We start from the raw sequence: 144179 nt of genomic DNA on the forward strand, positions 1-144179 counted from the left end.
GTGTGTAAGATTATTAAAGTATCACAACCTCATTTGGTTGCTTTGTAATCTGCTCTTAACCTTCATGCTGATGAGGCTGTTATGTAACAGCCAGTGAAGGCCAGACCTTATGCTGCTTCAGTGTACGGGAGCCCATGCCCAGAGATCCCAGTGAGGCCAGGTGGCAAGCTGGCTGCATTTTCACTCTTGAGATTATGTGGAAAGCTTGCCTTTGGGCTGTGGGTAGCATCCCTGACCACAGAGGTGTACCCTCAGGTTTACTGTACGATGCTATGTCTTGTCACTGACACACTCCTGCTTTCAGGAAGCCCCATGCCAATTCTCTTGACAGGGATACTGGCAAACGCTCTCTCCTTCAGTACCTAAATTCTGGTTGCATACAGAAGCAGGAGTGACACCTGTAAAGAAGGTGTTTACTACTTTCATTAAATTAAAGGTTTTTTCTTCAACAGGAGCAATCTTTGGTTTGACTTTAATCAAAAGAGGTGATGGGGAGAGCCCCTGCTGAACTCTCATTTCAGCAGAATGAAACACTGCAGCATCCACGCACCTGTTTACTGGGAACATCTGATGAGTGCTATCTAAACTGAAGGTGGTCAGGGAATGCCTAGCTTAAAACCCCAACAAAAGTCTGGCTGTGAATGAGAGCTCTGAGCAACCCATCTCTAATGAAATCAGAGCCAAAAGTATTCTCCTTATTTAAATGGAGGGAGAAATGTTTCACCTGTCTAGATGCTTCAAAATTCTGCATGGCATCAACTTGCACCTCCAGCTATCTCAGTAGCGTCACCCTTCTCCACCCCACAAACCCAGACTCTGGCTAGAAGTGCTGTAGGACTCATTTGTCAGTGTTTAGATCTCAGTTCCCATCAACAACACCTAGCAGTTCACAGTGACTAAATTCCCAAGGTCATCCATGAAAACTGCAGTTCCTGCTAGTACATACCAAGTATTTCAGGCCCTTTCTCTGCTCTGTTCCTTTGCTTCATCAGGAACTGTACAATAACTTTCATTAGACAAAAACGAAGCATAATTTATTTTGCATTTGCGTCTTTATTCTACAACACAAGCAACATAAATAGTTTATACTTTTTGTTTTAAAATATTTCCATTTCAGAATTCAGTCAGAATAAAATATACACAAAATACAATTTGCAAGCCAGCTGACAGTGACTGCCCAACCACTGGACACCCAAGGACCATACAAAGCTAGCGGCACAACAGGACACGGTGGACATGGGGAAGTGTTCTTCTAAAGAAGAGCAGAAAGGTAGAGGGAAGAAATATGGATGAAACCAAGGAATTGCAGATAGGTATGAACTCAGCAGAAGGTAAACCCAATGTAAGCACTTGCTTGACAAGGTAATTTATAGACTCTCTTAAGAAGTATCACTGGCTCCTCCTGAATATACAGCTAGAGAGATTAAGTCCTGGGAATCATGTTTTGTGGTAAATTGCTTCCCCTGGCAGCCATCATCACAGAAATAAAATTTGATATTTTTTTCATTTTCAAACAGGAAAGACTTAGATCTTTGGCGAAACGGAGTGTCCACTCCCTTTGGCTTGCTTTCAGTTCTGGTTGAAGGGCCATAGAAATATGTACGCAGTCTCACAAAAAATGCCAAAAAGGGGGGAGGGGAAAAGAGAAGAGAAAGTGGGGGGAACTGAAAGAAGGTTCTTGCTGTTGTCATTGCACACCTTCAATCTCTTGCTCCCATCTGCTTTAGCAAACAGTGTGCACTACAGGGCTCTGTCACCACCATGCTCTGCCCTTCCTGGCTGTTCTCCCTTTGGCATAGAGTCCTGTCTTCCTCTGCAGAGTGGGGGGCTCAGGAGTCACAGCCTGATTGTGGAGGAGATATTTGTCCCTTGCTTGAACCTGTGTACCTATGCCTGTCTGCTAGCTCAGCTGTCTTGCTGCTTGTGGAAGTGTGGCACTTCACCACAGCTCAGATGGACCAAATGCATGGATAGGAAACAGGGCCCTGATGCTCCATGGGAGTCAGATGGAATTTACGGAAGTACATAAACTACCTTTTAAAAAGTAGGATGTTTGGGTAAAATGATTGAAATCGATCCTGTTGCCATGTTTCTTAACCAAAAATGCTTTCCATAAACTCAGCTCCCTGATTCAATGTGGCAGTGTAGACTATGCAAACCTCAACTTGTGATTTTGCCAAAATTGGAATTTGAGGGAATTTGGTTCCACAGGCGAGCTCATTATTGCATTAATCCAGGATCATACAGTGTAGCTCCACTAATATCTGCAGAATTAGGGCATTTCTTCCCTCTACTTTTAGTTTTCAGCTTGGAGACCTCTGAGCACTAAGTGAAAAGACTGATGTGTGTTAGGCCATGTACGTTTTTATTTTTTCTTTTTAAATAGCCAGCACTGCATGTTTGGCCAAAACTGTTTACTATCCTATTAGTGTCACACATAAAGTATATGTTCTGAGGGGAAGTAGTGGAAACAATGGAAAGAGGATCTACGACTTCTTCCTTGCAGTTGTACAACTTCCTGGAGTCCCAGGCGTGTTGCTGGTGAGGGCTGCTGAGAGACCCTTTGGTGATATCCCTATAGAAGCTCCACTCAAATTACGGAGGCTCAGTGAAGAGGGATCACTAGCTGCCACATGCTTTTATCTACATTGCATAAAATCCAACATTTGTGCTTCTGTGCCATGGTAAGTTGGTCCTTTACACTAAACGAAGAGAAACTTCTTTTGGTAGATTGGTATCATCTTAGTTCTTTAACAAATGTGGAATGATCAGCAACTGAAAAAACCTAAGTATTTCATGTCATACGATTAGCCCTGTACACAGGTCTTTCCATTAATTACTATGACTGGAGTAATGAGTAAATTGACTGCTTAGACATCTTAGACGTATCTTAGTGCAAAAGTGGGGGGAAAAAAAGGAAGAACGTCACTTTTTTTGTGAATTTAAGAGCAATTTAGCACTGAGAAATGGCATTTCTAGAATGGATTGCTGAAGGTGACAATAGCCAAGCCACATGCTCAATTTCTCAACAGGCTTCTATACAGATGAGCTAGGTAAAAAATAAACACTTTGGCTTGCTAGATCTGTGCAAAAGTGAGGGTTCTAGTTTTGCAGTACTGGGATGTGTGGGACTATGTGCTGGTTCCCGTGGATTTTTCAAGCAGGAGGTGTATGGAGGACAGCAGACGAGAGGGTAACACAAAGAACTGTACAGGACTCCCCCTTTCCTGAGAACTTGTGAACCCGTATGTAGGAATTGAAGGGTTCAAGGACTGAATCCTGAATATTAAAGATACCTAGCTACTTCCATTGATTTCAACATCTTCAGCACTTTGAGTGTGGGCCCAAGCTGTGAAGAAAGGTACAAAGTGCAGGCAGCACATGGAGCTGGACTCTACTTTCTACCTTGTTTGCCACATGGTTTCATGCCAGTGCTGTGCCGGGCTCTGCAGTGTTGACAACAACACTGAGATGCTGCTATGAAGTATATATGAAGTACAGGTGAAGACTGCACATGGTACTTAGAGGTGGGGGTTTTTATCTTTGGCAAGTGAGGATTTGTCAGTGAATTTTACAGTCAGGTTTAAGGTTTTAAACCCAACTTGAAGCTCAAACTGAAAGGGAAAGCACCTTACAAGTCACAGGTGTAAACTGTGCTTGGCCTTGACATGAGCAAGCCACAGTGCAGAGCACAGAAATTTTTCATCTGTGAGGAGGCAAAAGCTATGTTGCCTGTGCTGGGAGTTGTACAATGAAGATATTGCCCAGGTCAATGCAAATCTTTTTCTAGTAATTCTTTCTATATGCTAAATTAAGTCAGTTATTCTCAAATGAGAGTTTATCCCTAGGAAAGTATTAAATCTGTATCTTAACATCTTAAAGACGAGAAAGCATTTTAACCAAGAGACAGTAGTGGTAATTCAATGGCTGCTGAAAGCTCAGAAAAGGTACTAGAATAACTGTGTTAACCATTGCTGGTGTGATACAAATACTTAACACAGCAGATAAGCACATTAATAATGTGGATAGCTCTCTGAAAATATGCTGAATGCTCAGAATATGGCAGTGATTGGAGCTCCAGGTATCTGTACAAACACATGTCAATCATCTCATATGATTGCATATGTTCACCGTGCAGAAGGAAGTGCAAACACATGCAATGGCCTGAGACCAGGTTGGGGTCAAACCCTGCTCCTATTCTTCAGGAAAAGGATCACTTTCGTGATGAGTGCTCTGCTTTTCTCAGCTTTAAATATTTGCACAGTGATGAGCTGTTTCATGTGCTAAAAGGTAGTTGATGCTGGACAGCAGCAACTTTCTCTCTTAGGAACTGCCTACAAGATTTTAAAATGAGATGCCCTTGTCTCTGCTTGCTGCGGTGGCCCTGAGGAGGGCAGTGTGAGTTAGGCAAAGGCAGCAGAGGTGCAGCTCTGGTACCTGAGAAAGATGTCAAGCTACCACAATTTTTTTTTTAAAGCATTTCAGTTGAGTAAAATTTAATGGGCAATCATTTTTAAAAACAACTGGCCAGTTCAATAAAAAAAAAATCAAACCAAACTTGTATAGAAATTTATGTGACAAAAAAAGTAAGGGTAAGAAAAGGAAGAATGTGGTCATTAACCAAGGCAAAGAGAAAGAGCACGCTCAGGCTGTAATGCAGAGAGACTGGTTTTCTTAAGGTTCAAATGTTTGATTCAACAGTAAAGCTGCCAATGTGCTGCCATGCATGAGGTTATAGAGCTATCATTAAGGATTTGAATGGGATACACATGGGAATACACAGGTGGATACAAGGACTACTACTGCTACTGACTGAGGTGCTTCCCCACTCACAGGTAGAAAGCAGAAAAGCCACTGTAGCATGGACATGTACCTGGACGTGATTGGGGTGTGCAGGGTTGGGAATTCTCCTTCTGAAGCTTAGGACAGGCTGATGCTAGTTCCTTTTTCCTGGCACTGTTCTGCAGACTCCTTTGGACTTTCAGACCTCATAAAGCCTGCTTTATGAGGTCTGAAAGTATCATGCTGGCAGTCATGAGCCATGAAACAGGCCACACAGGACCTATGAAACGGTGACTTCACACATTTATTGTTCTACTTCTTTGGGGTTTGCCGATGTCTATAACTAAACCAGCAGAAAAATTGCTGAGAATCTGACAAATCAACTAATATTTTTTGTTTGTTTGTTTATGTTTTGAGGGTACATCAGAAAGCTTTAGCTTTTACATCTCATGGTAATGGTCACTGAAGTGGCCATGGGCTGCTCCCCTCACCTGACTAGCATTTTACACACAAGGAAAAGGAAGAGCAGCACATGCTGAACTTTGCTATGTAAAGCCTGCTGCTTCAAAGATTCCTTCTCCCCTCCTTCTAAATTACATTTCTGGAATTACACAAAGTTACTTATGACCTTTTAGGGAGGGGTGTTAATGAGCAGAGGCACTGAGGGTGACAATGGGCACTTTAGTGCATAATTTGAAGGACAAAGTTCAAAACGGCAACAGCAACACAGCAAATTTACTTGTCCTCATGTTCCAGTGTGGTTATTTGTAGTGTAAATAGTTGAAATGAAATTATATTTTAGGTCAAGATGGTGGCTAGTCAAGTAACACTAGGTTATACTGTGTTCATGAGCTTGAGGGAGGTGGTGGTAATGGTATTGTCACTCTTAAAGCTTTTTTTTCTGATTTACAGAAGAATTTTGTACTGCAACCACAACACAACCATGGTGTTTCCCAGATACAAGGGCCTCTTCTGTAGTCCTGAGTGATTTCACTAGTATTGATATCAATTTTAATTCCCCTACATAATTTAGGGATTTGCTTTAGTTCTAGATCAGTACAGCAAGGATCTGCACCCATTCAATGCATTTATAATGAAAACCATCAGAGTTGGCTGCTTTGAATATGATGTATTATTCTTATTTCTGTTGCTGCCTAATGAATGTACTGCTTTAAAAGCAGTTCTGTATAGATGCCAAATAAAAACTTTAACAAAAAATGTAACCACACTTCTACTCTACCTAAAAATGTGTAAGAAAGACATGGCAACAGAAATCAAACTGTGCTACTACTCTCCCAGATACCAAAGGCTAATCTAACCTGTCCCTGAGGAAGTATTAAAACTGTTGGGGGGAAATTGACAATTGAAAACATTTTTAAATTAGTTATTTATAAAGTCAGTTTAGGTGGTAGAAAATAATTGTTTTTACAGCATTTTTATGTCCTTTAAGCACTTTAGCAAAGGAAACTTTTGAAAGAAAGGGAAACAGCATGACTGGCACTACAGAAAGTTACGGGACAAATACTCCCTGCACAAGACTAGCAGGTGACAAATGCAAAGTAGGTAATGGAGGGAAAAGGCAGGAGAATAGTGTCAGACTCTTTGTAAACAAAGCAGCTCGGGAGATGGCTGTTCAGTGGAGCTTCTTGGCTCCCTCTTTTTTCCAGGTTTAAGATGCTAAAAGCAGATAGTTGTGCAAAATCCAGGCCTTATATAAAAAGATGACATTTTTAGGATGCTTTGGAGCAGGGACTGAAGCTGTATATTTAGTTGGCGTGCACATTTTAAAAGCCTTGGGAGAACAGCATTAAGGGGTCACCCAAAATTAAAATCAACTCATTTTCAACAAGTTATCAACAAATCAACAAATAGTATAGCATGGGAGTACGAAATGAAATATCCCAGGGGCTGTGACATAACTTGTGCAGCAAGGTAACCCTTTGCTCTCTCTAGTGTGAAAAGCATCACATATACACTTGACAACACAATAGTCAATCCTCCCCCTTCTCCTCCCTCTTACTAATAACAGCAAATTGTAGTAGTCCCTATAGGAGTGCTGCACGGAGCAGGGATGTACCTCCACGAGGATCTGTCCTTTTCTATTTACAGCAGCAGACAAGAAATGGGAGAGAAACAGGAAATATACCTCCCTTTCATACCATTTTCCATCTTGCTTCAGCTCAAAGTGGAGTGATAGGCTACATTTAACAAAGGTGATAAGGGTGTTCCTGGCTACAGCAGCTCTACATAAGCAAACAGAAATTTCCAGTAGAATAACAGCTGCAGTGGTGCTTAAACTGGAGCATTTTATCTCTGCTTAGTTGAATGCTGGATACTGGCACATGCTGGTATTTGATTTGCTGTGGTATGTCTTCCCCATAGCTTTACAGGAAACAGCAAAACAAACTTCCCTTTCACCCTTAGTGGGAATTAGACATGTGGCAAAATGCTCAGCTGTAGGCATAGGTGAAGAGGCAGCCAGGGTAGTGTTGCAGAGAGGGCAGTTTGACAGTGCCATTTCTCTTCGAGCAATACTCCATAAGAGCAATGAAAGCATCAATAGCCTGTGCTTGCTTCACCTGTTTTAGACCTGGGATTCTTTAGCTACTCCAAATGTGACTTCAAAGGCTCTTCTTGGAGCAAAATAAATTTCCACTTTCTCTAGTGAGTTACAGGTTTAGTTACTACAATAATCTTTAGTTGGCTATCCCCTCTCATGCCAATTTTTGAAGGGAAGATGTTACCCTAAAAAGTGTCACCTTCTTACTCGTCCTATAGCCCCACCTTTTCACTGACTTGTATTTATTTATTTATTTTCTAAGTTAAATAGGCTTACTGACCTGGTTTGACATCCTCACAACAGTTGCACTCACAGCTAATTGCAAGCGTGGAAGTTCTGCTGCAGTTTCTGGTGGCTCCCACTGCTGCAAATTTGAATTAAAATGAAGGCTACTGAAATGTATCACCTCTTCTGGTAGGAGCCTAATTTACAGACAGGGTTCTAGGTTCTGGGGCCATGCCAGATCCTCTGGAAGGACTCATGCTTTGCCTCCTTTGCTAGTGTGAGTGAGGGACACACAATCTCACATGGATAGACAATATTGACAAGCTCATTGTTTCTTAATTTATCACCAACAAATAGGCAATTAATGAACCCCAAATACTTCTTTGCTGTATACCTTGAATGTCTTCTGCCCTTTGCAACAGAGCACAGCTTGGTTTAAATGATGATATCGTAAACTCGGCCCACTCTTCCCAGCCATTCCCGTACTGCCTGGCGGACACGGATATCTGTCACGTGGCAAGTCAGCTGGCTGATACAGGGAAACACTGCTGGCTGCAGGGCTGTGAAAGTTTGGTCTGGCAAAGCCTGAATCTGGTTGAGAACTGTCAGCACCATGTTGGTCCATGCCTACGAAGAAATTGGATTAAAAAAAACCTCTTGAGAAGACCTTTCTAAACAGGTGAGCCCAGGGGCTGAGGCAGAAAATAAGGTATCTGGTGGTTGCAGCTTCATGAAGACTGAGTAATGCCAGCATATTCATTTAATGTTCACTGTGTCTTCCTAATTCACATTCAGTACTAAGTCATTGTTTGACTTTGTATTGCAAGTCTCATGCTCACCCTTCCTTTTTTTTTGTCCCACAGAGAATAAAGTCTGCCAATTTTGATGCTTTCACTGATTTGTTCACTTGGACATGCATGCAGCAAGCTTCTGTTTAGCAAAAGAACCCATTATTTTTCTCTGGAATTAACAAAAATCCCCATTCTTAAGTACTAAAGCAATGTGACAAGCAGCATGGCATTTTCAAAAGCCTTCAGTGGGCTATATAGCCCATAGCAGTAAGCAATGAGTTTGCTGTAGATTGTCAGTTCTCAGGATTAAGGGCAGCTTTGGCTCCAGTCATAGCAGCACTCTTGAAAGCTGAACTAGTATATGCCTGATGACACTTCCCTCAAGACTGACTTTCTTTTAATAGGACAGAATCAGGTTTTTATTAATTCCAGCTCCTGAAAGATTCAGTCCTCATTATGAGGACCTCATTATATATAATACAATACTTAACAAAAAGGTTATAATAACATAAATAAAAAAATGTATAGGTATCTTTTTATTTATTGCTATTATTATTAGCATTCTACAAGAATGTCCTACCTGTATCTGGGCCTCTGCATCCCTAATAGATATATTTAGGGAGCTGACTGTGGACCCTGAGCGGGGTCTCTTCTCTTGTCTCAGGATCTCTGGACCAGCACTGAATGAATGCCTCATTTGACCTTGATCTAGAAGATGTTGTGGCCGCTGGAGTACAGGTGAGTCTGGCCCTCTTGAACCCAGGAGTTCCCCTTTCTTTTCCACTTTGACCTCTTTGGTGAATGATGTCATGGCCTGTTGCTGCTTTCTCTTCTTGTATTCTGTCATAAACTTGGAGATGGTTTTGTCGGTGGCTATGGTGTAGATTTTGTTGCCAGCACTCTCCCACCATTCTTTTTTCTTGGTTTGCTCTTTTTTCTCTGGTTTAGGACTCAGGGGTGGGGGTAGCAGCAATATTTCTCCACTCCCTCCTCGAGGTGTCAAGCTGTCTCCCAGTTGGTCCCTGATTTGACTTCGGTCATCTTCTGATGGTGTGTCCTTTCCAGATAGCCCTCCAGTTGATGGGGTGGAGGTTTCTGAGTGAAAAGACGGTAAAATGAAGAAAGAGTCACCTTTGAACACTGGAGGCTCCTCTACATTATTCTCCAGGTCCAGATGCATCTGGATGTAGTTGTTGCACAGTTCCATGCAGAGCTTGTGAAGCCGCTTGATCAGCCATCCCCAGTCTGCATTGCTGACAGGCTGGACGCTCAGAGATGGGATTCGAGCCCTCCACTGCCTCTTCTCCTTCCCTCGCGGGGGACTGACCTGAGCAGTTTCTTCAAAAATGTCTTCATCTTCTGATGAACACTGCTGTGATGAGTCTGTGCTTCTCTCATCATCTTCAAAGAGGATCTTTTTCACTTGCTCTGCAGTGATGTTCTCCTGGTTTGTCAGGATTGCACAAACCAGGGCATGGAAGTAGATGTTGAAGCTCATGGCTGACTGGCGATACAAGTTGGCAGCTCCACTAATGCCAGACACTTTTTTCAACAAACACTTCAGCCCAGGTCTGGTGTCAAACTCTCTGGCTGTTCTGTAGGAGTCCAGAAGTAAGTCAAAGATGACAGCCAGGTTTTGCATGGAGATGTACCTGAGAAAACCAGCCAACTTGTTTTCTGGTACTAGTATTGCCATTTTCTCCTCCAAGTTAGAAGGGCCTTTCACAAATTCTTCCAGTAAGATGTCATATAAATTCTGGAGCAGTACTTGGTGGGACAGTAAGCTCACCACTATCGTCCTGAAAGGAATACTTGGTAAACCAAGCATGGGAAGGAAAAAAAATCATAGAATATTAAAATGGGGCATTGGGCTTGTACTAGGAATAAAAACACAATCAAATATTTCAGCTTGCTATAGCTGAGGAATTTTTAACACACAAGTTATTCCTCCTCCACCATGTCAGACAACCTTTACTTTGTCATGACAAATTGAGGCCAAAACTCAATAGTAGTTTACTACTCAGTTTCCATTTCCACTAATGCCCAGGAGCACTTCTTAAAAATAAACCATGAAGAGGTATCCAACCAATAAAGAAATATGTACAGAAACATCAGCAGTGCAATGCAGCATGCAAAGAAGCTGAAGTCTGGCTGAAGGCACATTTCACTGTTTGCTCTTAAGACTTCAACTGGAACACTGAGAGTCTAGCATGGAAATATCTGTTCTTAACCCTGCTCCTCACATACGATACTGGGTGATTCTTAGCTGTGCTCCTGTTAGATAAATGCTGGGAGTTGTTTCAGCCCTCACTAATTTTTGATTTGCTCAGGGGACACAGGAATGGCAAATTCCTGTGACCATAGTTTTCAGGTCTTTCATCAGTAAATAACACTGAGAGGCTTACAGGCAAGCAAGGCTTGGAAGAAAGACAGGATTGTTGTTTGGTATCTCACGGATTTCAAATTATAAACTGTGAAACCTATCTTAAGGCCTTTTTAAAAAGTCTTTATGTAAGATTACAGGACAATGTTTCAAATGGAGCTGATGCACATAATAATACTTGGTTTGATGTGATGGGTCAAGTTTTAATTAGCAGAGCTATCAATTAAGGAAGAGATTTTTCAGTTTGCTTGCAATACTGAAGTTTTAGGTCTAAGTCAAAGCAAATCTTCATGTCACACGAGAAATTCAGTTGTAGACCTTTAATTTTTTTTGTTGCAAAAATTATTCCACTTTCAGTAAACACCTTTCAAAACTTTCAGAATGCCAAAACAAAAAGCCAAATTTTTTTTTTTTTTTTTTTGAGAAATCCTATCAAAACCCAATTTTGAGAATGCAACATTTAAAAGAAAGTTCAGGCAAAACTGGTTAAATTCCCTGTGTCAGTTTGCCTACCATGACACAGCTGTCGGCGCTGATACATCAGTAAAATTTAGTAGTCTTATTATTTGACAGTGATAAAATGTTGATGATTAGCACATACAGTAGAGCTCTTTATGGGGAAGTAGTTTTCTGCTGTAAAAATCATTAGAGGCTCTGACTCAGAAAACCTCTTAAGAGCACGTATAAAGTTAAATGAGAGCTTGCAGTGATTTCAAGCAACTAATCCTGTTCCAAAAGCAGGGTCAGGAATGAAGGAGATCTGCTTTCCTTGTAATAGCCAAAAAAGCAATTTACAAGGACAGTATAAAGTACTGCTCCATCCCAAAAGAAACTGGTAGAGAACTACAGGTGAAAACACAATGCCAAAGCTGGTTAAGGATAGTATTTTCTTATTCTGCCCAAAGTTTCAAACTGAAATATATGATTACTTTTTAGGAAGAAGAAAAGCTCCCTTACCCCAGCTTCCTGTGAAACGATGCAGCATTAAGGAAACAAAACCAAAAGGGAAAAGAGAAACCCTGCTAAGGTTAAAGTAAAACTTTGGAAAGGCCACAGTTACTATCATGCATGATTGCCATATTACTGCACTGCCGTAGCAAATAATATGAGAACAGCGGCACAGTCAACTTGTGAGCTGTGTTTTGGTGAAAAAATGAGCACTGCTGGGAGAACACTTGCCTATGGGCATATACACCTTTTGCAGTTGTTTGGACAAAGCGCAGTGTGAGAGCATTCAGAGTTTGTATTTAATTGCAAGCTTTATTTATGTGTTTAAAGACAAGCAAGACCCTTTATAAACACAGCCTGTTAGACTGCATGGTCTTATGTGCTGTGAGAGAAGAATATTCCAGACTTTTGCTTTGCATTCATAGTAACAAGAAGAATGACCTGCTAACCCTTGGACAAAGCAGATATTTTCCCCTATAAAGGAAGGGCTTAGCCTGTGATCTCAAGCTTTCCTTGTCTCTGTGCATGGCCATGTTCTCTGATGGTGAGGCAACAGAGTGCCTGGTCTTGGGGGAAAACTGTACAGCAGTGTAAGAATAGAGACATCTTGCATGATCTTTCTTCCTGTCCATCCAAAGAAGGACCATCACATTTTGGCTCCTTGCTGCAAGCAATAGTTTAAATTTGCATGGTATAAAAGCATGTTTGGTATCTCATAAAACACAATTTCATGCCATTACATACCTTGCAATACAAACACAAACCCTGAATGCAGAATTCTGATTCTTGGCCCAAATGATGGTATAGCAGTTGTTTAAACAACCAAGTGCAAGCAAAAAGAAATATTCTTTCACAGGATCAGACTGTCGTGCAAATAGATGAGTTTCTCAGGTGGTAACACAACAGAAAGACTTCCACACAAATAATGTGCCAAGCAAAACCAACATTCCCTAGCTCAATGTTGACAGCTTTGCAGTTTTGGATGTGGTCTCCTCAGTTTATAATGCCCAAGTTTACCCGTTAACTTTTTCTACCTTCTTAACCAAGTAATACCAAATTTAAAAGACCCTTAGTGAAACAGACACTGCATTTTCTAGGTGTCATTAAAAACACAACAGTGTCACAAAACCTAATTTGATCAGTGTATTCATTTTTTTTTTATGAGCCCTATGGAGACGTATGGTTTGCCAGGCTCAGTTCACAGCTCCTCCTGTCCAGCAATATTTTCATCTTGCTTTTATTGACACAGTGTCTTCCTTGGAAGATATTTTACCTTCTCTGGTTATGCCCATTTGGTTTCTTATCTGGTGGCAGGTCAATGATGAGCACACATGACTGGGCATGTTCAAACCCTTCCTTGTTGCTAGGGGTTTTTGGGGAGCACTGAGTCTCCAGCATGAAGACCTAGAAAACAAGAAGTTACATAAAACAACCAGTTTAGCACTTGCAGTGGGTCCGGGGCAGGGCGGGGGAGGGCTAGGAATAGGATTCCCTGCAGTGTGAAAGATCAGTTGCACCTAGAAAGGCTGGTTGTTGGAAGGATTATTTTCAGCCATGAAGATACAACAGACACCTCATATGCCATCCTTTGGGGGTGTGTTGTGGTTTAACCACAGCCAGCAACTAAATACCAAAGCAGCACTCACTCACCACACCCCACACCCCACCCCATCCCTCTCAAGGATGGGGAAGGGAATCAGGGGAAAAAAGGTAAACCCCATGGGTTGATATAAGAATGGTTTAATAATAAAATATAATAATACCAACCACCACAAAAAGGGAGGCAACAAAAAAAAGAGAGAAAAATAAAACTTGCACAATACAGTTGCTCATCACTCAATGATCAATGCCCAGCCTGGTCCTGAGCAGCCCCTGCCAGACATCTCCCCTCATTTATATATTAAGCATGATGCTCTGTGGTATGGGATATTCCTCTGTCCAGTCTCCATCAGCTGTCCTGGCCATGGTCCCCCCACCAAGCTTCTCGTGCACCTCCTCACTGGCAGATCATGGAAAACTGAATGGTCCTTGACTTAGTGTAAGCACAACTAGAACATCAGTGTGTTATCAACATTATTCTCATACTCAATTCAAACCACAGCACCGTACCAGCTACTAGGAAGAAAATTAACTCCATCCCAACCAAAATCAGGACAGTGGGAAACAGGGAAACAACTCTCAGTTGCTGTAGCTTTGTTTTGTAGCTTCATAGTTGTGGCAAATCCTCACTGAGGAGGCCTCAGGGAGTGTCACTGATAGTGTCTACAAGAAAAGTATTAATGTTACATTCCCTGCTTTCTTGAGCTCTGCATCTTTAAAACTTAATTTAAAACATGTTTTCTATTCAAACAATGTGTGCCACTACCACATTATTTGTGATCACCAATCTTGGTCTGTGCATCTAAGATTTTCAAGCAGCATCAGAGTATGATTTATCAAGTCAGAAATTGACACCAAACATCTGCTGGCTGTTTTAATCTAGCTGCTTTCCCATGCTGAAACTGTCATATGGTATTTACACTGTTATGGTACCCTGCAGGTCATTAAGTTCAGTCTGCTGTGTTTCAAAGAAGTTATTTCATATAACCACTTTCACAGAATGAATAACCTTTGCTGTAGTCAAAACGACCCTAAGAAGGTTTTCTCCAAGTTTGATCTGCTGATTCTGATTAGGAGTTAGTGAATTATTTGTTAAATGTCAGCATTATCCTCTAGTTCCAAGTAACCCTTTTTCTTCTCTGCAATCCATACCTAGGTATTTATAGAGAAAAATGCTTTGACAGGTTAATCAAATCTTGTTTTCCTATTTTCATATCACCATCTCTATTCTAGTGCACTTTTTGTCCTTTGAATTTATCGTTCTTTAACAGAGTATTCAGAAATCTATGTGACATTCTAGATGAGGATTCACAGTGATAAGACTATTTCCCTTTCTCTATCAGAAACATGATGTATGCTCACCTTGCATTCCAAATTCCTATTTACAGGGGGACAGTTTTGAGTTTTGTTGGGTTTTTTTGGGTTTGTTTGTTTGGTTGGTTTTTTGTTGTTTGTTTGTTTTGGTTTTTTTTTGTTTTTTGTTTGTGGTTTTTTTGTTGCTGTTTTAGTTTTTTGTTTGGGCTTTTGTCGGGGGTTGTGGGTTTTGGGGTGTTTTTTTTGTTAAATTTTCTGAATACTACTGTTAGACAATTGATGTTAGCCAGGTGATGAGAAAGTCTTTGCCTGTAGGCCTTGTGAGGAAGATGGTGGAAAAAATACACCTTCATAAAGAAAAGCTCCAAGTTTAAAAGGTTTTCTGACTTCCCCTGAAACATCTGTCAGTACCTGTTGGGCCATGGCTCTGATTCTCCAGTACTCAGCTTCAGCACTTGGCGAGAGGGAGGGGGCTGCCACCTTCACTTCACAGGCATCTCCACTAAAGCTTTCAGAACCACTGTGGAAATAGCCCAACAGGTTCTATAGAGAGAAACAACATCAGACTTTCACTGTGCGTTAAACAAGTGACTGTAGCCATGTCCAGCCTGTTTGTGTGAAATACAAGATTCCGTGACCTGTGCCATTCCCACCAGCTAGTCACCTGCCATCTAGCAATTAATAGATCCAATGTAAAGGCAGTACAGCTTCTTACGGATGCGGGTCTGCCAAGACTTCACAAGATCTTTTGTTTACAAATCAGTGAGTTGAAAACTAATCTGTACAGAGCATGCAGCTACAACAAAGCAATGTTGTCTTCTACCTAGCTTTTGTCAATACAGAGGAAGAAATGGATCAAAAGGGAAGTTTTTGCCTATTGAACTCTTCCAATTTCGTACTGGCAAGGCAATTTAAAATAAGTCTGAACTGTAAGCTACTAGTGTTGTCTGCATACGTTCAGAAAAACCGACTTCAATCTCCATTGTTGATCCAACATGTTTAACTGTGAATTGATAAATTAATGACCTGCCAAAAGTTAGTGTATCCACTGTGTGATTACACTTTGACTGACAGCAAAATGGCAGTTTTACCTTTACTGGCTCCAGAGTGGCAGAGAATGCATCCTGCAAGGCACAACATGCAAGCCTCCACATTTCTTCAGTAAAAACAGGCCCTGCTGTCACCAACACATACCTGCAAGGACACAGGAAAATGTTACCATGTTCAAGAAGGAACTAGACAATTCTTACTTATAAAGGGAGAAGGGTGAAAATCCCAATCTTTGGAAGTGTTCAAGGCCAAGCTGGATGGCGATTTGAGCAACTTGGTCTAGTGGAAGGTATCTCTGCCCATGACAGGGGAGTTGAAACTATGTCTTTAAGGTCCCTTCCAACCCAAACCATTCTATGATTCTATGAAAACAGAACAAAAGGCTTACTCAGTAGCTAGCTAATGTTATCCAATCTCCTCAGTTGTTGCCCTGACCTATTTTTGTAATTACACAATAGTTTCGACTTTTTTTTCTCCTTTGTTTTTCCTCTTTAAGGAGTCATCTTGCCACAAGAACCACACACTATGTAACTATATAAATGCAGTGCTTATTTTGATTATGACTGCAATAACCTGAAGACTGTGAAAAGTGCTAATTATCTCTAAAGACCTGTGAATGCCAGAAGAAAGACCCTTTTCCTTAAGGATCAATTATTGACTAACTATATATAAATAATATACAAGTGTTTTTTTTGAGAATCATACACATAGCAATGCCTAAAATCACAGGTTCTGAAGCACACTGAAAACAGCAAGAAAAGGTTAATAAGTCTAGAATTCATTATTCCAATAACAAGAGCTAAGACATATTGTAGAATTCTTTTGAGATGTTAACTAACTTAGTCCACAAGTTCTTCAAAGACAAAGACATAGACATCTTTTTTGAACATGCTAAGAGTGAACAGATTGGATTACCTGATACAGGAGCAACCAACTCTGGATATAATTTCTGTTGGTTCTGCTACACAGGCTACCAGCAACTTGAAAAGATCTTTCAACATGTTATTGATCATATTTTCATAACCAATATCTGTAAGGAAAAGACACAGACTGATTTTAACATAATTGCCTTTTCATTATAATTAGAGATAAACAGTCTTGCTACACTTACTGCTATTCAGAGAATTTGCAAAACCAAATTCTTTTTATACAGCTATTTTTATGCATCACATCAAGCTGAAATAAGAACAATCCTTTTTAAGTTAACAATATAAAATGTCTGGCTCGAAGTGGCACAGGAAAAAGTATCTTAGATCCTGCTTCTGATATTCTAGTTCCTTATGATCAAAGTCTTTACATCTTCTTTTGGGAAGTATACTAAAGACTGTGATCTTTTAATTTTGAAGATAGCCCTGCTCTGAGAAGGAGGCTGGTCTAAGTAACTTCCATAAGTGCCTTACAATTTTTTCCCCATAATTCTAAACCCTATAAAGAAAAAAAAATCCCAATTAGAATTTTTAAACTCTCCTCTTATTTTATGCTTGAGCAACCAAAAAAGCAATGAAACCACCTCCCCAAGTAGCTGTTCAGTAACATGTCACTGATTACAGTAGATGTGACACTACAATGACATACCTGAGTGTATGAAATTCTGAATGTGCTCCACTACAAGTTCACTGGAAAGGCCAATGGCATGCTTGAAATTAGAAGATGCCACGTCCCAGTAAGAATGGTCACCATGGCTGCGATGGAGCCAAAGAGACATCGTGGGAAGAAGAAGATGTACAACTGCATAAATGCCAAATCCTGGTCCTTAAAATAAACACAATAATGGTTGTATATATTTGCTTACAAAGCCTACATGCTCAGTAAACTTGCTAGCTTGTTCCAAGCTGAAGCCTGGGGTAATGTTGAAGGAAAGAGGTTCTGAAACTTTTTTGTGGCTGAGAGTGGTAAAGTATTTTGGATGTAGTTATGAGGTACATTTATCCAACAGTTTACTTGCAGTCTTTCTCAACATATCTGCAGGATCATGTAATTTTCTCTTTCCATTTCCTAGACACAAAGCAAACATTTTCTGTGGCTAGGACATTGATAGAGTACCACACCTCTTTACTGTGCAACAAATTTAAGCATATGTTCATATACTCTTATAAGATGCCTTTTGTCAACAGAATGATGCCCTAACTGGAACAACTTACCAACTCTGAGATTTCTCTTTCTAGCAGAGAATGTCTCTGTGTAGCTTTAACACAAGTAACATACTTTACAGAACTAGTTTTGGAGTCTAAAAGGTTTAGTTAGGACTCCACTAGCTCACATTTTATCAAGCCCTTTCATTACCAGGTGTCTTGGCAACGTCCCTCAGCAACTCAAAGAGCAGATCCAAAGTAGGAGGCTGGTGCTGACGGGGACAGTTGGATATAGCAGTTGTTAATTCTTCCAGCAGAATAATCCAGACATTGATAAGGCCTACAAGTAAAGAAAGAAATATTAAAAACCTTGGGTAAGATACTGCATTGACCACAGGTGAAACTTGCCCTCAAAAAGTGATGGAAATTAATTAACTAAGTAACTTAAAGATCATGGTTCTTGTGTGTTTACTGTTGCTGTGTAATTGTTGTGGGCAACAGCCATTTTTGAAATGATGGTTTCATTTTACCCCCCTTTTTATCAGGTTTGTGTTTTGTGCCGTCCTTCCTTGTCCATGTACACTTTGTTCTTGTCATATTTCACTATTCCTACTAGTCCAGTCTCTTTAACCTTGTGTAAAACATCCCACAAAAAATATGAGTAAAACCTCATCTCAAATGCTTCCCAGAATAGCTCCTTTAGGTTATGCTTTTAAGTAAGGCTCCTGAGGAGACTAGACATAATTTAACTGGCTCTATTTGGTACTCAGAACTGACCAGTAAAAATGTCTCATGAGGTATCATCAGGCTGCCTCACATGTCATCTTTAACATCTAAAGAGGTCACAGAGCTGGATAACTGCCAGAACAGCAGATAGGATACAGGTGAGCTCTCATCTATATTGGCAAACAGATAACCCCTAAAAGATTATGGGATACAACTAGTTTTCAATACAATTTTGAAGATGGTTAGGAATTGCTGACCTTCAATTTTTCACAGATCCCTTAAGTACTTGCTAGTCTGCCATGATATGATGAACAGCTAGAAGGATCTTGCACATTACACTCTTAAGTTGCCTTAGAAGGCTATGGGTTCATTAGGCTTAAAATGGATTTTACTTTGGTTCACTAGTAAGTCCATGTTCTCTGCCAGTGCTAGCTATGCTGACGTAGTCTGTATCTGAATGATGTTTGTTGGCTACTTATGTTCTGAAAGCAATACAAGAGGGAACTTAGTTTAAGATTCACTGAGCTTGCTGACTGCAAGAATCTTCCCGAGAAACAAGGAAAAAACAGTGAAATCATTACTTTGTAACTAGGTTGATCATTTATTTAGTCACACCACTTTCAAAGGGCAGTATGTATGGTGACATTGTTTTCAGGCAGTTAGACTTTAATGATACTTCTGGATAAGGAAACAGCACAAATGACTCAGAATGAAATACGGGCGTTTTCTAATCTGGGAGAACTGAGTATCTCTAAAACAGCCTCTTGAAGAGTCCAGCATAAAATCAAAGACACCATGAAAATATACTGCAGATATGGCAAAGCAGGCTAAAACACTTTGCCTCATCCTGGTACTGACTTTGAGCACCAGAGTGCCAGGTGAAGACTGCCTCGTGTCTTTGTGAAGTCAGTTCACCTAGCAATGTTCTAACACCACTGCCATGTAAATAACAAATTAGGTGACAGTAGCAGTGCTTAGCTCTGACAAGAACCAGAAGAAGGTTTATTTGCTGCAGGGTGATATTTCTATTTATAGCAAGACATTGACAGGCAGAGTCACTTCAGAACAGCAGGCAACTGAGGTGGGAAGACCCTAGGTCAAGTTCCAAGTCTGATTCAAAGCAGAGGCTTCAATGACTTGGGTCTCCTGCATCCCAGGTGAATATCCTAAAATACTCTGATAGGGAAAAACCAAACCAAACCCAGCACAGAAAGAAGAAAGTAAAAGGTTGTTTTGTGAAAAACTAGGACTTGTGACCTTCTGGTTTCAGAGAACAGCTTTTCTCTCCTTCATCCAGAGTAGCAGTGGAACAGGACAATCCATATGGTGGAAGAGTCTAGATAAAAGTAGGTACCAAGGGCCAGTCTGGTGAGGCATATGAATGAAATGCATTGGAGTTAGCCTGCTTTCTGCTAGGTTGCAGCTGACTCCTCACTGAGGCAGCCTGGTGGAACAGGTCAGTAGTTCACATATTCAAAAGTGACTGTACTGCTGTGAAGGTCTCCTGAGCCCAGAAGCCGTAAGGCTGCATTCCTCTATTGCTTGGCTCTGCACACATCTAGTTCATCCAACACCTGATTAATCCACAACCCATATAAACCACACAAATAATCAGGAGGCAAATGCTGCTTGTTTTTTCTGAAGGTCATAGTGTTTTTTATGGACTTCAGAAATTCACTGTTTATTTCAACAGACCACAGAACATAAGTTTGGAAACACTTAAACAATTATTCTTTATCTTTCCAGACAGTAACTCAATACTGGTATTTTTTTCTGTTAAAGGCAGGCTTGCCAATACCAACTTTAAAAGGTTTTCACTCCTTTACTTGAGCTGTGGTCTAGAAAGTATTTTTGTGTTAGCTCTCAGAAATGCACAACAGTTGTATTATGAGTATCAGAATAATCAAATTAATTGGTAATCAAAATATTTTTATCTTGCCCTAAGAGAGGAGTTGTATTTTTCTTATATATGAACTGTACCTTTTACATAAAGAAGGTGACAGGACCTGAACTTCCAACTTCTGTGTGTGCACGTGGGCGTGTGTAGACAACAAGGAGACAATAAACTATGAAGTTTTCCCTCCTTTTTGCTTTCAGCTGTTGGCAAAATATGCAGCAACACATAGAAGAAGCAATTGATTAGTTCTGCATTTACTGCTTTCAATGCACTTACCAGTGTCATCATCAAAGTCAGAAAGGATGCACTCAATCCCATCCTCACTGCTGGCTGACTGTTCCTGTGCTCTCCGGGGCAAGTTAACCAGCCGGCCACTGAGGAAGATGGGCTTCAAGGGCATTTTATAGATTTTGGCTAACAACTTGGGAGGGTGGAGAAGAGGAGAGAGAGAGAAAAAAAAGAGAGGATAAATATCCATGGGAAAGTTTGTAAAAGCAATCACATACAATACAGGTACATAAAATAAAATAAAAAAAATAAAAAATAAAAAAAAAAAAATAAAATGCATGCAAACACAATTAGAGGCCAGAAGTCTTCAGTTCACTGACAAGTAAAGGGTTGTGGGTAAAGAGAGGGAGAGTAGCAATTTAAATAACACATTTCTGAGGTGGGAGTGTACTCTCTTCTTATTTGTGAAGGGCAAATGTTACAACTCACTGATTGCATCTATGACCTAATGAAGCTCTGTTAGCTATACACAGAATATTTTGAAGCTCTGAAGGACTACATAAATACTGGTAAAAGGGTTTGTAAAGGTTTACTTCAGAGCTTCATTGCCTGGGTTGTCCATTACACAACAGATACAAAACGCAGAACTGTGCTATTGCAGAGATGCTACCAGCATTTTATCAGGTCTTTCTAAGTAAATAATGTACTTGCAATATACAGACAGGATTTTTTTTTAGTCATTCCTGTTCTTCTTTTACTGGCAAGTTAAAAAGTACAAGATATAAATGGCTGCTTCTTTTAAAGAGGAGAAAATATTTCCCCCTCACTGTGAACCAGGGTTTGTAAGGATGAGGAATAGCAATGTGGTGCAAATACTTTATAGACAGAACATATATTAGATATACACATAGATATTTACTAATTTTTTTAGATGAACAAGATAGCAAGCTGAGTTTGGTATGTCTGCTGTTTATTATTCTGAGTTGCCTTATTCTTCCCTTCCTTTCTCAGTCTGCACACTGAATCCACCCATTATCTCTGAATTTAGATATTAAGTCCTTTCAGCAATGATAGTATCTTTTGTTGTGCATTTGTATTGTACCCAGAAAAAACATGGCCTGAGTCCAACAAAAAGACCCGCAGGTGCTACAAAAATACAAACAACATTATAAAATCAGACAAAAATTGTCCAGATAACCCTGGATAATAATATATGCTGTGAGCAAGGAGATTACAGGAAACATGCCAGCATTCTAATTATTAGAGATTTGTCCTGAACTTCACATATGCTTGCATGGTACAAATAAGTTGCTTCTGCATTTCAGAGGGTGTGACCTGTTTTTCTTAAAATATGAGAATTCACAACTTCTTGTTTTAGTTTTTTTTTTTTTGTGTTTCATTCCCAACACCGTTTATGGTAACTGTTCAAATAAGAATGAGATTAGCTTTGAGTAATGTTACTACTAGGTTTTGAGCATTCTAATTCTCTCATATGCTCCCTGGGTCTGAGTGTTTTTATCTCCTCGGTTTTCCCACTGCTAACTGGCCTAGAAGGCATGATATTCCCTCAGATCACCACTGTCCATTTGGCAGTGTAGGGTATTACCATCAGGGTCACCACAGACTCTGTTGGGTTCATGCAAATCATCCAATGACTGACGCAAAGCCTGCAGGTTAGAATTGTTTCCTAGGCCAGGTTTGTGCCTGTATAAGGTTGTTCATCATACCTGAGAACATCTCCTGAGGTAATCAAGAGCAGGAAGGCACAAGTCTGTAGATGCAGATCCTGATCCTGGCACACAGTCACCCATCTCCTTACAATCTACTTCCCCTGGGGACAGGAAAGGCAGCATTGGGAAGGACAGAAGAAAAGAAACAAACAGAGCATTAGCTTTTTCTCATTCAGTTATGCCCTAATGTCCAAACAGAATCCAGGAAACGTCCTTTGTTTGATCTTCTTAGATGACAACCAGGCGACCCCCACTGAAACAATACAGTAATACTGGTCACAGTTTGTACATGAATTTTTATATGAATAAACGTTTTAGTAAGCATATGCCTATTTAACACCTCTTTAGCAGAGCCTTTGAGAGTTCTAATAATCATGCAATTATATTATCTGTCACATTGACTCCATTTTCTTCCATGGGTGTAGGAATTACTTGCTCATATTCATCCTTTGCTCAATTACTATACTAATTTTTTTCTATTCATTTCCACCCCAGTGACCCGGAAAATTCTTCTACCACAAGTTCTTTCCTATTAGTTTATTTACTGCTTAAAGATATCATTTTCTATTTTGTACTATTACACTTCCTTCTGCTGTCTAATGCAGGTGTCAAGGTCTCACAGTTCCAGCTTATGACACATATCCTCAGGCTCTAGTGCCTCACTATGGCTGGTATTCCCAACTTAAATCAGCAGACTGCTCCTTCCAGACCAGTTTCACTAACTGAATTCAATAAGCAGAGCAATTCCAAGGCATCCTGCTACAGAGCTCCTCTCTGGATAACTCCTCTCCACCATTTTCCCATCTGCCAGTCTGCCTGGCTCCCCTCTCAGCCAATGTTCTGCCCACCTTAGAATACTTGGCTCACAACCATTTTTCCAGTTTAGCCAAATACTTCCCATTCAGTGACAACTCTGAAGCTTTACTAAATGCCTATAGACATTTACATTTTCTTGCCTTAAAAGCTATTCCTCTCATAAAAAGCACAAGATGAATATTAAATCCTTTTATGAGATCCTACTTTGTTCTCCTTTCACTATATTTATTTGCTTTTTCTATGCTCTTAGATATTTCCTCCATAATGTATTTTATAGTTTTGTCTACTACTGAGATCAGCCAAGTCAGCCAGTGAAGTTTGAATCCTTTAGTTTTATCATAAAATGCACATAGTATGGCTTTGTATTTGCTGATGTATCCCATAGTTCTGTTACCTTTAATACAAAAAAAGACCTTGCTTTTTGATATGTGACCACAACGGGGTCAAAATTATCTCATGAAAGTAAGAAACATAAAGAAATATAAGACAGGCTTTTAAGCTCTCCATAAGAAACATGAGTTCTCTCTACTGGTACTGGACATGCAAGTTTATTTCTCTTTTGTAGTAATAACTACAATTACAATTACATCACAAACTGAATTCTGCCCCTGTTGAAATCAATGGTGAAATAGCTCAGTGGGACAAAGAGTAACATTAAAGAGTAGATCTGCTGCAGCTAGGTGCTTCATTTAAATCAAAAGGAGTTGCTTACAGAGCTAGAAACCTCTGTGAATTAATATTCATATAGAAAGAAAAGGCCCCATTTTATCACTACTTAGAAGTTCTATAATTTACATACACAAAAAACCCCCAACATTGTCAGAGTTCAATAAAAAGTATCAAATTCTAATGATCAAGGCAAGCCATGGATCACCAGCATGGGAGCAGAATGACCCAGCAGTGTTTGCCTTTGTTCTGCAGGCTGGTGAAGCATGACAATTACTCTGCAGGGTCAGCCTGACACGCTATGCCTGGTCTCTGCTGCCTGCAGTGTAAAACATGCCCTGCCCTGTTGCAAACAATCCATGCTGTCTCTGCACAATGCCAGGCCATTTCTGCAAAATGCTAGGTTTGGAGGTTTTTTTTGTTTTATTGTTTACACGAATATAAGCGAGTCCTGATGTAAACAAAGATCAAATTAAGAAGCAGACAGTTAATAGGGAGATGCATTTTTGCTGCTATAAAATCTTGAACTGATAGTATTAAAAATGTTATGGAAATAATCCCTCGGTCTTGATTCTGTTTCATTCTTTTGAAGCATTCTGGACTCAAGTTCTTCACTGCCCCTCTCTTTGCTACCATGCTATGTCTTACACAACTGAATTATCCTCTTCTGCAGGATCAAGCTTGACATATCATGACTTAATAGGAATGGAAAATATTTACCCAATCCTTTGACAAACTTCATAAGGCACATAATATAACTGGTGGCAGCATTGGCAAAGACCTGGATGTTGTCTGTGTTTAGAAATGCTTCAAAGACATCAAACACTGGAGCCTGGCGTTTCCCTGTGGAAATAACAAGATGAGAACTCTTCCTCACCCCCCTTTAAAAATCATTTTCCAACTGTTTTTCACCAATTTAACTGAATCTGTAGAATCTTTTCTTTTCTGGGCAGAGACAGAAATTATCTTAAAAGTAAAACCTGCTCTTGCTGCTGAGGCAACTCATGTAGCCTTTCATAGGGAGTGATAGAGATTCCCTCCTTTGCCCAGTCTATGACAAATACCAATTTATGTCTGTTCAAATGGTCAGAGCAGGTTTGAGCTCTTGAATTCAGTAGCTAATACTTCTGTTTGGTGGAGGTTTCTGTTTAGTTTCTGCTTTAGTTTTTGATAACTGCCAAGATGACATTAATCATGCAGAAAACTACTCACACGATACAGTAACAAAATAGCCTTGCTTTTCCTAAGTAGATTATCAGTCTTCAAAAGCTGTGTACACCCACAATCAGCCATCAGCCATAACAGATCTCAATCACAAAATTTAGGAGGAAAACCACATCCCTTACACATGACTTGTCACATTCAAAAATACTTTCTAATGGGGCAAAAGAACAGAAAAAATAATAACACATTTCCATACAAGCAAACATCTCTGGGAGGGATGCACATTCTTACAGAAATGTGGTCTGTAATAGCACCAGGAATCTGAAAGCCTTGTGATCACATGCCTGGACAAGCACTTGCCTAGATTATCACACTAACTTACCCTGATGAATAAGAGCAATAGGTTTCATACAGTAAGGAAGACAGTCCACAAGAGACATGCTGGTTGTATACAGTCCTTTCTCCAGCAGGACAGCGACAAATACTCAGCCAAGCTCAGTACCCTTGCCCTACTGTCTTGCTCAGAATTATTCAAGTAGATTTGAAGCATTTCTTTCTCATTCTACTCATTTGTTAGAATGTAGAGGATAAAAGGTCAGAACAATGTGTCTGCTTTCCCTCCTACCCCAACTAATACTTCAGACACTTCGGTACAGCTGTGGAGTGTTGTAGTGCTACTGTTCAGTTTGGGTATTAAAATATATTAAGTTAGTTACTGTGTCCCCCAGGGAATCAAAAGCACATATGAAACAGCACAGTCAGTCCTTACCCATAGAGTATTCTCCTACAAGGTACTCTTTAACCTCTGACTTGCTGCTGCTGTGCACCGTTTCCAGGGCACTGAACAGGGGTCTCCATCCCGACTGGATCTGGGTAGAACACATTTCTACCAACTCTCCTATAGAGGTGATCACCTGCAGGCAGTGTAGGAGGGGTTAAAAGAAAAAAAAAACCAAAAACCCGACCTGATATACACATGGATCTTCAGAATGAATGAGGATGGCTTTAAGCATATTTCCAGATCTCACTATGACAGTCTAGACTAATTCATTATTTAAAATTTTTTAGATAATAGAAAATCTTTATTTAATTGCTTTAAAGCCTAAAGGTCTACTGTCTCTGTGCTCTGCCACAATGCTGATTAGGTAGGCAGAGCACTCCCAATTCCTTGAAGATGATCAAGGAGCAGCATTCGAAGGGAATTTGGGAAACACTCTCACGTGGACCAAGTGCACTCTGGAAGCCATTCTTACAGGCATGAAGGCCAGATACAGACACATTGATCAGAGCTGACTTGCCTGATCTTGGACATCCTCATCACACAGCTCCAGCTGCATGATGTGCTCAAAGGGGCGGAAAAGCGCCTCGTTGAAGTGAAAATGAGAAGGCTCATTCCAGTCCACCAGCACTTCGGTGAGGATGTCGTGGATGAAGGAGACAGCCTTCTGAGACACGTGTCTCTCCTTGTGACAGGCAGCCTGCAGAGAAAGGAGAAGTATTAGAGTGTGCCCAAACAAAAAATTTGCTTTTAGTCAGACACTTTCAAGAGAGGTAAGCACTACATGTTATTGAACCCTCCAAACAGCTTCCCCACTATGTGACTAGGGACCCCACTGCGGTGAAAACGGGAGAGTACTGCCATGGAAACAGATCACTGAGACTCTGAGCTGCCTGGAGGTCCACAGATATATGAAAGTCTGCTGACAATTAAAAAAGCATAGAGCTAAAAATAAATAAATAAAATACTAAAACCCACAGAACAGAACTTGTGGGAAATGTTTTGTTTTGACTGTGTGACCGTTCTTCCCTTCAAAAGGTAGCAGCTGAGCTGGCTTTATGTGGGAAAAGAAAACCTGCATCCTTTTCTGGGAAGAATTGCAAGGATGCAGACCTTGACTGGGAATACAGATAGATGGAGGAGACACTTAGAGCCCCTTGGGGTGGTTTCAGGTTTTTCACCAGAAACAATTTGCATCACATAACAAAAGCCCAACACCCTGTCCCTAAGCCTGCCCATTTCAATCACTTGCAAGCACACTCCTTGGTGGCAGTATCACAATATACGACACAGTCTATACAAGACAGAGCAGACTTGACAATGTTGAAGGTTGTTATACATTTTAAGAGCTATCAAGCTTTCTCCACCTTTTTTAGCTTTGCTGTTTTGTGCACACATTCCCATTTTTGTCCCCCATTCCTACCTCTACAAGGTGAGGTGCCACCAGGCTCCAGCAGCGCATGAGGTGGAGCAGTGGGCGGGATTTACTCCTTACGATTCTGAGCATGGCATCACCAAGTCGGAATAAGTGAAGTGCACTTCTCCTGTCCTGTGTAGATTTTACTTCACCTACAAGAAAGTAGAAGAATAAATGGAAGCTAAGCATCAGCTTAGCTTAGCTTCTCCTCTACTCCTAAATGTCTGAACTGGAATTAGAAATTATTTATCAATATTAAGTTGGTGAGGAGCTTCAGTGGGGTGACAAAAAGAAAAAAAAAAACCCCAAAACTGATGTAAAGCACACCCTACGCCTGTGTAGGTAAAAGAACAGGAGATGGACCCAAGTTCAAAGAAAAACTTACCAAACATACTTTAAGTGATCACTTTTTTTGCCAACATTAGAGACAAAGCTTGGAAAAGTAGTGTAAAAAAGTTATTAAGACCCAAAATGGTAGTTACAAAAGCTTTTGGTGACATCTACAGGAAAGATTATAAACTGCAAATTATTTAGCTTGGGTATTTAATTTTGTACTTCTTATTAAGCAAATGATACAAAGAACAGAATGTGAGAAAATGCTTTTCTGTTCCTCAGTCACTAGCACTTGTTATTTCCTGCTGAAAGGGATTAATCTTCCATTGCTCTTACAACATTTTGAAAGACATTTCATCCTCTCATTTCAAACACAGTGGTGCTTCTATCTCTACCAAAAGATGTAATCAGGGGACATACCACTTTTAAAATAAAAAATAGCACTTAATTCCACTATCCTAACTTTAATTTCAGTTTACAACTACTGTTGATTGAACACTACATACATGATAAGAGGAAATATATTTATTAAAATTAGAGTTATGAATGATGAGGTCTGTAGACAAGCAAGAGCAAAAAACCCAAAAACTTGAAGTGTCATATTGAGAAAATGACAAGTAGCACTTCAGGGAGATAGGAAACCAATTAAATTGGAAACACAGATAAAAACTGTGTCTGCCACAGGAGAGAACAACACCTGTATGACTAATGTAGCTTCTACAGGCATAGTATAAATTTAAGTGAAGTATCTTCCTTTGTGTCCAGTTCTTCTGCCTCATTTGAGATAGTGATGGAAACAACAATTTACAGGCTTTGTACTGTGGGGTACATGCTCTACTCTGTTGGGGAAAATCAAGCAGGACAAATCCCACTGCTTTAACATTCTTCGTTTGTGGGCTTTGTTCTCTATTGCCCGTTTTCTGAACACTTTTGAGATTATCCTACTGTCAAATGTCTAACCTAAATCCACTGTCTTAAGTCTAGATTGACCCAAGTTTCCATACTGAACTGGGTTCAAAAATAGAGCTGTGATTATATATGGGTGGGCAATTAACACCCCCAAAGTCCAAGAACCAAATGAATGTCCTGTGATGTGTTGCAAAGCAGGTGTGGATGTGGTCCCTGTCCAAAAAAAGTGCTCAATCTTTTCTAAAGGTTTTGAATTAGTCCTACAATTCTAATAAGAAAGATCTTATTAGACTACATACTGTGTTTTATTTATACCTCGAAATTTCAATTGAAAAAAATTGTAAGAATACAAGGTAAGTCCTGCAAACAGTACAATTGTATATAAAACACTCTGTACAGGATCTTCAGGTGATTTACCTGGCATTGCTAGTGAGTAATCAACTGTATCTGTGACTGAATGGAAAAGCTGGGCCTGAGAAGCCTTCTTGAGCTGGTAAAGGAAGCCTGCCAGTGCCGTCAAGTTTAACTTGTCAGCAGCGTCTTCAAAGAGCCTGTAGGTAAAGAACAGAATCTAACTGAAAAATTAATGAGATGCAGACTTAAATGTGTATGTAAGAGGACAACTCTTATCTGTTTGTGGCTTCTGTATGTTGCTTTTGGTGACACATTAGGTTATTGAGAGCTTTTTAATTTATACAGTGCTGCAGCAAGACTTTGATCCAGAAGCTTTATTAATTGGAGGGTGGAAGGTAGGTTGCTATGGGATCAATCAGAACCCTTTCAAGATTCAACTATGGCGCTGAAACAAAAAGTCACTTTTTCCAGTTATCTTAATGCTATAAGCCATTCATGAACCAGTAATTAAAAAACCAGTCAAAACATGCCCATTCCTCACAACACAGATCATCATAGCTTCACTGACTTTAGAGCTACACCAGTTTGCTCCATCTGAAGTTACCAACCCTAACTTGAAAAATAAATTAATTCAAGTCTTAAACCTAAGGTTACTGTACCTGAATTGCTATTTTGGAATATTGCGCTGGTTTTGGCTGGGGTGGAGTTAATTTTCTTAACAGTGGCTAGTATGGGGCTATGTTTTAGTTAAACAATGAGAAATACAAGTAAGAGTAGTTATTTTCAGCTGCAACGGGCTCTTAGGATTTAACAGTTAAAATCTGTACACATACAACAGTAAGTGTGGTTACACTGGAGAGGGCTCCACAGAGATTACGTGAAATTTCACACGGTGCAGCCAGAAATTGACAAAAATATGGTTGTCTGTGTTGCTTTTCAGGCAAAACTTTCTATAGTCCTAAGAAACAAGAGATTGAGTCCTAATAAGCATCTGCACTTAAGTAAAAGGGTAGAAATGAAACCAGCATCATTTAAATTATTCTTAAATTATTCTTTATTAAAAGTATTGTTATTCTCTAATCCTCAGAACCAAGTTGTATTATAAGCTTCCTAACTAAAAGGTATTTTAATGCCCAGAGTCAAATTTCTACAAGCAGTTTATGCATTACTTTTGGCTCTGAATTTACACATGACACCTTCCTATGGGCAGAGATCAAGATGAAAAGTGTTAGCTGAATAAAAAGGTAATTGCAAGCATGCAAACCCAAGAAATTTTCAGCTGTAGCCTGGGCTGCTTGAAAAAATAGCAGAAATAATATCAGCTGGCAGACCATGAAAAAGGACATTTAACATAGCCATTGTGTGACCATACTTGGTTCCCTTCCTCCTCTGGACGCACTGGGGAAGCCTGACAAACTGTCCATGCAGCCCTGACAGAAGCAGCTGCTTTCTGACTGACACTGCTCTTATCAATCAGTCCCTTCTGGTCAGGACAAGACACACATTTATTTTGTCTGCTTTACTGAATACAACCTGTCAATTTACATGCAAGGAATAAATCCACCACTCTCAGGATGCATTTGATTTGCTTGGCATATTTACTGTTGTGCACAGACAGCTCAGTACTTGCAGGTACTGCAGAGATGAAAAAAGCCAGGTCTTTTAGAAGCTGCTGGTTGTGACAAACATGCAGCTCTCCTGTGAAATTCAACTGAAGCAAGTGGCTGCAACAAACAACAATTAGACCCACTGCAGCACAAAAAGGGCCATTTTGGTACTGTTTTGGGAACAAGGATTCTGGTTCCTGACAGCAGTGCTTTTACCTGTCAGCCTGTGTGGAGAGCGTGAGAACAGCCTTGGCAGCACTGGTCCCACACAGCAGACTGCCTCCACGGAAGTCAAAAGCTCTGCCCTTACTGCTGTCCTTGATGAGATCCTGGATAGAAACTGGCTGAATGACCGGATGGCTGCTGAGCGTGGTCTCCTGCTCGGGGGTCAGTGCCTGAGGAGCCTCCCCGGGCTCAGAGTCTGGGTGCAGCCCTCCAGGTGCTTGCTGTGACTGGGTGATGGTAAGGGAGGGCTGGGCAGCACCATCACTGAAGTGGGTGTGCTCCAGTGTGCTGATGTACTCACACACCCTGAGAACACACAGGGGAAGCAAAAAATTAACAAACACCTTGAAACAACCACTCCTCACTGCACTAATCGCACAACATTTTCCTCAAGCCATAAACAGACAATTTCTAACTCTCAGGTTACTCATAGATAACATCTCTTCTTACATCCTTTGGCCCCTCATGTGCCTAGACAGCAAATAGTTTGGTGGAGGTGCCTGAAAAGTCCATTTAGGTTCCTGGGTCTGCTACAGTCTTCTGGTAACTTTGAAGCTTCTAAGCATTGATTTTGTCCCTGAGCAGTGGTAGAAAACAGCACCATCTTTTGTTTTAGAGATACTGGCAGTTAATTCACTCTGACACTATACAGAACATTCACAGAGTCTGCAAAGCCCTTTTTCTCAGTCCGTTACTTTCAGGCAACATGGTATGAATTCTGGCTATTTTGGGAAAGCTGGTGAGTACCTGAATACATGAGGCCAACAGTCCTGATTATGGCTTCCCATCTCCAAACCCACATTGAGGACTGCATCCATACACAAAACATGAGCAGTGTGCAGGCAGACTCCCTGCACTTTCCCCATCTGCTCCAGTTTCTGCTCCACTTTCTGTTTCACTGCAGCATGAAAAAAGAATAAAATAAAATTAGGTTCTCCAGCTTTTAAACAAACACTGTTTTGTATACACGGTGATGGGCAAAGGATTACAGTCTGAAATCTATGAAAGAACATGAATTCTAGACAAAAAAACCCCAAAAAATCAGAGAAACCAATTTCTTCCTAATAAACCTAAGGCAGCTTTAAAACTAAAATCCTTTTTGACTGATCCTATATACATGAAAAAAATCAATGCTAGATTGACACCCTCCACCCCCAAATTCACATCCTGTTGCCTACAGAACAGTTGCAGATTGCCAGTGATATTTCTCTTCAGAGATGGCTGACTGGATATTTATTTATTTTTACCAAAATCTCCTTTGCTATGGAAAAAAAAAAAAAAGCATTTGTGGATTGCACATGTATTTCCACACAAAAAGTTTTACCAAAGAGCTCTTGTCAAAGCAAAACTAATCTTGATCTGAACTACAACCATTTGGATCTATTTATTTTTTCCAAGAATCCCCGAAAAGCTTTGTTTTTATGCTGCATTGGAATGGAAACAAGTTTTGAAGCTTTGCAAGCTTTCACAGAACAGATCTGTTGGCCGCTGGCCACTGCTGCTGCCTCCTCTTTGCTTCAGCATGGCCTTGTCAACTCCCTTCAGTCATGTCCAGAAGAGCAGTCAAAAGCTTCCTTAAGCTCAGGCTTTTTCAGTTTTGTTTTCTCTACCGAGACACCAAGTTTAAGTACCAAGCAGGGTCATTTGTGCAACACTGTGTTTTTTTACGGGTTTCTTGCCATTAGAAATCAGACATAACCAGAGAAATTTTATGTACTTCTCCAAACAGTCACTTCTCCAAACTGGAGACAACAATTGACTTTGGCTTACACTGAGTTTGAAATGGTGGTATAGAGATGCAAAACTTTTTATATGTTAAAATGACATCATTTTTTATTCCATTTTAATTTAACATGATTCAGAAAGTTTTAAATACCTGATGATGACAGAAAAGTCAGATTTCCAGAAAAGATAATCAAGGATATATAAACCAGACAGGGAGAGGGATGCAAACTCAGCTATTACCACTCAACACACAAAAATCCCCAAATAAGCTGTTTCTCTGATGCCCTCTGGTTGTACTAGTATCACAAGGTTTAAAGAGCACACATTGAAAAATGCCACAAGCTTATGCATTATTCCACTGATTTCAGTTCCATATAGAATATAACTAGTAGGACATAATGTTAAGAGCCTAGGACAGCAGGACATGTACTGAAGACACACATTCCATGTGCCGACAAGTGAGTAGTGCACAGCAGCAGAACAAGAGGGAAATGCCACTATGTGCAGCAAAGTACTTTCCAGTTGAGCTTTGCAGGCAATGTAAGACAAGGTAGGTAATTTAATAATGTAGTTACCTTGAGCTATAGCATCACTGGGTTCTTGGATTTCTTTTTCCTCTTTCTCTTCTTGGACACAGGAGGCCGCAGACATTTGGGCAAGAGCAGATGCACAATTAGCAGCAACTCCTGTAAGGCAACGACACAGTTACTGTATGACCAACTCCTCCTCCCCAGTCCCATACAACCCCAACACGAGGTAAGGTCAAGGAAAGTTGGCTGGATATGTTTATGCCGTAGGGCACTCTATGCATATTCCCACAATCCACATTCCTACGTGAAACTGGAGCAGGATGCTGCATTTCTTTGTCCCAAATTCCTTCAAGGAAAGTTACCATCCTAATTTATGAGTCTGCCATGCCATCCCCTATGCAGCAGTACCTAGAGCACAGCTCAGCCGGGCTGCCCTCCTTAGTCCATCCAGGCTCACACAGATGGAGTCCTTCTCCTTCTGGTTCTGCTCTTTGGCTCCTTCTGCTCCCAAGATGAAGGCCAGCCCCTTGGAGCTGCCTGCCATGCGGCCGGTCAGAGGGGTGGACAAAGTGTCAATCAAGTTCTTCCAACAGCCAATTAAAAGGTATCGGGCAAAAGCAATTCCTAGAGTGGAAAAACCATTACTACTATTACTACTAGAAAATGACACAACAGCAGCTTTACCATCAGTGGTAAAAAGCGAAGTCCCATTTGTCCTCTGCATGCTGAACTACCAATTCACATGTACAATGTACTGACATACTTTCTTTTTAAACTGTTATTCTACACAGTTTATCTGAACATGCTTTTGGTACATAACAACCCACTGCTGGTAGACACACTTGTACTTACTATACAGTCTTAGTACCTGCAACAACAGAATCATCTGTCTTCCGGTTCTGGGAAAGAGGAGATTGAGCTGAAGCAGATGCCATCAATTGGCCACCAATTGCACTGCTGCCCAAGCCATCAATGTCTGCCAGAACATTAAAATACGTCAGATTACGATTTGACACACAGATGGTACAAAGAAAGCATCTCTTACTGGCTCTGTGTTCAACTAAGTACTAGCACTCCTGACTTCTCAGGTGTGCTTTTTTGTTACTCTTTCTGCCAGCCTTCTAAAGCCTTGGTATAAACATGAGCTGTGGCATCTTAGGCTTTGCCCAGTATAACCAATGTTTTGTTGAAAAGGAGAGATATCCCACTCTCAAAAGCTGCCCTCCCCCTCTTCAAGTTACACCGCGAACAGAACTTCCAGCAAAGATTTCAATGTATTTCTTACAGTTCAGAACTTCCCACACACTTAAATCTCTGCATTTCTTAGTATAACTTCAAATCTTCCTAAATCCTGTATTTACATGTTCCCAGACCTCGGTCTGAGTTCTCAAGATGCATTGGGATCCTATGTCCTAAATGTAATTTTTAGTAGACCTATGTATGTTCAATCTCAACAAAAGAAATACAACCCTTTCTCCATTCACAACAAAAGACCAGTTTCTTGCAGAGAGTTGCACGTTAGGAACACCAGGCTGTTCTCCTTTCTAACAGCCCCTTCTCCACATACTTCTGAGTATTGTTTTTTCCAAGTGTTTCTTTCATCTTCCCAGCTCAATACCTAAAAGTAACACTGAACTCAATATCATCAGCAAAAAACTTTCAGAGCAGTGCCCTTTGATCACTACTTAATGGCTCAGCTGAAGCCAGTGTTCCCCCTGCATACACTATTTTAATTACATACACATTAAAGCAGACAGTGCATTTTTATATCAATACAGTATCATGGCCATCCTGCTGTCTTTCAGCTGATACAATTTGGTTTTTTTCCCCTCAAATGAAGTTAAGGATTGTTTTTAAGCATTTGTGCTCCAAGTTTTCAGCTTCTCCCTAGTGCCATTTGGCATATCCCTGGCACAGCTCAAGTCTGAACCAAGGGGAGTCCAGTCTATGGAAGGCATCCAGGATCAGATGCCGATATTTATATTTGTACTGCACCGCAGGCACACTGAAATGGCTTTGCTATGACATCAAGAAAACAGCAGCCTTACTGCTTATCATTAACAACTATCAAGTCTACCAGAACTGAAGCTGACGGAGTTAAGAGATGTTTTGGTCCAGTGAACAAAACTACTCTCCCTGTCTCCCAGGGACAGTTTCGATTTTTTTTAAACCCATGCTTCAAAACCACTCAGTTGATCTAAAACAAACACTTAAGTACCTGCCACAGCTCGGTCTGGCTCCTTCTCTACTGGTAATTCCATGAGACACCACATATTGCATGATGACACGCTGCTCTGTATGTAATGCAATAAAGCAGCGTGTCATGGTAGCTTGTTTTAGACACATTTGGAAGTTAGCCTTGCCACCATAATACTGTACTGACCTGTCAGCATGCTGATAAGAGGAAGGCTGTGTTCCTCAGGGCTTCCCCAGTATCCAGCTTCTCTGAGCATGTTCCTTTCTAGTACCTGGTGGTACAGTTCTTCAACCCAGGCCTGGGAAAACACCATCAACACTCCACTGGACTGGACCTGCTTCATAAACTCCTTCTGCAGAGAATCATAAAAGCCAAATGTAAGACAACAGAGTAAGCCCTACAGCATCAGCCTCAGTCCCCAGATCTACTTCTGAGTAAGGGATTGCAGAAGTAGAAATTAAGTTATGCAAAGAATTAACTGAGAATTACAATCTTAGAATTAAGGTTAAGGTTGGAAAATATCTTCAAGATCATCAAGTCCAACTGTCAACACAGCACCACTCCCATGTTCACCATTAAATCATGTCCTGAGTGCCATACCCACATGTTTTGTGAATGCTTCCATGGGAAGTCTGTTCTACTTCCTTACAACCCTTTCCATGAAAAGAAATTCCCTAATATCTAGTCTAAACCTCCTCTGGCACAACTTGGGATCATTTCCTCTGGTTCTGTCACTTGTTACCTGTGAGAAGAGGCCTACCCTCACCTCACTATAGCCTCCTTTCAGGCAGTTGTAGACAGCGATCAGGTCCCCCTGAGCCTCCTTTTCTGCAGGCTAAACACCCCCAGCTCCCTCAGCCACTCCTCATAGCACTTGGCCTCTAGACCCTTCATCAGCTTTGTTGTCCATCTCTGGACTCACTCCAGCACCTCAATGTCTTCATTGTAGTGGGAGTCCAAAACTGTACACAGGATTTGAGGTGCAGCCTCACTAGTACAGAGGGACATTCACTGCCCTGATCCTGCTGGCCACACTATTCCTGATACAGGCCAGGATGCCACTGGCCTTCTTGGCCACCTGAGCACACACAGGCTCATGCTCAGTCGGCTGATCAGCACTCCCAGGTCCTTTTCCCCCAGGCAGCTTTCCAGCCACTCTGCCCCAGCCTGCAGCGCCGCACTGGGTCGTTGTGACCCCAGGGCAGGATCTGACAATTTACCTTACTGAGCCTCATACAATTGGCCATGGCCCATCAACCAAGCCTGTCCAGATCTTTCTGTATCTGCTTCTGCAGTGGAGAATTACATGAACAAGGACCTCTCCCTTCTTCTACTGCAGTTAATGCAAGATGCAAATCAGAATGGCAGTTCTTGCACAGTGACAATGGGACATGCTGATCTCTCACTACTATTTCCATGAGATAGCAGTAGGATCTCAAATCCAATTAAAATAAGTTGTGGCACCTAATGTGGCCTGCCCAACAACTGGGCCCTTTTGCACTGAACAGACATCACAGATGAACTTGTCTCCAATTATTTATCAGAATGATCTCTACGAATACTTTGGTCATGCTCAGGCCTGTTGTGCACACTGACTCCTCTAGAGAATGTTCTGAGTCACATAGCTGCACTTGATCTGCTGCAGAACACACCAGAACTATGGATGATGTTAAACTCCACTTGCTTTTTAGATGATCTCGATTATAAATTCTCTTACACTGGAAGCTCAGCAATAATTATACATTTTGACACCTTTTTTATTTGTTCCATATATCACAATTTTTTTGGTTTTTCAGAAAATTCTGAAACAATGTATTGTGGGTAACTAAGTTGATAAACATGGATCCATGCTTTATAACTCACAGTCTTCAAAATGATTTTTAAAAAGCCCAAGAAGCTGAGGAATTCCAGGTGCGACAAAAATCATAATTTCACATTGATACTAAGACCTACTTATTTTTCACTTTAACTTTTCACATCTTCATCTACAGAAATTCAAATTGAGTATTAAGCAAAAAAATTGTCATTAGGCTCAAAAGCAATTGCAAGATGAAGGTACGTTCGTGCACATTATCAAGAGACAATACTTGCTATCTCACATGATGTTAATCTATTCTGAAAATAGTTTAACCATCAAAATGACTGTGACTTTAATGACAATCAGTAAGCAGCATTCCTTCCCACCAAACCACAGTGTAACTCAGATGCATGACACTTATCATGCAAGATTCATAAGCAGCTTGGAGAACGCTTCATTTGCAATTACTATTTCTCCACTTAGCAAGCAGCCTGAAGGCTTTATGTGTGGGCTGGTTTATGTGAAAGGAAGCAAAATAATTTTTCACTTTTTAAAAACAATTATCCCATATTCCCCAACTCACCAGCAACACAGGGGCTTGGGCAGGCTTCTTCCTGTAGTAATCAGAGTTTGCCAATTTTAGGTTCAGCAACAGAGTGTAATGTGATACCACGTAGAGACTGTCTGCATTCATCAGAGTCTGGAAGTTGAAATTTAGGTTTCCCTCAAATCCTGGTGAGTGCATCATACCTAACAAAAACACCATGTGAGCTCTCATATTTTACACAGATTTTTCCTGGAAAAAAATATCAGAAACTATCCCTAGCATTTTGGGAGCAACAGACTGCTAGAACAGTTAATGAATCATCAGTAGAAATTACTCTACTAAACATACTAGAACAGGGAACAGAAAAATAAGTAGTTCATCTAGAATGCAAGACAAACTGGACACTCCAGTCACAGTCCAGCAAAGCAACATGCTAAATTTGAAATAACCAAGGAGCACCAGCATTCATTGGGATGACTATCAGGTACATAGGGGGCAGGATACATCTGCAACACTAACTGGAAAAAAGTGAGGTGGGAAGGAGCAGACCCAAAGTCTGTGTAGTTAACTGAGAATACAGTGCACCAAATGGTGTAATGAGGTTAACAGCCCTTTAACTCCCCCAGTAAAGCTGTTCTGCCTAAGTCAGTTGCTGGATGGGGACTGGAGTGCTCCACACCTTGCAAGATCAGTCTATAACCATCATTCTCTCCATGGCCTAGAGGTATGTGGACAAATATCTGGGGCCAAGCTGGCTGGAACTTGTTACAACTCCAAGCCCTGTTTAGTTCATACAAGGCCTAGTTTCTAAATAGCTGAGCAGTAACACTTCTGTCAGACCCAGAAGACACCTGTAAGTACTCAGTAGTCCTGAAAACACTTTTCGTATGAAACAACAGCCTACAACCATGTTCAATGGCACAATCCCTCCTTCCCATGGATGGCAAATAGCTGACCTACTGGTAGAAAAATATAAACCAAGTATGAGCAACACCTAATTGAATCCCCATGATCTGTAGTTTGAGCCATGAAAAAAACAGAAATACCAGATCCACCCACATGACTCACAGTACTTCATGGTTTTCACATCAACAGTGAAATCCATTCATATAATGTCAATTAGGGAAGATTAAGAAGTCAGCTTTATCCTAGAGGAATGTTTGAAATGGAACAAAAACCAGCTTCCAAGGTTAGTTACATGATGAAGCAAAGCTGTGTCATTTGTTAACTGCTGCAGTGGTTTACTGTGAATATTCCTCCCACCATAAAGCTCATACCTCTTCTTAGACAAAATACAACAAATCATTAACATAAAAAAAAAAGCCCACACACAGAAAATAAGCAAATATTTTTCTTGCCTCGTGAGGGTTTGAAAGCTCTGTGCTGCTGCCTTCTCGGACTTTCCACTGTCGTCACTTTGGGGGCGTGGATAAGGTGAGTAACTGTTTGAGGGCGGATTTAGAAAGAGAGTAACTGTTCCAGGGTGGGTCTAAAAAATGAATATCTGTTCAAGGGAGCAACCTTTCTGGAAGAAGGGTGATAGGGTTGGCCACAAACCATACCCACACAGGCTGGCATTGCTTGGGGTAGATTTCTCACAGTGAATGCTAACAGAGAACCTTTACCTAGTACCAAAACTGCAATTATGTGCTTGCAAGTAGCCTGTGAGTAGCTCTAGTGACTTCTTCATCACTTAAAACAAAGATGCATCTTAACATTTTGTTGGATGGAGGATCATGATATTGATGTAGCTATCTCATCTCTCACTGATTTTATGTCTTATCTCTCTTAAACATGTACCTCAGGGACTAGAACCTGCTAGAGTAATAAAAACCTCAAGGCAGAGATGTATGTAAAAGTAAAAAAAAAAAAAAAAACAACCAAAAAGTCCACTTTATTTTGCATTTAAAAGTTTTTTAAAAAGTGTAACCTCCTACACAAGATTACAATTGAAAGGGAAGGTGTAGAGCTGCACAGAAAAGTGGATACTCCATCATGGGCATGTACTTGAGCACCAAAAAGTGTTGGGGGGAAAAAATATGTTCCTTCATTTTCTCTAAAATATGGGAAAATAAACAACTGCATTTGGGAGATGCTGAGATCACAAGCACAGAGGATAAGATGATACTTACCAAGATAAACACCTTCCCTCTAAAAAGTATGGAATCAAAACTGAAAAGATGGGATAACTTACTCCTAACTTTAGAGTTAACCAACTTACTTGCAAATTTTAATTTCACTATAAGTCTGCTTAGCCGACTTCACTTCACTTTTATCTCAGCAGTGCCTCAAATTCCTACCTCCATTCATTGCCTTTCAATCCTATGAAAACATCCTAATTTTGCAATGCTATCTATATAAGGACCTAGCCTGTAGGAAAGACTACTAAACTGTATTTTTCTTCCAAATTGTAAGAAAAATTGCAAAATGAAACAAAGCAGTTAAACAAGGTCTCCCAGAAACACAAAAATACTGCTTCTGTACTGGCTGGTCTCAGAACTGCATCTGTGTCTTTTCTCAACTTGAATCTTAACCAACACTCAAATTTCCCAATATATTCTTCAAGAATTATACACGAATAAATGTTATATATACAATGAATGGGACCAATCCCTCTAACTTCATCACCCAATTTGTACCTTGAGTAGCTGGTGCTAATGAAGTAGGACCTAAAGTAAGGACCTACACATTGCTTATATAGGCAGATCAAACTGGTGTCTCGAAAGCTCTCCAGGGGGAGTTCCTACCCCCTGACATTTGTTTCAACTTTAGTAAGTCTGTACAGGTCTTCAAATTCATGGCTCTCTCACCTACACAGGAACACAAGTTCTCACCTTGGGAGGACTGATGGACATTTGCTTAAGACCTGAGGTACAAGTTACGGGACTGTTCCAGCTGGACTGAGTCTCATTCCAGGTGTCCAGCTGAAACAGGAACCACCCAGATCTTATGAAAGCATAAAAGTACAACCCTGCAACAGCCATATCTCCATGAAAACTCCAGGATACCTCTTCCAGGCTGTTGTAATACAGTAAATTGCTACTCCACTTTTCCACAGTTCCTTACTGAATGGTGTCTTCTACGAGTACTTCACCAAATCCATCTGGAAACGTGGTGTACATTTTTTAAGTACAGATACAGCCGCAGAGGTGGCTTTCTTAGAAAAGTGAAAGGTCTCTCTCAACAATGTAAGTCCAAGACTAGGTATCTTTTTAAGATATGTAAACCACAAATAATGGATTTAATGCAGAATTTGAGTTATATTCTTCCATTTTTCTCACTGTATTACTCATACTGAATGCCAAGAAAAGCTATGTTTAGCCTTAAAATCTAGAATTCTCCTAGGTCCACATCTTCCAAAGTTTTAAAGAGTCTATAAAGACTTTACAGACAAAAGGGAAAAGAAGTGGCATACTTATTCATGCATGAGGGAACAGGTGCACAAAAGTTTGAGCTAGAGGTCTAGCACTGGTCTTTCAGCATAACCTCAAGATTACCCTTTCTCAGGAAAAAAATAAACACCTGTGACAGAAAGGATGCTCTTAAGCCCCTCAATTAGGAAAGTGGTTAACATCAAATGCCTCTTTTAAGGTATTTCCTTTCTGTGATATAAAATGGCCAATGTTTCTTAAGAATACCATTAAACCATCTTCCTGAGTTAGGGTTTATTTGGGTAGCATTTAAACAGGATATCAGGAATATAATCTTATTCACCCAACTTCGTATCTAGATTATGCTGTATGATGATGGGAAGCACCCCTTCCGACTCTGTATGAGTTTAATGTATGTGAGAGAGCACAAATGAATGCAGCAATGATTAGGAGATGAGCAATAAGAAAGGCAATTGCAGCAAAGTAAGTTAAAGAAACAGAGACATATATTTTAGCAAACATTTTCATTTTGGCCACTGTCAGAAAAGCAAAATCTTTCTAAAAATATATATTTACACACATTTTAAATATGCTATCAACAGGACAAACTAGCCTTTGCATGACTTTTTTTCTTTGTTTGACAGGTCAAGACCCCAAATGTTCTAACCACAAAAGAACTGAAGATATTTAATCTCTTAGAAGGCAAGATCTTAATTTTTCACTTGGTCTGAGCTTTGAGCTTTGCATTTCCTGTCAGATAGCAGCATTAAGAAAAACAAGAGTGAAGACCTCTCTTCTTTCCCTATCCTTTCTAGAGCTTGCTGCTGTGGAATTATTATCACCCTCTTTGTGAGGCTGGCATTACTAATAATAACAGTGCGGTGATGTACTAAGCTACTTATTCAAAACGGGTGATGGTACTTCCCACAGCCCTCTCATGCTAAGGGGAAACCCCAACCTCTGTTTAATGTGCAAAGCTTCTCAACAGATCTTCACAAACCTGTAAAGAGGTATCTAATTCCATTTCTTTATTGATTCAGGATATAATCCAGAGCCTGTTAAGAGTCAATGGATTTACCTCCCTTTGAATCAGCACCTGCATATTCAATTTGCTTTGCCCTAAATGAAGTGTGTTGCTGTGGAGGCATGTATGGTGTAAAGCCCAAACCTCCTTATTCTGGATATGTTCTCTGAAGATGAAATCCCACAAGGGAATCTGTGTACAGTGCTGTCAGAGTGTGCATGCTGGTTAGACAGTAAATATTTGCTTGCAAACCTGAGCAGAATGTTGAAGAGAAGCTCTGTAGTGCTCCATCCACTTCTTCGATGCTGGGAAGAGCTATAAGCCGAGGAAGAAGCGCTTCAAGTGACTGGATAAAGAGCCGTGCACTGTGTTGGTCTGCTTCTTGGCTCTTCAGCAATTTGAGAGAGAGAGCAGCAGTGCGTAAGGACCTGTGACCTGGGCAATCCCGTGGTGTCTGCTCCTCATCAGCCAGGGAGCAATTGTCAGAGCCTATGTCTGAGACATCAGACCTGCCCGAATCCTTTTCTGCTGCCATGGAATACTGATCGCATGAATCAAACTCAGTCCTAGAAAAGTCCTGGTCATCTACACTGAAGTTACTTTCACTGTATCGGGATCCATAGGAACGGGTCTTGCAGTCAACTGATAAAAAGTTAGTTATATCTGGATAGACGATGGTGTGGCTTCTTTGAACAACATCTGGCTGGTCAATGGTTTCTGACTCTGGTTCTCTGTAATGAATCTCTTTGCTTTCATGTCCAGTTGGAGATGGCAAGGAGTTTTTTTGACTTTCTGGATTATCCTCTGGAGTTGTTTGTCCCATATCCCCTTCCAAAGTAGTCTGACCAGTGTCTGTGGTAACACTAATGCTAATATCAGGACTCTTCTCATTTCCTGACTCCCAGGCAGGGTTTTCTGAGGACAGGATGCGTCTCTGCCACCTGAAGTCAGCATCATTGATCTCCATGGAGTCCCTGCTTGTCTCGGTCCCATCCTTCAATTCTTCTAAGCGCTGGAGCAGCAGCTGGATCTGCTCTTCACTAAGACCCCTCCCTTGGCTCAGCTCATCTAATGCTCCAAGCAGGGCAAAGACGCAGGACACCGAAGCATAACACGCCTCAATACCACCTTTGATGCACGCTTCCGTCATCCCATCCATGACACTACAATCAATACAGAGTTTATTTAAGTGATGCAACATGTATGGCGAGCACACCACCATCATTCAACACCATTTCTCCATAACCAGGAAAAAAAGAAGTGAACTTATCCTTTAAGATTATTCCTGAGAAAGACAATTAGTATTACAACAAATTATTAAGTCTTCCATGCAAACATGGTCATTCTGTAAAGGGAGTGCCAACAAGGGAAACAGTTACCATGCATTTATACCGGCATGCACAGCATATTCTCTCTTATAGACAAGCACTTAAACTGAAAAAAAAAAATCTCAGCACCCAGCTGAACTAAATTTAAACCCATCTGTATCCTGAAAATGATCTTATCTACAAGATATGATCTTTATAGGAACTGAGAACCCTTCTTGCTTGATCTGACAATGTTTAAATTTTCTATGACCTCCTCTGACTTCATTTTAGAAATGTACCTCTAAAGAAACACACATTTATTTCACTGCAAGTTTATGGACCCATACCCAAAAATTTTCAGCTGTATACCAACATATGTGGGAATTTTGGCAAACTCCACAAGGTAGTTATCCACATCTTTACAAACAGGCCCAGACTGATGACAAACCAAGCAACCTTTTCCATTTTCAGAGGTTATTTAACCAGGCAGATACCCTGGCTCATATTGGGTATGCTCCTGAACTGCTTAAGTGTTCGGTGTGCACAGGTTTAAGACAGAAGAGGCTAAAGGAGGAAACAAAGCGTACAGCTTGAGAAGATCCAGATGGGACTTTCTTTTAGAAATAGACCTCTTCTTGGATTCTGACTCAGAAGAGCAGGGCCCTGCCAAATCACAAAGCTGCCGAGGACTGCCAAGTATCTGAAAGGAAAGGAAATGGAATTAGGTAGATTATCTAAGCACTATTTAAATACAATAAATAAGTCATAATTCTATCAAGCCCTGGAACCCAAGGTAGCACTACTGTAATTTCTCACAGCAAAGGAAAACAGCACACTGATGTTCTACTTATTAAAGCTACCTTTCCTCTTTTTAAAGGCAGAAGAGCAAGTAAAGGAGAATATTCAGGAAGGATCACATTTAGAAAGTTCTCCAGTGCTTTACATTTTTGACTGAATTTTTTTCATCTGATACTATCCACAAGACAATTTTTATGCCTACATAAGTTATTTTTTATTATAGTTTATACCAAAGGAAGCCTTTCTCCTCAGTCACCTAGTTACAAAATGATGGAATCATGCAAAGATACGCAAAGTGATTCCTTCAGACTCAGCCTGCTGGGTGGCATCTTGTTAATGCCCACCAGGAAATACAAACAAGCATGTACTAATGAGCCCAAAGAGGCAACAGGTACATCCTACACAAAACAACATTACACTAAGCTTTCCCTAAAACTTCAATTACCACCTTGCTACTGTTTAAAATTAGAGAAAGACAATGATAGGATGACTGCTAGTTTAGACAGCAACGAAGTGGGTGGCTGTGTGGTGTTAAGAAAGATTTTTCAGAAACAGAACAGCCTCGGTATGCACAAGCTAGATGAAAAATTCTCTAGGAGATACCACTGTTCCTACAAATTACATGAATTGCCTTGTGTTCCACAACATGAGAAGAAAGGTGCCCATGTGGAATGGAAGAGTCCAAGGTTTCAGATAGTGTTCAAGTAAGACTCTCAGTGCTCCAGTTTTAGTGCTCTCAGAGGCACTGGGCAAAAAGCCAGAATGGACTGGTCTTGAAATGGGTTCTTAAGACATTGGCAGCTTTCTTGTGTCTATTCAAAAAAAGCTCCAAGAAACTGGATTTCAAAAACCTGGCATGTTATCAAAGCATATATGGACCTTAATGCCTGGAAACCACACTGTGAGGATGTGTCTGGGGAAAGATGCCAAAGGAGTTGTGAACTGGATCATAATGCTCTATCTCACCCAAAAGAGCAGTCATGACTCAGTGACAGGATCTGCTCCACGCGCACCACAGCATGAGAGCACTGATGGAGCTGCCAGAGTAGCTTGCATTATGGAGACAAATACAGCTATTACAACTGCATAAAGCTATTTGTCAGAGTGGTACTGACATACCAGTTGTGCTCAGAAAGGACAATTTCAACATCCCTATGTGAGAAGGTTTGAAATGGATTGGTATGCACATATCAGGAACACTTACTGTTAAACAAACATTTTGTTTTACATGTCTGGATTTGCACATGTGATTACCCTACCTCTTTCATAATTTTGATGGCTTCTACTCGATGTTGAGGTGGTGGGTAAAGCAATATTCGGTGATACAGAGACTGTAGCACAGGCTTCATGGATTCCACTGACCCCACCAGTCGAACCAGTTCTGCTGCAATATAATATATGGTCCGTGCAACGGGCCCACTAAGGGCAGGTGCCGTGGAAGAACAACCTGAACCCCGGCCATGATCAGAGATCCCTGAGGAAGGTGAATCAGCCTCAAGGCAGATGCTACTGTGGGCAGAGGTGATAGTTTTGTCATGGATTGGATTTCCCAGGATTACTATTAGGGCTGGACACAGTTGCTTCCTGAGAAAGAGAAAAGCAGCAGATGGTAACTGGAAAAAAATACTCTCACAAGAACAGATTGAAAATAGCCCATGGCTAAATGAGATACACACTCTTGTTTTAATGATCAGTCAAACAGCAGTGGTTAGATAGAAAAACAAATTATGCCAGACTTTTTTCATCTCCCAAGCATCAGCATGCTAGTCCATATGGAAATACCTCTGTGTGCTGTAGAAACATGGTACTGATTTTGCAAGTTCATGTTGCTGCACACTGCTGTCCCTTTGCAGGATAGTATGCCTGCCTCTTTCACTGGCTGCAGCCTATCACAAGGCAGAAATTCTAGGCTTCTGCTGCTAAGTGTCTCTTTTTCAGTCCAACTTGGGAGCTTTAAAAAAACCTGACTAAATAAGAACTTATCTATGTTAACTAGAAGGCTGAATGTTCCATCATTGAGCTGCACATGCATTTATTTTAGCACCCTTACTTGTGAGCTTGTTTGGCTGTCTTTTGAGAACATAATTAAAGCTGTCTACAATAACTCAAAGTGCGCATTATACCACTCATATGCCACTACACAGTAAATACCCATCCTTCCTTCAACTGTCTTTCTGCATGAGCACTCATGTTAAGTGATTCAACATGAGCAGATCACTCTTCTGTGGAACAAAAGCCAGCTCAGCACTTTGCTCCATTAGACGTTATTTCAGCTTTGCACTCACATACTCGACATTTTACTTCAGTCTGCAAGACCTTAAATTAAGAAGCCAAGGGCTGCCTGAGAATGAGTCCCAAATCTGGTTTTCACCCACGTCTCAGAGGTTCAAACGAGTGCCTAGAGCAAGCACCCAATTACAAGTAACAATTCATAAAATACATCCTCATAGGTAAGTACATTTTATTTTCTCAAGATTTTTTGCAGTCCTGAATTTTCATTGCTTCTCTTAACAAGATTGTTGAAACAGCTCAGCTTTCTCAAGTCACAGAAGGAAAAACAGCTTTTAACAGGACATCAGATAATGACTTTGAATCTGCTTATTCCATTTATTTCTCCAATCAAGTACATTTCAAAACATATCAATTCACTGCTTAAGAAACATGCCTGTCTCAAAGCAGGCATAATCACAGGTTGCAACAGCAATATATTCCCCACACATCTTAGTCTTATCAAAGTGTTTCTGTATCAAACTATGGAGAATGCTGTCAGAACACAGAGCTAAATCTTCTCTATCTGCTCCCTTCTTTATCTTCTGTTGAGAACTGACTAAAAAGTGCCAGTCAGAGTGAAACCTGTGTGCATGTAGGCAACAGCTCTTTAAAGAACAATGACAGCTACCAGTTTGGATCACAACTTCACTAGACAGGTAATGTATTAGTGTGTACAAAATGTTCAAAATCATGTTTGCAGTTTAAACTGTTTCACATCTTCCTAGTGTTTTGGGTTTTTTTTCCCCCCACTTAAGCAGGTAGCTGAAGCATGCATATTCATTCTTTGGCAGCAGTGCAGGTTAAAAAGTCCCACCCCTGATGGCTTGCCCTCATGGTACACAGTTACAGACACAAACACCTGTACATTTGCAGCATAAACAGGATCATCAAAATGATGTAAATTAAAAATAAAATAGCAAGTGCTTTCTTTTAACTGAGATCATTTCAGTGACCTTGCTTATAGGATAGCCTCACAATCTGTCACAAAAGGGTTGGGTGAAATTCAAAGGCAGAAACCTCTGAAATGAATCTGCCATGAGAGAGGGAGTTCTGCTCTTATGTTAGAGCTCCAAGAGGCCTCAGCACTGAGTCCTTGTGCAACACTGCCAAGTGTTACCAGTCTAAAGACCTCCCAGTCTTGCAGCCACTGATGTTCCTGGGACAGCAGGGGGAGTTATGGGTGCCTCTACATGTTGTATCCTTAGAATTGGGACCAAGGCACACACTTGAGTTTCAAAAATCACAGGGTAAAAGCACAAGAAACACATTAACAGTCACATATATCTCTCCTTAATACAATCACCTGACTAGGTCACAAGATGGGCACAGACTGCAAGGAACTGCATATTACTTACATTCTTGCTTTATTACTGTAACTCAATTATCCACAGGCAATAAAAATCCCACTATTTCAATCACAAGGAAAGAAGGATTACTTCAGGTGCTTTGAGGTGATGGTATCAAACAATTTAGAGGTAGATATGAAAACCAAAGGTATCAAGCTTTTCTGGTGAAGTGTATTAAAAAGGAGAACTTCTTGATAAAATAGAAGCACCATTAAGACTATTTAGCCTCAACACTTATACAACGATGCAGGTCATAATAAGGATTTTTGGTCACCAGCACATATTTGACATTAATTTTGCTTACCTTCCTATATTATTGTATCAGAACATGAAGAATCTCAACAGTACCCTCCTATGAAAAGCAGAGCATCTCTATGTTTAATGCCACACACAAATCCAAACTATTGCAGAAAGCATAAGAGATTTTCTGCTCTGGCTAAATCCATTAGACTTCATTACAGTGATAATTCACCACCGGGATTTAATGTGGTAGCTGAGCAGGCGGTCCTAACCAATTTTATATGAGGCACAGAAAGAACTGATAGTAGGTTAATGTTGGAACCCTGGGTTTAGAGAATTTAGGTTTCTGGGATATAACAATATATATATGTATAACAATATGGAGGATTTTGGGTGGGGATTTGTTCTCCTTCTTTTCTCTTTCTTCTTCACAAATCTGGGTGTTCTGGTATTGGGTCAAAAAACCCGCAATGCGGATCATGAATAGTTAGTTATTGGATTATAAGTAAAAACAAATTAGTTGGCATTTCATAATTGTGTGATTGGGACCTTAAAAGACCTTGGAAGTTAGAGCCATTTTCCACCTTGTTAACTAAGAGGCACATCCCGTGCAGCTGTGCTACAGATAAGAAGATAATAAACATCTAAGTCCGAAGAACAACGTAGCATCTCTGCCTTTTAATCCAAACTCTTAGTAAAAGAACTTGCAAAACAAAGGCAAAGAAGAAACGAAACGAAAACGGAGAAAATTAATAGGTTAACAGCAAGGTCTGCTCACACCTGGAGACTTTTTACTGGTTTGTTTGCATGGCTGGTGGGAGCAGGTCCTTTTACATTTACAAACTGAGTATTTGCGTTAGTCTTCAGATGTACTCACCATATTAGATCAGTGAATCCTTTGTGCTGGTGCATGCTGGGGGAGGAGCTGTTTAGCATGGAGAGGATGCACTCCAAGTAAAGAAGCTGAAGTTGACGATTGTCACTGGCAAAGAAAAGATGCCATTCACATCATATTAAAACAAAGACTATTTAATTTTCTAAAACAACCACTTTAGTTCACTTGAAAATTATACTGTAATTTACAGCAGTGATTTATTTTGCTTCTCTCTATCAATTTACAATGGTGTGATCACCTGCATCATCCCATTTACCTTGTACTGACCACATGCCAATGATCTACTACTACCAAAAAAAAAAGTGAAAAAAGAGGAAGAATAAAACCCAAATAATTACTCAAATTCAATCTAAAACCTTGGGAAGGAAGCCTCAAACAGAGGAAGAGGAGACAACTGAAGATTTTGGACTATTGGGTAGTTTCTTCAGGCAATCTGAAGCATGTTTAGGCTACTCTCTTCTGGTTATTTTATTTTTTTTTTCATGGTGGTGGCCACAATGGTCAAAAGTCAGTGCCTACAGGCATGATAACACGATAACATGGCTTTCAGGGCCTTGCCAGTTACTCTGTCAGAACCATAAACTCAAAGAAAGCCTCATGAGAAATAATATTAAAGAACCTGTGGACACCTGGAACTGATATACTTGTAACATGCACTTTGCCTGTGCCTACTCTTAACATTAACTGCAGGATCCAGAAGACAAGCAAGGCTGAGGTCTGCCTTATGAAAGGAGCATTCCATGGCAACTGCACCCACAGTCTGGTTTGCACTTCTGAGAAAACTAGGATTTAATAACTCTCTTCTCGTCAGAGATGAGAGCTGGAGGAATGCATTTTCTGATACATGATTGTAGGTCAAGGAAGCTGTAAAGAATGGATTTATCTTAACTGAAATTAAGGAGTAAGAAATACCTGGTTTTCTATCACAGCCTGAGTTCCTTTTGTTCACATATATGAATTTTCTTCCAAGTAGAGCAGTATCTGTTTCACAAGCCATGCAGAAAACACTAAATCCTGAGGCTCAAAGCTAGATTTATAACTCTGTGCTATGGAAGGTTGAAAACTGCTGGCTTCTCATATATTTTAAAGGTGATAAATTTTTCCTCACAACAGTCCATGCCTATCTGGAAAGGCACAGGCACTCCAGGTACAGATGCCTTTTTTGCCAACAGCTTTTCTTACAATGTGTCTTCATGCAGATGATCATCATCTTGCAGTTGACACTTGCATGGGCATGCACAGGGCATCCCTGCACTCTTGATTTTATTCTCCCAGATGCTGACACTGATTAAATAATGCTAAGAAAGGCACTCCTCTGTAATTTTGCTGTTATTAGGGACACTCATGGGAAGAAAGTCTGTAGAACTGCACACAGATGCCTGTGCTATCTTCGCCTCTGGTAGCTTCTGAAAATTGTAGAGCATATAACACACTGTCCATAACAACCACATTTTAAAAGTTAAGATCGTGCATTTTCAAGTAGGTAGAGTGTATGATATTCCTAAATTGGAAGAATTATTTGATAATACAAATTACTTCAATTGGATAAATGCTTGCCTAAGAAGGACAGATTTATTAATTCTAAATATAGTTTCTGTTAGGTCTTTCCATGGCTCTTGTACTTGTTATTCTCTCTATGATGGCTATTCCAGCCAGAAAAGAAAACTTCTCCTTGGATTAGTATTTTGCTGCTGTATGGAAGTTAGCCACAGATTAGATTTGCTGGAAGCTCTTTAAAGCTGAACAGTGCACAAAGAAGGCAAATTAGCTCCTCAATTCAAGCGAGGATTAAATTAATGCATCATGAACAATACTTTCTGTAGTAAACACTTCATTGAAGCACAGCTTTGATCCATAATTCCAGAACTACAACAGTACAATCACATGCATCAGTGAAACTCTCAATCTCCAGGTAATAAATTGAAACTATAAATTTAAATAACTCACTTTATGACAGCCTGGAGCTTCTCACAGAGCACACTGAGGACAGATACAACATCATCACAAAGAGACTCAGCTGAAGTACCTCCAAAAAGGACAAAGATCAGAAGCATTACATATGAGCAGCTGGATTACAACCTTAATGGCATCAGAGCTGGTCAGAGCTTCTAAACAAGGGCCAGGGCTACCAAAATTCATAGAGAAGATGCAGTAGGAAAGTCCTAGATTGGAAAGTGATCGCCACAAAATGCAAAAGCAGCAGTATTAACTCCGGAGAGAGCATTAATTGCTTACATGCATTTACAGAAGGTTAGCTGAAATCAAATTCAGATAATAAAATAAGTATACAATTAAATAATAAAAAAGATAGGCCCCAGTATTTCTACACAGCAGCCAATTTCTGTATCTCTCCCTGCAGCTTCTCTCTCTTACACAACTTCTAATGTCTGACCATGTTCTGATCTTATAAAAGAATGCTTGTGCTCTTCAAAGATTTTAGTCTTCATTCACACAAGTTCTCCTACAGAAATCCTCTGTGAAGGTCAAAAGCAGGGACTATCTTTTCTTACTAGAAGATGTTGAAAGTAAAGCTACAATGGGAATAGAAGAACATTCTCTTGTAAAAGAATCACCTGGCAAGTGTAAACACACCTTCAATAGTGATGCGCTTTCAAAAGTAGTCATTATATAATCATATAATATAATATATGACTGAAATAAAATAATCATTTCCAGATTCCACATCCTACTCTGTGAATCTATTTCATTTCAGGAAGTAAAGGCACTTACTAAAATTTTTTCCAGACCACTGGAACTCCTTAATTACAGAAGTTAGCACCTTGAAACAAAAATTTATTACTATGTTGAGTACAATGCTGTTACCATGGTCCAAATGAAGACACAACTGAAAATATCAGGAGCTAACAGGACTGTCTCAGCTCCTACCACAGGGAACAGAGAGAACACCAAACTATGGAGAAGTTATGAAACCCTAAGGCTGCAACTCCCATGACATCAAACAGCACTGTGTTGATAAAAGGAAAGTTAAGAATAAAAAAGTTGGATTGGAAGGAGTCACTAAAAAAGTATTACCTTGACTCTTGAATTTCTGCAAGGTGTCAGGGTTTTCAGCTGTCTGTTGAGGAAAGACAAAGGTGGTGTAATTGGTGCAAGGAGCAGAAGAACACTATAGAAGCAATAACTTAACAGCAGAACTTTCTTAAATTCATGTCCTCTATCTATTTCGGGTTTTTTGTTTGCTAGGGTTTTTAAGTGAAGCTTTTGCAAAACATTTTAAAAAATTCCTTAAGATCTGATTTAACAGTCATTTAGATTTAAGGAAATTGCATCTCAATGATGTTGAAAGCTTTGTAAGTCCTTAAGGGATTTCCTACACCTAAAACAACTCAGTAATAATTAGGCATGTAAATTGCATTGAAAATAACTGAGAGGAAAGCATAGTTTAGACTTCACAACTACTTAGAAACCAAAATCAATGGAGTATTAGAGAGTTTAGAACACTGACAATGCTAATGTTACAGTATCAACAGAATTAATGGCAGTCAGGAAATGGAAATGAGCTCTTATATCGTTTGGTTCAGCTGTGGTATGGGATTCTTCCTACCAGTGCACAACAGGGTCAAGCCAAGTTCTTCTCTCAAGCATCAGTAACAAACTGCCAGGAACTACATGCAGCTCTCATACCCTTTTACCTACTCCTCAGCTAAGAAAAGAACTAACAAAATTGAATTTGCAGACCCAAACTGGTTTTGTTTGTTTGAGGGTTTTTTTGGGTAAATGCTTTGGCTGGTAAAATGAACCTACTTAGCACAAACAGAAGACAAGTTTACTTAAACTGATTAATTCTTTTTGCCATTGCTCAGCAGGATAAAAGCAATCTAGTCTACTAATCCAAAATAGACGTGATCATCTTAACCCAAAGCAGATGTAAGGAAAAGAAATCTGTGCAACTACAGTCCTTAAAATTTCCTAATAAATAGAAACTGCCTTTTACAAATAGTACTTCTTTGACAATATGATATTATACAAAGCAGTACAAACAAATGTAAGAAGCCAATGTAATTCCACATTTACCCAGAACATTTACAGTTTTGCTGAAAATGTGCTTGGATGTCATTCAAACAGCTCTTATGGATTTTAATAATGAAATAAATAAATTTTTTTTTGCTAACAAAGAAAAAAAGAATTTTATTAACTTAAAATTATCTTCTATTAAAAAAGTGGAAGAAAAACTTCAATTACACTTTCCTTAATTGAGAATCTGCTCTTGTTACATAAATATTTGTCATGCAAAAACTTTTGGCAGAAGGATTTCAATAAACGTTAGAAAAACAAGCAAACAAAATAAAAGAATGGAAAAGGCTGAGGCAGCCTGACATCAGAACAAAGTCTGTTTTGGATAATGGAAGGAAAAAAAAACCAAACCAGCCAGCTAGAGCTGACAATGTGAGAGCTCTGAGGCAGGCATAATCAGAGCTCAAAAAAGCTTTTAAACAGGATTAATTGAGGAAGTGTCAAATAAAAGCCATAAGGCATTCAGAGAAACAAAACGGTACGCAGCCATGGACATGGAACCATTTGTTGATGCCAGAAGGCTCACCATGTTTTCCTGCTTTTGTCGTAACTGTAAAGTCAAGTCACTCAACATTTGGCTGAGGGTTGCCCGCACAGCGGTGTTAATGCTCCGCTGGTGACAGCTAGATACATATGTCTCAATGCAAACCTGATGAGGAAACAAGACAGCAGTACAAAGAGATGAACTGTCACTTGCCAGGAACACATTTTAGGAGGATACCAAGGTCTCTTGCATGCAGAGAGTCAGCCTTCCTTACTATTTCTCATTGCTTTATTAGCGCATTAGAAGTTTTCAGCAGTATGGAAACCAAGTAAGCAGCATCTAGAAGCAGCCTGCAATTCATCAGTCTCACAGCTGCAGAAATGGTGGGGCAAAACCAGCAAAGTCTCCTGTCAAACCCAAGTGATTTTGGTACTTGCCTTGCTCTGTACAGAATTCATTAAATGCTGCTTTGATTGTTCATTTCTTGATACTTACTGTAACTACCCCTCTGCAAGTCTATGTCTGCAATGTTAAATACCTTCCAATTCTTCAAGCATGTGGCTTCTGATGTACAGGTATTTGCCACCTTTTCTGTGATAATTATTACATACTGTAACACATCTGAAAGCCTTTGAAGGCCTTTCTTAACACAGAAAATACAATAGCACTTTACCATAAATAACACAAACAATTGCCTTTTAATAACTGGCAATCCAGCAGAGGGCTCCTCTGCTCAGAGATCCCATGGGAGCCAAGGTAGCAGTAGAAGAACACTGATGGATCATCCCAACTCCATGCCCAGCTGGTGGCAGTTTTCTGTCAATGTGCTGTGCCCGGAGAGGTGCTTGACCTTTGCCCCAGCACAAATGGCTGCCAAAATGTTACACAGCTAGGATCCTGTGGACAGCACACTGAAAAGCGCAGGTTCTATCCTTCATCAGATACTTCATGGGAGGTGTTGGGTCTCTGTAACTGGAGCAAACAGTTTAAGCACACTGCACAGTAACTACTAAGTAGATAAATGTCTTGATGGAGCTGAGTGGGTTTGTGACAGAACTGTACAATACAGTCTTTTTGAGGAAGCAGTTTTGGTCCTTTGTCGTACACTAAGCTTTATCGTTCACTATGACCACAAGAAGAATTCCCAAAATCCAAACCAAGCAACCAACCAAAAAAGAAAAAAAAAAACTAAACAATTGCTCACATACTTTTATATTTTTCAGTTTTAGTGGTTTCATTCTGCCACTGTTTAGATATATAGCTAGCAAGAACTGTAAATATAAATTGAAGTAGCTTTGAAAAAATTATTTAAAATATAAATTATTAAAAATATAAATATACAGTATAAATTATATGCATCAGAAGTACACATAAATGCACCTGGTGTACATTTTTGAATGAGAAGGGTATTATATGATGTAAAGTAATTTTTATAGTTCCCTAATGAGGATGAGTTTTTAAGAGGGAAAAATTAAAGTGATCTGATTACACAGTCTAATCAATATGGCCATGGGCACACAAACAAGACTCTTGATTCTTTCTAACTGCCACTGAAATGAAACCAAGCTATCAATCAGTCAGTCATGCAGATGTTCTTGTAAGCTGGTCTGGACCAACTCTGCCTGTCATTCACCTATCACTTGAACTCCAGCGGACAAATAACCCTAAAAGCCTGCTAACCACATACAGCCCTTCACAGAGGCCAAACCATTCCAGTGGAGATCATTCTTTTTGAGCGGTAAGGCTTTTTCTAGAGTACCTGAATTAATTAATGGAATACCATTCTTAGAGGTAGGCTGACTTTCTGGAAAGAGCATGGTTGGTACCTCCTTATTCTCTCCCCTCCGCATGCGAGCTAATAAGCAACAGTACTGTCCACTTGAGTTCCAATCTTACAGAAGGCCTGTGTTCTAAATGGCTGGGCAAGGTACCTTTTGAAAAGCCACTGATGAAGAAGCAGCAGTAAAAATGCGAGAGCTCAGGGCTCCAAAGAGGTGTGCAATGGACATTTTGATCATTTCATGCATTCGGGGACTTCCAGCTCTATGGCATGCAAAACACAACTAAGAGCAAAACACAGAAGGGTTAGCTAATGAAACATAACAGAGTCAATCAAAATAAACCTCCAAAAGACACACTGGAGCAACAAACACACACATAAAAACAAGCAACAGCATCAACTAAATTTTCTTGCAAGTGTCTAGGCAAGCATGGGAAGGTGCACAGGGGAAGATTTAGTCTATTTTTAATACTGTTAATCTATTTTCAATACTATTATTAATTAATTTTCAATACTATTAATAAATACTTAGGCCACAAATTATAGTACTCTTCATGTTGGATGCTTCCTTAATTTGAAGCTGATAAGGTTCAGAAAGATTTGGAGTGCCACTGTTTTGTACACATGAATTGCAAATGCTCAGGCAGTGCAAAATAGCCAGACTGTAGCTTTGTTTGTCAGAGATAGTCCTCAGAGAGTTCTACCAGTAACAAAGGCAGCACCTTTCCAATCCTGGAAAGTGGAGTGGCTCTACTTGCTACAGAGTGCAGGGTAGGAAAAGTAAGGGACCAACATGGAAAGAAATGTTAAATAGCATGGCCACTTGAACAGAAAGTTCCTCTCTGCCACCTGTCCCTTAAAGCAAGTCAGAAGGTTAACCAAATGCTGAACTGAGAAATGATTTTCTGTTTCCTACTGCTTATACATTGGAAGATTCAGATACAAAGGCATAGTGATTCCAGCTGTTAAAGTCTTTGCCTTACCTAAAGCCGGGGCAGGAGGAACCTGGGGAAGCATGTACATGCCTGGTAGGATTTGCTATTAAGGAAGACCTAGGAATTCTCTAAGGCCTAGTATTTTCTCAAGAAGTGTGGAGAAAATAACTGTACCCCCAAACACTCCAAACAGAAGCAAGCACACTCAATATTACTGCTTGTAATACTGGGTGTGTACCAAAATACCAAAAAATGAGAAGGAACATGTCCTCTAAATGTCTACAGACACTTGGGAGTGTAGGACATGTAAATAATATTTACATTCCTTCACGGACACTGCTTTCACTGACGGAAATGAGTTTTGTTTGCCTTGCCGGCACATCTCATCATGCGTTAGAGTCTTGCTCACCATAAAAGACAAGAACTCTCATTGTCCTAATTTGTATCAGTACACTAGCAAAGTTTTTTAAAACCAGGTTAGTCTTCTGAGAATGAAGTGCAACTACCAAGAACAGCAGTTTCACATCAATCTGTGAAAGACAACTACCATTTTTCAGAATGCTTTTGATGAATAACAACCCTGCTGTTTAGAGAGAGAATAGAAAATATTATTTCTGATTATTTCTACAGTTTATAGCATACAGACCATGACTGATTGACCATTTCCCCCAGTCTTAGGTAATGCTCTTAAAGATTGAAAGCTGAAGGGTTTAGAGTCATCAAATGCTTTTGCCAGCAAGTACTTTGTTTAATCTAGAGGTCTTTACCTACAGCAAAGAGATGCACTAAGCTGAATTCATCAGCTTTTGCCTCGCATGTTAGGAAGTCTGTGAGAATATGTGAGAAAAACTGCAGTAGGGGAAATTATCTGTATTTTTTTCAGTGTGGAACACTGACATAAAGAGGGTTTAGTAGAAATCTAAAAATTGTGGCTTGCTTTAAGTAGCAATTCAGTTCATCCTTGCTGCAGCATCTACAGATGGGGCTTACGAAGACCTCCAAAAATAGCCCACACCTTATGGTCTCACCTAGCACAAGAGAAACCAAAATCTAAGCTGTGCTAATCTAGAATGATTACTATATTTTTTTTATCCTGTATATGTTATATACATGAACTATTTATGTTGTATCCTTGCCTGTTAAAACTCATTTTTTACAAAATGGAGGTAGTTTTCTTTGGTTCCCTGTTATCCCTACAACTCCTTTCTCAGCTTCCAATAAGATAACACAAGGTCAGTTTTATTCTTAAACTCAGAAAATACTGTAACTTCCAGCTAAAGTAAGCTATTTTCACATGGGATGTTGTTTTTTTTTACAAAAACCCCCATGCCAAATACCAAAAAAATGAGAAGGCACACATCTCTAAATGTCTACAGACACTTGAGAGTGTAGGACATGTAAATAATATTTACATTCCTTCACAGACACTAGCTCTGCCCATACCATAATAACAATGTAATTTTATAATAGATTCTGCACACAGCAGTGTGTGTTGCACAGGAGGATTAAGTGTTCCTGTGCATCTTCTCTAACCTGAACAAACAGTCCCATGGCTGGCAACAGAGTGTATTAAAAATATCACCCACCTAAAAAAGGCTCACTTAATATGCCTGCAGGTATGTTTTTCTACAACCAAAGCTCCCTTACAATTTAATTCATACTAAAATCTAATGGACTAGAGGGAATAGAGTGACTAATAGCCTAATGGATGTAGAAGCATAATAAATGTTTTACTTGGATGTGTCAGGAAAGAGATACACACAAGGAACATTGAGGAACTTGTGCTAACATGGCACACTATGGCTTACACGCTTCTCTTGAGGACACTTCATTAGTGTTAGACTTGCAACCAGTAAGAAATCAGCACAGTGCTGTTTTATAAAGAACTCAAGAGAACCTTTCTACTGCAAAAAAGCAAAATAAAGTAAATATGAGGAGTAGTAAATGTGCAATGCTGTAATATACAATTATCAGTCAGCTTCCAAGAGTGCCTTCCCATGCAAGCCCAAACCTGCCCAACTTGCAACTATTTCGTAACAACAGACATTAGGTAATATCAGTCCTAAAGACAGTAGATGTTTTTCAGACTAGCTCAGTTTCAGGTTACATATGGAAGACACACTCTAGGTAGCGGGGAAAGGTTTAAGTGACACAAGCTGTGGTATAACAGAAGCACTTACCTCAGCAATCTTCAACACTGAACTCCCATTCAGCTCAAAGGTGGAGGTATATGTTATACAGAGCAAGACCTTGCATCAAAAGAGAGGAAATGAAAAAAATTAAGTTTCAATCATTATTGAGTCTTTTTCCCACCCATGTGCTTCTAGCCACATCTCCTTCCAATTCTTAGAACAGCATCAGAAGCTTCTTAGCACCGTGTGTTACTGGGATAGAGGAGATCCTCCTGAGAAGCCACATCTGTTGGCCCTTGAGGCACCACCCAATGGATTACTTATTGCTGTCTCCTACATATGACCACCAAAAGCAAGACCATCCAGTGATCAACTCTGGCCTTGGACCCCTATTCATATTTTAGCCACAAGCTTTGCATGATTTATAATCAGTCCTTGCATTCATTTCTATCAATATAACAAAAGAGGAAGGAAAAATGCATACAATGCAAGTTATTACTTAAGTGGCACAGATAGATAAGTATTATGTGAAACAAGCCATTAATTACTGCATGACACGAGGATTTCCGAGCATAGGATATTTCCAGTAAGTGTATTACAGTCACTTGATAATGAGTAAAAACCAATCCATAAACCCCAGTCCATGAAGGGAGGCTTGTCCTGTCCTGAATTCAGCAGGAGAAATAAGGAACTAAAAGCCCAATTCAACCCAATTGAGTTGATAAAAGTCCAGTTGAAGAGAAGGGGAGTGACAATGTGATGTGAACCACCAGGGCAAATGGATGAGTGGGGCAATGCGGTGGGAGGAACTGTGGTGCGATGCCTTTCATGTCTGGAGATGTCCTCCCTCCCTCCTGTCTTCCTTTCCAATCTCTCCTGCCTCACAGAAGACAGAGTCTCAGCTACTGCTTTCTGTCCTTCAAAGCATAAAATTCCTCCAGTACCAGAATTTATGTTTTGCTTGGTCTGAAATAGTATGAGTTTCTTGGGATAAGTGTACCAGCAATCACAATTGCAAATATCAATCACATTAACACTTATGTATTGGTCCCCACAACTTCTCAGCCCTACTCAGAACTACCGTTCTCTGCTTCACAAGGAAATCCGGGCCATCAGATAAGTCAACATTACTGGGTGTTAACTAGAAGCAAAGTACAGAAGAGTCTGTCCACAGGTGAGTGTGACATCTTCCTGAAGGAGGACATAAATAAACTGTTTTGCATTTTGAGATTCACACTGAAAAGTTTCTATACACTGAAATGCACTGCACCTTTACCAATGTTTTTCTCAGCAGAAAAACTGTATTTCACTACAGGATGTCACACCTTACTCCAAGGCTGTAGGGTTTTCTGTTTGTTTGCTTTTTTTTTAATAAATAAAATACCAATCAGAAGCCTGATCTGTTCTTACAGAAGATGATATTACTACAAAACGTGTTCCAAGTAAACCATTGTGTAATGGCAATTTTACAGTTTTCTGTACATATTATCTTGCCTTGACTCTCAGTCCTTCATAAATAGAGGTTGAACAATGTGGATAAATACTAGAGGAAGTGACAACAAAAAAGGGCACGCTACTCTTATGAATTAAATAGTCCTGCACTAGAAACTCTTTTTTAGACATTTAGCATTTATCTTTAGAGCAAAGCAACGTTTCTGAGCCAAGTTCCTTCTTCATGGTTTCTCTTTTCTTCGAAATGGACAAAATGGATTTTCTTATCCTAAAAGTGTTACACAGCCCAGCTCAGTATTACAAGGAGATATACGAGCTACAGAGCACTTGAACTTGCCAGAGAAAGCAATCTAATTCTAACCGCAAATGATTAAGAACGCTGTACTTTGTATTTCTTGATAGGAACTCCACAAATTTCTCTGCAATCCATAACATTTACTGGTACATGCACAAGTGCCAGTGAAAGTGAACTGTGGTACCTCTCTTCCTGTCCACAGAGCAAATTCTACAGAACAACAGGAAAGTAAACAGTCAATTATAAAAACTCTCAATAATCTCATTTGGCTAATAAGTACGTAAGCTTTAAGGGCTGATATTTCCATCTGCTGCTCAGTCCATATGTGCAAAATTTAAAACTTTGAAGTTAAACAATTTTATTGAGCACTAACTGGATTCTAAACTGGCCAGCCTCACAGTCAGCTGTTGGGCCTCACTTTCTCAACTATTAATTACCCTGAAATTTTATTGACATTTCTAATAGCTGTGAGAGCTCAGCAACCAGCTAAAAATATATATTCAGTACTTAAGGAAAAACTGATTTGTACTGTCCAGACACTGCTGGATTAAACACAGGTGTAGAACACAGTTCCTAAACACAGAGACAGACAACTGTTACCTCCTACTGACAAATCTCTTCTTACCACGCTAAGAGCTGCAATGGACATCCATGACTAATCCTATTCAGTAGTTTGTGTGTCCTGATTTTCCCTTCTTGTAAAACCTTATTTACTTCATGTGATTTTCTGCTCTCTTGTCCCATCTTGGCTTTGTAGGATGTGTTACTATCTAATGCTTTCTACATATCAAAACCCAGATGCCAATACACTACAATGCATGGAAGGACACACCAGTTCAGGCATTCTTTTAAGTCTTTGCTCTTCAAAATATCTTTCTTCCCCTCTTTTTTTTTTTTTTTAATTTCCCTCTTTTATAGAGCTGAACTGTGAAAACTTAGTGCATATATATACATGTGCATATATATACTCCTTTCTGCCACAAATGCCAAAACACCTGCATGTAACGTGAATGACAGAAACATCAGAGATCAAGTTCAGTAAGGAAGTGATGATCAAAACCTTGCTATGAAGCAATAGAGAATTTCAGCAGAAGACTGCTAAGTTTTGACTGCTACTGTTTGTAAAAAAAAAGATCTGGGAACCCACTAGCTAGAGAAAGGGCATACGATCTGATGCAGTCAAATGACAGAAGCACAAGTTATCAGCCAGTATATTCTTGCCTTACTCCACTGCTCCACCTTCCCTCACAAATCATTTGTATGTTCTGAAACACCATCTCTGACCAATACACAAGACTACTCTCAGCTGTGATTTCCATCAGCGCTGCTATAGGGCTCATTTACAGTCTTGGCAATGATCCAAACACTTAACTTGCATGTTTTCCCATTTATGTGGAACAAACAGGAAGACAGCAGGCTCCTCTTTTAAATTACTGGATGAAAAATGGGATCAAAACCAACCAAACAAAACCAAACTTAATCATTCAGATCCACTGAAAACACTGAGTCTCCAGACAGGATATCCCCATAGGCTGCTTAACTACTCATGACACTAACTCAAACAATCTGTATTTAAAAAAATAAAGAAAAGAAAGGTAGAGGCTTTCTTGGGCAATGACATTTTCTTTTTGCAACCACTGCTAGGGAAAGCAAAAACAAAACTACAAAGCAGTTCCTAATAACTAGAAAGCAATTCCAGTAAAAAACAAAATTGAAAATCAGCTTTTACTGATTGGCATGGACTCTAAACCACTTTTTTTTTTTTTAAAGAAGGAACTTATATAACTGTAGAGATAGTTTCAAAGTCACAAAAGTTACAGGATTTTTTAATTGGCTAGCATTATCTTGCAAATGCCTGATGAGATCACATTTCCATAAATGGTTTATTTGGTAAGTGGTAATGAAATGGTAATGAAAGTATTTATTTTAATTACTGTTGAAGTTCTGTCATGGAACAACAAGTGTAATTCCTACTCCCTGGAGTCCCAGGATACAGTCCCAAATGTAGTATAAGAGCACACACCTGGGTAGTTTTCACAGTAAGTAGAAACAAACCAAAAAAAATCTGCTTCTGATGCCACAATGTAGGTCAATTAAAACAAAATGTATGGGATTTGAAGTGCAATGTAATTAAACTGACATCATGACATCTATCCATCCTGTGCCATGTGCTCTAGGATAACCCTGCTTGAGCAGGGAGATTGGACCAGATGACCACTGTGGTCCCTTTCAACCTTACCCATTCTGTGATTCTGTGTGATTCCATACTTTAAGAGAGAGAATTCCAGGCCAGATTGGATGGGGCTTTGAACAACCTGGTCTGAGGAAGGTGTCCCTGTCCATGGTAGGGGCACTGGAAGTAGATGAACTTTAAGGTCCCTTTCAACCCAAACCATTCTATGACCTCTTGAAGAGGAAAAAAGAGGGAATGTTTTTAGATTGTAAGGCTGCCTAGCATTGCTGGCCAAGTTCTGCAAGAGCTTAGTACATGTCTGTAGTAGAAAGCAACTCTCACATTGAAAAACTTATGGTGGAGGCACATCAAATAAACACAGCGTGTAAGAAAGCAAGCAGTACCCCCAAGAAAGAGAAAAAAGGTTCAAAATTTTACAATTTACAAACAAAACAATTTTGCAGCCACCTCTAATCCCTTTGTGGGATTTGTAAAAGAAGCCTTTCCTGACTTCCTTTATTTGCAGGCTTGTAAACCTGGATGCAATGTGCGCTCAGATGATTCTCAAATCCTGCCCCTTGGAGGAAAACACTGACAGAAGACAAGGAAGGACAGCCCTCTACCTCATTCAGTAGTTTGACATTTAAAGTCATCCAATATTTCTGCAAAATAGTTTGGACAGGAGGTGTCCTCCTATTTGTCAGAATAACTGGTAACCTGCTCATGTCGCACTCTTTGGCCTTGAAGGGAAACAAGGCCAAGAGAAACAAAAAGCACTAATGAAGTCATGTACACTGTACCATGGGTCACTGTACCAAACAGCAGATTTTAATTATGGAGAGAGAGGAGAGTGTGTCTGCTATGAATTAGTAAACCCATAAATGCTGCTCAGCATTATGAATGCACCAGGGCTTCAGACTTAAGGACTATATCTGGTACAGGAGAACCTTACACATCATCAGTAATGACAGGCTGAGAAGTAATGTCTCTGAGAAGACAATGCCCATTTAGTTCACTGGATTAAAACAGAACTGCTGCTGAACACTATTTATGGTGGTATGAAACCAAGTGAAATGTCTGCTTATGCAGTACAGTTGTAGAAGGGAAAGAAATTATTCAAAGCTTAATAGATGCTTAACAGTTTTTCTCAACACTCTGACAGGGGCTTTTGTCTTTAGAATTTTAACAATCAAAGGCAGGGAAAAATAAAGAAAAAGGCTGAATAGCAATACTAGGATGACAATTTCCCCTTCAAAGGTTACATCCTATTTAGGTATACTGCATTACTTCACAAATTATAATACACAAATCTGAGTAAAATGAAAGTGAAAAAGCACAAATACCAAACTGAAAAATACCAACAAAAATTTAAAGAGTTCTCAAATAAAAATGAAGTTTCATGCATCAATTACCAAAATGATTCAACAGGATGTCAACACATGGATGTAAGTAGAACCAGAGCTGTCAAGCAAAAAAAGAACTGGTATCTCCCCTGGGTGGAAAATTTTGACATTTATTCTTGACAACAAGAGAATTTTTTTGGCAGGGGAGAGGAAAGATAACTCCCTTGCTCTCAGATAATGCAAAACTATAACAGGGAAGTGTTCTGCATGGCAATGTACTTTACAACAGCTGATTTAAAATTACTGTTTCAAATCTCTAGATTAATTGGCAAGAAGTTAGCCTGAAGGCAACCTAAGAAGTGGTATCCCACAGGCTGTCTGACCTGCCAGAGGATTTTGCACTATCCCAGACCATATCCTGACGTGCATCCAGAAAAGTGATATTAAAAAGCCAGATAAGCTGGTTTTGCGGTTGCATCACCAACCACTATGTTACATACAGTTTCTGTATCTTTTTCCTCTCTTACAAGAGATGTGAGGAGCTCCAGGGCAGATGACCCACAGAGATGGCTGGCAGTGTCAGAACAGCTTATTGGGACACAAGTTCTCTCCTCAGCTGCCCCCAGGACCAGATGGTGTTAACAGCTATGGTAGCAGTGGCCCTGATCATGGAATGCTCATAAGCAGAGAAGGTCTACAGAGATGCACCCAGAGAAGGGTGCATCTGTGCACAGCTGTGCCACACCTGCAGTACGGGTACTATTGCATGCAAAAGCTATGGCAAGTGACCCTTTCATGCCACTGCTGTGTGGCCAGTTTGGCTGGCAGAACTTGGCACTGTCACCACCAGTAAGCACTCACATCTGGCAGCAGACAAAAGACTAAAAGGCAATATATGAAAGTTAAAGGGTTTCTATATTTGGGGTTGTGACGATACAATGTCTTTGCAATTCGTTTTCTTAATGGTTAAACAAACTCCAGGTTCTTGGTATGTGTCTAAGAATAAAAAAAGTCTGTAAGAACTTGTACTTCCACACTGGACAGGTGTGAAATTACACTTTCCAGAGCTAGGGACTTGCTACTTTTTGGCTGATGCCAACGGTTTTGATTATGCCACACCAAATGTGACAGTTCCAGTGTGACAGAATGAGCATGTTCTCCATCTGAAAACACCTTCATAGCATCACAGCTCTGAGACAGCTAAAATTTTTGCATTAGAATTTCTTCAGGCAAGAAACTAAGCCTACTTTTCTATCCTGCAAATCTTTTAAGCTGACCAACTCCTCTGCTTAGATTTTTGAAATTACACGTCTGACCAAACCCACAGAGGTTATTCAGGGATAGCATTCAAGCACAGAAAGTTAGTGAGGAAAAGCCATGGATCCTGGAAAGAGGTTTGATTTTTGAGATACTGCATTCACTACTGACTGGTTTAGGCAGCTCTCATCCAGCATCCATCTGGCCACATTCAGGCCATTACCATTGTCATTCTTTTGTATCCCTTAAGGAGAAAGCTCAGCTATTTAACTCCAGACTGGTTTTGGCTACAATGACCAAGCACCTAAGAACCAGGGGAGTTCTTTAATCACAATACTAGGCATTTACCATAGTTCTAATTAACTCAGGAAAGGATGATCTTATCTTGAAGCACACAAGGTAGGTCACTCAATCCATTGGAATTAACCTGGTTACCTATAACTAAGCACATGAATAAAGTGACTTTTAAAAATAACCAAAAAGAAGTAAAATGAGACAAGCAAACCCAAGAGAGTCTGGATTTGTAGTTGGCCTACATTACAAAAAGTTATCTTATGAAAAGGCTAAGCACTAAGAACTCTATCTAGCATTTCTCAGCAGGACCGATCTTAGAAAAGAATATTATTTGCTTGATATTGTGCAAGTCTTTATAGAACCCCCTCTTTAACAGAGCAGATGCTAACACACCTCTGAATTATGGACTGAACAAAAATCAGTTACTGCTTATGACAGCTCGTACCAGGAACCACTATTACAAGAACTAATACACATTCAGGCAAAACTTTTCTTCTACAAATTTTCAGCATTTAAATTTTTTTTTCTTATTAATATAAATTTTTAACCAGTTCTGAATTGAAGCATGCAATTGAAGTTGAATCATTGCTATTATTTTTAGTTTATTCGAAGCATAGTCTGTCTCTGCTCAGAAGATGACTGGACTGCAATTTATATTGCAAGGGATATTGAAAAATGTTTGCAACAATGCAGTGCATAAAATATGCTGAGAGGGAAAAATGGTCACTTGTTCTCAAATTCTATATTAATTAAAATGCATAAACAGCAAGTATCACCAATTGGGTTGCTGTTTCCCATCCTGATAATGAAGTCTCTCCTCTCCATCACCATTGACCAGTTATATTTTTACTGTTGCATCAATGAATTCTTCTTTTTAATGGGCACTTAAATCACTGTCTTTATTTCTATATGTAACTATTATATATGCTGTGCCTCAAAGAGGCAGGGAATAACAGAGTCTACATATACTTTTAAATCCACGTTGTTTTAGTCCTCCATTTGATTTTACAGTTCAAGACAAAGCAGAACAGTTGAAAATTATGTTCTATTAAGCATAACCACATTGTATGTGGAAAAATAGATTTCATAAATATTAGTCTTAAAACAATGAGAAGATATGTATCTGTGAGAGTTTATGAGTGATTATCTCATTTATTAATATTCAAGAAAATGGTCTACAATACAGTCTTTCACTGAGACTGGGATTGTACAGTTGTGTTATGTCAACATTTTGGATCAAACACTTTGGAGCCACTTCTCAAACAGGTAAGTTGTTCTCTGTCTTGGAGGGCCAAAGACCTGCTCAGCAGCAACAAAGTTCCTGATAAGTTTTCTGGAATAGTTAACCATAAGTTTTGCTTGGTTGGTCAAGCACAGTCCGGCTTCATTCAATATTTGCACCAGATCAGGACCACCTCCCTGAACCTGTAACAACATGGTTGTACAGAACCTAAAAGAGGTCAACTATAATTGTTATAGAAACTGAGGCAAAAAAAAAAAAAAATTGTTGCTGAACTTTCTCCTACTTCTTGTGGACTTTCAATAGTGACCTTCTCAAGTGACTAATTTGACACCGTAACTGGAACCCTATCAATTTATACAGAATATAAATATTTATACAGAATATAAATTAATAAAAACTAAGAGATGACTCTTAGCACTCAAAGAATCACTTTGCAACTTTAAAGCATTATGGTAGCAATCTTGGAAAGAACAGTTGGTAAGTTGCTAAAGACAGTCTGTCCAACCTAAAGACAGTCTGTCCTTACACAAACTTTTACCACAGAACTCTAAGTCAGATTTCAGTTCTGAATATATCCAGAATGAAAAGTGAAATCACAAAAAGAGCTGTCTACTATTATTACTGGAGAGTTCCCAAATGCTGTATTAATGGATCAGTGAGAAGACAAAAAGAAAAGATTGCCTTGACACAGCAGATTTAGCAAGGGTTCATTAAACCTCGTTCACAGATTAAAAAGACTTCTGGCTGGCTCCTCACTGAAAGCCTACAGAAAAAAAATAATAAAAAATTTGCCCATCAGCAAGAAATACACCTAATCCACTAACAAATGCAAGTTGGAGTCACTGAGAATAAACTAATCTGTCCTAAATGAAACCAGTGTTTGCCATGGATAATAGGTAAATAATGGGAACTAGAAGAGTCTTCCCACTAAAGCCACTTTGGAAGATTATTTTTTGGTTTCAAAGCAATCCTCAAATCTATTCAAAAACCACCACAAGTAAAGTAGCTGCAACTCAACTGTGCGAAGTCTTCTCAGAGGTAATAAGAAACAAAGCTTAGGATCTTCACTGACAGAAACACAGTATATATCATATCACAGCATATCATAACACCATTAATTAGAACAGTGAAATAAAGAACAAGTATTTGAAAAAACATCAAATCCAAAAATTGAGTTTCTTTCATGAGAGGTCATTATTCTCTTTCTTGCTTGAAAATTTCTGTCCTGCAAGCTCTAAATTTTTCGGGACATCTGGGCACAGATTGAACTGATATGCACTGAATTATATGACAAGGCTGTCTCTGTGACTGACGAAAACAAAAGGATGCAGCAGAAAGGGAAATTTCACCTGATCAATCATACCTTTGTCCTAAGAGCAACTTTCTTACTTCAGTATACATTATATTACAGTGTATCTAGTTCATCTGGAGGACTTGTTTCTGTGTATCTGGTTTATCTGGAGAATTTGTTTCTGTGTGAGAACTCTTGTAATTTGCAATTCTTCATTAAACATTTTTTTATTGTTATCTGAGAATAATGTTATCACAGGTAGATAGAAGTATTGCATTATTAAGAAGGTGGTCAACTCATAAATGAAAGTGACTATAATATGTGTGAGAAAAAAAGAAAAAGAAAAAAAAAGGAAAAAAAAGAAAACAGGTGTCTCTGCTGTTTAGGATTCCTTCCACACTTTCCGCTTCCTTAATGTTTGGTTTCAGCTGCTTCGGTGGCACAGCTACACTCAAAGCCTAATTCTAGTTCTTTCAGAAGCCCTTCCTGGAGGGATAGCACTTCAAGGTCAGGGCTAGTGATGAAAAGTTACCAAAAACTCAAAAAGAGAAAGTAAAAATCACAGAACTGTTGAAGTTTGAAGGGACTGCAATCCAGAGGTTCAGCTATAGATTAGTTTCCTAGTTTCCTTTTCCACTGCTGATCTGACAACATTTGACAGTGCTTTTGTCAGTACTTTATGTGCTCCTCCAAGCAAAGGTTTAACTGCACAAAGCAGAAGTATTTCAGCTGTTTTAAAAACATCTGAAGCCAGAATTTAAAAGCATCACGACAAGGCGAAGAAAAAAACCAGGATCCCCTGACTCCACAACTGAACTCAAAAGTGTGTATTAATCGTCAACCCAGAACATGTCCCCTGTCTGTAGATACAGATACATACAGATAGGGGACTATCTGTAGCTTGTTTGTCTAGTGTTTAACATCAACAAAATGTCCCCACTCCTCAATGTGAGATATACCCTTGCATTTCACCATTGCTTTTCACCATTGCCCTCAATTATAACATGTCCCCATGTCACCACGTCACACAGAAAAATTTTTCCCACTTCTGAGCCAGCCCCACTGCATGACCACGTTCTTCCAAGGAAAGTGCTAAATTACTGTCCCTCTGATTTTTTCTATACATCTGCAACTGTAGAAATAGAGTAGTGAGTCACTTTGGTATCTCACTGATAAAATACTGAATTTGATTAGCAATCAATATATCTCTTCCTTCCTATATGAATATTCTAAAGAAAATATAAAAGTATAAATATTTAATTATTCCGTTTGAAACTGCAGTTGAATTATTGATGTATTACAAAATCATCAGCAAGGTACTGTAGGATTGTGTGGTTCTTCCCTTCTACTGATACAGCCAGCTGAGCATAGTAAAAACACAAACTGGTAACACACATATTAGAAGGCTTTTCAGTCTTAGCAAAGTATGACAACAGCAAATGTGAATACTAAAGTGGCCTTGTGTCAGATACACTGTTCCCTCTAGTCACATTTTCTGAATTAGCTGGTTTCTCAGTATCTTTTTATAAATTAAAGCACCTAAATAACTTCACTTTAGTCGCAAGCATGAAAATACTAATAAATCTCTGCCATAAAACACATCAGAGATACAGAGAATACACAGAGTGGGTAGTAATTGAGATATTGCAAGAAATATTTGGCTCAGCAGTTAAAAACCATGCAAGACTGAAAGCAAAATTTATATACCCCAGACAGCTTGCTTTGATATGTGGGAAATCAAATCCAGTTAGTACATCTGTGTTTGTTATTCCTGCCCATTCATGTCAAAGAGAAACCACAGCCTTTCCCCTCTCCTCACTGAAAAGACCACCGCCTTTTTTGGGCACAAATGTGTTGTTGGCATAAGAATTATCTAGTGCTTAGCAATTATAAGGGTGTCCTACAAGAAAAATAAACAAAGACTTCAGAGTATCACTTCTATTCTGGAAATTCAAGGGAGCAATTTCCCCACGTAATAACTCTACATGAAACACCGAAGAGAAAGACGCAATAGCCAACTGGTATTCAGAAGAAGCAGAGAGTCAAGCTAAGTTTATGCAAAGATAAGAGGTACCTCACCTAGCACAGAAGAGAGAGATAATGTGAGAGGGAAGGCTTTGAGTTCATTTGACAGTTGCATTTAGGCAGTATAAATCTTCTCTGGCTGCCCAGGATGCACTCCAGCACGGTCCCCCAGCCCTGGCCTTTAAGTCTGAATGCTGTCAGAGTGCTGGTTTTGTGATCCTCCAATATGGCAATCTGCAGAGCATTCCATGACACACTTAAAAATCAGGAGGATTTGGTACCTAGACATAAATTAGTCAATGCCCTTCCATTCTTACAACAGTGGCCCCAACTGTTTGTTTTTTTCAGTTCCAGAAGAGATCCAGCTAGCTCTCCTCTCCATTCATTTACAGTAACCATTACAACTACTCATTCCATTCCTGTCTAAGGATGGCCCTTTACAATAATATTTTACAGGCTCCAAAAGTGTGCAAAGCAAGGCAACTACCTGCCCTTACACCTCTTTCTTGTGTTCTTCTTTTCACTGCCAATTCCAATATGCAGTCATCTGAATGTAAAAATCTTTACAGAATGCTCTCCTCAGCTAATCAAATCCCTTCACACTTCCATCTGTAATACAGGTGGGTCACAAAAGTCCATTAACATAAATACTCAAAATATTTTTTTGGATAGTAGGTGGAGTGTGAATTTCTGGTATACTCTTACTGGGAACAACAGGAGATATTTTGGATAGGATTAAAAAAAGAAAAAACAAACACATTTAAGTGATTTAGGAGCTTACACGCCAGCAATTTACAGTGAATTCTGTATTCCTGCATGTCTACTTTCACACTGATTTTGCATGACTAAAAGCTTTTGTGTAATCTTTGGTGGTTGCATTCTTAATACCTGTGAGACTGGTGCAACTGTGCAGCGAGTCACAAAGAACCAGGCTGGCACCACAGCTGACACAGTTTCACACAAACCTGCTCACACTCAGGAGTGTTTAATATCTATCTGCACTAGATAAAGACATATTTTATCTCCTCCAGATGGAGTAACACAGTCTAATGTACAGTAATTTGCTGCTTTGAGGACACATTTTAGCAGATCCAGGAATACAAACACATTGCTGAGACCAGCTGCTAGAAACCTCCCTCCTTCCCCCCAGAGGATTTAGCCATTCATCAGGCCTGGGTTAGCTAACAACATTTTCAAGTGTTGCAATGGCATCTGTAACCTTCAGGTTACAATCTGAAGAGATGTCTACTTGATTTGATTGTCAGGCAAGGCTCAGATCTGATGTGTCTGAGTTTTAACTGTCCTGATTACAATATGTTTTGGCCCTCTGGTCTCTTGAAATGTTTAAATCAAAATATAATTTTGCTTTGTTCTCAGAACGTAAAGTTGGAAGTTATAGCCTGATTTTTACCATACACACATTTCACTCAGAAAATGATTTGCACATCAAAATTTCACTCAGTGAAATTAAGACTATGTTCTCCTTTCTCTTTTGCGCTTAAACTGGAACTGAACATGTTGCTCTACTTTAAAAAAAAAGCATACATATATACAAGGTTTTGGCTTGGGTTTTCTGTGGTTTGATGTTTTGAAATTATTGAGGGTTTTTTTTGCTTCTCACATGTCAAGACAACTTGAAAAGATATTTACTCAGAACTGTAGCAAAATACAGTGTTCACATTCTTAGTGTGGGGGCTTCGCCTCGCAGATGTACATTAAGGCTTTCAAAGAAACTGTGCATGCAGATTCTGAATCTGTAACACTCAAGAATGTAAAAAAAGCAACTTGCAAAAAAATTACTGCATTCCAAGAGGGACCTGTTGGTTCAGTACTGCAACTACTTAACTCTTCCCCTTTCCTACTGTAAAGACAAAGGCAAGGAGGAGGCATGCAGGGTTAGGAATGCAGATCAGAGTGTCATCAGTTAAGCCTGGGGCAGAAGCCTGCTCCCATAAAACAGGTAACAAATACTAAAAATACAAAATTTGTGTGTAACAAATACACACAAATACTACTCCCTTTTTTTGTTGCTAGGTTCACCCCTCTGCACATTCTGACACTGCATATTCTACCCAGGTGGTCACCTCCAGTGGCAAAGAGGACAGCTGGTACAGAGCAGTTTCAGAGTGGATAACATGGATTCATTAGACCAAAGACGTCACATGAAAGAAACAAAATAACTAATCTATGCACTTAGAAGAAAAGGATGGTCAAGGAGTAGATCCAAATATATCAATCAGTACCAGGTATAATGAATGTGCAAAAAGGTTTGTTCCAGAATGGTTTTGACCAATGATCAGCCATAGGACAACAAGCCCTGCAGCACAAAGTTTACCCAAACATCTGAAAACTGTCCACCGCCATCTTGCTTTGTACAAATAACACAGGTATTGCCAAAACTGATATAAAAAGGTGACTTCTAAGTCATACAACAAACATGATCACAGGGCAAGGAATTTTGGTATCACCTCCCCTCCGAAACAGTACCTCCTGGCAGCTGAGCTTCCCAGCATGCACACAGGAGAATACTAGAGTATTTCTAGAACTGGAAGTTCTGACAGAGTATACAAAACAATAATTTCCCTTATGCACTGGTCCAGGGCCATTTTGGTGCCTAAACAAGTCATGCCCCACCATTAGCATTTTACAAAGAGAAAATATGGCTAACAAACTACAAAGCACCTATGCACACACAATACAAAATTACAAGTGTGCACAGCCCACCTCATGACCACTAAAGCTCAATAACAAACTTCCAAATCTACAAGTCATTTATCTGTGCCCTCCCATGGAGGAAATTCATTGTCCTGCTTAAGTTTGCCAAAACTGGAACCACCAGTATTCTGACTCTTAATGTAAACTGCCTCCTATTTAATCCAAGATAACACAAAATAGAAATGGAAACAAGTGACATCTGCCAGCAGGAAAAGGGAATCAAATACTGTTCTAAAATGAAGATTTTCAAGGGAACAGCTATTTTATTTGCTAACCCCAGCATTCAATCATGCAGCCTCTGTTGCAAGCACTGATGTGTGTGAAACACTAACCTTCATCACTTCAACTTGCAGGTCTTCATTGAGCGAAGGAGTCACTTTGACAGCATTCAGCATCTGATTAAGCAACTGTTTCTCATCGGAGTCTGTTTCCACGGATACAAACCTCTCATCAGACAGCAGCTTCTGCAGAGAGAAAATGGCAATGTACATGTTGAGACAAAAACTGCCTCCGCAAAGTACTGCAACTAAACCTATTAGCACTGGGTACTAGGGTGGTTAGACTTTCTGGGTAAAAATTTCAAATGAATCCAGTAATATAAAATATAAGAAAAATAGCAAAACTGGGAGATCTGTGTCATGTCGGCTGCCATTCTGGTATCATCTTTCCCCATCCCACTTCTCCAGTGTCCAGAAGAAAGCACACATCAGTAACTGATACTTCAAATAATGTCCTCAGCAAAACCTCTCAGTATTTCAGAAGCTGGGAGAGACTGGAACCTTTGCAGCTCCCCAGACCCTCAAAACAACAACAACAAATTAAAAAACCCCACTCAGGCTAGTATCCTGGGATTACACTAGTGCTATCAGATGCCCTGCCCAACAGGAGACAGTCACCTATCAACCCAATTACTCCAATAGCATACAGAGCACAAGTGCTGTGGAGGTGGCACTTCTGATCACTGACAAGATGTGTTTTGCGTCATTCAGAAGTTCACTGTTAATGGATACAATCAAGTCCTCGGACAAAGAGTACAGGTAACAAGTGACTAACACAAACACACATAGAAACCAACCTGAGCTGAGGTGATACCAAAATTCCTTGCCCTGCCATTGGGTTGGTTGAACTGAATTCAATACAGACTGGCTGAACTTCAGACTGAATATTTTAGACTGATCAGATTTACTTTGCCCAGTACCTCAGAAACTATCTCCTGACATTGTCAATGGCACTATTTCCTTGGAGTTCTACCAGAAATGTCTCTTCCATTTAGTTTGTAACCACCTTCATGGGTGTCTCTGATTAGTGGCAGGCATCCTGCAATGGATGTACCCACACAAGTCTTTTCCCAGCTCCTATCTTCTCAGAAGATCCCACAACAGAGCAAAACTGCTTGTCTTAGATCCCAGGAACACAACCTTGCTCTGTCCTAGTAGAGACTTTGCACAGCCCACTTCCCCCTGTACATTTTTCATCACTTTTGTACTGATGTTCCTCCTCAGCTTCAACTCTGTAGCACATTTCGCTGGTTCATTCCTACTTCTTATTTTCTATGCTTGTACTGGTTTTGGCTGGGATAGTGTTAATTTTCTTCACAGGAGCCCAAAGAGTGCCGTGTTTTGGACATGTGACCAAAACAGCACTGATAACACACCCATGTTTTGCTATTGCTGAGCAGAGCTTACACAGCATCAAGGCTGCCTGTTTCTCAGACTGGTTCCCCAGCAAGTAGGCTGAGGGTGCAGAAGAGTTTGGCAGGGACACAGCTGGGACAGCTGACCCCAACGTGACCAAAGAGATATCCCAAACCATATGACACTGCTCAGAAACAACAGCCAGGCAAAGAAGGAGGAAGTGGAGGGGACAGAGACTTTCAGAGTTAAGGCATTTGTCTTCCAACGTAACTGTTACACATGATGGAGCCCTGCTTTCCCGGAGATGGCTGAACACTTGCTGCTCCATGGAAAGTGGTGAATGAATTCCACATATTCTTTTACTTGCATATGCAGCTTTGCTTTTGCTATTAAACTTTGTCTTAGTCCACAATTTTTCTCACTTTTACCCTTTTTGACTCTCTCTCCCACACCTCTGAGAGGGAAGGAGTGAGTGGGTAAAGCTGAACTGCCAGCCAGGGTTTAACGCACAATGTTTTAAAGCATTTCCCACATACCAGAATATCAATTATTTTAGCACTGTACAGCCCGATGAGATCTAACTCAATCTGAATTGAAAATAATGGGGTTTGCTATATAAAGAAGAATGTTTAGTTCAGTATGGGAGATATGGAGCTGTTGGAGAGAGTTCAGGGAAGGTCTACTAAGATGACAAAGGGACTGGTACATCTCTCTTATGAGGAAAGGCTGAGAGCTGTGACTGTTTAGACTGGAGAAGAGAAGGCTCAGGGAGGATCTCATCACCATACCTAAGTATCTGAAAAGTGTTTGCAAAGAGAACAGACAGGAACTTTTCAGTGGTGCCCACTGACAGGACATGAAGCTATGGGCACAAACTGGAACACAGGTTTCCTCTGAACATTAGGAAAAACTTTACTATAAGGGTAATCAAGCACAGGTTGTCCAGGGAAGTTGTGCTGTCTCCACCCCTGGAGCACCTCTTTTCCAGTCTGAACAGTCCCAGCTCTCAGCCCTTCCTCATAAGACAGATGCTCCAATCCCTTTGCTATCTTAGCAGTCCTTCCCTTCTACAACCACACTGTGCCCCAATACGGGGCACTCTCTAACCAAGCGTCTGACACCTCCTATGCTGGATTAAGTGAATTTGAATGATCCACTTACACCCTTATATTCCCAGAACAACTTCATTCTTGCCCTCCAAGGAAAAAAATTATTTTAGGAAAATGGATTTTATGCCCCAGCAGTTTGCCAGCCTTTTCCACAACTAGCATCCCCCTAGTGAAAGTATTTACTGACTCATACTCATTTGTCCAATCAAAAGAACAGTAAACTGCTTTAGTTTTTATACTGTCAAACCCAGGAGAGTCTTTTTGTTGCTTGTGCTGCACTGCTGTTTTCTTTTGTAATTTCATAGACTTTCAAATCAGATGTTGTTTCTAGTGTTTTCAGTGTACAAAAAACCCAGGAAAGTGCCCACACATAAAGAACACAGCACGCAGATCCTTTATTCACCTCTCTATCTTCCAAGCACTGCTGTCCTCTCTTCTAATCAAAGAAAACAGCAAGTCTAAGCTTAGTTTCTAAGATGCTTAGCAGTGGCAAACTTTCTGGGAGTAGCACAGGGCCCACAAGGAAGAGTACATCTGCATTTCACTGTTGAAATCCAGGACCTCCCACCTATCTGCAAAACATTTTCAGCTTCTACAAAATCACCAGCCTTTACTTGTATCCTAACTTCTGAACACTGTTACAGAAACATGAACATTATTGTTAGGTTCACCCGAGGACAGACACTTTTTCTGTACTGTTTTTCAAAAGAAAAGCCTAGATTTTCTTGACACCCACCGCCTGCCAACACACACTCCAAAGCCATACCTGCATCCCTGCTAGAGCCTGTTGGGCCAGCTTCATGCTCTTCGATTCCAGAGCCAGTTGAAGAGGAAGGAGACACTTCTCCCTGGGGAAAATTAAAAAGTGAGAGGGAACAATGCAACTAAAATTGGTATTCAAGTAACATTCCAGAAGGGCTGTATCAGTTTCAGAAAGATCACGCTTGCATACAGTAGTCAAAGGTAATTTCACAATTCTGCGAAGCACTTTTACCCTCTAAAGAAAGATGGCATATTTCTTCACACATTGCTAAGAATGGCCTTTTAATTGAAATTTCACAAAATACTTCACAACTGTTAGCCCTCTGTGTGTATGCATGAACATGCAAAGCATAAAGAAGGGATTGATTCACAACTCACTAGTGGTCTTTCAACTCAGCATGTTGAGCATTACACTTCACTTACTTGCTGTTTAATATTCAAGTTTCCAGAAAAGTAGTTTCATAATCCACTTTCTATTAGTTGATTTTCAGTCTATGGCCTCCTCTACAGTACAGTGTGCAATGGCATGTTAGCTCCCTCCAACTAAAAATAGTGTAGACTAAAGCATATGAACACTGATTTTGGTTTACACCTGAATTAGCATGTGCTACAATTATAACTTAGCTGTACTCTGATTACATAATAACACAATTTTAATATTAATATAAATTATTAAATAGGATATTATTTTAGATACTTCTGATTCAGTGCTCAGATACCAAATTTATTTAATTAGGTGACCAAATCAAACAGTGCCCTAAGCTGCGACTTCTCTCTTTACTCCTTGCTCCACATCAGAGAAGGGCTGCAGCATCTGATGAACACCTAATAATAACAAGCCCTTTAAATCCTGCTAGTCAGCAGGAAACTCATTCCTGATCAGAGATACTCAGCCCATGTCCAACTGCAGCTCCCTGAAGGTTTGCACTTCATTAGGTTACATACCATAATAGGCACTTAGACGTTCATAGAGTGTATTTTTTGCATTTGTGTAGACATATTTGCTTATGGCAAACCATTTGTACCAGCCCTTAAGAGTCTCAGCACTCCAACTGTCTGCATTCCACCCCAAGGAGCCCTTTAGGAATCACATTAATTTCCTCCCCATGGAGACAAATGTGTGCAAGCTAAGAAGAAAACAACTACATGAGTCTCTTCTTACCCAGCTGGAAATCAATAATCCTTCCTTCACAGCTAGCTAAGGAGAAGCCCTAGACTAGAGCAATAGTGATTACTGACATTTCAGAGGCATTGTCAAAGCTACCCAAAGTCATCCACAGTCTGCTCATAACCTACCAGCCTCTCACTAAACTGGCAGTCTACAACCTGAACTTTCTTTTTATAAAAACATAAATGAAGATTACTGAACACTGGCTATTTACCTTTGGAGAACCTAGCTTGTAACTCATCCAGTGGATCCTGCTTGCAGAGGGCACTGATTTTTCACTCTGAAAATCAACTCTTTTGGGTTTGTTCAGTTATTATTCCTGTCTCTCCACCTTTCCCCTCAAAACCCACAAATCACAAGCTACCCCAAGGGGCAAAGATCTTCTATTTGCTCTTTGAAACGCAACCCCTTCATTTAATGATAAATTAAAGACTTGAGAGTCACAGTTAAGCAAGTTCACGTCACCCAGTTAAGCAGTATAGCAAGCTTCTGTACTTGGCAAATATTCTTAAGAATCTGCAGGTCTTTTAATTTTTACCTTCTTCACAGGTTATGGGAACTTGTAAAAGGCCACTTGGCATAACACTACAGTAGTTTTTTAAAAGAAACATGAATTCTAAAGAACTTGAAGCAGACTACACGCATATCTTAAAATAGGTTTCTAACTAAAAGCTAACCATTTGCTCCATTTAGGATATTCTGAGAAACAGGCAGGCACAAAGCCCAAATTTCTCAGAAGCTCCTTTCTTGAATGTTTCTGGAATCAATTTAGCTCGAAGGACTCTTGAAACCTGTGAGCGTAGCATCCAAAACTACAGAGCTTCTAGAAAATATTTCCTCATAAGAGTGGCATACAATCCAGATCTACAGAAGCTGCCAAAACATCTGCTCCATGGTTTAGACAGCAATCTTCTAGCCAGTACAGAGCTGGCTATCACCTACATATCCAACACCAGTTTTTCCTGGATCCAAGAACATATACAGCATGCAGGCAGAGTGCAAAAGCGAGGTGCCACAGCAATACATCTCTAATCCAGAAAGCACCTTTAGGTGCTAACTTTTACATTGTGATTTTGTTACATGCCCTCTGTTAAAGAAGTTTTCATCATCACCCTCTGGGGGAGAACTCACATATGAAATCAGCAGATCAACAGGTGCCAAAACAAGGTACCTGTGCATTAGCTGGTACTCAATCAGCCAGAAACAGACAGGAAAAAAGAAGGAAAAGAAATTACTACAGTGTATAGTACTAACTGAAGGATGCTAAAAACTGATGGTTGTTTAGACCTGCATCTCTTCTGGGCAGAACACCACATTTTTTTCAGACTTTCTACAGATTTTTGCAACAGCATATAAACATTTTGGGCATTATTAATACAGAACAAACTTATTCTCACATTAAAGTGGAGGAAGACTGGGAGGAGAGGGGAAAATGAAGAATGTCATAAGTCAGTGCAGTGGATCCAGTTCAATTTCATGATAATGAAGACAGGTGGGAGCTCCTATGGCTTATGTGTAGCTACCCTGCACATCAGCATGTTGCCTGCCATCTGTCATCACATACTGCAATGAGCAGAGAACAATGAGAGCTTTGAGATATGTCCCAAAAAGAAGAGCAAAAAATGACAAACAGGAGGATGGAAATTAGAACAGATTCAATTAGCTGAACTTCCCATCCTTGCTAAAAATGTTTAACTGAAAATCTAATTAAGGTTGCTGCAGACTGTGCTCCCACTGTATTCTTGGAGAAAATTAATTGCCATTGTGTCATTTCCTGTTCTCATTACACACTCAGTCAATTAAACCTTTAGCATTTCCATGCTACAGCTATAAAACACCTGCAGAGATATCTTATAATGTTTGATTAGCTTGAGCACCTTCCACACTTCAGTTCAACCTGCCATTTAAATGCATCATCTGATAGCAGGAGAACACGAAGGACACGGCAGATAATCCTCAAGCAGAATGGGAGAGAATGATGCAAATTAACACAGTCAGTCCCTCCCAAGGTCTGAAGAACTGGGCTTGATAAGGCTGCACAAGAGGGAATGCAGACCAGAATTAGCTCAATGGATTTGAATGCAATGAAGTAAGAGAATGAAGTTTCCTCTTATACCTTGCAGTCCTTTTATAATTCCACCCTGTTTTGAGCGGTCCCCCACCACAGGATCTCACTGCTTACTGCACCATCTGCAGTTCTGTACTGTTAAGTGACAATTCATCCAGGTTTTGCAGGGCTACACATGTAAAGCATTTTACATAAGTGAAGTTCTCAGAATAAGCTGGTGCACAACAATAGACTTCAAAACATGTTTAAGAACATTCTCCATTTACAGAATGTACAGAAAGTAGTTTCACACTCTAACTCTTAAGTATCCATACTGTTGCATGCCAGTGTGGACATACATACTACATACAGTTTGAGGCACAAATACCAACTTAACCCTGACTGAAACACATCAAGTACAACACAGAGGGAGAGTGAAAGGAAGGGAACACCTTTGACTTGGATGAGGAGAAGCTGCCTGCCAGGGCAAGCAAAAAGCTCAGCAACAAAACCAAGTGTGTAATCCAGGACCAGCACCTCCCAGAGCACAGGCTGCCCCTTCTGAGCTACCCCACTCCGAGACTGTCAGCTTTGCCAACTGCAGAATGAGTCATGAGAACAAACACAGCCTTTATATTCAGCATGCTATGTTATAATAACCTTTCCAGTTGTCTGAGCTTGCTGTGGCTCGTCAACCAACCTCTTTCCCTGCAGGTCTGGAATAAGGGATGCTATAAGAGGTCAGTCAAAACAGACTGCCAGAAAGGTCAGAGCAAGACAAATTACTATTGTAAGTAGAGAGATCATAAAAATCTTTCTATTCTCATTGTAATGACAAAAAAGCCTTTAGTGAGAAAAGAATAACGGCACATTAATTCACTCTCGTGATCAAAACTGTAATGAAATAATCTTAACTCCTTGTTGTTAATGCCTGGAACAGTCTCACAGCACACCTTCCCCTCCCTGACTTAGGGAAAAGGGCATAATAAATAAAGCATTCTTCCCTTCATGCTAATGGTGATAATCATATTATTTTTATCCCATTTCTGAAAATTAAAGATTAAAAATAAGACAGCTCTCTGCATTATCTTCTCTTGCTTTCACGGGGCCAGGGGTGGACAACTTGGTGTGCCGCGACCTTCCTAGAGAGAGTGTCCTGCAAGTAACAGCTCTTCGGGGGTGGTCGCAGGCCTCCCTGGGCAGTAGGTGACTCCAACAAGTGTAGCAACTTCTCTGCTACGAGTGATTCCAGCTCTTGTGATTCAGCTCTTTGTGAAATCACCCACGGCAAACTCGGGGACAGAGAGACAGGAGGCTCGTTTGGCTATTCCAAAGAGGTAGCCTTTATTGTCCAGCAGTCCCTGTGAAGGGGAGGCCAGGGACAAAGGCTCCCTAGTCAGGGGCAGAAACAGGGGATTTTTATGGGAAAGGCAGGGGGTGGGCAGAAACCAACTAGCCAACGGGGTACAGGCTATTACCATACAGAAACAAGGCATGCTGGGGGTGGTTCACTTTGTCACCATGACCCAGAGGAAGGTTGCTTATCTCTGGGGAGAGTCTTTTTGGCCTCAGGCCTCTCTCCTCCAAGGGAGTGCAGAAGGCTCTTGTTCCAAGGGCTCACAGCCCTCCACAATCTTCCTGCTGAAAATTACATAGGAAAAGCAAAATTCAGAACCTCAAGGCCTTATCAGCATGCAGTTTGCATTTCATAGAATAATTCACAACCCAGTCAAAGAACAGATAAGAATTTCATTCACCACTGTTGCCATTTTCTGATACACTGTTTATTAGGCAGGATAACAGTCATAGCAAAAGTCTGACATTTTTTAGTCAGAGTAACCAACAGCTGAAAAGATCTTCTCCGTCTTGGCAGCTTAAAATGAACAGAGCAGCACAGTGTAATATTATTAGCACCACTTACTCAAGCAGAAGAGTTGGCCCATGATGAGAAAATAAACAGTAAAGACGAATTCTTAGAATTCTGCAAGTACCCACAGCTGCTACCCTTAAGTGCACCAAACAGAAGCAAACACTGTCCTCACACAAAAAGGGATGATTTAATTTACATAAAACAAATTCTAGTATTGTATATATGAACACATGTACGTATAAAAGTGGAAACGTAAATCTTTTTTCCTGTGCTAGTTTGGAGAACATTGATAAAAGATTCCACCAACAATTTCAGGGTTCATAATGGAAGTATTTAAAATCCAGACGAGGAACAGGAAATAAATGCATTCTTTTCCAAGTAACAGCTCTTCAAGAAGAAGGAAGATTTTGAGTCCTTGCTTGCATTCTAGAGAAATGATTCCTGCAGAAATATGATCATCCCACTTAAAAAGAGAATTACAGTCAAGCTCAGAGAGAAGTTTGGACTCCACAGTATATAAATATAGGGCAAGTTCTCCCACCTCCACAATGCAAGAAGTCAAACCAGAGGATTACAACAGACCCCTCCAGCACTAAAATTTGTACCTCTATGCAAGTACAAGTTTGTCAATAGTATTAGAGACATAGTAGAGCAATAGGATAAAAGACAAAATCTGAAGCATTCCAGTTAGAACCCTCCTTTTCAAGAAAAAAGAAAATAAGTTATCTTTATGCCACTGCCACTACAAGACGGTCATGCACCATTAAGCAACTTTGGCGCTACAGTGCTACACGAGAATGAACAAACACTCAGTGTTGCAGTTTACAGGTTCTGCAAAAAAATAAGTTAGGACACAGTTGCCATACCATGTAGATATAAATGCTGACTTGCATCAACAGGACCAGGATTTTACACCAGTTAGTCAGAAGCATAGAGACACCTGTGGGCATGTTTCCCATGTCACGAGATTTGCCTCATATATTTGCACATATCAGGTGAGCTTCCACCTTTGCTAATAACTAAAGAAATTGTAATTCCTGGCTGAAGGCATTTGCATTTTTCTTTCTTATCACTTGCATCTTATTTTTTAAAAAAATCTTATTCTTTTCCTTCCTACAGAGCACAAAACTCTTCGCTTTTATCCAGTTACAGTGGAAAGGCTTCTTCTCCTCTGACTTAAGGTTAACACTCCTTTTCTTTCACTGTCCGATTTTCTCACCTCAGCTGCTGACATCAGCTGTCTCTCAGAGTTCCGTCCAATGCAGTATTTAATTTTTCCTTCCTCTTTTTTTCATGTATTCCCTCTTCCCTTCAATCCTTTTGCTTTTCAAACCAAGACACAAAGTCTTCATCCAACAGTTAAATAAGCCTGCCTTTGCAGGGAAATATGAGTTGCTTATCAGAGGATGCTTAATGACACAGGGAAGAGAAAATGAAGAATAATGCCTAAATGTAATTTCACACAGTTTCTTAGCTAGAACTTTAATAATTTTTTTTTTTCAACCTGGAATCTTGAATGAGATTGCAATTTAAAACTGCTTGGTATTAAAGAAGTGACATAATGGTATTTCTAATCTTTTTTATTTATATCCTTTCCAAGATAAATGAATTTGCCACTGCAGAAGCAGCATAGCTTTACTCATGGGAAAGGCAAACGTGAACAATTTAATCTTTCAGCCAACCCAATGCAGCCAAGACCACAAAATTCATACAATCATAATTAAGTACCTCAACACAGTCACTCAGCTGGAGAGCACTTCTGAGGTCATTTGCCTCCTTGTATACTAGCTAATAACATCTTGATTTCGACAGAAACAGAAAGTTCCTAGATCAGAGCCTGACACTGTTGTCAAGACGAAAACAAAAGAGAACAAAAATACCCCATAAGCACAAGGCGTACCTTTACTTGAGAGGAAGAGAGAAAGCAAAAGATTCTACACAATATTAAAGTAAGGTGGACAAGGCCAAAATAATTATCAGATGCTTCCAGTCTCCAAAGCTCTAGTGTTAACCTCTCTCTGATATGTTATCATTGCTTTCCCTAGAACATCCACCCCCAAAGATATTTGACCTTTGTGCACAAGGAATCATAGCCACTTACAAACTCTGCTCTTAAGGAATTTGATGACACATGTAAACCTCACCAGGTCTTAATTATAAAGCAATCTATATCCTTTAGGTGATTTTGTTGATTATCATTTGAATTGGAGTATGAAGATGAGGTGACAAGCTGGACTTGCTCAGCCCACAACTTTGAAAGCTTATCAAACTGTTCCACGAAGCCTCTCTTCCCTGTATTTGGTAAGCCTGGAAGGAAAGCTAAGGATTTGTCTAGTGAAAGCACTTTTGTTTCAAAATTTAAGTACACTGAAAATAACAAATAAAATGTCTTATGAGAATTGAGCTTCCATCAGGAGAAGTTTTACAATGCTGGGAGAAAGTAGGGCTAAGGGAATGGAAAAAGAGACACAGAGGTACTATCGCATGGACATCCTGCGAATTGCCTTATTTTCTCCACTGCAGCTGTGAGTTACAGAAGGCAGATGAAGAAATGGGAGAATGAGGTATATTTCTGGTCATTACTAGTTACATTTTAAAGGTCAATGCTGTAATCTGCAATGCCATTCAACTTTCACAGCAGTTCAGTGCTAAATCTTGACAGACCTAATGGTTGCTAAAAATATCCCCATGTTTGCAGTGCATTACGTAATTTTATACTCACTGGACTTAAGCATATTCAATTTCTTAAGCAAACAAACATTCAAGGAAATGAAAGGCAGTGAAATTCCTGAAGCTTTGTTACTTTGCATGGAATGTAAACAAAGGAAATGTGAGAAAAGACTTTCATTATTCCCACTGACCCCTTCATTTTCAAAACAAAGAAAAGTCATGACTTGCACAGCATCACACAAAGACCAGAGCAGAGTAAAGCATGATTTAGCAGGAAAACAGTCCTCTCAGTTTCAGTGCCACCGCCCCCAACCGTATTTCATTCTCTAAGGCAATTATCAAAAGCCTCATGATGTTCTCCTTCTCTTCTGCAAGCACCGAAAATGATCAAATGTTTAAAACAAACACACACACTGCTATCCCATTAACATCCTTAGACCTTTAGGGCAATATTTCAGTTACATTTGCTGTTAGAAGTCAAACAGTTAAAACCATGGCTGCTCTCATCCTCAGCCCCAGCCAGCTGCTCCCCACTCCCACTCTACCAGCTGCCATGAAGGAAATCAACTTTAGCCCCGCCAAGACTAATTCACTGTGGGTTTTTGTCACAAAAGTAGAATGAATTTTTAGAAAAGTCTATAAAAGGAACAAAGACCCAAGGCAGTGGTGAATATTACCGGTCACTAATACGAAGAACAGCTGGAAGGGCAGAAAGTTAGTTTCAGGAAGAGCAAGCACTGCCCTTTAAAAAAACCACCACTAAAGCCAAACAAAAAAAACCTCAAACACACGAGTAACAGAAACCGTGCACCTTTTCTCATAACAATGGCAAACCTTGCTCAATACATTCAAGAGTCATAACCCCAGCTAATAGGTTTTCAGGGACTCCTGAGGCCTTCCAACACTTTCAGAACCTTGTCTTGATACCAAGAATTCAGACACACTTCATGGAAACTGACCCTACATATCTCTTTCCTCTCCAACACTACCGTCTTTTGGGGTCCCAGAACAGACGCAAAGTTTTGCTGAGATAAAAATACCTGCCCATTAGACAAGAAATAGGGCCACTTACATATCCCAGATTAAACATGCAGACTGATCCAAATACTGTATTAGTGCCACATTGCCTTTCTAAACACTGATTTCTTTCCCTCACCTACTTCTCAACATTAGAACCGGGAGTGCAACATTTTAATCAAGACCAGTGCATATACACCATCCGAAACACCAAATGGACTACATAAGTGGCCCCAAAAGCCTGGATCCAGGCTGTAAACTGCCAACGTGGGAGATGCAGGTCATTAATCCACACTGTCACTAGAATCTCTTCTTGGCCAGCTGCCTGCCAGGGAACTCATAATCCACCTGCTGAATGCCAGATAGTGACCATGTAATGGTGGAGCAGCATGAGTCACATCCAGCAGTCACATCCAGGAAGAAAGCACAGAAGCACCTAATGTCAGGTGGTTGTGGCAGCAAGACCAGGAAACAAATTGTTTTAAAAAAAGAGAGAGTAAAATAGAGAGAGAGAGATATGCGAGAGACAACCATTCCTCCCTCCCCACTCCTTACTTCTGTTCAGGGAATCTGCTATGTATGTATCAGCTTCCCTATCCACTCTCCCCCAGCAGAAAGAAACTAACAGAAAATATGAACAAAATTAAGAGATGGGAGAAGACAGAAACAATGAAATCACAAACGTTTCTTCACAATAGAGAAGGCAAAATGCATCCCAAGACTCAAGTGGATGAATTACCTGCAAAGGTAAGTGGATTGAAAGTCTCCATAGCACTGTCTGTTTGGTGATAATCACACCACAATTACTTCTTTTATTATTTGTTGAGCACATGTAAGGTAAAATGAGTGAGCATGTTGTTTTATTTAAGAGATTATAAACTGCATACTTCTCAAGAAGTATGTCAGATGCAAATCTAGAGATATCAAAAAAAAAAAAAAAAAAAGTAGAACTATCACTTTCATCCCCAAATGTCCATGACTATAGAAAAAGTTCACAAACTGCCCTCAAAAGCTAGCACCAACATGATTAGTACTGGGACACAAACAGGAAGAGACGAACTGGACATGAGCTGGTTAGTACACAGGACCCTGGCTCACCACTGACTTCTGACCTCCCAGCTGTAATCTCCAGAATTACTGATCATTTCTGAAAGGCCAATGCAAAATATAAGAGTGATTTTAGTGGGTTGACCCTGCCTGGATGCCAGGATCCCACCAAATCCATTCTGTCACTCCCCTCCACAACTGGACAGGGGAGAGAAAATATAATGAAGGGTTCATGGTTTGAGATATGGACAGAGAGAGATCACTCACCAGATACTGGTACAGGCAAAACTGACTCAAATTAGAGATACTAACTGAATTTATTATTAACAAAACCAGAGCAGGATAACGAGAAGTAAAATAAGACCTAAACAGTTTCCCCCACTCCTCCCTCCTCCCACCCAGCAACACAGGGCGACAGGGAATGTGGGTTATGGTCAGTTCATCACATGTTGCTCCTGCCACTGTTTAGGGAAAGGAGTCACAGCCTGCTTCAACATGGCTCCTCCACAAGGATCCAAGTCCTAACAAGAAACCTGCTCCAGCATGGGCTCCTCTCTTCATGGGTCCACAGGTACCTGCCAGGAGCCTGCTCCATCACAGGCCTCCCACAGGCTCACAGCCTCCTCTCAGGCATCCACCTGCTCCACTGTGAGTCTCCTCCATGGGCTGCAGACGCATTTCTGCACCCCCATGGACCTCCATGGGCTGCAGGGGCACAGCTCAGACTCCCCTACAGCCCATGGTCTGCACCTGGAGCACCTCCTCCTTCTTCACTGATCTTGGTGTCTGTTGAGTTGTTCCTCTCACCCCACTCTTCTCTGGAAGCAATTACATCTGCCAAACAACTTTTTTTCTTCTTAAATTTGTTATCACAGAGGTGTTGCCACCATTCTGACTGGCCCAGATTTGGCCAGTGGTATGTCTGTCTTGGAGCCAGCTGGCACTGGCTCTGCTGGACATGGGGGAAGCTTCTGGCAGCTTCTCACAGAAGCCCCCCTGCTACCAAAACCTGGCTATGCAAACCCAATTCGCATTCCTTCCAAAAGAAGCTCCCTCAGAAGTCCCAACCAACCTCCTCTCTGCAGTAGCAAGTCTGTCTGATAGCAAGTCACTAAGTTTTACACAGCCTATAAGGCATGACTTAATTACATAATGCATTCCAAGAAACTCTGGCAATCCCAAGTTTTTTCAAAGCAGTATGTGACGGGCAACTGCTGTCTATCCTCTTATTTTATTCTCTGATATGTGGATAATCCTCATGAGTATTAAACTGCTCTGATCAAACATTCTTTCTCAAAGCTCATTTTCTTGTGTCTGTTCAGTTACCTTTTATAGCTCATATTTCAGCCTCTAAAATCACAACAAGCCAAGAAGAGAGCCTTGTTCAGTGTATAGTGCTGGCCTTAGGGGAGAATTTGCCATCTTGAAAATACCGAAGTGAATGTAGTCCAGCTGAGTAGCAAACAACTGTTTGCTGGCAGACAACATTAAGGTCTCTTAAGCTATTCTCCATGTGATCAATTCACCAATTAAAACACCAGCACATCAATTCCTCTTACCCAATTCATTATTTATAAATCAGCCACCCAGCCTCCTTAAGCCCTTAGTATATATCCAATCTTCACAACTCATGTTCAGAGACAAATATCATCATACTAGGCAGGTAACAAGAAACCAGTTCCCAATGGGTTATGTGACTCTCCCTTCTCAAGAATTCATGGAATATCTATAGCAAAGCCTTGAACAGACTTAAGTCCATTTCCATCTTGATCCACTTTCATCTCTGTTACTATCTCACACCCTCACCCAATACTCTGATCATAAGTTAAAAGTACTGAAAAATCACACACATATTTCTATCTCAAGGCAGAGCTGACAAGACTCTGCAGGAAACTCCGTATATGTTGGAGATTTGTATTTCTTTAGGAAGTGAGACATTTAAATAATGCCCCTCACTAGAATCAATATGCAAGGTCATTAACTGGGATTTGGATTAATAAGTCAAATTAACATCAAAGGAAGTTGAACAGCAAAATAGTTTCATCTAGCTCCCTGAAGATATACCCAACAAATCTCTATCAAACTAATTAAGGAATTACATTCCAGCCTGGATGTCCAGTCACTGGGACTCCCTTGGGGCAAAAGTACCTCAGGTGCTCCCAAACATAGCAGACATATGCTATCTAAACTGCTACCAGACAAGTGCTGGAAACAGCTCCCATGCAAATGCTACAGCTGAAGCCCCCAATTAATTGCACAGACATCAGGGAACTGTAATGTGGTCTGCCTCATGTTCAGTAACTGAAGTCCAACACAATGCAAAACTATGGATAGGTCAGGAGCAAGCCAGAACACAGAAGTCATCTATCCCAATACTACAGTGGAGATAAGTATGTAGCTGATATAATACATGTAAGAACCCCCTTGAACTCAAATGGTCATAGACCGAGGAAAAGCAGAGATACCTTGTCCTCCCCATTCTCACACTATGACCATGATTTTACAAAAGAAAATATTATGAAGAACCTCTACTCATCTAGAACTGGGGTGTCAGAAGCAGAAAATGGCTTTCTATTTTATAAGTAAAAACAGTGAGTATACAGTTTACACATTCTCATTCTTGTGAGCAGCCTTCATTCTTCAGTTCTAGAAAGAAAAGAACTTAAGTATGAAGTGGAGATTCAGATTCCAAGTGGACGAGCAGCCAGAGGCTGATCTGTGTTACAACAGCTGATACAATCTGCACCTGATGTAAGATGCAAGCAGAAAAGAAGCACGGCCAGGACATCTCCATCCTGTATCTTGTCTGTATTTCTGGTCGCAGCTGTTGTTCTACTTTCAAGGCTATTCTTTTCCAGTGTTAGGAACCATGCTTTTTAACAAATACCAAGTGAAGAACTTTTATCTAATTTGTACGTCATGCAGGTGAACTCCAACCCAAGATGTGGCCCAGTGTGCTGATCCAGAGCCTGGCAGTAGCTTGTTATCAGAGAGTGAAGGCTAAGTTTAGCAACATCTCCCACACTACCTAAGGTTGTGTGGCAGAGCCTTACCAAGGACCCCACAATAAAAGTTTTTGTCCAAATGCTCTTCTGTACCTTTCATTTTCCAAAACATCCAGTAATAATGAGTGCATTGCTACTGACAAGTCTAACATTAAGAGTTTACCTCATCATAGCTACACCTGCAAAGGTATTAGCTTTATTTTAAAAGATTGGGATTTACAGTGGGAAAAACACCCCAACTAAACAAATACATCATTAAGAACAGTGGAGGAAGAAGAGAAAAAGGCCTCTCTGTAAAGAGGTAGTAGGCAAATGAAAAAGGAAGAAATGTGGTAACAGCTAGCTAACTAATTCATAGGGAATGACAATAGCACTCAAAAGCAGAGACCACACACCATATTAAAGATAGAGGCTGATAAATGGGAAGGTGAAGAGCCAAGTTTTCTCCAGCCACAGTGTCAAGTAAACATAATTCTAATGGACCTATTGGGAATTAGTCATCCAGCTGTTTCCATCCTGTGTTGGAAATGCATGTGTCTGGCTCAGGTCACGTCAGACCTGCATTACATCCATCCCCCGTTGACTTGAGGCCTCTTGTGGACTGCAGCTTACTGGATTTTAGAGTGGCAAAAGAAATATGCCTATTCTTTCCCTATTTGGTGACTGCTCTGGAATAACCAGCTATTCAATCCCTAACTTTCCTTGCAAAGCATATCTGAAAGGAGCAGTAGGGAATAATGAGGTGATAAAAACACTCCCAGGGAGTAATATTGTGGCAAAAAAAATGTTCTCTCTGTCAGCAGCTCACAGTGGATATCTAAGAGGACCATAGGACAGGCCAAATATACAGCAACATTCCTACATACTCCTTTATAAACTCCATCGTCTCTGATTAAAGTACTTCTGAATGAGAAGGGTATCTGTGCATCTGATAGATTTCAATCAATTTCTTCCATGGATTTGTTGAGGTGCTTTTTGCACACATGCAATCTTTCAGCATCCATACATTCTTTAATAAGGCAAGCCTAAGCATTTCACATCTTAACTATTAAGCTGTGTGAAAGAACGTGCTTCTGTTTTAAGCAGTGCACTTGCTAGTTTCTTTTGATGATTCCTAATGGTTCTGTCAGAAAGGACAGTGAATAATTTTGCTTATTTATTTACTCCGTAACAATGACAATTTCCAAAATGAGATTTGAAATAGCTAGACAAATGAGGGTCATGCCACCTCTCCCATTTTATATGTGTACAAATGGAGGTGGGAAGAAGGAAGAAGGCTCAATCAAGATAATCTAGCAGGCTAGAGGAAGAAGCAGGCATAGAAACTGTATTATTTTAGTTCCTAGTCAGTGTCCTAGCTACATGATGATATAACTTTTCAGTTTCTAGAATATTTATTTCCAGTAACAAAACCTGATTTAGATTTAAAAGAACACAAGCACACTGAGAAGAACTAAGAAGTATCATTGCTTATAGTGAAAGGTGGAACTTAGAAGGGAAACTCTTTAGACCATAAGAGAGCCCTCCTTTCTAACGAATGTCACCACTATACCTACTCATGCCCCTTTTAACACATTTCCTTACATTTTGTTCAGGGCCAAAGGCCAAGGGCTCATCAGAAAATTATGTAGATATGTATATCTACAAACTGTAGAAATCACATAGATGCAGCCCACTCCTCTGTCTACCTCACTTTTAATTCAAAATTTTTGCTTCAGTTTTACAAATACTCAAAAGCTCTACAGAACTCAAGTTCAATGTTCTTACCTCAGCTGATAGGGCGGTATCTTGATAGCAGCATCGGGAGAATCCAAGGTTTCTGTATAATTAAAGGAAACAACAGGGCTTTTGAAAGAAACTTCTGAGTTCAACCACAGTAATACATCTGGCTACAGTCTCCAACCCAATGATCCTAAAGTCTACACCTACTAGAGGTTCTGCTCTAAGTTGCCAAAGCTTTGCATAAATCTGTCAGGACATTGCATGCCCAATGAGAAGGCACATAGTACCATCTTTTCCCTTTCACTTATCAGCACTTCGGCAGCACATACACTAAAACTGGAACAATATAGAGGATATTTGCATGTGCAAGACTAACACACAATTAATGAAGCAACCCATGCAACATCAAGATGAAAGGCCAGTAATAAGACAGCAACAGGTCTGATCTACCACAGAATGTTGTAGCTATGTATGGATGAAAAAAAAATATTAAAAGCAATTGAAAGTATCCCAGTTATGCTGATTTAAGTAAAGGTTCTTGATGATTGGTGTTCCAGGTTGTTAGTGTCAAAAAACACTCCAAGCCACAAACAATCTCTGAAAATGGGTGGATGCTGAAATGTACCTAAGCTCATATTGCCTGAAAAGATTAATTCTTTATACTGATCATTATAAAGCAAGGATAAAAGAGCTCATGGAGTCCAGTAAAACAAAACTTCTAGCTTTTAAAATAGATTCCCGAACGTAAGACAGCGTAAAAACTGCACTGCATGTTTTTTTTACGATGATTTAAGGGACGGAGGGGGCCTTTTAAGGAAAAGATAGCACCTCCAAAACGTACATGGAAACTGACAGCTACTGATACCCATATATCTGCCTCGCAAGAGCCACGAAGCAGATGCAGGAGGTGAGGAAGGCGAGGGGCGCGGATGCTCTCCGGGACCGGCAGCAGGTGACACGGCCCCTTCCAGCAGCGCGGAGCTCCCGGGCATTTTGAACGGCCCAGGTGCTCCGCTCCCTTCCCAGCCGCTGGAGGCTCAGCGGCCGGCGCGGAACAAGTTTGTTGCGGTCTCCCTGCCCCCGCCGTTACAAAACCTCTCCATCGGCGCTGCTGACCCGCTCCGCTCTCCCGGGGGCAGCCCGGCGCCGCTGCCCGCGCCCCTTACCGATGGCCGAGGTGCAGCTCTCCTTGATGGCCCTGTGCTTGCTCCCCGACGCCTCCTTCTGCAGCTTTCGCAGGATTTCTTCCATCTTGCCTCCCCCGGGATCCTCGCCTAGCCGCGGGGGAAGAGGAGAGGCGGCGAGCAGGAGGAGGGAGGAGGAGGAGGGCGGCACGGGCGGCAGAGCGGTGCCGGGGCTGCCCCCGCCGCGGCAGTGCCTACGCGGGAGCGGAGCACGGCACCCCGCTGCCGCCCCGCCGCCGCTGATGAATCACGCCGAGCTCCATGGCGGGGACACGTCAGTTGTTGCCGCTGCGGAGTCCCTCCTCCTCCTCTCCCACCCCGGGCAGGCCCCGCTGGCGCAGCGGGGCTGGGGCCGGGCCTGGCCCTGCCCGCGGGACCGCAGGGACTCTGTTCGCGGCGCTGGGGCTGAAGGAGCCGCGGAACGGAGCGGAGCCGGTGCCGCCGGAGCCGGTGCCGCCGGAGCCGGTGCCGCCGGAGCCGGTGCCGCCGGAGCCGGTGCCGCCGGAGCCGGTGCCGCCGGAGCCGGTGCCGCCGGAGCCGGGGCCGGACCGTGCGGCGGCAGCAGCCCCGCGGGAGGCGGGCAGGCGGGTCGCCATGGCGACCGGCGGGCGGGGGGCGCCGGCAGCCCCGGCCCGCCCGCCCCGGGCAGCGGGAGGCGGGCGCTGGGTGTGCGCTCGGCCCCGCGGCGCGGCTGCTGCTGCTGCTGAGCACAGCCCGGGGCTGCGGGGCAGGTTCGCGCTCCCGGCGGCGCTGCCGCAGCGCAGCCCCGGTGTCCCGCAGTGCCCTGCGGAGCCGCGGGCGCTCCCGCACCGGGCCGGACGCAGGGAGCCAGGCCAGCACACCGGCGTGTGTGCCGGCTATGGGTATAGCCTGAAACGAGTGGGGTAAAGTAAGTGGCTGTGAGATCTACGCCTTTCTTCCTGGCTGGCAAGTGCAGAAGGTCACGACTTAAGCTACTTGTCTGTGCCTTCACAGGCACGCACACCTTAATGTCCCCAACAAGCCAGTCTCCAGAAGAAAGAACAGCCATTCCAGTAGCTCAGACCTTCTCCTTCACACCTGGAATGCTTCCTACCCATCAAACCTCCTACCTTCTTCAGTTTGATGTTTCCCTGTCTTATCTGTAGTTTATATGCTACTCGCCCTTTTTGTGACTGCATCAGTTAATTGAGTGTTACAACGTCGTCGTCTTCTTGCAGAATCTCTCTTAAAAGAGACAAGAAGACAAGCAGACAATGGAAAGAAAAAGACAGCAGATAAGAAAGGCATTCCAGGTAGCAGCTGGCAGTATTAGCGGTTATGTCTCCTACTGCTAATTGGAAGAGTACCAATGGTGAATTACCAGGCAGGATATTGGCACCTGGTGAATCAGCCATAGCATTTCCCATAGGATATTGGGCTTTCAAAGGCTGTCCCTTGTCCAAATACTTACAAGAGCTCATCCTGTGTTCAGACATATAATGAATGCATAATCCATAGTTGCCTTTTAAGGCCAGAATTTAAAAGTCCTGTCAGAAAAGAAAAGGATTTAGAATGATGCCAGAAAGGTCTAGAGGTGGATAGGTTATTGCTGGAGGTGGAAAGGTGTAACCTATTGCTACAATACTAAGAATTTTAAAAAAGCAACCAACCAAACAAAAAGCCTGACAACAACCAACCAACCAACCAACCAACCAACAAAAAACCTTAACCAAAATACCCCAACCTTTAACAGAAATACCATTTAGCTTCCAATTTCAGGCCATAAACCAACCTCTAAGAAACTAAAAGTAGTTTCCCAAGGTTTCTTGCGTCAGACCATGCTCTGCCACCTTCCTTAGAACGAAAAATCTCGTGATAGCTGGTGACTGAGATTGTCAAGGCACTATGATGCTGTACGTCAAGGCTCAAGTTGAAGTGATGATGAATTGTTTCCCAACCATGTGCTTCCTCTTTATTCTGTGTTGTGCTTAGTGGAAATGAGCATGAGGGTGGGTTTCTGGCTTTTCAAGGCTTTGTTTTTGTTTTTCCGGGGGGGGGGGGGGAACAGAAAAAAGGACTATGATGGTGATTTAGGTATTTTTTTATGAGGAAATTATGTACCAGAGTTCATTTGGATCGCTGGAACATAAAAGATAAATATGTATCTATAAGTAGTAAATAATTAATTGCTTATTTTCAGGGAACCACGGATGAAACTGAATTAATTTTTAATTTCAGATTATTTCTAGCTATATGCATCATGAACATACTGGTTAATTTCTCTGTAGTCCCTATAGGAAGGTCTTTGCAGCTGGCATGTTCACCAGAGCTATAGTGTTTTTCATAGATGCTCGATGTCACTGAACCAAGATTTGTATTCGTGTTTCACTCACTGTCCAGTGTGTTCAAGCAACATGGATTCTGTGCTGCTAAACACTTTCTCTCAGTAGTAATGTCATCATCTTGTGAGAAATGAAGGTCATGTTCAGGCTCTCTAGAGCATCTTAAGGTCTGCCAGTAAGACTATGCAGAAGGAGGAACAAGTGAGCCATGATGACTCTTCCCGAGCGTATGTGTCAGAGTACGATGAGTCAGCTTGCTGAAACTTTTCACGTGAGGCCCTCCATTTCCATATGGACAGAAGTCCATGAGTCCTTGAGTCTGTTGTCTATAGTACTCACGTAAATACACAGTAACCATGTCCTGCTGGAAGTTACTCCGTGAATAAGCTTTGCTTAGGGAGGAGGTCATATTTAATCATGCGCTCTGGACTCGGTTTCAAGACAAATGTCCTAAAATGTCACAATGTCTGGAAGTCCAGCTACAGAGTAGGGACGATGGTGATGAAGCCTCCTGTCTTGCCATGAAGAAAAAACTAAGCTTTCTATGGTCATCCTTACAGCTCAGAAGTCCTCCTTGCTTTGTCCTGGCTTTTGAAAGCAGCCTTCTACAGCAGTAGCAGTCAGTGCTGTTGATCTCCTGCAGAGCTGAAGCCTGGTCCAACTGGAAGTCAGAAGGCTCCTATGCATATCTGGTATCTGCAGGATGCAGTAGTCATGTATCACTAAGATGCAGTGGCAGATACACAGTGTGCTTTTGTAACACTCACCTGGCCATGCCAGCGCTACTGATCTTTTGCATTATGTGAATACTGATTGTATCCTGGGATACATTCACAGCTCTGAGCACACACCTGTCTGCCCTGTAATTCTAGTCTTTGGGAACATAAAAAAGAATTAAAAAGTACAGTAGAAATGTACTGTTTCCCAAAGTTTAAAGGCACGTTAGACTGCAAGATAATCACATATCTTTTCTATTAGTCATTATCACTCATGTATTATCACCTGTGCCTTGGCCATTTTAACAATATTCTTTGTCAAGATCTCATTGTATACTGCAGATGCTGGAAAGGGTGGACCAAAAAGATGGGCTGTGTCCCTGAGAACTTCCTTCAAATTTAATTACAAAATACTAAGAAATTCCCTCTAATGACAGGAAAACCACCTGGTTCCATGGTTCAAAAATTATGCCTTGCCAGATTTTTCAAAATTACTCTTCCCAGAAGCACCCCTATGACAGGACTGACCAGCCCTTGCAAAAGAAGCTTGGGCTCTGTTTTGCTCAAGAAGCTCTGTACATGTGACTCCCCTTACGAAGGATAAATTGCTAAAAAAAATTCAAGTGGAGGGAGCTGTAGCTGGAACATAGGCTCATCACCACCTTTGTGACACCTCATAGCAGATGGAGGTACTCTTTCTTCCCTCTCCCAGAGGGCATCAAGACTCAGACAAGCAAGACCCTTTTCAGGATTTCGGTTTTGGTTGTCTAGACTGTAAGCACACCACTGATGATGGGGTGGCATCTGTCATTATTTGCCTGATTACACAGGGAGTTACCAGAGGCTGGAGCTGAGGGCTCAATGAAGTCCTTGCTGAGCTGCTGCTACTTTCTGTGCCCTTCAAAGTATGACCTTTCTGAGCAAGGCAAAGCACATTAGGCACCTGCTCAGTGCAGGATTACAGAGTTAGGGAGAAAAAGCCTCTGGAGTGGGAGCTGTAAATACAGCCAACATATATTCAGCACTGTCTTTTCGGTACAGCCTCACAACAATTATTCTGTGAAGAGCAGTTGTAGCAAATGTAAAGTCTTCGGATCCATGCAAGGGTAGAAATACGAGATAAGACTTTCTGGCCTTGTTGAAGATATATTTTCTGCAAAGACAGACAAAAAATAAAAATCCCCATAACTGTCTTCAATTTACCATAATCTTTTCATCCCTGCAGAGTTGCCAAGGCAGTTGAATAAGGCATCAGGAACACAGAACAGCTATTCTGGGCCAGATCAAAATCGTTTTTACCCAGTAGTGTATTTCTGACAGAAGTTAGATGGGCATTCTTAAAGAAAGGGCAGAAAGAGTATAGTGCCTTTTCCTCTGCTAAAATCTCCCAGTTTCTGTTAAATTGCAGACTAGGCACTTCCTGAGACAGTGGTTTTTATCTTCATGTATTCAGTAATACCTGGCAGATTTTTCTTCTGGGAATGTATCTAATTCCTTTTGAATCTTTTTTATGCTTTTGACCTGCACAACTACCCTCTGGCAGTGAGTTCCACAGCCAAGCTGTATGTAAACAAAAGAAAATTCTTTTTTGACCAGTTTTAGCTTCTTTTTGCTTAGTTTTTTGATGCTACCTACCTTTTGTGCTGTGAGAAGCAATGCATAAGCATCCCCTAATTTCTCCCCACCATTCATGATTCTTTATGCATTGAGCATGTTCTCCCTCAGCTGTTTTTATTCCAGTCTACAGTGGACTATTCCATTTAATCTTTCTCCCTAAATGATTTTTAGTCATTCATAGGAGACTGCCCTTCACTGTACTAATTCCAGTTCTTCTCTACCCTGAAATACAAGAGCTTGTGAAGAAGAGTGAGTACATGGGAAAAGGCAGCGTGAAGATTTGAGCAATCAAAGCTCTCTTGCTTCCATCAGACTCCACTGAAAAGGCTTTGAGGGGCAAGAAAATTACAAGTAACTGTGGAGTTAACCTTAATATCACAAGAGTTCCAAGTCAGCCAGAAAACTAAACTTCAGAGTCCCACTTTTCTCCCATAATCTAGAGGATTCCCCTAGTTTAATCTATGGAAAGAAAACTTAAAAGTGCAGTCCATTCAAAAGCTGAATACAAAAGGATTGTATCATCTGGCCATCATATATTTGGAATATGCAAAATGGACAAGCCCAAACTCTGAAGCTGTCTCTGAAAAGTGACTGAGCTGGTAACTTGTCATGTAGCTGTATGAAATGTAGGTCACTGAAAGTTACAAATGCATTATACATATTTGTGTCCATAACCTGCTTTACAATCTGTTGTGGCCTTTCCTCATTATGAGGAAACAGGGACATCATGGCATCTGCAGCTGCCAGAGGCTTGTGTTACATAGTCAAGAAAGGTCAGCAAGGTCTAACTAAATACATCTCTACTGGCCAGGAAATGGATTGTGATTTGCACTGCCCATTTATTGTTAAGCATATAAATGCATGTGTAGAAGTACTAGAAATACTCCTAGAAAAGTTAAACATTATACAAATTTTCAACGTACTATGCTCTTTTTGAAATAGATAAATAGATTTTCGTGCCACTATTACAAATTTTAATAGAGGACCACTCCCTGACAAATCTCTGAATTTGTTAAGTATGGTGCAAAGTAAAGAGAAACACAAGGGGACAGGTTAAATAGATGTTTAATAGTGTTAATATGTAGATTCTGTTCTGCCACAGATCAATCTGGGATGAATTCCCTGGTTTTGGGCCATTGCTCTCAGGTTTACAATGCAATAGTGGGAAAATTCAATTCAGAGCCTTCTTTTTATGCATTCGTATAATACTCAATATAAACACAAGAAAGAAGTCTCCTTCTTCTTCTCCGTGCTGCTCCCAAACTCTCTGAGATACAGTTTGACTCTGTTAGTCAATGGTGCTTATTTTTCTTATTTTTTAAGAGCAACTTAAAAGATTTAAAAGATAAAATGTTCTGAATTAAGATAGATAGTTAGCTTCAGATCATAGTTTAGTTCCTATTTATTAAGCCTTTTCCTCGCAATAATAAGACGGAACTTATTTCAAGGGAAGTAAGTCCTGGTCTCCAAAAGTTCTTCCAAAGGGTGTAAAGATCTGTTACACCCCATTTGCTCTTGTCCCTGCAGACATTAGTTTTCATCTTAAAGGTATCACTGAATCACGGAATCAATTAGGTTGGAAAAGACTATCAATTACCTGTACATCTCCCTCTGTCATCTGACTGGGCACAGGACTGGTTTTCTGAATTTCACACTTAAATTGCATATTAGCAGTAAAGTTGACCAGTAAGTAGACCTGTGGTATAGCCACACACTTGGAAGCTTTCTTGGAATGTTCTTCAAGAGGCCAGTTTGCTATAAACTGACTGATGAACTTGTACGTTGAGTAATGTCCTTTTACATTTCACTACTAGTATTAATCAACATGAAATCAATGTTCAGATTGTTATTGGCATGTACTCTCTGGAGCTATAATCAGAGAGAGTAGAGCATTCAGCTTCCAACTTGCTGGGAGTAGACAGTAATTGCCTTTAATTCATGATCTGAAAATCCAATGCTAAGTGATATTGAACCTCACAAAAGCTCTTGTTACAGCAATAGTCACACAAGCACCCAACCTTGTGGACCTGAGGGAGAGCACCACTAACCATGTGTATAATTTTTGAAAACTTCTCTTGCATTAAATGAAAAATCTAGCAGAAATATAGTGTTTCCCAACATGTATTTTGAAAAGGGATTTCAAGGAATGGCATTGCAGAGTTCTGTATTTAAATTTCAGTAGCTTCCAGATCAAATATACTCAGTCTAGAAATGAAAAACCTTGGGGGAAAACAGATCTAATAACCAAGGCTACAGGTTCATCTGGTTTCTAGTAGTCAAACTGGACTTCGTGCTATCTTCAGTGTACTAGGGCAAGCAGAAAGAAAAAAAATATTGAAATTTGGGGAGATTATTAAAAGGATGGTCCTTTAAAGAACAAAGACTATTTTTAGGGATACAGCACAAATGGATTTTGATGGTTTGATCTTATATATGCCTACCAGTACTCTTGCTTTCTGTCTTACTGTAAGTCTCACTGATTTCATTAGTATATGATTGGTCCTGTGCAACTCTTTTCTCTCATGTTTTATTGAAACAATTGCAACCAGCAGAACTGTGTGATTTTGTGTCTCAAGAGCAGCTTTTCTACCATAGCCCCTTACTTTTGCAATGTGTTCTCTCACATTTGATCCGTAAGAACTGATAAAAACTAGTCACCTTACTGGACATGTGTAAGATGATTTGCTGAAATTTGTACAGATTTGGACAAGTTTTCAATGTGCAGCAAAAAGCATAACCCAGATACATAAGCCAGTCTTGCATTTTGTTTTAATTCTTCATGATAACAAACAGGGACATCTTCTCAAAGGTTATCAGATTGCATTAAAATTGGCAAAACATTATCTTCTCTCTTTGGTCTAGAAGTAGTGAAACTAATCTGATTGAAATGCAAAGCAATTGCCCCTGCTCCCATCCAGATGGAAGACTTCAGCCCCAGTTAGTATTTGACAAAGTGGGTGAAAATGAGATTGTACTGTGGCAGTTGCCAGGTAACCTTGAGGTAGTGCCACCTATAATGCCAGCCAACTTTATAAATGACATATGTATTACAGATACAATATTGATTTCATGTAGTTGCATGTCACTAGTAATGAGAAAATTGTTCATTTTATTTACTGTGCCTTTTCCAATCTTCGTGGAAGTTGAAAACATTATCTTCTTAAACACCAAGGGTCTACTTTGAATAATTTCTTCATTTGGGAACAAATTAATTCAATTGTTGTCCAGGCCAAGGGTAAGCTGATCTTTATGGTGCAGAACAGAGCATCATTGACCCATTAATGAATAGTGATGTAGATATCAGAATAAGAGGATTTAGTCATGTTGCTTTAGCCATGATTTTGAAGTACAACACATATGAAATAGAAATAACTTTTTAAAATTAAACTCTGAAGTTCCATTTGTTTCCATTCAGCCTTGTGCAAGATGTTTTAAGCTAATTTACTGTTATTGGCCATAGACACAGCTTCCTATCAGCACTGTAGAAGGCTGTCCCTTCAGAACTGGAAGCAAATCCTGTAGCTACCATAACCCTGCCCAAAACGCAAGTTAACATACCTCACATATTCTAGTCCTTGGATGCTTCAGTATATGTATGTGCATACACATGACTCTCTGGGGAGGGCAGCAGCATTTCCTTCCTTCCTTCCTGCCTTCCTTCCTTCCTTCCTTCCTTCCTGCCTGCCTGCCTTCTTTCCTGCCTTCCTGCCTGCCTGCCTTCCTGCCTTCCTGCCTGCCTTCCTGCCTGCCTTCCTGCCTTCCTGCCTTCCTTCCTGCCTGCCTTCCTGCCTTCCTGCCTGCCTTCCTGCCTTCCTGCCTTCCTGCCTGCCTTCCTGCCTTCCTTCCTGCCTTCCTGCCTTCCTGCCTGCCTGCCTTCCTGCCTTCCTTCCTGCCTTCCTGCCTTCCTGCCTGCCTTCCTGCCTTCCTTCCTGCCTGCCTTCCTGCCTGCCTTCCTGCCTGCCTTCCTGCCTTCCTGCCTTCTTTCCTGCCTTCCTGCCTTCCTGCCTTCCCTCCTGCATGCCTGCCTTCTTAAAGGCTGTTCCTGTGAATTGCAGTTAGCCACTGTAGTATTTGCAATGCTGTGAGCACACCCCATTGTACCTTACTGCCTGAGATGCAAACAATATAAAAGTTATTAAGAACACTCTTTATATAAAGATCACATAATTTCATATAAGTACATTTGAACACTCCTGTGGAGTCAGGTCTGGTTCAGGAAAACTCCAGCTCAGCAGGAAACTTACTGTGTTTTGTGTGAACTGTTTTCCTTGTGATTTGTGTCTGAATCATGAGAAAGAACATCTTCAGTGCAAGCTGCATAGTTGGTAGAGCATGTACAGGCAGTTAATCACTTTTATCTCCTTGATGTTCTTGTGATTTGTTCTTTTTGTTTGGTTGGTGTGGTTTTTTTTCCATATACAACTGGGGGCAGAGCAGATGGCAAAGGCTTAGCTTGGTGTAATATGTCCATAAAATAAGCAAAGCTGTCAGTGAGCCTTGTTTCCAGCAGGCCTATTCCACTTTGATTTTTCTTCCACTGGAATCAACCTCAAAAATACGATTTTAAGAAGAAACAAGCAGCTCCACTAGCAGCAAAATTTAACAATTCTGAGTTTCTCTCTAAGCTCACTGTAGAACTTCTCCTTAGGGGAGGAAGGCAATACTTTGGGATTCTCTCCTCCACAAGGCAATGTTTTTCGGTGAAGCTTGTAGGAATTCTTTGGTTTTGCTGTTTCTGCTCTTCTGTCATTAAAAGGTGTTTTGGGGAAGTAGGGAGTGGCAGGAAGCTGGCAAAATCATAGAGACATCCGTCCTGCATGAGTTCATGACTTGATAATGCAAGTCACATGATTACATGCAGTCTCATTAAATTCTCTTCAAGTTTGAAAAAAAAAAAACCCACCTTAGATTTTTGCACCCATTGTATTGAGCTAATTCCTAAATATCTTCTGAAGCTGTAACTTCAGAAGTTATTTCTGCTGTTGTTTCTGCTGCCAGGTGTGTCCTGTGTGTGCCAACACAAACAACCTTGCACAGATAGACAGCCAAGACAGGCTTTACCCCAAAACAACATTTGAACAGGAAACACAGGTAAAACAAACTTTATTGTTGCTTATTTCTAAGGAAATTATGAAATGGACTGCTTAAAAAATTTGCCAAAGGCCACGCACTAGGTCTGAGGAAGAGCTGTGTCTGAGGCAGAGCTGTGAACAGAAAACTTCTGAGCCACAGTCCAGTGCATTCGCCACTGCTTAGGGCATTCACCATTCATCCTTTCTTTTCAGAGGACTACCATGTAGGAACATATTATTCAAAGCTGCTGACAAGTCTGACTAGCAGTTTTTCTAACAATTGGAGGAGTGGCAGTTGGCAAAAGGTGATAATAGTGCTGGGCAGCAAAGATTGTAACTGCTTGTGCCATGCATTGTATTATACATTTTATCTTTAAATACTTCCTTAGAGAAGCCCAAACAAGAATACGAAGGAAGTAGAAATCTGACACGTGCCTATAATTTATAATACTCATTATATTTTTGGGACAGCCATCCTTGGCAAGGTAAATTACTTTATTTATAGGCAGGAGCTGCTCATGATTTGCATGGTAATGCATTCACATCTGCAAAGCCCATAAATTAGCCTCCAGCTCATTACAGCAATGCCATTGTCTTACTTGTCAGTATGTAATCTGATCCCAAATGTTTCAGATATCCACAAAATAAAACCAGCCTGAGGGAAGAGCTTCACTGTTGCAGTATTAGCACACCAAAAAAATCTCCTTCCCCTGAAAAAAAAAAGGAAAATAACATAAAATGACTGGATGGGAGGAAACTGCTAAGTATTTCAAAAAGATGAGCCCCAAAGCCTAATACTCAAGAAACTGGAAAGCTGTTGCCATGGTTTAAGGTGCTTAAGCCAGTTCAGCCAAAATAATGAATTTATTGCACTTTTTAAAAGGTTCCAAATAAAAGCAGCTTCATACAAGATTAAGTCACTCACTTGGCTGTGCATCCTGATTTTATCCTAATGTGTCATACTTGAGCGCTTGTATTATTATTACTGTTTCAAGCTGGTTGTACACAGCTATCCGATGTCCTTTATTTTGGTGAACATTATAAAGACAGTCCCTACTTCCAGGTAGTCAAGAGTTTCCAATTATGTCAAGATTTTGCCCCTTCATTAAGCCAGCAAGAAGACAAAGTCCAATGTAGACAAAAGCAGGCTCATAGAGCACATGTCCCCTCCCATCCAGATATGCAGATGCCTCCTATGTTAATTCACTTTGTCAAAGGCCACTGGATAATAAAAGATTGCTGGTCCCCAAAGTTCAGCTTCTGAAGTAGCTCAGGCTCAACTTTGCTATGGTGGGTATGAAGAAGAGGGATCTCCACCAAACTCAGATAAATGCTGGTTCACTCTTGTAACTTCCATCTGGTTGCCTTTAACTGTTCTGAGGCACATAAACATACCCATCCTTAAAAACCTGAAAACTGAAACCCTTACAATCACAAGCCCTACCCACATCATTGAAAAGGTCTTCAATAGCGTGAAAAGCCGCTGTCAGCAAGCTCTCACCCACTGCCCAGACTTGCTTCTGCATTACCCTACTGCGTACCTCCTCTGGCTTTTTTAGCTCTTCCTTCCAACCTCTCCACCTACTCTTCCTTGGCTGTAGAATCATCAAAAACCTCTCTTCTTTGCTGGCCTACTCCTGCAGGTAAATGACTGCAAATGAGAAGAAGGCCTGAAATAAGAGAGCTTCAGCTGAAGCTTCAGAGTGGGAGGGGGGGAGGCACAGGTCATTGCACAAGTGATGTTGGATTCAGGATCCCCGTGTACCTGCATGCAAGATGTGCAGTATGTTACATTTTTATTGAATTCTGGCTGATAGTAATAGTTGGTTATTTATTTATTTATTCATTTATTTACTGTAGCTCTCTTGTTTGTCTCAGTATGTGGGAGAGCAGCAGAAAAACAGGGCTCTGCATGAGTCATAACCCAGAAAAAGCTCTGCTGAGAATACAGCTCACACTGTTCTGCAGTGTAGCCCAGGTGATAGGCATCAGTGTTGCTGTTCTCTCCATGTTGTCGGTCTCATATTACCATGAATGATAATATTCACTGTGATGTATTCAAGTAGAGCTGTAGGGATGGATAGTTAGGGATGTCTCCATTTAATTTTCTTCTTTTCCATACTGACATGAGAAAAAGGAAGTGCAGCATAAAGAAAAATAAATACTTGTTTAGAACAAACACAGAAACATTAAAAAAAATGGGTGTTCTAAATCCAGGGGTTTGACCTCACTTGTGCTCAGTTGTACTTTTGATCTTGCAAAGAATTGCACAAGGCTAGATCCAGTTATGGGCCCAGGGAGGGTTTATACGTCTCTGCTGCGTATCCCACTGCGTGAGTGGGCAGTGCCCATGTATGAGCCACAGCCTTGTCAGCCCAGAAACTAGCAGATATTTCTTTTAAATACAGGACAGTCCTAGTGAACTCTGTGGGACCTTCCTAGCAAAGAGCTGGGCACAGAGTGAGGAAACAAGAAGGCCTGGTGTTCTCCATGAAACCTGCAGTTCCAGCACACATTTAAAGGCAGCCTTCCTGCTCACAGTGGGAGTCAGGCTGCTCAGTGCTAAGTCTGCAATGAACTTCTCACAGAGGGTCCCTGGAGCGGTCACTGCTGGGTGTGGATGACTGCCCACATCCAGGGTGCTCTGAATGTGCCAAGCTGGGGATGGCAGCAAGCACTGATCTGGGTACCTGTTGCCCTCACATCTGTCTCACCCAGAAACTGAAGACCATTCGGGGCTGCTGAAGTGCCAGCCTGTGTGGCCCTGCATGTCCCACAGAGAGCAAGCAAGCTCTGGCTGTCCTTGGAGCTGCCCTTTTAGGCTGAATTTCTGCACTGGCACTTCATTTCACATGCTGGCCTCCTCTTGGCCTTCATCAGACTGTACAAACATACTCTGAGTAGTTGAAAGAGATTCCAGTATTTGAGTAGTTTATCAATGCTTCCCATGTTTAATGTGGTTCTTCTATTCCCAAGAGAATGGAGTACAGGATACACTGGGTGTTGCTGTTTAGATACTGCACTTAAAAGTACAGTGTCTGTGCCTAGACAGAGCTAATTTCTGTGCCATTTATAATTGCATTCACTTTCTAAACATGGCATAATCTCCTTTACAATTATATGTGTGGGAAAAAAAATCTTAGTAGCATTTTTGTTCAGATCACCTGTGATAAAGACTCCTTTTCTTTTTCCTCTGCCTATTGTGCTTTAAACTTTTGCTGAACCTATATTTTGTACCGAGTTTCTTCATGCCTTGTACTACTGATATCCAAGGAATTATTTCTTCACGAATGGTAGCAAAAAAAGCATGCAAAGACTAGAAACAGGCATGCTGTAAAGACAGTTTAAAAACATACATTTTCCTCTGTGTGTATTTAGCAGTTTCCATCTTTGCCATATGTTCTTTTCCTCATTATTTTGCCTTTTAGATTGTTCTTTAACACTTGCCTGTTTTCTTGGTTCTACAACAGAAGGGGAATTGATCTTTCATTTGTTCACAAATATTCCTTATTGTCCCAGGTTTTATTACCCCATCTGTTATTGAGTGATCAATTAAAGTCTCTTGTGGTCTCACTTTTCCAACTGATCATGCTATACCACAGACTATATTTCAATGTAATTGCTATCTACTGTATGATGTGTAAACGAGAGAGAGAGAAGCAAAAAGACAAGGGTGTTTTTCCCCTGCCTACCATTCCTCTCTTTCTGTGTAAGCACATATCTCCAGTGCTTACTTTTTATCAATGACAGCATTTAAACTAAATCCCTCATCTCCACTCTTTTTTACATGGGTGCAATGCTTGTAGTTCAGTGTTTGCTACTACAAAGCACAAAAGTATATACAAAATAAGCTCACCAACACTTGAGGGAAACAGGTAGATACTGTCACACTTCTTGAGCTAAAACACTTCCCTTCAACCCTCCCCAAAAAGGAAACTTCTCCCTCCAAGCAGTATTTCCCTGTTCTCCCTCTTCAATCTCCCAGCCCTTTCTTACTGCTCTCAATTCTTACTCTTGGTCATGTATGTGTTAAGTCTGTGTGTAGTTTTAAAATTACTTCTTCTCCCATATTTTTAGGCATTTACAACACCATATTCTGCACAGTCCTCTTTCATCTTCCTGCGCTCAACTCTGTCTATCACAGCAAGGGGGTCAAGAAAGACATGCTTTTAAAATTAGAGGTACAGCATGGTTTTTGCAAGGGGAAGCTAAACCCCACAAATGTGATCAAACTGATGTGAAGAAGGTGAGTTTTCTGCACCAGGACAAATAGATGGAAATTTCTACTTTCTGTCCAGCACAATGGAAGAGAAAACTCAGAATTATAACTATTTAAACTATTGCTTTTCTTAATAATAGAACAAAGTGGGTCATTGCCAGGGAGAAACACAGAAGCAGCTCCTGGTGGAACACGGCTTGGGAGAAATTGCGTCAGAAGCAGCACCCCTGATTTGCCCCTGAAAATAATGACTCAAAGTATTGACGTTCATGCATGCTGTGTTAATCCAGCGTCATGTCCACATGTGCTGCTAATTCAGAGCTGTGATCCCTCATTTGAGTATGTGCTTAAAGACCAGACTGTCTCTCAGAAATCAGGCCTCAGTGAACTGAGCTATTGGGTGAGTCATTTATAAAAGCTAAACAGAGACTTTAATGTGGAGCTGTGCAATCAAACGTACTCTGTCGTCTTCTGGATGTGCAAGTGGTGATTAAGTTCATCCCAAAAGCTCCTGATGTCACTCCTGGGAACCAAGATACTGTTTTACAAGAGCTAACTGTGCTGAGGCTGGAAAGAACAAAAATGGTGATTCTACAATGCTGTGTGGGCAGCTCTGAGATGCACGTGGCTTTTACAGAGAAGAAGGAAGAGCGGAGACAGAAAATACAGATTGATGCAAGAAAATGCAAATGCTGGTGGAAAGAAAAATTGTATATCTATCATGACAGTTTTTCCATGAGATTTTTGAATTAAAAGCTCTCAGAAATATGGAGTTAAATATATATATATACAGATATATATGTATATGTATATATATGTATAAAATCTCAGTGCTAAGAATGGACAGCAGTACAGGGGCATCCATCTCCTTAAATGAACTCAAACCCATGGATGGAAGGCAGTGCCACACTCTCACTGGAAGACATACAGCTTGTGGGCTCTGCCTTGCTCTCACCTGGGGTGCAGGTGTCTGGGTGGGAGCTAACACCATGGCCTGGGTGACCTTCCATCATCAGTGGTGAGACAATCAGACACTTCTCTCCACTTCAGCCTCTATCTAAAACATCTGAGTGAGAGAAATTCCATTTTAGGTCTTTGGCCTGCAGTTTCAGGGGAGATAAGCACCTAAATGCCATAGAACTGTAGAATCATTTAGGTTGGAAAAGATCTGTATGAACATTAAGTCCAACCATCAAACCAGCACTGCCAAGTCCAACAATAAACCATTTCCCCAAGCACCATATCTACATATCCTTTAAATACCTCCAGGGTTGGTGACTCAACCACTTACCTGGGCATCACTTCCCTGGGTTGTTCCAATGCTTGACAACCCTTTGCATGAAGGATTTTTTCCTAATATCCAATCTAAACCTTACCTGATGCAACTTGAGGGCTTTTCCTCTTGTCCTGTCACTTGATACCTGTGAGAAGAGGCTGATCCCCACCTGGCTACACTCTCCTCACAGGGAGTTTTAAAGAGCAGTAAGGTCACCCCTGAGCCTCCTTTTCTCCAGGCTAAACAATCCCAGCTCCCTCAACTGCTCCTCGTAGGACTTGAGCTCCAGACCCTTCACCAAATGCATTGCCCTTCTCTGGACTCATTCCAGCCCCTCAATGTCCTTCTTGTAGTGAGGGGCCCAGAACTGAACACAGGATTTGAGGTGTGGCCTCAGCAGTGCTGAGTACAAGGGGACAATCACCGCCCTGGTTCTACTGGCCACATTATTCCTGACACAGGGCAGGATGCCCTCTGCCTTCCTGGCCACATGTCTTGTTGCTAGAGGAGCAGAAATAAGGATGGCTGAAAGGGCCCCATTGAGCCTGGCCAAGCTACTCAGGAGGCTCCAGGGTGCTGGGCAGAGGGTCCCGGGACACAATAAGCCCCTCTGTGGGTAGGGGGTTTTGGCGGGAGGCCGCCTTGCCCCCTAGACCCTATCCCCCTATTGCAGCTTCCCCGAGGTGTCTCTTGCCCCAGGATTGCATGCTAGATCGCAGTTTTCCCGAGGTGTCTCCTGCCCCAGGATTGCATCCCCCATCCCAGCTTTCCCAAGGTGTCTCCTGCCCCAGGATTGCATCCCCCATCCCAGCTTTCCCGAGGTGTCTCCTGGCCCAGGATCGCATCCTCTATCGCAGTTTTCCCGAGGTGTCTCCTGCCCCAGGATCGCATCCTCTATCGCAGTTTTCCCGAGGTGTCTCCTGCCCCTGGATCGAATTCCCTATCCCGGCTTTCCCGAGGTGCCTCCTGCCCCCTGGCGGCAGAGGCGCGGCCGGCCCCGCCGCCCCCAGACACCCGCGTCTCTGTGTTTAAATAAGAGTGTCAGCGTAGGAGCAATCTCAGGTCTCAAGGGGAGTTTAAGTGAAAAAAGTTTTCCAGCTTTGTATCTGATATTGCACAAATATGATCTTTTCCAAGACACATCTTCTCTTGATTTATCAGATGTGAATACAAAAGTCAGAATAAACACAAGCATGCTACTCTGCAAGAATTAATAAATCTTTCCAGTTCTTGAATAAACAGAAGTTTATCTTAAAAGAAAGCAAAGTAAAACGCCAGTGAAACCCCCTGGCCCCTCAAGCATAAGTACACACTGTACCTTGGGTTTTCTTGAAGGGGTGGTTCAAGTAACAGCAACCCTAGGAAGAAATGTTCACACACTGCGCCAAGCTCCCATTCCTGCAGGAATAGTTCCAGTGTTAGCCAGGCAATTGCTATCACTTTGTAACATCACACATGAAGATGGTCAGTTTCATAAGCCCTTGGAAAAGGGCTTATGAACAAAATCAAAATCAATAAGGAGGTCAAGGATGACACTGTTCTTTATTTGATGCTTTCCTTTCTTACATTTTGGAAATGCAAATGAGAGGATGAGGCAAAGGAGGAAAAGTTGCAGCAACAAGTACATAGAACTTAGTTGTTAGGAGGCCCTCATTATTCTGTGGGTATGGTCTAAGTGAGCCTGAACCTTTAGAGAACTTTGGGGTAAAATCCCTTCCACCTGGGATTTGGCCATTTCCTTCACTAGAAGCAGAATTTCACCCAGTGCAACTCCAGGACAATAGAGAGACCTTTGCACAACCTAAGTGCAGGAAACTGGAGTTAGCAAGCACACATGCACCTTTACGGCTGTATGGCAACCAAAAGTACTGCATGCACAGAAGGAAGACTCTTTACTACTCTTTTATTTCTGAGATTTTAGGTCATCTCAGGCTGATGGAGTCACACAAGTTGTCCCTTGCAGGAATGAGAAAGCGTTAGTCACACCTCTGCAGGCCAAACTGTTGCTCTGGTACTTCCACAAGGCTTTTGAAGCAGGCTCCACAGAACATCAGTTGCAGAGAGTTAGCTTATTTCATCTATGCCAGCCCCAGAGGAGTCTCCAAAGTAAACTGAGTTCAACTAAGGGATACTGACAAGAGCTAGTCAGAAAAATTGCTTTCTTATAAATTCACATAATGGCAGCTTTTGAGCACACATGAGGAAATTGAAGTTTGATCTGGAAACACTGATGGAGGGGTTGTTGTGGGTTATACGAAGTACATCCCATGCCTATCCTTTTTTATGGGTTGAATGACTACCCTGTTTAGGTGATGTTAATTAGGTGGCTGTGATGCCTGAAGAGAGATTAAGTAGAACTGGGGCACTCCAACATGGAGGAAAGTAAGCATAAGACGCTGTTGAAGGACAACACCCATGAATTACAAAATAATTGGATTTACAACAGGTATTCAGTCTGTGGACATTTTTTTTCTGAATTGTTTTTGATCTGAGAGGTAAACGGGCTAGAAAAAAATAGCCAGGTAAAATGGATAAAGGAACGGTACCCCATTCCTGAGGGGACTCTGCAGAGCAGAGGGATGCCCTTGGCACTGTGTGTCCCACTCCCCTCCCCTCAACCCAAATGCACTCTTAGCAACCAGCCTGCAGATTCCCGCTGGCATATTTCAAAACCTGTGAGAGGCCAGCCATACCTGTCTGGGCTGGAGCTGATCCCTGACCTTCACTCAGTGCTACTTGGTTTTCTCTGATAGCTGGGTGAATGATTGCTAGCTAGTAAATTATTTACTCCATGTAAAGCACTGCCTGCTAGAGAGGCATATCCCTTGTTACACTGCAGAGAAAAAATATTTCTATAGATCCACAAAGATTATGAAATTAATTTATTATTTGCATAATAAATAAATAAACGTAAGGGTAGTGGTGGTCAAAGAAGCTTATGCTTCCTTTTAACATGGCCAAAGATAAAATTGGGGAAAGTGTCCTTATGTTCATAACTACAGAACACATTGCTGTGTTCACGGCAGAAGATAGCGTATGTTTGGCAGAGCAGCTTGATCCAGAATGCCCAGCTACATTCAGGCAGGTTTGGTGTTTAGTAAAGCAAACCTCCTGTTTGTTTTGTTATGTATTAGGGCATCTTTTCCTCATAATCAAAGCACTGCATGTTTTTCATGTGTGGATCATTGCAGCCCCACAGAGCTGACTCCTACCATCTGGTCCCTGGGAAGATGTGGGTTATAGAGCCCAGAGGTGAGAAAAGCTGCATATGTTGCTGGAGCTGCCTGTCTTGCTGCAGGAGGCACTGGTTCATTAGTTTGCTAGATCTCTTCGCTTATAGATCCAAGTATCATTGGGACTGAAGGCAGATAACTTCATTGGCTGTGTTATAGGCCCTCATACAGAATGGAATCTTTGGTGTATTATCTTTTAAGTTCAGCTGGATTTCCTAGTTGTTAAAAAGCCAGGTATTTAAAAAGAAAGGAGAAGATGGCATTTCTGTCTTCATGGGGTCACTGGGAGCAGCAGGATAGGCCACACAAGCCACTAATGCCCTCAGAGCGTCTCATCATGCCACTGCAGGCCCTGGACACTGAGGCACTCCAGATGTAGGACAGCCTTGGGAAACCAAGTAATGCAATTACTAAAAATCAGAGCCAGCTCTATACTGTCTGAACTGAGGGAACTCTAACTTTTGACCTTATAATGAAGACAGAACTTTCCTGCGTGGTGCATTTCTACTCTTTTTCTTGAAAAATGGATGAAATTTAACCTCACTTCTCTTCCAACAGCTCTCAATTTCTGTGCTGAAGAAATTACTTTCTGCATCACCTTCTGAGGTGACCTGAGTGCTGACAGTGAGACTACCGGAAAATCACTGCTCGGCACTGCACAAATGAAGTTCTTCTGTAGTGACAAAAAGAGGATCATAGTGCCCAGTCCTGCCATTACTTCTCCCCTATGCAAAACCTGTATACTGATGACATAGGCTTGCAAGTAGTTCTGGAAAATTTTATTTACAACTCTATTATGAATTTGGAATGAAATCTGAACAGTGGGAATGAACATCAGAAGGATGTTGAGAGGGCTGGTGAAACTCCACGTGATTTCTGGTACCCTGCCTGAAGTTTTTGCAACTTGCCTGTGGTGATATCGTCTTATTGTTCTGATTTTAGCATCACAATCTGTTCCTTAATATTTACCAGCAATCAGTACTCAGATGAGGTTGACCATCCCTCCTCACAGAACACCTCCCATGAATATCATTTGAGGAATTGACACTGGGCACTGTTTGATTATATGTGACATAGCTGTGACAAAATCCCATTTGATGCAGTCCAATAGGAACTCATATGCTCCCATCCTCCATGAAACGTGTAATCCCCTTACCCACTATTGTTTTCAGCCTTTCAGATCTCAGAGATTTATCTTCCTGATGTCCTCTTTGCTGAGGCCTAGAAGCTGCTCCAAGACTCAATCAAACATGTGTGAGTTGTGTGCCCAAAACACACGCACTTCTAGTCCTGTCATGGGCAATGAGTTTGCTTTGGTGCTGGGCGATGGGATGACACAATGGGATATGTGGAGATCTTAGTGAGGAGAAGTGCTTCTCCTATGACCAAAATTTTGGGTGTCCATTCATGCCATGTGATGGGGAAGCATTCATTTTGGTCATCTTGCATCTTGGAGTGCATTTCCAGACATGGAATGGGAAAAGATCAGGGCAGATGGATTCTGAGTACCACTGCTGGGCTTTGTCCAGTGCCCAGCACAGCCTGCTTGGAAGCCAGAGCACAATTGCAAGCAAACACTCATTAGATAGCCATTAGGAAACATGCATTTGTTTAATGCTAAGCATGATGTGAGGCAAATGATGGTTTCCTTGTTAATAAAGTCATATTCCCATCCTCATATGACACCTTTCTTTAAGGTGTCTCTTTTCTTGTCAACTGCAAAGAAACTTTTTGCAAGCTTTTGGTACTTGTAGTGGCTAACACCATCAGTATTATCAATGTTGGGCAATGCTGCTCGGTCTATCCAGTGATCAGAGAGGACGATGATGATCTCCAGCCCCCATGAGGAGGGCAGGGCTCGTGGAACCCCGAGAACCGCGAGGTTTTTTGCGTTTTTGCGGTGTCTGGGCCACGACGGCGGAGCGGGTGCGGGTGCGGGTGCGGGTGCGGGTGCGGGAGGGTGGCGTACAGCGAGAGGAGAAGTGCGAGGGTGAGCCCGGGCGGGCCGAGCGAGGGGCCGGGGCCGAGCGGGGCTGAGGGGGGCCGGGCCGAGCGGAGCGGGCTGGGCCCCGCTCCCTCCGCCGCTCTCCGCCAGCCCCACCGGTCGGGGCCGCCGGCGGCGGCAGGCTTACTCAGAGGAATGTGGGTGGGACTCCCTCCTCCCCGGCGCCTTAAAACCCCGCTCGGACCGGCACACTCGCAGTCTCCCGTCCCGGCGGAGCGTCCCCGCCGCACCACACCCGCGACGCCCGGGCTCGCTGGGCGCGCCGCCGGCCGGGCACGATGGTGGTGTGCGGCCTCGCCTGCTGGAGGTGCAGGTGGCTCCTGCCCCTGCTGCTGGGCCTGGCCATCATCATGGGCATCATCGCCCTGGCGGGCCGGGGCTGGCTGGAATCCGAGTCGGAGCCCTACGTGCAGCAAGCGTCGCTGTGGGAGAGCTGCACGCGGGGCGAGGAGGACCTCAACTGGAACTGCGAATCCCTCATGGACTACGGTGAGTGAGAAGCCCTCCGAGGGACCCGGGGCAGTGGGTGCCAAGACCATTGACCTCCCCTAACTCCGTTGTGGAGTAGCTGCTTCCTGGGATGGAGTTTCCGTCCAGAACCAGTATCCATGCTCTTTCGGGACTTAAACCAGCAATGAAACACGGGACTAGACTGCTCCAGAGCGATCTTTTTAAATCAGTACAACACTGAGAAGCCGGGGTGTTGATATTTTGGGTTTTTTCTAAAGTTATCGTACAACCAAAGTAAGATAGCAACTGGCTCCAAGTCCGTGTATTTGCTTCCCCTCAGCTCTCGTCGGGCTGCCGTCGCACAGCCTTACCTGGCACCAGGCAGCTCCCTCCCTGTGCCGCTCGCCTCCCTGGTCGGATGGCAAGTGTGGAAACCTTCTTGCAGGGTGTCCTATGCAGAACCACACCTAGACAGTAGTAAAATGGTATTTCCCCGACCCTTCGCAGGGAGAGAGCACCTTAATTTAGCCCTCCTGGCCAAGGGAGTGCAGCTATTAAAATGCCTCCTGATCTGCAGCTTAAAATAGTCTGATGTGGGTTTGCAGGCAGAAAAAAAAAATGCTCTCTCCTTTGTAGCTTTCTGTTGCACTGGGGCCTAAATCAGGGATAAGTGTGCGTCTGTTTTAACTTGCTTAGCTGCTTCTGTATCTGGCATCACCACTGTAATATTCTTACTGCACACTCTCAGTTTCTAGGTCTTTTGGGGGACTTTGTTTTATTGCTAGAACACGTGGGTCTGATTACATCTGCTTTTCCCTCAAACAAAATATTTCTGGACAAGTAAGCAGACCCGCCTTAAGATCCTGGATGAGGGTTCTTTAGGGACTAGGGGGCTGGAAGGGTGTGTTTCAACTGGGAGAGCTGGGACTGTTTCCCTGCGCAGGTCCCTTGCTGCCTGTGCACAGCAGACTCACTTCCAGAAGCTTTTCATTGCAACACTCATGCACAAACTAAATCCTGAATATATTGCAAGAGAAGTGGCTTTGTTTCTCAGCCGGGTGATGACTTTGGGCTTTACTGCAGGTGGAAGAATTCTGGCTAGTGAGGTGAAAATATCCATCTCCCCCATTAGACAGAGAAGAAAAGCTAGTGCAGGGTTGCTGCAACTTGCATTGCACAGGGAAAAAGTGCTAATATAGTACAGCTGCTGGAATTTGTTTTCTCCTGTAGTGACACTGCTTCACACGTCCCTGAGTACTGATGGGTGTGTGCTTTGCGTCAGCCCTCAGCATTGTGGGGCAGAAGTAATTTTCTGTGGCTTTTTTTCTAGTTAACAGACTGACAGAGAAGAACAGTATCTTTGACTTCAGTTGTTTAAGCCAAGGCTTAAACAAAGCAAAACTTACTTAAATCCTTGGCTTATTTTTACGAATTTGCCTGTTCTCAAATTTTCATAACATCAATGCCACTGTCTACTCAAATAGTATTTACATCTAGAGACAGGATGTAACACATGAGTTCAGGTTTGATTTGTTTTGTTTCCTTTTCTTCTATGCTAATGCAATTAGTGTCAAAATAGGTGAGGGCATTTACAAAGGAAAAAATGCCTAGCAGGCATTTATAGCACTGCTGCAGGAAAATAAAGGTTAACTAATTGAGATGCATAACTTCTGTTTTGCATAAAATAATTGCTGTGCACTAACCATCCTGCACCTCTCCTGATGAAATGAAGACTTCAGAGTGGGTCTTCATTAACAGAATGTTCCATTAGACAAATTCTTAATTGAGCTGTGGCATGTGTACTAGGAAGAGGAAGAAAAAAAGCAGACGAGTCACTTATTTTAAATGAGGGGAAGGGGCAGGAAAAGACAAACAAAGATTTGCAAATAGGAGTGTCTCCTAAACTGCATAGCTCCTTAATGCACATTTGCAAATGCCACATGACAGGGAAGAAGTGAAAGGGAAAACGAAGAGTAGGGTGTCATGTGGTAGGGAAGCAGGGAGGGGATTTTGTTTAGAGCTCTGTACTGGTTTGTGTCTTGGAAGTGCCCTGGCTGGCAGCGTCTGTGTATTATCAAAATGTTGCAATGCAGAAGTGCTGTACTGCACAAGAATATGACTCAAGATGACTTGGTGTAGACCATTGCAGGATTTAACTGTTGACTATGTGTTTAAAACATATCAGTAAGCCATCAGCTATGCCAAGGATTATTTGCAGTGTGTTACTGGAGAGGATGATTGTCTTTATAGTGATGAGGTTGTAAGTTTAGGAGCAATATTTATGGGTGGCTGTGGCCTCCTGGTTCTGAATGACTGGTCCCAGTGACTGTGCTTTGAATTAACACTGTAAAAGATGGGCGTGTATGTGTGCAGTAAAGGTAACCCCATTAGGTTAACTCCTTCTTCTATTCCTAAGCCAGTTGTTATTCATTAAGTACACACCAGCCAACAAAGGAAAAGGGAAGCATTCTTCTGGATCCTTAGTAAGTGCCAAAAGAAAAAAAAAAAAAGGAATCAAAAAAGGTGGAACCTAGAAGTAGGAGCCCAACCTTTGTGAATCATGTTTCACTGCAGCTGTGCCACTGTACGTGTGTCCCTAGAGGCATGGACTTTGATACCACAGATTATTGGTGAAATTGAGTGCATGTGGAGACTTCACTGAGGGGCCAGGTAAATAAAGGAGGAATGCTAAGTGTATGCTTACCTTTTCAATACACCTCTTCTCAGGCACACTTTTGCCTGATTTACAATGCCGGGATGCATTCAGTACAAACATTGTTTATAGTGTCAGCCAAGTGCAGGCACTTGGGAAATGCTAATGGCAGAGGTGTAGCAGTTGGTGTCCCTGCCTACACCCAGAAAACACTGTAACTTCCCGGTAAGAGATCCCAGTGAACAGGTGAGGCTGGTGTCTCTGCCAGGGCACTTTTCTGGCTCCTGGGCAGGCACACTTTGCTGCTAACAATCCAGAGACTTTAAAAGTTGGAAATGTATAGGATTGTGTCTTTCCTCAGCTCTCAGCTGAAGCCAAGTTTGTACTAGAGGGCTTGTATTTAATATTTTGGTAGTGTAGCGATTGCTTTTCTTGCACTCCTAAAGCCAAAACAGAGTAGTGATTTCCAGTATTGATTTCCAACCTGCCCTCCCAGAAATCCTTCAATTCTAGGCTCTTCTCTACTTGCGGTGGGTATGTTCATAGCTTCCTCTCACCAGTCATGCTACCATGGAAGTTTGCACATTATCTGAGCAAGAAAGTAGGGCTGACAGTGCTCTTTTGCTCACAGTCCACTACTCCTTTATTACATCAAAAAAGGGAGATATTTTTGGATATTCTGTGTAATGGGCTCTTGAGACCAAACAAGGATTGCTACTGCCATTTATATACAGAAAAATATTACAGATACAGTGTAAAACTGCCCCATCTATGCTGGTAATGATAAAAAATACCCTAAGATTCCATTTATTCACAAGCTAATGAAGTAGCTTCAGCTTCTGGAAGTGAATGAACAAAGATGAGAGTCTTGTTACTTCAAATCCCGTAGCAGCTAATCTTCCTGCTAGACTATTTTCACTGCTCTGTTATTGATTTCTAAAGAGAAATCTAGATTTAAATATCTTAGCCTGTAGAGATTCCATCTCCTCCCTGGTGAGGCTGAGGCATGGCCAAATGAAATCAGGAAATACACATAACACTAAGGCACTGTTGCTTGCTTTCTTTTAATTTCATCATATTACTGGTGCTCATCATTAACATTAAGTAATCATGACCCCTCCTAGTTATTTGCATGATAACATTTGCACCTTAGTTCCTTTCCATAGTAATCATTAATGTAATGTAATACTATGTAATAAAACTCTTAATCCTTCCTAATAATTATAGACCTTCAGCTTCTGAACAGTTGTTTTTTTAATGTTCTTTCAACACCACCTAATTGATAAATACTTTTCTGCTGATTAGATGCAAAGAACTTGACTATTCTTTGAGGCCAAGCTGACCTGGAAACACTAATACCCCCAGCTATTTCTCTGCTTTTCTGCTCTCCTATTCTTCTGCCCTCCTATTTAGGCAGCTCCAAATAACTGTGGTGTTCTTGGTTGATTTCATAAACAGACATCATCTTTATGTTTATTTTGCCTAAGAAATACTCTCTCTGCCAAATGAATGGATCTGAGAATTTTCTATTTTTATGGGAAAGCTTAAATTCTGGCTAAATATCTTATGAGTACAAGGTACTTTTGAGCACAAACCAGGTAGAAACTGGGGCTAATCTGTCATTCTCTGACTGTGAGCAGGTCTCTCCAGCTCTTATGGCAGCAAACAGTGAGAAGGTAAACCTGCACCTCTCCCCTCCTGGCAGCTGGGAGCTGTAGGGGGAAGATCAGAAAGACAGGAGAGCTGGGTGCCTGTGGGGACTCAATCAGCTCTCAGAAGGCTTTAGGAGGAAAAGGAGCTGGGAAAACCTGACTTGACAGATATTGGGGTGAGGGGAATCCTGCATGGAGAAAAACCAATTTCAGTCTTAGCCCTGCAGCAGCCCCTCTGCTGAAAACTCTCCCTGTCGGTGGGGTTGGCCACAGGTCATGTGGATAAGAAACATCCCAGGGCTGCAACCTATGCTCTGGGAAGGTGCACCCTCCCACCCTGATCTCTCCCATCAGTCACTTATTAGAAGACTTTTATATACACACGATGTAAGAGAAATCTCAAAAATTAACCGTAAGTCCAGAGGTTTTTGCTGCTTTTCCTGTGATTCCCACAGGGGATCAAATGGCTGGCTGATAGTTCAATGGCTGACTACACTCATCCAGCCCAGAGCACACCCATCTAGTCCTGTGGCCAGCACCTATGACTCAGTCTTATCAGGTCTTGTCAGCATCAACCTGCTGCTAAATGCTGTTGGAAAAGATAATCCAGCAGGAGAAAGAGAGAAGGTGCCAGGTCACCAACACAGAGCTCTGTCACACATAAGCACAAAACTCACTGAGTTTCATAACGATGGTGCCTACTGCTTCCTTGCTTCTGAAGACCTGAAGCAAAGCTGGGCTTGATATTAATCTTCCTGACAAGATATCTCCTGCAGCAGTATGTGTTGTCATTTTCTTATTGCCAGAGACAAGAAAATAAATCATTGTGAGCAGAGCCAGGGCTGACCTGTATCCAAAAGCTTATCACACTTGTAAGGACAGTACAGATGATATAAAAATGTCAGAGAGAGCACTGTGGGCATTCTGCCTTGTACTCTTCCAGTTGTGTTTGTGTTACACCAAACCTCAAGGTGCCTAACATGAAGGTGTATTTGAATTGACAACCTAAATTTTATCAAACAGATGCCACATTTGTCTTCCTACACCTTGTCAGCATAAATAATGCATCTGAAAGGGAATATGCTATGATAACTAAGTGTTCCTTCTTGTTGTGCTTTTTTTTCTTCTTAATAGGGCAAATATTGATAAATAGCTTGCCTAGATCATCTAGTCTGAATTGGTTTTCCTGGGCTGGCTGTGTGTAATGGTTACATATCTTACATATCCCTTTATATTAGTTATCACTAAAGTAATCCTGTTGTGGAGACAATATTCAATACCTGTAAGTCAGACACTGTTCTGTATCAAAAGATTTTATCAAACCACTGACGTAGCTCTAATCTCTAGACACTCATCAGGTCTCCTCCCTGTTCTTCCCCTCAGCATTCCCTTAGGGAAGGGGTATGAAACATGCACAACTAGCTGAAGGAGAATTAATTTACTGTCTTGAGTAGCTCCAGGAAGGGAGAGGGGAAAGAAAAACTTTTTTCTTATCTTTTCTATGTCAGCTTTATTGTCTTCAGGTGGCAGTGGTAGTGGCTGGGAGTTTTGGGCAGAGATTTGGCTGATGGATACCTGCTGCATTTTACTTTTGTTGTTGGATTAGGGGAGAAAGAAACCAGTTCAAACAGATCTATTTAAAATAGCTGTAAAACAATGCTTTGCTTTCAGATAGCAAATTGCAGAGAAAGAATGGAGTCTACAATGAAAGCAGGATACCTCCAAAGTCACTTCAGCTGTGTTGGAATGGACAGCTATGATGAAAGAGAACTTTTTTTAAGTGTTCTGACCTAGATCTCACTGGCCTCTTTATTTTCCTACATTAGAGGGAGCTCAGGATCCGGCCCTACCTCTGTCTAAGTGTGTGAAAGTAGAAACCCACAATATGTAGATGTGGGAATTGAACTGTGATGACAGCTGACTGGAAAACAAAGCACTAGCCAGTATGGTTTGGCCCCTGTAGGCAGGTATCCTGCCTCCAGGGCAGGAACACCTTCGCTTGTAGTTGTTTGCACTGGGCTCACCTAAATTACTTGGTTTCTGAAGAGGACAAGGTGTGTGAGGGCCTTTTCACAAGGCCGTGTTACTGCCAAGGTAGAATTGCTGGCTGTTTTTCTAGGAGGTTTTCCTGCCATTGTTGCCTTGGCCCTGGGCTATGGTGGGTGAGTTCTGGATGCTGGTGCTGCTCTGTAGGAATACAGCCACTTGCTTCATGCCTGAGCCTCTCCAGCGTGCAGTAGCTTGATACTAAGCAGCTTGATACACCCTGTTCCAGCAAATGTCAAAGTAATGATTCAAAGAGGGCTCATCAACTTTTAACTCAGATTTTATTGTTTCTCCTCCACATGCTACATTTTAGCTGTGAATAGATACTTATTTTCAAGACCTTTCTTTTTGTCATCTTTTCAGCTATTCCAAGTTTCTTTTTGGTCGTGCTGATTTTGCTCCACATGCAGTATTCTTGTCACAAACAACCAGAAGTTTTGTGCAGACAGCACTGTTATTTTCCAGCAGTTATCTCCTGTGGTGGTACCCTCTTGTCTGCTTTCACACTTCCCTGTGCATGGAAGTGGTTTTGTAAACTTGCATATCGAACAGGAACTGTAATGATAAAGGGCACTGTCAGCAGTTGTGTGCCCTATCTGCTCAGATGTCTGTGGGTGTCTTACAGATATGTGTTATCTCTGTTCTGTGCTGCGCTCTATCCCCCTTTTCAGCAAGACAAGTTAGCAGGCTGGGAGTCCTGTGCTGCTCCAGCAATGATGGTGCCTCCCTGCTCTGCTGCTGTGTACTTTGCAGGCATTCAGTATTGCTTTGACGTAAGGACATGCTTCTTACAGAAAACCATTTCAATAAAAAATGATTAAAGAAAACCAAAGAGCTGCAATGACCTACAGGAGAGTACTGCTGTGTGTAACATCTTGTTTTCTCTTCAAGGATGGGGGAGAGCAGCAGCTGCCACATACCTCGTTGGCTTTGTGATCCTGGTCATCTGTTTTGCCCTTGCAGTCATCGCGTTCTCAATCGAGATCCTCCGCTTCAACTTTGTGCGAGGAATTGGAGGCCTGCTCTTTGTTGTTGGTAAGGCTGGGCACAAAGAAAAGATTATTTTAGATGTGAAACTGGCATCAGCAGAAAAACATGTTAGATGGAGCCTCCCTTACAAAATTAGCCGTCGTTGTCTGGTTTATGACTCATTTTCATTGGAAACAAGGGAAGGTTGATTTACCCTCCGAGAGCATAATGGTTAAGGAAGCTCCAGTGGCCTTTGTCAGTTCTCACTTTCCCAAAAGCACTCTGTGGGGACACCCAGCACCTTTGACCCTACATTTCACATGCTAAGACTTAAGAGCTGAGAGCCCCGGGTGCTTCCCACCTTTCTGATGGGGGAGGAGGAACGGGGTTCTGGGAGGAACTGGCTCGGCAGGGTTCCTGCTGCTGGCTGTGGGACAGGGCTGGTCACAGTATGCAGGTATGTGCCTCAGCAACCTGGCAGTGGCAACTGCAGCTACTACAGCCACGTAGGCGTGGTGATGTGCCTGGGACAGAAGTCACGCACCTCTGTAACAATGCAGATTTGATCGCAGGTCTGAAGCTAATCCTTACATATCTTAGGTATGCACTTATCTCCAGGTACCTTTTTTTAGTGGGAACTGTAATATGTTCGCTGTAACTTACTCCTGATTTTCTTTCTTTTCTCTCTCTAGCTGTATTCCAGATCATTGGCTTGGTCATTTACCCTGTGAAATTCACAGAAGAAATTCCACTGACTGGAGATAACATGTTCAGCTGGGCCTATGGCTTTGGCTGGGCCAGCACTGTTGTTGTAATAGGTTGTGCTTTCTTCTTCTGCTGCCTCCCTAACTGGGAAGATGAAGTCCTGGGAAACATCAAGCCTACCTATTACTACTCCTCCCCAGAGAGAGCACCATACTTAAATTGAAAGATTAAGTCCAAGTACAGTCAACTATCAAAACAGAGAAGCACCTCTGATGTACATTTGGTGTGATTGTAGGAGAGTGAAAAAACTCACCTTATTTTGCCAGAGTATTTGTTCCAATATATCTGGCAATAAATTAGGAAAAACATTGGCATCTTAAACCAAATAGTTTTTACCTGAAGTATTATTTACATATTCTCATGTCAATTCAGTTTAAGTGGTTTTCTTGCTCCTTCCCCTCCCAATTAATTGACTCATTTTATTCAAACATTTGCTATGAATAAAGATGATAGTGTTTCAAGTGTAGAAAGGAAAAGGATTAAAAGTATTTTAAACAACCCATTAGCGGGTCCTATGAGATGGGTTGGTTTTTTCCACCTCTGACAAAATTGCTTTCAATGGACCTAGGAAAAAACACAGCCTTCCAAAGAAGGCTTTTTCTTCTGTCAAAGTCAGTCCCAAGGAAAGAACTTCCCTGAAACTATCACAGTCACCTGCTGCCTAAAAATCTTTTCTCATTCCTGTTACTGGACTGTTGTTGACTACTAGCTATTTGAATTAAGCGGAAAATAAAATTAAAATTTATTTTTCACCAATTGCTGCTGTTGGACAAGGTCTCTTCCAAAGCATGGAGCTGGTGTGTATAGCATAACAGTGGCTAACGTAACATTGGTGGGTTTGTGGCCACAGCAGGACTTGTGATGGGATCACATATTTATGTTGTTATAGATTCAGATGTTAAACTACACACATTTTTACATGGTATTTGAGGGATGCTGATTTAGAAAGTATCGTTGAGCAGAAACATAAACTATTCTATTTGTCTGCCTTTGTAAAGCTGCAGTGTTTTAATTATCAGTGTGCTTTGGAGGGAAGCCTTTGCAGAAGGTGTTTAAAAACCTCCGAAAGTTTCTAACACTGTAGGTACCTCAGAGTTTAGTAAACTTGGGGCTGCTTTGTGAATGAGTAGGGGTAACAGGTAGAAATAGAAAGGCAGTTCTGTGAGCAATTTACATATGCAAACTTCATACAGACACCTGTTTTGGAGTAATCTGGCTGGCTCCTCATTTGTGTTTCTGTAGCCAGCAATTCCAACTAAGTATTCCAGCAAGGCGTAGCTGTGTCTGTGTTGGTCATGGACCTGCAGCATCTTACAGCAGCTTTAATTATGGTCTATAATCTTTGTCAGGGCTTTGTTCAGCTGGGGAAGAAGGAAGTTCATTTTTTGAACTCCTCTTCCAGCTATGGGAGAAGAGCTGAGGAGGGTACAGGTGGGGTGGAAATCAAATGCTGCATGTTACTCTGTTACTTCTTACTCTCATGAACCTGGTACTTAGGAGAGGGTGTGTGGGTATGTGTATTCATGCACATGTACAAAATAGAACTTAAAAAGCATTAACCAACAGACTGTAAAGCTAAAGTAATTTACAACTAATCTTTTGCAGTGCCCTGTATTTCTTGTATTATATATTGTATAGCTTTCCATTTTGTAACACCTTTTTCAATTTGATAATGCATGTGATCTTGTTTTAGAGAGGCCAGGTGATTCCTGAAGGTCCCTTTTAGGCCTGTATTTTATAACTTTACAGAGCACAAATGTCTGCAGACTTCATAATTGTGTTACGAGCTCAGTTGTGGCATATACAATCAGTTGTATTTATGATTCTTGCTGAATAAGAGAGTTCTGTGACAAACATGTCCTTTTAATTTTTTTCCCCCCTTTTCTGTACAGTACTGGCTGGTGGGAATACTGTGTAGACTTACTTGTATCATAAGTAATGATAGTACCTACTTCTAGTGAATTCAAAACACAGCAGAGAATCTCAAGATAGGAAAATCCTTGCACAACTAAAGCTGAAAAGGAGGAAAAGTAAAAAAATGGACACTTTTTCTAGTGACAGGGAAGATGGTATTGGTAATATGGTAATTTGATTTAGCAAAATTTAAGTCTTCTGTATGCTTTTTTATAAGCATTGGCATAACTTGTCAAAAAAGCACAAATGTAAAATAAACTTGGCTCTGAATATACTGGGAGGGGTAGAAGCATAACCAGCATGTTACACAATTAAGATGTTCCAGAGAAAGCTATTGCAAATAGTTATTAATTACTTTCAAGTGATATTAATGTATGTGACACTCCTTTCAAATGTGGTGGCTTAATTAAAAATGTTTTAACCGATGGTTGTAGAAACTTGGTGGTGTTTGTGGTTCATGGATTAATTTCATAAGATCAAACAAATAAGCCATTATTTTCTTTTCTTAATGTGAATATCAGTATCCATAAAGTGTCAGGTCACTAAAATGAAGTTAAAGACCTCATGTCCAGGAGGCAGCAACTTCATTTTCCAGTCAAATAAGCTTCAGTATACACTGCAAAATGTCTGTGCACTTTCATTGAAGTGCCAGGCATAGAATGTTCTTTGCTAAGTCAAAACCTCTCAAGTGCATCACAGCTTAAGGGAGAACTCTAAACGTTTTAAATACACAACTGTCTGCAGGAGGTCTCGGGTGTGGGAAGTCTGTTTTTATCAAAACTGTTACAAGTGCCTTTCCTACACTGATCAAGAAATTTAAATAGTGAAAAAAAGATGGTGTACTTGCCTGTTATTTTCAGTGGAAGGATGCACTTCTGCCATGATTAGAAACTGTCCCACTTCTAACCTCAGATTATGCATGGCCCATATGGTAGCCCTGTCCTAGTGGCATTTTTAAAGAGAGCAAATCAGTCAGTCACTCCTGTCTTACACCAGTCTGTGGCTTCAGATTTCTGGAAAGACAGGTTCATCATTCTCCTGTTTGTTTTTTTATCTGTCCTCTTCCCTAAATGCCTTAATTTTAAAATTCATTTACTACCCTGGATCCTAGTGCCTTGCATGTGCTTCTTTTTGGGTTTTGGTTCCATGTCTCCCCTTCTTTAATTACTTTTAATTTTAAGTAAATAAATAGGAAAAATATTTTGGTTCCTTTTAGATTTTCCTAAATGCTCTGAAGATAATTGCAGGGTTTCTGTAATGCCCTTCTTTCAACAGGAAGAAAATTTGTACTCCTGTTTACCTACCAGTCTGTATTAAGCTGCAACCTAAATCTGTGCTCACTAAAATCACTTGAACATCTCCAGTGAGCTTCAGGCTGCATTGTTGCTCCTTCTAATCCGACCCGGGAGAAGAGAGAGCAGTTCAGAAGAATCTGAGCACACTTGGCCCTTTTCTCAGGGGGAGTTATGAGCAATCAAAAATGTGCATGACTGAGTACTAGGGAAGACTAATTGACCTGAATGGGATGATTAATGCTTAAATCTCATGGATATGGCAAACAGCTGCCACACCCCACTGGGATTTTGTATTTTTAGTTGACGTAACAAGTGACTAATTTTTTAGACAGTTCATTGACAAGATAGAACTCTAAAAGACTATTTACCTGACCTTTACATCCTGCATACAAGGCCTTTTGGATGTAGAACACATACATAAATCAAGGGAGTGTAGTAACAGATCATTCGGGAGGGGGGAGGGTTGTTATGGTGATAAGCACTCCAGAAACAAAAACAACCGCATGCTGAAAGAAAATATTGCACACACACACACACACAAAGAGAGTTGCTGAGATCACTGAGCACTTACAAACTAATGACCCAAGCACATATATCTATGGAAACCAAAACGCTTTAGGAAATGCATGACATTTGAGAGAGCTGAGGTACTGGTCCCACAGCTCAGAGCAGTGGGAGCTACTGGCAATATGGAAAAGCACCCTGAAAAAACAGGTTAACCTGTGCCAGTAGGTGAAGTTGCACAGATCTTTAAATAAACTTGGGAGATGATACTCACAACTAGAATAAAGTCAAATCAAATCTGGAGGATGCATTTGTCAAAAATAGGGATGCTGAGTTTCTGAATTTGATTCTTGTAACAGGCATTCGGTACAGGAGTAGCAAAATCTGTGTGCAGTGGGTTCACAGAACCACTGTTCTGTGTTACTGCAGTAACGTGTTAAATGCCAGTGTTACTGTACAGGTGCAGCAGTTTATATGTGTAGATCTCATTTGCTGCACGTATGCAGTGTATTTATGAGATAATTCCAATGACTCCATGGTGCAGGTCTGCACTGGTACAGTAGGCAGCCTTTTGTCTGGGATTCCTGGTGTTCTAAGGTGTGGGCAAAGCTGCATCAGCTATGAAGCTTAACATCTATAAATTCCAGGCAAAAATCCAATGCCCTCAAATTTTGACTATATAAAATTATATTTAAATTACTTGAGAATTGTTAGAATAATCCAAAGAGTTTTTTTCATTAGGATATTTGAATGCATAAATTTAATAAGGCTGTATTTATAATAAAGACTGCAGAAGAAAACAGACAGACATGCCTGGAGCTTTATAATATAAATATTACAGCTATAAACAACATAAATAATAATCTGTGCTAAGAAATATGCTTTATATAATATAATTAATAAATAGAAATGAATTATATTCCTCATGGGTTCATCTTTGCAGGATTGGATAACACTAGAAGAGTTGGTATGGCTGCTGCTTTTTATTTATCTGTGGGAATGGGGACAACACATACTATTTTTCACAGAGGTCTTTGTGAATACAGAATATTTTATAAGCATCAAAGCTTGCTAAGACTCAAGGTGATACATTGGAAATCAGTGTTCACTGAGTTTGAGAAGGCCCAGAAAAGTTTAGAGTGAGCACTCACGAAACTGTGAACATAAAAGCCAGGTAAGTCCTGTCCTACAGTGTGCTGCCCTGGGAAATGATCACGGGCTGCAGTAGCCTAGTTTGATGGGCACAGTCCTGAATACACATGGAAGCATATGACTGGGGCAGGAGCTAACCTGTGGCCATTACAGTCCCTTTTCAGGAAATAGCCTATTTTTAAGCTCTCTTTGTGTTAGCAATCCCTTACAACAGGAAATAGAACTTTTAATGAAAAAAAATTTAGGTGAATTCTTATATATGACAATTAACTTCTGACTTGAAATAGAAAGACAAAACAACTTGCAAAACAAAACTTGGGAAAATCATAATTGGCATTTGGTATCATGATAGTAAGTTGAAAATGTTGCTAGGAGACCTCCATTTTAATTTCAGCCCTCTTGTCAAATCAATTTCATATCAAACATTTAAAACTGAAGAGGTAATTTCCATGTAACATGTTAGTTTCGGCAAAATCCTACTTTTGGCTAGAGAATCTCAAAGTGAATATTCCTGGCTGAAACCCTTAAAGATATGCTTGGTGTGCACGTCATATCTGTAAATCTCAGAGTGTTTAAACAAGTAGCTATTCGCAACTGACCCACAAGGCACAGCAGATAAAAGCCATTTCTTTGACAGAGAACTGTAAGTAGCAAGGCTGTGGCACCTGGGAATTACCTAAGTGAAGCTGATTTTATTCCTCTCCTAAGGCAACTGAGCTTTATGCTTTACAAGGAGTTACTATTATGATCCACTACAACAGGACAAGTATTCAGTTAGCTTACCTATGCCACAGAAAAGTTGTGGAGCCCAAAGCAAGTAGCTTAAGTAAAATCATCCCATATGTAGAACAGGACTGTGATGTACCACTCTAACTGCTTACTCACGGGTTCATAAAATCCCTGTATGCAACATGCTATGATTCTTTCATTCTATGATTCTGTATGCTCACCAGAGAACTTGTGCTCCTGACAGCCACTCAAGGAAGATACGGACACTCACAATGGTTACAAGTGTCCAGAGGCCATCACAGCTCCTAACTGAGTAGTTGATTTACAAGACACCCTTGATTTCAGCCTTTTGCCTGGAGAAAGGGGAGTTGACTGAACTGATTAAACTCCTACAGGGTACCTGTAGGAAATACCTGGGGATTAAACCTTGTTCCAATATGGAGCTTATCACGTCCTTTAGCAAAAACTAGCTGACAACTAAATCCATGCTCAGGCACACAGAGTCTTTGTACTTTCCTAATCTTGTGTTTTCCTTATTTGTGTTTTCCTAATACAGTCTTGAATTGCTTACATAAATGACAGTCCTGGATGCCACCCTGTGTTTGCATCTTGGGTGTTAAAACTTATTGGTTTGAACATGTAGTCTTGCTAAGGAGAGGAAGAAAGCCCTTTTGAGCCTACTGTTTGTCCTGTCAAGGCAAGCCTGCTTTGCTGACAAGATCCAGCCAGCGCTGCATGTGGGGCAGACTTTGGAGGTCCTGCAGCAAGCTGGTCCTGGATGACTCTTGCTAAAAATCTTAATAAAACCCTGTGGGAATTCTCCTCTGAGCTCAGCAGTCGATGAACAGAGGAAGTATCCAACATCTGCAGAGCTTTCCTGTGTTGTGTGGGACAAATAGAGGAAAGCTTTCCCAAATGCACAGCAGCAGGACTGAGCACCCACTATTCACCAGGTCATCACAAGCATCACGGAGAAGCATCATAGTGCCTGGCCATCACGGGAGAGTTCCTCAAAAAGGGTTGGTGTGGGCAAAACTACAGGATCTCAACTGCGTGCATTTTTGTAGGGGGGTGTTTTTATTTTGCAAAGAAGTAAAGTCAGGTCCTGTTCAGAATGTATTTCAAATGTCCTTGTAATTAACGTAAAGGAATTGCAGCTTGGATTACCCTGTGAACACTCCTGATGGCTAAAGGTCCTTTTCTACATGTGCTTGCTATGGAAGAAATATTAATCATATGGAGAACACTACTGCCTTACAGGCAGGGTACAGGGAGTGATCACAAGGTACAATTTGGCCGACTGAGTCGCATCACTGTATAGGCTGTGGTTGTAACAATAACTGCAGTGCAGCCCTTTCCAATGGGAAACCATAGATTGGCATTAGCAGAAAAAGAAAAGGACTTATGGTTGTAAATAGATTAATAAATATAGTAGTAATAGTTACAATATTTATGCTCAGAGTCACTTATTAGATGTAAGGTAGCACACAAGAGAACAGATCATAAAATAATCTCAGCAAAGTTTTAAAATCCAAACTCTGGGGACTTCTTATTTAGGAGCAGTGTGAACATTAAAGAATGAAAATGTGCTTGTTGCAAAAGTCACGCACCACATGCACCACAGCTGGTCAGCTTATGCCAATCCAGACATTTATCTAGCTTAGCTGACCAGACCAGAGACTAAAGGTGAATGAAAATATGCTGGCAGTGACTTGTTAGCTTCTTCTTTCACTAAGAAAACCATTTGTGTCTTGGCTGAAAAAGGCATATTTTTAATTCTAACTCTAATGCTGTAGAATTGTTTGTTTTATCAATATCCTCCTGCTTACTTGGTTACCTCAAGTAATAATGAAGATTCATTAGCAATACTTCTAGGTGCAGAAAGTGCACTACAATCTAACAGTTTTAGCTTTGATAATATATCTTCATTTTCAACAGATTATTCTGGTGTTAGCCAGGAGGGACTATCCACAGACACTGGAGAAGGAGAACAAGCATTTGCTTTCATGTAAACACCCAGCTTGTATATTGTAAAAGACAAAGCATGGAGAAGGTAAGTCATCACTTCATTTAAAGTTTCCAATCATTGTTCCTTGTTTGCCACAGGAGTATCAGAATTACATGAGATAGATACATCATTTTGTCACCTTTGGATATATCTCCCTCTCTACTGTTCAAGGTATCACAAATTACCCTTTTACTGAATGTGAAGATTGCTTGTAATTCTAAGTTACTTAAGGATGACAGAGGTGGGCAAGACGCAGAAACATCCGTGGTGACTGAACACTACTCACCTTTCTTTCACAATGTGATATTGTTCTCTGTGGTATCACCTTGCAAATGCTAGCATTTGTGACAGTATGCATTCATCCACAGGTGAGCTGTAATAGAAACTGCTGACAAATCCTTCAGTAAGTGCCTACCTGAAAAATGGCTGAGCATTCTAAATTCAGGGAGGGCCATTTTAGTCCTCAACAGACATTGGCTCTCAAATGCATGACAGTACCTCTCTTCATACTAGATTTCAGGGACAAAGTTGCTTGAATTTGATTTGCCTATTTCCTTATAAAGCTGTAATTTTGTGAAAGGTTGAAACTTGGCAAGAGACTAGATATAGAAAACTGAGTGAAGGCTTGTCTACACTCTACTACCACATTCATGAAGCCATCTTTTAAAAGCCATTTAATATCAAAACATGTGTTCTCTCAAACTTTTAGATTCTATTGTGCCCACTTCTACCTCAGCTGTGGCAACAGAAAGAACATGCATCTACAGACTTGGACAGCTTGCAGGTACCAGCATAGTGTACTAAGGTTGAGCTTCAAATGATATTTGCTTTAATGTAAATATTTTTTTAAATCATGAATAAAAAATTATATATTGCAGTGTTATAGAACAGGTAAATTATATTTTAAACATTAGGTTAATGATAACTGAATTTGTGGATAGCATAAATGTGGACTACAACGGAAGATACATTCTATTCTAAGGGAATGGTTGTTCCCTAAAGTTTACTCTACAAAAAAAAAGGTGAGATTGGCCCTTATTTCCAACTCAAAACAGCAGCTGAGGTGTCTTCATAGTTGGCTATGGCTTTCAGCAACACTCAAATTCAATGGCCAAAACAGTAAAAAAGTCTCCTGCTCTCACAGAAGCCTGTTGGATACCCCTAATGGACCTAAAGGACAACCACAGGGATACTGGACTGTCTGTGTCACAGGACAGATGCTGGCAGGATGCTTCAGCTGGCCAGAATGAGAGATAACACAGCCTCACCACGCTCATCTACCACCAGGCTAATGAGGTTATGTGAGATAACACATGCTGTCATATTAACTTCTTCAAACCAAATTCTTCATGGAGTCACTGTTTCTTCACTGTGCTGCAGCTCATTGCTGTGGATGTTCCAGTTTGGTTCTCTGCAAGCTCAATGCCTCTTCAGGCACAGAGTATCAGAGTAATGTAAATTATTAATTTCTTTTATTTAGGCCATTATTGATTTATGAGTATTCATTCAGAAAAATGCTGTGGAGTTTGCAGTTCAAAAACAGTTCATGGCTGTCACATTGCACCATGAGAGCTGCAATACAATAGCAAATTTCTTTGAGTAAATGTGGTCAGTACTTGGATGCAGCCCCACCTGACAAAATCCACCATGTGAGCAAAGGATACTTTGCATCCTCTGGGCTTAACTGTGTTTCACACAAACCAGCTTTGATCAAAGGCTGCAGCTGCTTTCACATGTAAATGCATTTGGGCCCTACCAAAAGACTAGGTTGTAGCACGTGTTAGTTCAAAGGGAGAGTGCAGGGAACACAGCAATATGGCTTCGGAGCTGACAGACAGAAAACTCTGCCCTGCACTCCCAGGGCATAGATGGCTCATCCCTGCGTTGCTCTCAGCAGCCGCAGACAGGCTCTGACAGGCCCCAGGCAGTGCATGTACAGCCAGATCCACACACGGGGAGTGTTTGTGAGGCTCAGCCAAATCAAAACTCGTGTTTTGTTCTCCCAGTAAGGCTATATCCAGATCATAATATATTTTTAACAATAAACTTTGGTTTTGTTTTCCTCTGTACTTATGCCCCAGAAGGGGAAGAGAGGGCAGTCACAATGTTTATTGTCTTAGCTTTATAACAGCTATGGGAATTTCTTTAATTGTAAAAAATAAGGTATGGTTTTATTTTTAAATGGCGTCCAAGAAAGACAACTTACAGCCTCCAGGTGGCAAGTTTCAGAAGCATCTGCCATGTCACGCAAATCGTTCCCTCTCATCTCTGCTTTCACCTGCCACAGTGCAAATACCTTAGAAGATAGAAAGGTGTAAGCAGAGCTCTGAGATGCTCCTGCTGGTGGGAATGTCAGGAAGGAAAGTGTTAAATGCTGAGGATAAACAGCTCCCGATTTGTTACCTAGTCAGCAGGGCAGAGAAGATCCCACAGATAAACCCAGCCTCGAAGCTTCTCCCCAGCTCAACTGGTTATTGCTCAGCGGCAGCTCTTACTCATCTGAATCTAGGTGGAGCTCCTTCCCTCCCTCCATCCCTCCCTCCCTCTCTGCCGTGTCTGTCCTGGCTGAAAATCTTTTCTCCAACATCTGCACACGTGCTCATAGGTACGGGCACCACCCTTCCAGGAGCTCTGCAGGAGCACCCATTGCTTTGCACCGCTGAGCCTGTGGCAGAGAGGGACATCCTCATCCCACCACCACCTGCCCTGAACCATGGTGAAGTACGGCCTTGACTACACGCGCTGCAGATGGATCCTTCCCCTGCTCCTGGGCATAGGAGTCATCTTCGGTATCATTGCACTGGCGGGCAGGGGCTGGCTGGAGTCGCAGACCTTGCCCTATGTGCAGCAAGCGTCGCTGTGGCAGAACTGCAGGAGGCCTGCCCAGGGTGGGGAATGGAGCTGCGAGTCCCTCATGGGCTACGGTAAGCGCCTACAGGGGTGGTGGGGAGCAGGCTCTGAAGCAGAGGATCACATCCCCCAGATCACCTTCCCTCAGCTCTCCTAACTCTATCACCCAATATCTGGCATTTATATATGAAGCCATGGGCAATAGGGACTGTCTCTGAAATGCACCAAGGCTTTTGACTAACTGGGTGAAGAAATAAATGCCCTCACACCCCTGTGCAGAAAAAAACCTAGCGGATTACATAGTACATAAAAACCCACACATGGTATTTTACCAGTGCAGAAAATAATACAGGATTTTCTTCCTCTCTTAGAAGAAGCTGGTAACCTCACTAATCACTGCTTTTCAGAACTTAAAGGCTACTGGTGATCAAACATCCAAACAACAAGTTGTGTGGGTAAGCCTGGCATTAGTGTGACAAGCGGGTCTGAGTGCCAGGAAAAGGGAGGTAAAAATGTAAGATCGTAGGAAGATATTCCCAGGGAGTGTCAGGCTACAGAATGCTGCCCTGAAACTGCTCCAGTAGGTGGGTCGTGTGAAAGAGTCTCCTTGTGATTATGAAAGAGAGCTTTAAGAGATGAAAGGATTTCTTGTTCGTACTAAGTTTTGGGGAAGCATGCTATTAAACATGTTGACCCAGGTACAATCTTCAGCTTAAAAAGGGTGGGAGAATACCCCAAGAGAAGGGTCACTCTGGATGTGCTCTGTTTCTTTTTTTTATTTCCTTTTTTTTTCTTTCTGTGTATTTGCTATTGGCCATGGTCTGAAACAAGTAATTGTTAATGAAGGGCTGTTAACCTGAGCAGGGAAGAAAGTTCAAGAGTTGTTACAATTTATGCTAATTCGAATTACAAGGAAGAACCTTTTCTCTAGGGCTCAGAATCTCAGCTGTTCTTGTTAAAAGTAAGCGTAAAAGCACTTGCTGAAGCAATCTCAGGGATCATTTATTACAGCATTTCAAAATTGTTCCTGAAGGTCTATTGTATGTCATGAAACTCTACCTTCTATGCACAAAATTCAGCTATAATGAGTTAATTGTAGCAGGCCTCTGTGAGTGTAGGGCTCCAGGCATGGCCAGCTCCGCTGAGCATTACCATGCAGTCCTGCTCTGTGGCTGGGCTCCAGCATCAGCTCTGTGGCTGGGCATAAGTCAAGCCAGCAAATTGGCCTCTGCTGCATGGCACTTGAGAGCAGGAGAAAGAACATGATGCTTAGTACAGGGCTTCTCAGTCCTGAGTTTCCTCCTAAGTTTCCTGAAAAGCGAGCCCTCCTCTTGATCTCCAGGTTAGGCCCTGGAGAATGCTGTGAATGCCAGCTTTAACTGGATGGAAAACAGTGAGATGTTTCACCTTGCTTCTCTTGATAATGCAAGAGAAATTTCACCTTAGTTCCAGGACCTATATAGGTGTTTGGCATTTCACTTCCTTCCTTATCCTTCCTCACTCTCATAGCCTTAAATCCTGCAGCTATATGCCCAGTTTCCCACTGGACAGCATCTAGAGACAAACCAGGAAGGTCATCCTCTGTGTGGACTGTCCTGCAATGTCTGGGGTTACCATGAATCTCATCCACAGTGAGTCCAGCACTTTTAACACAAACATGTTGGACTCAGTATACACATGCAGAACATTACCCAGCAGGTACACTGGAGTTTCCACTGATGCTTCCAAAAGCATTAGAAATGCTGTTCATGAGCTGCATGACTGCATTATGCCCTAAGTAGGCATGCATCTATCATTTGACTTCTTCAAGGTGACTAGATACCTGGGAAGCCTAAGCAAATCCTCAAAATCCCCCTGGACAAAATTTCCAGGATATGTCTGGCACAACAGAGTCACTTAGCCAGTGAGAGAATGTGTGAAGGCTGTAGGTAAACAATGTGTGCAAAGGCCAGGTAACAGTGGGCTACCCTGCCAGGCTTCTGCCTCAGACAGATTATGCCACTAAAATGCAGGTCTTGCCCTTCACAGGGGTGACTTATCCCTGACCCAGGAGACTGACTGTTAAGGATGCAAACTCATGTCACTGTCCTGATCCTTTCCAGACCTTTCCCTCAGACACCTTCTCTCCAGAGGTGGGATGTGCTTAGATCCAGTCCCATTCTCCATTTTTCCTTGCTCAGTGACATGGGGTTGGGATTTTTCTTTTGTGACTCCCACCTTTTCTCATGCAGGGCAGAGATGGCTGATGCTGGTCTTGGATTCCACCCAAAAGACCAGGCCGTAAGAGCATCTCACTTGTGAGCATCCAGCTTTTGTGTTGAGCCTGATTTTACCTGCCTTAGTGATGAAATACAGTGTTTTAGCAATTCTGGGATTACATTTATCTACTATGCTCCAGAAAGGTCATGGAAAACAGCATTCAGCATCATGTTCTGTGGGATGTTTAACTTTGTGCCAAGCTAAATACAGTGCTGGTTAAACAAAGTGTAATTACACGCCTTCCTGAGTGCAGAGACAAAAGATGTCATGTAAACATAAAGGACAGAAATGTTTTACATCCTTCCTGAGATGAGATCTCTTTTCCCCACTCTGTTCCACAGTTTCCATCTTGTTTCTTCCAACCTTTACTCTCAGCTTCCCTGCCTAATCTGCCTTTGGCTGGGTAGGTTCTGAAATTCATCCCTCCTGCAGGGGTGGTTTCACCGATAAACATGGTATGTATGTGTACCCCAGCAGCTGCCAGCAAATATTGCCAACATGACTTGGACAGTGTAGTTATCTTAATCCACTACAGTCATCTTCGTCCTATCATAATTAGATGTAATTGCAACATCCTTGCAAGTTGTTAATTATAATGTGCAAATTCAAATCAAATTCTGCACGTGCAGTGTTTATAATTCCCCTTGAATCTCGGCTGTTTGCCTTAAGATATGTTTATACCGTCTCAAGACAAAAACCCAACATCAAGGTTGGTTATATTGGCAGGGAAGGAGGCTGAGTATTTCATTGGCTGTACCAGGGGAGTTTGGAGGCTTTGACTTTTTTTTTCTTTTTTTTTTTGGAAAGACAGCACTTATCTTCTGTGAAAGCATCTGCTCACCTGTGGTCTTATGCAAAGTTTATGAGCTCTGTGGAAAGTGAGAATATGAAGGGTTTACACACTCTGTTATCTTCTCCAAGACTTCAGATCATCTGCTTTAACCATATGACACTCATGCAGACTTTATCAAAGACTTTTGCTTTTCAAGCATGTTTAGTTCAAATAAATAGAACTTTCTAGGAAAAAGTATCCAGTGCATTAGGACACTTACTCAAAATGCATGGACTTCAGGATGAGGGACAGAGAGATTCATTGCTCTTGCTCTTCATTGTTCTTGCACTTGAAAAAACAAAGGGCTCAATCTTATGACATGCTTGAACATTTACAAAGAGAGATGAAGACTTTTTGGATAGATAGTGAGCAATATGGAATGTATCTGTGTGGGACATGGCTGAGCTTACAAAGAAAACACACAGGTTAAACCCCATCATGATGCTGGTACAGCACTCCTCTGTTTTTCTTGTTCTTCGGCCATATTACCCGCCTTGAACAAGGTGTGTCTTGCAGACCTGAGACATTTCTTCAGTATGTAATTTATTCCACTGCAGGCTTTGAAGATGTTTAAACATGTGTAGGTAAATACATAAGAAACATTAATAATCTTTATTTATGTTTAAAATAAATAAATAAATATTTAAATATAAATGTATATATCATAAGTATATCAAATTATTTATATAAATGATAATTACCAGATATTTCAGGGGAAATAACTGACTTTATTAGTCTGAATGTGATGCACAAAGGGTGAAAAACCTGTGACTCCACTTGTCCCATCTTATTTTCCACCCAGCCTTGCAGCTCTTCCATTTGCAGATGCTGCCATCAAAACAACTGAAAGTTTAAAGCTCTAAATGTATGTTGAAGAGATCATCTTATTTGCATAGTGCAAACAGAAATCTCAGGGAAAAAAATCAGGAAAAGGCATTTCCACATGGCAAGCAGAATCCACATCTTCAGTTTTTTTCACATCATAATATTAGATTATAGCTTTTTCCTGGGATGTGTGGAGGGTTTTGTGGCTGTGGAGATTAGTGGAGGAATGAATGATTTTGGCATCTGGAAAAGACACCTTCCTGCAGCTTGTCTTCCAGGCAAATAATGGGCAACTATGTTCTAGGTAATTCCAGTTTTATTTTGCTCTATGAATATGAATGCAATACTACAATATAAGAAGGCTAGTATAGTATGATCATAATGAACAAAAACTACTTCAAATATGACAGCAAATAAGTAAGGCTACAGGATAAGTGAAAGAAGGAAATGTTGCAAAGGTAATATCCTTTTGACAAAAAACATATTCTGCATCTCCATTGATGAGTAGACTTTCTTCCCTGTTTTGTCTGTATCAGGCTTTTGTTTCTGGGGAATCTTTTGCTACAATGAAGCACCATTTATTATTCTGGAGGAAGAACAATATGGAAATCACTTACTAAAAATCCCCAAATAAAGATAAAACAGCAAGATTACATGGTGTGGTTAGGATCAGTTTCCAAGCAGCAAAGCCCCTCTCTTGGTACTACATCTACCACTGGCCTTGCACTGCTGGCCACACAGCTCTCCCTCTGGAAAATTACTTTCTCCATCAGAGCAGTGACTCGTCACACTCAGGCACAGGACAAACCAGACACCACATTTTGCCACTGCCACACTACCTACATAAAACTGCTTTTCCTTCCCCCACATTCCCATCACATCTGACAGCCAGCACCTAATCCCAGCATGGGGAAACCCTTACTTGCCTCAAGATAAAGCAAGCACCCTGAGCAGAGTGACATGGGGACATTTCCAGAGGGACAGGATGGGATACAGCAAGGCCTGGGAGGAGAAACAAGATGTCCCAGTGGCTCTTTGACATCTGAGGGTGTCTCTACATTGGAATAGAAATGAAGTAAACAAGTAACTGTGCTTTTGAAGTAGGGACCAGCTTAAGTCATGGGGCCTTTATTGCAGATTTTTCCTGAAGTCAAGGTTCTGCACTTAACAGCTTTCAGATTTGGTAAAATCCAAGTAGGTTTGCAAAAATGTCTTTGCAGCTGGAAGGAGGCTGGTGAGGTTGCTGACCAGTTCAAGGAAGCCTGTGGGAGAGCCCAGGATGGAGCCCAGCTCTGCCCTGTGCATGGCCTGGATTAAAGGGCAAACCGTGACTCCTTTGACACAGGGTGAACTGAAAACGAAAGCCTGCTGCTTCTCCTTCTGTATTGTAGCATAAAATAGTTATATTTATATAAAATGATTGTCTGTAGTTCTAATGACACTGTTAGAGAAGCATACAGTTTCCTAAGACATCATTCTTTAATGTTACCTGAGACTAACCAGTGAGAAATGAGATTACAAGATTAGTTACTGAATAATGTAGAATACTCAATAATTATTCAAAGCTTATAATGAGAAAAAATACAGTCTCAAACATATAGCCAATGAAAAAATCACAACAGTGTATGTAAGGAATGATGCAAGAAGGAAAGAAAAAATTCGATTTTTCCCCAGCTTGTAGGAGACACTCCATTGTTTCTAAACAGATATAAGAGAAGGGAATCAAGGCCAGAGCATTTAATTACCATGACAATTTTTATTCCTTATCTGCAATTGCTAGCATGCTTTTCCCTGTAGTTTTAGAGTTTGTCCTTTTATAATTTCAGTGGCAGATTCATTTAATCAGATTCTCTTCTAAATAATAGTAATGCTCTTGAGCAATTAACTCTCCAGAGGGCAATTGCACTTGTAATCCCACCGTTTATTATGCAGCCTTCCCTTAATAATTACAGTTAGATTATATGGAAAAATAGCAATCATGTGGAGCATTCTCTTCTGCCCACCAGGAGATATGAACTTCTGGTGCCGAGGATTTTAAGATCCTCAACAGTTTGCATTGTCAGGCCCTGAAGTCCTTGAGAGAGGATTCCACTCACACAGGAGGCATCTCTGCTGAGAGCATGTGGAAACTTGCAGCCAAACTCTCCATCCTTTTCACCTCTTCTCTTCCTCTAGTTTATTGAGGTAATCTGATACAGCAGGGCTATAACAACATCTCCATAGCCTGAACAGTGATAAGAGCTGCAAGATGCATTTCAAATTCCACTGTAGGTTTGAACAGATTACTTAAGTAGGAAGGTGTTACATAGCAAAAGAAACAAAACTCTCTGAACATTTTTTCACATTTCTGTATCACTTCTCACTAGCAGCTTGTGTTGTTCTGAGAAACCTTAAACACACTGACTCAGTGAGCATTGTAATGCCATGTTTCTTCTTTGTCAAGTACCATTACAGAATAACTCATTGCTCAAAAATTCCCAGGAACTCAAAGCAGCTTGTGGAGTGCTGACACTAGCTTGTGTTCCAGAGGTTTCTAGCTTCCTTCTACTAGTACTAAATAACACTTCACATCACTTCAGTCCTGCTGAATTACTAATCTGAAACTGAATACATCTAATGTCACCTACTGTGCTGACATATGCACGCTGTGCCAAAATTAGGCCCCCCAAAAATAGGAAGTCTCTGTGCAGTTCATTTAACAACCTCGTCAGCAGGAAGCAGCAAGGGACAAAGATTTTCAGGATGCATTGTAAAAGCTGTTTCATTAACAAGAAGAGTAAATAAATTCAATATATTTTTATGAGCACTGAGCATGACTTCTGCTTATATGTTGGGGTTTTTATTTTGAAAATGGTAAAATTTTGCTTCTACCAGAAAATCAGATCCAAGTCCACAGCTGCTGTCTGTTAGTGGTAAATTCCCTAGTGCAAAAGGTGACTTTCAGCAAGGTTTCAAAACAAGTTTGTTCACAGCATAAAAACTGTAGATCAAGAGTGACAGCAGATCTTGGTGCACATGGAAGATTTAAATTCAGTGTTCGTTAGTCCCAAGTGACTCTGGGAATATAAAATTTAAAAAGAGATTTTTTTTGAAAGGTTCCACTATTTTGATTAAAAGTCCTAGTTCATAGACCGTGTTATCATGGAAATTGATTCTGTTTAATTCACATTAAATGTTTCAACCCACTCAGGGGTAATTAGGGAGCAGGTACATTTTGCTATTCTCATTAACTGAGCTTATGTAAATGAACCGATTAATCAATACCTTACCTGTTTTATTTACCTGACCCTCCCAAACCCCATGGACACATCCAAGTATAAGTAATCCTGCTTTAATTTAAAATAAATAGGAAAAAAATAGGAGGAAAAAATGTTACAGCATTAAAGTACATGAGGCTGAGCTTTAATCCTGAGATTTTCTCAGCGTGTGCACCTGCTTCTGAAGATAATGTGAGGTAGGGGTACTCCCTTACTCTCTCATGAGCAAACCTTTAATTTTGAGGCACTGTGTGCGCATTATTTTTAATAGCTAACTTACTCCCTTGGTGCTCCCTTTGATGATGGCTCTACACCCTCTGCCCCTTCTGCCTTCCCAGCACTAAGTAAGCATCAGGGAGCAGCCCTCATTAATACAAGATTTGCAGAAGTCAAACTTGTACTGAGCTTATGATGAGATGAATCTGAACCACTCCCTCAAGACGTAACTGCTCCTCCCCTCAAATTCAAGTCAGAATAGCTTCTAAGTTTAATTGCTTACCTCAGTAAGAAAGGAGGGTTGCAGATTACATAAAGGCCTTTGCCTGTGTTTGTTTGTGAGTGAAGTCAGTGGTGAGGAATTAATAGGTATTTCATTTAAAGGAGTTAAAGCCCACCAAGCCACACTGAGCTATCACTTTAGCATGCAGCTATGGACAAAACACTGCCTTCTGCTAATACATACTGTGTTTTATTGATAGAGGACCTACTCATAAAGGTTCTGGTTTTTAATGCTGTCGTTTAAAATCATTATTATGGGGTAATTGTCCTAAAGTCCTAATCCTTTCTCATTTATATGGGCCCTGTTACTAATCACAGAGAAATTTTCACAATGACATTATCCTAGTGTGAACCTAAATAGGTCATTCTCTGTTTCCATGGTTGTCTTTTAAATAGTGGCAAGCTAAATGCTGGTTCCAGCTCACATAAAAATGGCTTTTATGTTATGAGATAATACTCTGTTATTGAACCAGAAATACATATTAACAGCCAATGAATTCTAAAAAAGTAATGCTAGGGGGAAAAGAACAGAGTTACCAAAGAAGATGCCATATAGAAAGACTAAAAATTCTGTATGCCACTTCAAAAGACACAAATTCACACACAAAAAAAAAAATCCAAAGAAAAACCTCCAGTATTCACTACCCATGGGAAAGTTATATGGAGAATGAAGTTGTTTTAAGAATGATCCAGATGCAATGAAGTCAGAAACTCAGGAAATAGTACACCTCCGATCATACCTTTGATATTGTTTTCCTCGTTTTATTCTGTTCATAAATTATCCATGACTAATATGTGATTTTTTCTCATTTGTACATACTTCCTTTGAAATAATTTTCAGTCAATGGCTTCCAGTCTGCACATGCAGTTTATTCATAAGAAGCTGCTTTTGATAGTTTCCAATTTATTTTGGCTGTGTACAAACACATGCACACAGGTATTTCAATGCCAGCTCACGTGATCAGCTAACAATTGCAGAGATCATAGTGTGCATTTGTTTTCAGAAAGAGCGCAGAAATTTCCCAGAGTTGGCATGTTACAGAGTCAGTATTTCCAGAAGACAGGATTTTCCACGGGGTAGTGTTGCACAGGTAACACAGGAAATCCAGAGTCCTGATGATGTGGGTTAATGTGTCTGATGGACCACCTTAAGATTCATGCTAAGGGGACAAAAGTGTACTTTCACGTGGAAACTTTCTTGAGGAGAACAAACCAAAGGGAACCATTATCCAAAGGGGAATTGGTAAAACCTGGCCAAAGCAGTTCCTTTTCAAAGTGAAGCATGTGCTCTGCAGTGTTCGCCACACCCTGACAAAGAACATCAGGTTGAGAAACTCGAGTGAGTTCAGCTTTGTTTCCAAAATAATACTCTTTCCCTTTAATCAGAGTTGTTAAACAGGCTGAGCTCTGCAAACTCAGCCTAGAAACATTCTCATTACATGCAACACAGAGATGAATCGCTACCACTGCAGATTTTAGTTCTTGTAAGAATCACTTTGCCAGACTGCAGCTAGAACTGCAGGGTTTGTGTTTCTTTCCCTGGGTGATATGAAGGATAACAGAGCAAAATATTAGTCTGCTACATTTTCTTTCACTCCTCGCTGGTTCTTGTGAATTAAAGCTACCCTTCCTCAATTGCACAATTCACTGCACCGTAAAAATGATCAGTCAGCAAGAACCTCTAGATAATTGTTGGTGTCTTTGAGCTGGCAGTAAATATTTGTTTTTCTTTCCAATGCTAGTTGTGTATTTAGCTTCAAGCCAAGAGGAAAATTTAGAGAATTATGTTCTTATTGATTATACAAGGAGCAGTACTTCTGAACTCTCTGGGGTTGCTTTCAGAAAATGTCACCTAAGGAGAGACTCAGCAGTTCATGTGGTGTGGGAGTACCAGATTAAGTAAAACATGAGAATGTTATTGCGAATGTTTTCCCATGTTTTGAAACACATACACTAGGAACATAGACACTTGCCTTTGTCATGGGGGAAGTAGAGGTCACACACTGTTTTCAAGACACAGCAGCTCTTTTTTTGAAGGCACCATTTGGAGCATGAAAGATGGAAGGCTAAGGAAATACTAGGTTTGGTGGTTCAAAGTTTTGGCTCAACTTACTGCTGAGCAAGAAAGTTTGTTTCTTTATGTGTGAAGTGTTTACACTTTCATAAACTGTAAAATGTGTGAGGGAGTAAAGTCAGGAATGCAGGAAACTGGAGATGTTCTTAGTCCTGGGTGTCTAATTAAGTCCATCAGCTTCCCTATGCTGCAGCCAGATACAGGATAATCAGAATGTGTTTATATGGTGCAAGACAAGAGGTAGTCATGCTGCCTCCAAACTGAGATAGCTGTAATAGCAGAGTAATACATCTGTTATTATTGAATTCTGTCTCAGCTAATTATGTTGCTCATAAGATATCATGAGCTCTGTCCTGGCATGGATGGGCTCTTTCTGGTCTCTAAAGTAGCTCAGGTGTCTTCTGACACAGCAGGGAGTTATAGAAGTCAGGTGCTTATTTTCATTTTCCAGTGGTCACATATTACTGTATTCACTTTGGATAGCCCAGACTCTCACAAATCATTGCTGATTGACTTACAAAACACTGTTATCAGAAGCACTGTCCTTGCTCTGCTTGAGACAGGTTTGAAAACATGGGTTCTTCTTGCCTGTTTGGAGTAGCAAGGTCTTGTTTAAGACAAAATTGCTCAGATAATTGCCAGTTAGAAGGAGTTTTGAAGAGCGGGCAGTGTGTAGCTGCCCACAAACTCTTTCATAGTGTCCGCTGCTGTTCTTTCAGCTGATGCAGGAACTGGAAAAGGGAGAAATGGGACTGGCACCAAAGTGTTACAGGATCCTGCTGGTATTCAAGGACACTTCTGTATAAACACACATTTGTTTCCTCACAAGCATATTTTAACTCGTAAACAACCAAAACATCACCGCCATTTTTGGGACTGAGAAAACAGATCTCAAAAATTGCTGAATATTTTCACAGACTCAGTTTGATATCCTGTAACCTGCTGCTGCCTCTGTTTCAGTTTTTGATTTGGTGACAGGTGGACTGGGCCCTATCAGCTTTTAACTGCCCTCTCTTTACAGCCAAGAGTACTTTGAGTTGGTGTTGCACCTGTGAAGATTCTTTGGCCTGGAGTTCACATTTTTAAGAAAAAGCTTTGCAGATAGAACAATTTATTTATATTTTTTAGTCAATGTTAAAGAAAAAAACCCCAACAACATTGGAAGATAAGAAAATATTTGGGTCCAAATTAGCCACTTGCTTGTCAGTGTTTTTTGACCTCTGACATTTTTAAGGAATTTTAAGTCTTAGTTGTATTGGTAAAGAACTAAACTACTCTAGTACTCCTGGCTGGCAAAAGATGCAATAAACAGTTGCAATTATCGCTGCACAAAGCCTTTGTTACCTTTTACTCTAGAAAGGTAAGGTGTTTACACACTGGTCTTAGGCTACTGATAGCTGCTGCTTTTTGTGAAGGACAGATGAACTCAGAACACTGTTCCTCAAAAAAACCCATAGAGACTCACTCTTCCATATGCCTCTACTGCCTTGGAGCTGTGTATTGTCTTTCTTCCAACATTGAGGGGCTTTTTTTCTCTTTTGTAGAACTTAGAGCCACAAAATTGGCTGTTAGGTGATTGAGCAATGCCTCCAAATGGTGTAAGCATCCTGCAACAAGCATGTCTCTTCTTGCCATATAGCCAGTGCCCAGCGGGCTGGGTGTGCGCCCAATCTGCTTCCATACAGTCACAGCATTTGGAACACTGCTTCAGGAAAAACACCTGGGTGAGCCTGGCAGAGGAGGGAGGTGCTGGCATGGGCAAGGTGCCACCGCACATGGCTGCAGCCACCAGGCACAGCCCCCTGAGCGCCCAGCCCAGGCGCTGCTCCCACCCCAGGGCTTGGTGCTCTACCATCAGCTGCTCTTGCGAAGCAAGGCTGAGCTCTGGCAGATGCTCTGGCAGAGGGTGAGCTGGAACCCCCAGGATTCCTGGTGTGTCAGAACTTTCTGGGCAAGCAGCTGGGCTCTGAGTCTGCTCTGGGAAAGGACACCCGTTTGCCTGGGAGTCTTGTACCTAACCACAGGTTGTGCACCTAAGAAAAAACATCACCTCTAGATATTCTTGCCATTTCACCCTTTTGCCATAAGTATCCAGACCTCTCATATCCAAGAACAGTGAGGCCACCATTGCTGAGAAACTTCTCTTATGGCCAGGTGCCCCTATTTTTCCTGTTTTAAAGGGGTAACAGAGAGGCTGGGAATAGGAGCATCTTCAATGGGGTATATTGAGCAGTGTAAGAAATTACTCTTCTTAACTGTTTCTTCTGATACACTGCCTGAGGTGCTGTCCTCCCACCTGGGCCTCCACACTGCATACTCTGAGCCCCCTGTAGACTCCCAGAGAGAAGAGTTTGAGCTAAAACACTGGGCTAGAAAATGAGATGTAAGATCACCTTTCCTGTCCCTTTCAGTCTTCTCAGGCAGCTGCCTGTTTACTGGAAGAAGAATCCAGTTGAAAAGCCCTATAAGCAGACAGGAACTTTGTGGAATAAGAAAGACAATGGACATGGCATAAAACTGAAGATTTAGTGCAATAGCTACAATGGAGCAGGGGGAGCAGGGATCATAAAGTAGGGAGCATGTTGAAAAGCAAACAAAAGAGAAACTGGTTTTGATGGACTGAGGGGTGGAAAAGGATAGCTGGAAAATCCTGATCCATTTTTCTTGCCTAATTGTAATGGTGGTGTGGGCCTTGGGGAAAGACAGATTAAACACCAAGCTGTCACTCACTGGGGACAGGACGGCTGCTTTCATGCTTACCTGGCTCTGGTCAAGGGAAAGGCAGGACACTTTGCATTTTATTACTTCCATGCTTAAAGCAAACAATTTGATAGGTTACTTACTCAGTTTCAGAGGGAACTTTTACTGAACAGCATGCACTGCATTTAAGTTGAATTGTAATCATTGTCAGGGTTGTTTGGGCTGTGATAATTTTTTGGCACTGCTGCTGCATATATTTGATTAGAAGCCAACACTTGACAAAGGCATAGTGGCTAGATGAGGAGATGAAGTCTGTAGATGCCTAGCAGACTGCTTACTCAATTTAATACACAATTTAAAATGTGTCGAAGTGGATTTTTTACCTCCAGAAGAAGAGACACTTTGATCTCTTTGAGCAGTAGTTGCTCCTCAAGACTTGAAATATTAAATAAATATTGTTTTTCCAGTTGTTACGCCAACACAATATGCTTTGCTCAAACACGTTATAACATAAATTTTTACAATTTGAAAATGAAAGAATTGATATCCTGAACAAGCTTTTGAATTGAAGCAGTTCTAAATTTGGGCCAAAATCAGAGATCCAATTTCTCTACAAAACACATTCCAAATCCTTATCTCCATTTAGGACACAGAGCTAAACTAAGGCTGAAAGGCAGAAATCACTGATTTTTGACATTTATAAGCTATTTCCACACCTTTAAGTTTGCCAGATTGGTAGTGCTTTTATAAACACTTTGTTTCAAAGGAAGATTTTTATTAGTTTCAGGAACAGTTTAATTCTCCTTGTCTGTGCAAAACGAAGCTGGTTTTATGGCATCTGCTGAGGTAACATTCTGCTATTGAAGGACAGGGTCCATTCTTAAATCTTTAAAGCCATTTTTATCTTAATTCTTAATTGTTAAAACTAAAGAGTAAGCTTGCACCCAAGCCCCATTGCACTCTGTGTGAGAAGACAAAGCTGGAATCTTTATGC

At 41.1% G+C, this 144179-nt stretch overlaps 3 protein-coding genes across 10 annotated transcripts in view; 2 read left to right on the forward strand and 1 right to left on the reverse strand.

Moving 5' to 3' along the window:
• Positions 1–1033: 1033 nt before the first annotated feature.
• ARFGEF3 (ARFGEF family member 3) lies at positions 1034–91762 on the reverse strand. Of its 8 annotated transcripts, XM_048296341.1 has the most exons (37): positions 91295–91762; positions 90174–90225; positions 75587–75668; positions 72410–72541; positions 58038–58106; positions 55074–55205; positions 53185–53307; positions 51657–51699; positions 50571–50649; positions 48606–48710; positions 45131–45455; positions 43661–43773; positions 42019–42929; positions 38730–38813; positions 37408–37574; positions 35213–35378; positions 33698–33805; positions 33238–33453; positions 32875–32985; positions 31322–31472; positions 30566–30880; positions 28806–28939; positions 27153–27298; positions 26250–26429; positions 25721–25865; positions 24508–24630; positions 22303–22406; positions 20624–20768; positions 17936–18064; positions 17228–17404; positions 16568–16682; positions 15694–15796; positions 15014–15145; positions 12963–13093; positions 11699–11707; positions 8939–10169; positions 1034–8194 (listed from the first exon to the last, which is right to left on the reverse strand). In XM_048296341.1, the coding sequence occupies exons 1-37, from the start codon at positions 91377–91379 to the stop codon at positions 8003–8005; spliced, it is 6765 nt and encodes a 2254-aa protein (XP_048152298.1). In that variant the 5' UTR covers positions 91380–91762; the 3' UTR covers positions 1034–8002. The 8 variants fall into 8 exon arrangements, with proteins under 8 accessions (XP_048152298.1, XP_048152299.1, XP_048152302.1 ...); XM_048296342.1 differs by lacking the exon at positions 11699–11707; XM_048296345.1 differs by lacking the exon at positions 55074–55205 and having other exon boundaries at positions 91295–91761.
• A 20173-nt stretch (positions 91763–111935) lies between these two features.
• LOC125323780 (p53 apoptosis effector related to PMP22) lies at positions 111936–122627 on the forward strand. Its single transcript, XM_048299051.1, has 3 exons — positions 111936–112242; positions 119446–119589; positions 120216–122627. The coding sequence occupies exons 1-3, from the start codon at positions 112032–112034 to the stop codon at positions 120449–120451; spliced, it is 591 nt and encodes a 196-aa protein (XP_048155008.1). The 5' UTR covers positions 111936–112031; the 3' UTR covers positions 120452–122627.
• A 7734-nt stretch (positions 122628–130361) lies between these two features.
• LOC125323960 (p53 apoptosis effector related to PMP-22-like) overlaps positions 130362–144179 on the forward strand; it is a 14894-nt gene continuing 1076 nt past the window's right edge. The window contains exon 1 of the mRNA XM_048299361.1: positions 130362–130814. Within this exon, the coding sequence (XP_048155318.1) occupies positions 130604–130814 (211 nt within the window). The 5' untranslated portion in view covers positions 130362–130603. The remainder of the gene's footprint in view (positions 130815–144179) is intronic.

The sequence above is a fragment of the Corvus hawaiiensis genome, chromosome 3 (assembly GCF_020740725.1).
Source record: "Corvus hawaiiensis isolate bCorHaw1 chromosome 3, bCorHaw1.pri.cur, whole genome shotgun sequence".
In the NCBI taxonomy this organism is placed as follows: Eukaryota; Metazoa; Chordata; class Aves; order Passeriformes; family Corvidae; genus Corvus; species Corvus hawaiiensis.

Excerpts from the sequence above, each read along its gene's own strand:
- LOC125323780 (XM_048299051.1), top strand. The coding sequence starts at position 112,032 with ATGGTGGTGTGCGGCCTCGCCTGCTGGAGGTGCAGGTGGCTCCTGCCC. Across the intron at positions 112,243-119,445 it reads CGAATCCCTCATGGACTACG|GATGGGGGAGAGCAGCAGCT; the intron begins GTGAGTGAGAAG and ends TTTCTCTTCAAG. Across the intron at positions 119,590-120,215 it reads AGGCCTGCTCTTTGTTGTTG|CTGTATTCCAGATCATTGGC; the intron begins GTAAGGCTGGGC and ends TTCTCTCTCTAG.
- ARFGEF3 (XM_048296341.1), bottom strand. The coding sequence starts at position 91,379 with ATGGAAGAAATCCTGCGAAAGCTGCAGAAGGAGGCGTCGGGGAGCAAG. Across the intron at positions 33,806-35,212 it reads TCTTATCAGCATGCTGACAG|ACATTGATGGCTTGGGCAGC; the intron begins GTCAGTACAGTA and ends ATGTTCTGGCAG. Across the intron at positions 28,940-30,565 it reads CTCTCCACACAGGCTGACAG|GCTCTTTGAAGACGCTGCTG; the intron begins GTAAAAGCACTG and ends CTTTACCTACAG.